Source organism: Tubulanus polymorphus, chromosome 8, assembly GCF_964204645.1.
Source record: "Tubulanus polymorphus chromosome 8, tnTubPoly1.2, whole genome shotgun sequence".
Taxonomy (NCBI): Eukaryota; Metazoa; Nemertea; class Palaeonemertea; order Tubulaniformes; family Tubulanidae; genus Tubulanus; species Tubulanus polymorphus.
The window spans coordinates 8,722,866-8,842,965 of NC_134032.1; the positions used below are offsets into that span (position 1 = coordinate 8,722,866).

General features: G+C 40.3%; 5 protein-coding genes and 1 non-coding gene across 13 annotated transcripts; 3 read left to right on the top strand and 3 right to left on the bottom strand.

Annotated features, from left to right (window-relative positions):
* Positions 1-7,253: 7,253 nt before the first annotated feature.
* LOC141910051 (uncharacterized) lies at positions 7,254-36,238 on the bottom strand. Of its 2 annotated transcripts, XM_074800753.1 has the most exons (5): positions 35,947-36,238; positions 30,085-30,204; positions 11,820-11,976; positions 9,988-10,128; positions 7,896-8,017 (listed from the first exon to the last, which is right to left on the bottom strand). In XM_074800753.1, the coding sequence occupies exons 1-4, from the start codon at positions 36,175-36,177 to the stop codon at positions 10,034-10,036; spliced, it is 603 nt and encodes a 200-aa protein (XP_074656854.1). In that variant the 5' UTR covers positions 36,178-36,238; the 3' UTR covers positions 7,896-8,017; positions 9,988-10,033. The 2 variants fall into 2 exon arrangements, with proteins under 2 accessions (XP_074656853.1, XP_074656854.1); XM_074800752.1 differs by lacking the exon at positions 9,988-10,128 and having other exon boundaries at positions 7,254-8,017.
* On the top strand, positions 34,765-34,836 carry Trnad-guc (transfer RNA aspartic acid (anticodon GUC)). Its single transcript has one exon. It is a non-coding gene; the product is annotated as a tRNA-Asp (tRNA).
* A 9,690-nt stretch (positions 36,239-45,928) lies between the features above and the next one.
* Positions 45,929-49,210, bottom strand: LOC141910071 (uncharacterized). Its single transcript, XM_074800785.1, has 4 exons — positions 48,768-49,210; positions 47,741-47,777; positions 47,124-47,237; positions 45,929-47,047 (listed from the first exon to the last, which is right to left on the bottom strand). Exons 1-4 carry the CDS (start codon positions 49,173-49,175, stop codon positions 46,620-46,622), a joined length of 987 nt encoding a protein of 328 aa, XP_074656886.1. The 5' UTR covers positions 49,176-49,210; the 3' UTR covers positions 45,929-46,619.
* Positions 49,211-49,671: 461 nt separating this feature from the next.
* On the bottom strand, positions 49,672-54,858 carry LOC141910333 (uncharacterized). Its single transcript, XM_074801067.1, has 8 exons — positions 54,822-54,858; positions 54,309-54,497; positions 53,540-53,614; positions 53,066-53,176; positions 51,709-51,816; positions 51,139-51,255; positions 50,456-50,636; positions 49,672-49,876 (listed from the first exon to the last, which is right to left on the bottom strand). Exons 1-8 carry the CDS (start codon positions 54,856-54,858, stop codon positions 49,774-49,776), a joined length of 921 nt encoding a protein of 306 aa, XP_074657168.1. The 3' UTR covers positions 49,672-49,773.
* A 4,239-nt stretch (positions 54,859-59,097) lies between these two features.
* Positions 59,098-102,595, top strand: LOC141909562 (uncharacterized). 7 transcript variants are annotated; one of them, XM_074800018.1, is made up of 31 exons: positions 59,098-59,628; positions 65,166-65,238; positions 65,720-66,112; positions 66,322-66,359; positions 66,482-66,727; positions 67,186-67,355; positions 67,952-68,188; positions 68,746-68,937; positions 69,491-69,952; positions 70,352-70,453; positions 70,980-71,245; positions 71,848-71,958; positions 72,066-72,097; positions 72,645-72,679; positions 82,934-83,110; positions 84,565-84,627; positions 85,093-85,256; positions 86,343-86,576; positions 88,945-89,072; positions 89,591-89,710; positions 90,115-90,331; positions 90,747-90,849; positions 91,586-91,716; positions 92,608-92,724; positions 92,989-93,085; positions 94,128-94,249; positions 94,689-94,781; positions 99,714-99,799; positions 100,657-100,726; positions 101,399-101,515; positions 101,660-102,595. In XM_074800018.1, exons 2-31 carry the CDS (start codon positions 65,218-65,220, stop codon positions 101,789-101,791), a joined length of 4,476 nt encoding a protein of 1,491 aa, XP_074656119.1. In that variant the 5' UTR covers positions 59,098-59,628; positions 65,166-65,217; the 3' UTR covers positions 101,792-102,595. The 7 variants fall into 7 exon arrangements, with proteins under 7 accessions (XP_074656119.1, XP_074656121.1, XP_074656116.1 ...); XM_074800020.1 differs by having other exon boundaries at positions 65,723-66,112; XM_074800015.1 differs by having other exon boundaries at positions 59,098-59,610.
* A 2,387-nt stretch (positions 102,596-104,982) lies between these two features.
* Positions 104,983-110,110, top strand: LOC141910076 (uncharacterized). The gene is made up of 5 exons (XM_074800794.1): positions 104,983-105,139; positions 106,743-106,860; positions 107,612-107,785; positions 108,210-108,278; positions 108,882-110,110. The coding sequence occupies exons 1-5, from the start codon at positions 105,104-105,106 to the stop codon at positions 110,051-110,053; spliced, it is 1,569 nt and encodes a 522-aa protein (XP_074656895.1). The 5' UTR covers positions 104,983-105,103; the 3' UTR covers positions 110,054-110,110.
* Positions 110,111-120,100: the final 9,990 nt, after the last annotated feature.

Sequence of the window (120,100 nt, forward strand, 5' to 3'; positions counted from 1 at the left end):
ACCGATTCCGTAATTATCTTCGGACGTTCGTTTCGACCACAACATATTTTCTCTTTGGTAAACGACACTTCAGGACAGGAAGATGAATGATATAAAATACAGCGAAGCTTTCCGATCATTTCGTTTGCATCACAGCGAAAATAATTTCGGACCGAAGCGATTATGTGAAGCCGTTCGCGCTGTCCGTAAGTCTTCTAGCGACAAACTGTCGGCAACAGACAATAGCAGGTGGAGAGGTTTGAGGCTGCTATCAGTCGGTTCGGCTCACGGATATTTGTTGGAAGACGTGGTGACCGAACTCGGCGATGAAGTGAGTTTCGAACGCATGGACTGTATTGAACCAAACGACGCTATGGCACGGGAGCTGGAGACTCGAATGAATACACTCGCCAGCAAGTACAACTTCGAATCCGAGGTCTATAAACGTAAGTTCTCTAGCGAGGAGGCGCCTTCTTTCTTACCAAATGACTTCTATGATTTGATAATTTTTTCGCACGTGCTCTATTACTTGGACAACCCGGCAGAATGTTTGGATGTGTCGCTCTATAAGCTAGCTAACGAGTGTGGACGAGTGTTCCTGACTTCTACGACGAATGAAAAGGTTTTCAGCGTTTGTCAAGAAATCCAAGCTCTCGCCGATGACGGTCAATCCATTCCCTTCATTCGATATGACATAGATGAACTCCTACGCATGAAAGCGGCTAAGATGAAGGTGGTTTCGCGCTCCACCGATGAGGCCGCACTTCTGATGCACCTAGCTCTGAAAACAGCCAGATTATGCGTCAACAAACAGGAAGCAGCCATTCGTCAAATGTGCCACGCGATACCGACGTTTATCACTGGCCTAGATTTAGATACCTTAGCAGAAACGTTGCGCGCACAAATTCAGGATGTCATCCGTAAACATGTCGTATATAGTTATGGGTTCCCGATGTTGCCTATGACACTGGAAAACTTCTTACTGGCCAGAAACGTCTGAAGAACACGTATGAATAACCATAATTCGAGGTCCGGTTGAAACCTTGTGTAATTCATCTAACTTATGTTGATCTAGTGTATCCAGAGTGAAAATTACGTCATCATACATTAGTTGGGATAATAATCACGTTCACGTTCATTTCTTGTATTTTCTTCCATTTAAATTCATTTCTTTATACTCGTATTAGGCCACGCAAAAAATAATAGCTAGCTTGTTTCTCATCGGTTTCATTTCGGCGCGCCAAAAATCGTTCTTCAGTAAGAAATAAGCAGAATATGAATATGCGTCCCGTATGCAGAAAGCTGTCTTCGTTTCTTTCTTTAAAGTAAACGCATCCCGATAAACAACCTAATGACACTTTTAAATGTTTTTGTCTGACGGTCGATACTTTAATTATGAATGGCAGGTGAGCATTTCGCTAACGAAGTGCTTTCCGTCGCCATTCAAGGTCGTTGACGCCTTTTATAACGCAATTTCCTCATTTAGGAAATTAGAAATTGTCGCCCTCGTCACTGTTGCTTTTGGAATTTGGAATGATATAAGGCTTTTTGTTCCTCTTTTATTTTTCTTTCAAAGTTGAGGTGAAAATGAAAACCTGCCTCCCTCGTCACATTTCCCAAAAAAGGACTGATGAGAATCAAGGGTATCTCTTTTGCGTAGCCATACAAGCGCGTCTGTTTGTTTAGAATATGGAAACTGTAAGGTGGTGGCCTTTATGCATGAATATTATGTAATGGTAAATAATATATGGCAATAAGAAAATTGAATAGAACATCCGGTTTTTTGTGTGAAGCTCGTTGTTATTTGGTCAAGCGAGCGTAACAGTTTTCCCCTAATTAATTTTTAGCCGCTTATAACAATATATGGTTTTTAAAGATTTCATTATACTCACGATAAATTTAGTAGCACTTGCAGCTAGTGTGTCACTACGCTGACATATTCGATTTCAGACATACTATCAGGAAATGCTTTGGGCACAGCAGAAGCAAAAAGCTACTGCCCTACGAAAATACAGTGAAACAGTTGGCAGCTCTGTAGCGCACCTAACCCTTCCATTAATTCACCAGGGGCCGGTTCCATAGTCGAGACTTAAGTCCAAAAGTGGTCTTAAATCTTAAGACTGGTCTTAAGCTGTTAGATTAGCTATAGAACTAAGATAGTCTTAGACTGGTCTTAAGTCTAAGCGATGAGTATGGAACCGGCCAAAACTAAACTCTAAAAGTCTCACTGAAATCTTTTTCCTCTCTCAAATAACAGCGAAATTTTCTCAAAGCGCGACGGGGAGAAGACATTTCGGCCCAAGTCCGATATACGACATTATAGTGCAACGTGTAGAGATACTTTTAATGCGCGCAAGCTGAAATATAAAAGCGTAGTAATATGGAACTAAAAGAAGTTTCATGAAAATAGATTCCTTGATTGGGATCCATATTCTACAGCTGATGGCACGCGACACCTTACATACTAGGGCGATGACTCTAAATGACGGTTGACAGGTGACACCCAACACACCAGTTAGGTGACGACTCCACAGGACGGTTGACAGATGACACCCTACACACCAGTTAGGTGACGACTCCACAGGACGGTAGACAGATGACACCCTACACACCAGTTAGGTGACGACTCCACAGGAAGGTTGACAGGTGGACACCCAACACACCAGTTAGGTGACGACCCCACAGGACGGTTGACAGATGACACCCTACACGCTTCATGCTTGAATCAGCTGCTATCTGTGCTGACAGATTGGTTGTTGATATTTCGTTTTTATACCGAAATAACGTAACGCTCAATGCAGCATGAACTTAAATAGGTAAATATGGGGACGCTTATTCACGCATGAACTTGCCTGTTTTGACAGTGAAATTGCTAAAGTGCATGCGAATGTGCCCCGGAAATAGATTTGCAATTTTATTCATGTACCTTTTTTGGTATTTTCGAAATATTAAACATATATAGGCCTATGTCATCCGCAACCTTATGATTCTTACACAATGCATATATGATAAACAATGACAATCTATAATGAAGAAAAATATCAGCAAAAGGCAGATGAAATAAAAGCCACACTGCAGTCATGGTTGACAGGTTGCCAGCTCGTCTCGTCGTTTACTCTAACTGTCAACTGTCAACTGTCAAACGCTGTTAACACTGACCGAAGAACGCTGTGTAACTCTACACACGCACTATAATGTCGTATACTGGACTAGCGCCGAAATTTCTACTCAATCCCATTTTCTAATTGGACGGGACATGTTGTATGTTGTAACGGGTGTTCAAATTGAAGGTTCAGGGCGATGTGGGCTCCACAAAACGACGGGGCTGGCCGACTTAAACCACATATGTCTCAAAAATGCCTCATGTCATTATCCCTCGGCGAACCTGATTCGAATCTCGAACCTCGATTCGAACCTGATGGCATCGGTATACGACTCAGCCGCGGCTGAGAAACCCTGCCACACTAGTCTTGCCCGTGCACTAATTACGAATTAATCAAACTTGACAGTTCACAACACCGAGCGACAGGGCGATAAACAAGAATCCCATTTTCTAGATGTACTATGCACAGTGAAATTAGGTCACACCGATTTCATCTTACACATATTAAGTCGCAAGGTATACTTGGCGACTAATAAAACTTAATAAACCTTTATTCAAATCTGATTCCGATTGTGAAATTCAAGTTACTTTCGACTAAAGCATCGCCAACTAAATTATCATGGGTTCGATTTATTGTGCTGCTTTGTTTAATCTCTTTTTTCTCCCGGCTGGTGAGAATGTGACTCGCATGTGAATCTAACACGGTTCATTTCAGTGTATAGGCCTTTTTTCCTAATCACTTAGGCATTTTGAATTTATTCCTTTTATTGGAGTATTGTTCAGATACAATCTTGGAAGGACTGCGGAAATGAGATAAAGGAACAGAAATTGTGATGTAAGATTGCTGCCTCCATAATTCAGACATCATCAAACGCCAAAATGTTTATCATAACAATATTTCTGCTCGATACCGGCATTCCAAAGTTCGAACTAGGGTTTCATCATCTAGAATATGCTTTTTGGGGATATTTCTATATAATACACTAGGTACTGCTATCTTTGTGAAGCATGTACTTTCTGCTTGTCGGAACTTGTGAATCCAGTTTGGAACAGCTGAATCATTTTTCAAAAAGCGGCTTGATCGTCTTTTTCTTTGTAAACTACCGCGACCACCGAAAGTCACCGACTGAAAAATGAGGAAATCCATCCGGCCAACGATAACCAAAATGTTTCATCGTGGATTTGGAATTCATCGTTCCCGTACAACAAATTACGAATTCAAGACAAAATCGAAATATCAATCAATTTGTTGGTGGTTTTTATTGTGTTTCATAATTCAAATTTACAATGCATGCACATGCTCGAAAAACCATCCACTCATGTTACACGAATCGAATGTTAATTGAATAAACCTCATTTTTCCCTTAATGCAATTTATAGTATATTCAATTACAGTTACATAATCAAGTGCCCATTAATAGTGTTACATGTCAAAAGAAATGAGCGTCTTCTGAATCCAATGTATGTATACGCAGGGCTGCCAACCTCTGAAAAGTGGTATCAGTAATAAATTGAAATTTTTTCAGTAACGTTTCATTGAAATCTGAAAGAAAATGTTCCCAATTAATCAGCAATCAACAGTCAGACCGTCAGTAACATCTTTTATATTTCCGTACGCATCGAACAAATCAAATCGGTAATTCTCGTCATGAAATAGTAGCAAATACTGAAAATCAGGAACAGTTGGCAGCTCTGCCGTGCGGCCAAACATCATAAACCCACTCAGCCAGAGCCTTCCTTCCAGCCATCTATGACATCATAAAATTAACCCTACAGACACTATCAGAAAAGGTGTCTGCCCCAATATAAATAACCTTATCGCTTCATCAAATTAGCCATTTATACATTTTCAGATAAGTATCATTCATAATCCCTCTATGACATCATCACGTTTTCCCTATAGTCCGCCACCTGGTGGCCACCTAAATCCCTTATGACAAAATGAATCAATTCATAAATTCTACAGATTTGATTTAACGAGAAAAACTAGTAAATCTGATTTTAACCCGTTTAATTGAAGTCACGGAACACATTCAAAATACATTGGATATCTATGATCGGTGGACGGAAAGCTAGAGTGAATAACATAGAACAAGAAATGATAATATTAGTAACTGTACTTTCTAGTCAGATGCCAAGAGCCACCATCTTTGAAAATATTTATGCTTTTCTAAAGAGATTTTTCCATATGCATATCTTTCAATAGGTGGCTGCTCTTGTAGTTTTAACAATTCGATTCTAAAGGATTCAATGACTACTTATATGAATGAAATGAATATTTTCATATTATGTAAGCATCGTTTTATTTCTGTTAACAATCTGTGATTGGTCAATACGAGGTTTCTCGTCTAATCGACTAATTCATGAAACAAAGTCTCTGATTGGTCAATCGTCGAGATAATCGGACTAATCGACTAATTACGTCGAACCTGTTCTACGAGTGTTCTATGTGTTAAATGATCTTTGATTGATCGTACAGCTAATCAACCAACCAGAACCAGTGCTGGGTGTTCCATATGTAAAAGAACGTCCTCTGATTAGTGAATCGTTTTTCACCAATCAGATCGAGTGTTCCATACAGTAACGATTTATGATTGGTCTACTATCTTCATTGTTATCATTCTTTATTTAGTGAGGTACCAGTATTAAGTGTTCTTATTCGAAGCTTGTAACCGCCGTAGGAGGCAGCATTGGCCATCGCATAAAAAATCCACATTATTTTTTGGGGGCATACTGAAAGCCAGTTATTGTGCCAATTTCACGGATCTGAGTATCACAGTGTGCCATATAATATGTATATCTATATACAATGAATACAACGAGTAACATCAAAATATACCGGAGAATATTCCGTAAAAATATTGATCACTGATTACAAAGCAAAAACCTAGCCTCTTATGACCGGTATCAGTCTGCAGCCTGGGCCAACCTGCACAGACATTCACCGCTGATGGTGTGAGAAAATGTCAGGACAGCGTGCTGATGAAATATCCGATGGCTTGTGTTGTGAACTTCATCTTCAAATTATGAACTTCTCAGGTATCATCTATACTGGATTTGACGACTGGTCAAAAATGAGAAAAATGTTAGTATACTATCAATGGCCGGGGGCTGGAGTGAGTTCAGCCTGCAAATTGATACCTGCATTATTCAGTCCCATTTTACCAAAGGACTTACTCTACTTATTCTACCTAGAAGCATTTATATCCACTACTTTATCATTATTTAAAGCATTCACTAGCCAGTCGGTTAAGCATCGAGGAACCGTTAATGGTAGCCTACTTTGGCAAGCGAGGATCGGGTGGCGTTAGTCTGTGTAAATCTCCCCAAACATTTAAAGATAGAATCAAATGAGCTTACAATTGAAGTAAATCGTATGTCAACCAAAAACCGAGCGAAGAAATTAATTCTTGTATCTTTTACCAGATATTTAGGAAAAGTTCCCTTTTTGTAACTGTTATTGTTTTATCCTACAGAACTGCCCTCCCCCCCCCCCCCCCAATGCAAAGATACGGCCCTGGGCACGTATGATGATATTCAATTCAGCTAGCCTGATTAAGAATTCCAGATTCAAGCAGGTTGAAAATGAATTTAACTTCACTAACGCAAGGCCGATAGCCGCGTGCCGGGGCAAGCTGGTTCTAAGAACAAAAAAAACAAGGTTCAATGTAGTATATATAAGTTGTACGTATATAATAATAAACGCTGGTTTTCGCAATAAGAATTGAAAATTCAACGACAACAAATGGAAATATTTCATAATCGAATCTTTGAATTAAAAGACACGCAAATTATACAAAAAAAAGAGGACACGTTATAAGTCTTCAGTCTCGGAGAATTCCCATCCGTACATAAATTTACACAAACACAAACGAAACGTAGCGAAATAGAAAATAGGTTTTTTTTCTATTTGTCAGATTTGATCCTTTTCTTGAATTAAAAACTCTTACACAAAATGTATGATTATGTTTGACAAGTTTCTTTTGATTTATTGATTTTACACTTCGAGTTTCGGCTTCGAGTTTGCGCCCATTACGAGCACCGCATTTGTTATCACAATTTTCATTCCGACAGTGTCGCCATCTAGATTTCGAAAGTATTCGCTATATATATATATATATAATATATAGCGAATACTATATATTTATAATTTTATATTTATATACGAGTGGTGCATTCTAGATTGAAATGAGTGTCGCATCTTGATCTCTGCGACACGGAGTGGAACATTTAAACATCGCAAAAAAAACAATGGTTTAAACAAATAACTGAAACGACGATATCAAACGTATAATGAGATGACGTAGTCGGGACGGAAACAAGAAAGATATCGGACTCAATTTCACGAAAATCTGACAAATGGCATTACACTTTGTTTCGGTGAATTTTCAAGCTTTGGAACAATTCTCGTCTTTTTTAGTCCGATTTCGTGAAACGACGTCCACATCAACGCATCTTCGCTTGCCCGGGTTTGAATGATGCAAAGAGATGCATTGTTTTTACCGGCAAGTTTGCTCTATGAATACCACGCACCTGATTGGCTAAATTTATAGACTGGTAGGCGCTGAGCGGCAACCTGCTGTCCGCCCAAAATGTTGGCGTAAACTTCAGCGGGCGGCAATCAAACACTGGCAAGCGAGGATGATATCAACGATACCGTGGACGACGAGAGCGTGCGCCCCCTGTTGGTTGGAATCGACGATACCGGCGCCAGACGATAGTCGGTGACGGTGACAACGACAACATACGGATATTTGGATGCGTGCGATTCTCATGAAGGACGCCAAACTCGCGACAGTAACAGGTGCACGATTCCGCTGAACAGAAGCGATTTTAAGGTCGGAAACCGACTGTTATAGACGGCGCTGCCGGCGTTCTTTACCGCGCTGACCCCTGCGTTTGGCATGTACTTATTTAGTTCCTTGTAATGGTACTCTATAAAATATCGAGAAATGGAAAAAAGAAAATGGTTCATTTATTACAATCCTGTAATTTTGAAGTTCGATTGGACATAGTAGACTCCGCCAAAGTCGGATTCGATAAACTCGGATACCACTCAACACGGCTCTTATTTTTCTTATTTTTGTGGCACCATACATGAAATACGTACCAATTCGGATATCAACCAAGTCGGCACATTTTTACGTTCCCGCAAGAGCCGACTTGAGCGAAGTCTACTTTATAACTCCCAACTGATAAAGTAGACTCAGCCTTACTCTGGGAAGCGTAAACATATCATATGAATGATCTCATATCAATTCGTGAGTTGCTTACAATCCAAGCACTGCCTGTCTACAGCGTTTCGGACCGCCCTTTCGATTCACAATTACTAACAAACTAATATCGAATATATTGGTTTTAGTAGAACTAATCAGAATCAGGGAATTTAGCACCATAGGTCACTCTGGAAATTCATTTCCACAGACATCTTAATTCCAATTTGAGCGGTGTTCAGATCCGACCAGAATCGAGTAAGGAGAAGGAGTCTACTGATATGGGCTGACTGGAGCGGTACACCGAATCGATCCGCTTTGATGAGTACAATTGAGAATTCTATATATAGGTATTGTATTTCGATAACAAAAGTAGTTTTGAATTTTTAACGTAGAATATATATAAAAATGAATAATTACGCACGTAGCTATATGGAAACCAAAAATCGACTACAAATCAGACAACAGAATTTAGAAATTTTAACTTAAAGCTATGGTTTTTCGCGAGTAGTTTTCAGCTAGCTTTTCCTGGTAGGAAATATGCCAAGTTTCTCAAAAAAAGGAAATCGTTGACAAGAATCTGCTCATCCGCGAATGCTCGCCCTTTTTCATGAAGCAGCAAAAAAGCCGCCAGAAACCTCTCGCAAAAACCGGCCTCGAGGAGTTTTACGCCGTCTCTAGCATGCGAGGAGGGACGGCGAGTGACAACGCAAATCAATCAAGCGAAAAAAGAAGAATTTAGTGCCATATCTTTTTATACACTGATGACAGTGACAGAAGATAAGTAAAAATCAAAAGCCGTGCACAAATTAATAATTCAACCAATAATCAATGAACTCAATGTTAAAAATGTCCCTTGATAAGCTCGCTTAAACGTAAACAATTCCATGGATTTCCCCCACGAATTTTCTTACCGTATTTTAAGTCAGATATCCGTTTTTTGAAATCAACGGTTAGAGGATCGGAATACTCGGACCACTATAGAGGGGTCGGTAGTGCGTGAAATATTTATGTGCTTTACAGATCATCAACGGGCATGCGCAGGGATAGCGTTTTGTTGCCGGTTGCACCGCGGGTATTTCCTCTTCTCCAGTCAAACTTCGTCGGCTTGCGGTGCAACCGGTCGTTAGTTCATTGTTTTGCCTCTCGATAGCGCCACTGGCAGTCGTCACGATGGGTGATGTTTTGAATAAATTCAACTTTCGAGTGGAACATCAACAAGTCGCGCTCGAATGAACCTACTATATATCGAGTATCGTTCATCGGTATGCCACTAGATAGCGCCAATGTCGGTGCCGATAGATATTTTATTTAGAACAATTACGTTTTGATCAAATCTTTTCCGCGTATGTGTCCTGGCACCAGTCGTAGTCGGGGATTCGTTCAAATCAACTCGGAGTAATATGCCATATTAATCCTAAGCCTACGCATACATATGGTGAAGTTCCTCGGTTCGTCGTTAGGTGGCAACATCGGTAGATATAAATGCACCGAAGAGTGATTTTTTACATAGAAACATCGAATCTTCTATCCGAAAATGTACTTAACGCTACGTCATGTAATGCGTCGATGAAACTCGAGGAAATGTATTCGATGTTTTAGAATTATATCGTCATCAAATCCTCCCCGGATTTATTCCTCTAATAGCGAGCATTAGGAGATTCGTCGAACGAAGTATTCTAAATAACCTACATGTATATTATGGTGCAGCATATCGATAGTTCTTCAGTTCATGCCGCTACATGGCGCCAGTGGTAGTCGAGGTGTCGTTAGCGGCATCGATGATCACCATGGATGGTTTCCTCGCGGGGTAGTATTGATCCGAGTAATATTCTATACGCACGAAACGTCATGCGTTTTGAAAGAAAAATAAAATACCCGTAAATTAATGAGAGACTATATTCAAAAAAAGAACATCAGCCGAACCCGAACCGAAACGTAGCGAATTCTAAATTATATATACTGGTATAGATCAAAATTGATAAGGGAGGTCGCCGGTACGTCGGTTTTACACACCTGGGCGCAGTCTCCACAGTCGTGACTACCAAAAGTGGTCTCAAATCTCATGACTTCTCCACAGATGATGGACTGTCTTAGATGGTATTAGTTTGGTCTTATATCTAAGTCATGACTGTGCAACTGGCCATTGGGACCATTCTGTGCACTCATGAAATAAGTACAAAAATGGTCTTAAGTCCAAGTCTGCCCTCAAAGCCGATTAGATTAGCAAAGACCAAATGGGCTGAGATTGATTTTGAGTTGTTGGATTGGTTTCTTAGCCTTAGTGCATTGAGACTGGTCTGATTGAAATCTTGGACTGCAACGGGCCCATGTGGGTCAGTTGTCCAAAAGTTGGTTTCATTTCACCCGTTAATGCGATGGTTTAACTTCGACCAACCTTCGAGCAAATTACTTTGACAATGGCTAAACCTTTTGTCCGGCGGCCTCCGAATGGGTTGAGATAAGAAATATCTAGCGTCGGTTTCAGAGACCAGTTTGAAATATCATTTAAGTTGGATAAGACAAACTCGAAAGGTTTTTTTTTTACAGTTACGACTGGCCTATAAAACCGACACCGGAGTTAAGTACGTGTGACTTGAAAAACATGCTTTTGAAATGCTTTCAACTAAAATGATGCATTAAGAAAAATAAATTCAAACGGTAGTCGCAACCAAGGGGTTAAAGTATATAAGCGAAAGCCAAAATAATCTGTAGGCAGGCGAGAGAATCGTAATAATAGATAATTAAGCAAAAAATTGTCTAGATAAAAGGAAGATTAAAGAAACTAATTAAGTTGAACATTAGTTTGATTTTTGCTATGTAGTTAGCTGCAAGGCTAGCGGGTTTAAAAATGGATCTCTAGTATTCAGTTCCACAGTTGTGAGCTTAGAATTGACTCTAGAGTGGGAATATTCAAGGAAATGAACTGATTAACTTAGCGTCATCAAGTTTTACTGGTTAGATTTTTAACTCGAAAACTACTTCATTTTCGATTAGTTTTAATCTAGAGTCAAAATTCAAATAGACCTGCGGACCTCGGTTGCAGAGTACACATTTAAACTTCAGAAATGTCTGGCTCCGTAAAAGATCCATCGCAATTTCGTAGATTTCCAATTTTGATCTTTCAATATCCCCTTTTGGAGCTATAGATATTTCGAGGGCGCGGGAACGACACGTGATGCAAATTCTACTGCTACTTTTGTTGACCGTACCTTTTTTTCTTCTAATTTCTAAGTTAAAACACTCAAACACGTGATCAAGTGAAATCTATTTTTGCCTATCGCTATCCGAATACAAACGTGAGTAAAGAGATCGAAAGTCGCGAGTCAAGACTCGTAAGTCGAATGTCTTCAGAATTGTTTATGTTCTGCTCGTGGATCAGGTATTTCATTGGGTTTATGCGAAAACGCATCGCCCATACTTGGGTAGCTGAGGCCCATGCATACTAATTATCAAGCTAAATGAGTTTAGCTAATACTCGCAAAGAGGCGACGCACCCGATGTCGGGTTAGTCTTCTACTTACCCGCCATGAAAATGATGGCGCCACTGATGCCGATCATGGCGCAAATGAACATCAACCAAATGAAACTTTTCGCCGAATCGACTTTCACCGTCACGCGGCGGCCTTCCATCATGTTCTCGTAGACATTTCCGCGACCGTACGGGTGTAAATCACAGTCCTATGAACACACATTACAAATGAGTCATGGTTATTGGTAAGGGGTACTGCAGCAGGGGAGATAACGGGGTGAATCTTAGTAGATAGATGCCACTGTTTATTCTAGACAAAGTTGGCAGCGATAGTTGAGCGTTAAGTGGAGGGGATGGTTTTTTTGGGCGCCGTGAAAACCGTAACAATTATGTTTGTTTACATTGATGCCTCAAGTATGCGTTATTTCAGGAAATCTGTGCGAATCAATGTGCATTACGTCACCAATGTTCGCCGTTGATATAATAACAATAACAATTGCAAATTTTGGCGTCTATTTTGTGATTAAGAATATTTCATAGCTCTTATCTTATTTTTGATAGATCTCATTTTCGATAAATTCTAACAACTATTTTTGAGATGTTATTTTCAAGGGGTCAGCTTTCTTGTTTTTCTCTTTTCTAAATTTCTGACATTGCTGAAAACAAAAATTTGAAAAAGCCATTTCGTAACAATATCAATATCCGCCACCGTGTCGATAGTCTAGATTTACGTAGGTTACATCGAAGACACACATCGATCGTGCTGCCACTTGTCGGCGTGGTCCAGAGCATGCTTGGAACAACGTTTAGGATAGCAACAACAGATGAAAGTGATTATTTATACATCCGATTTCAGGCATAGACATATTCTAATTGGGGATCGTTTAATTAGCACGTACGCACGAAATGGAGGAAGGGGGTCATTGGAAGTGCAAGCAAATGCGTATGGGGAAGGGAGGGGGTCTAAACAGGCCATTTGATACAGCATTGAATAACAATATTGTATTACAATGTGCTATACTCAATAAAACACTTGTCGTTATTCTGACGAACATCGTGATGGCTGCATCGGCAGAATTTAGAAAAATGCAATGAGCATTGTGATCGTGTCCAATTCGACTCCTATTGCATGTTTCACTTGATTTCATACATACAACGCCAGTTACCATTGATAAGTATGTTCTCGAAAAGCATTATGCGTATGTATAGGGGGCACTGGGCAGTTAAAAAGTACTGTTGCGCCCAAGGGAGGGTTGGGGCTTCAAAAATCGGTGATTTTATGCGTACATACTAATTGAACGATCCCTTGACGGATATAGCATAATTTCCTCTGGTGCTCGGTGCGTGTGACCCTTAAATTCTTTCTCTCAACGAGATGATCGTTTTACCGTGTCCCGAAATGCGGAGATACAAAGTCGTGTGTAATACTTAAGCCGCGACCTTCCTGACTTATTTACGAAAAGCCCACAATCGAATCAATGAATACTAACAGTTAAGCTAAGCTCAGGTCGACTTGACGTTTCGGCCCCACTCCCCGCGGTGGCGCCACCGCGCGGGATTTACGCGAAGCAGCAAACACAAACATGGCCACTCTCCCAATTTTCAATGATAGAAATCGTGTGTGCATTTCAATTATTTCGGCTGTTAGGGTTTTAAGGCACAATATAAGTTGATGATGTGATATGGCGATGTTAATTAATGATAATTCCGCAGTGAAGCTAGTGACGAACGGTGCCGATTGAGTGTACAGCTGCCAAAAACACTGAAATGTGCGTGGTTGCGTAACTATTTGCAGTGAATTGCAGACGAAACATGAAGCCTTAACAGCCGTTTAAAAAAAAATTATACCAATCGCAATTGTAAAATAAAAATGAGATAGAACCTAAGTTAAAATTCTGGCCATTTCTAAAATGTTATTACTAATTTTTAGTCAGTGCCGAACGTTTAGTTTTCCAACAATAATGAGGGGTGGTAGGTAGTCATACAATTCAAGTCATCATTTATTACACGTTACTTCCGTGTTGTTGAAAATCTCGCGAGTCCTGGACCAAACCCCATTGAACAATGTGATCTGTGTGCTGGCCACAAATGCACACAGATCACACTACACTGCCCATTACACACTCCAGTACCCACAGCTTTCATATATCCATCCAAATATTTAGAGTGTCTTTCTTCCTGGATCAAATCGTCCGATCGGAAGGAGCCGAGTCTGCGTCGACTTTTAATCGGGAACCTTTTCGACATGTGTTTACTTACGACGGCGATGGATTGATCGCATACCGATCATAGGCCGAATCGCGAGGATTAGATTAAGTTCTATTTTCTACGACCCGATAAGATCGTTGTGGCCAATCAGCGACGAGTTTTGCATCACGTGACTTTTTTTCGTAGTCAACCTGGGCGAACCTCGGTCATCGGAGTTAGTCGACTATCTGTTACGCATATATAATGATAGCACAAGCTGTATAACCACTGGCTAAGTGAACTAGTTCTATTGGTCTACTGGCTAGAATGCTTGCTTTCTACGTACAAGTCCCGGGTTCGATCCCCGGTGAGTGCGCGTTATTTCACTGTCACTTCTCTTACATATAGTCAAACTAAACGAAAGCGAATGTCAGTTAGTCGGAACTATGGTCCGGAAATGGTCGACCACGGGATTGAGCACGGTCGCTGTAGTTCCGACCCATTTCCAAGATGGCCGACTCTGTGAAATACGTTACGACCGAACTATATGGTGCGTTCTGTTATTAGTTTTGACCACTAGTCAACTAAGCTACGAAAACCGAAGTCGGCCGAGAGTTCGCTTAAGATCGTGTGACAAACGAGTCGGTCACGTGTTACTTCCGCTGTCCTTTTGGCGATCTGATCGGATCATAAGTCAATCTGGGCTTAACTTGACGTTTTATTCCAAATATACAGATATTATGAGCTCGAGTTGGCCATCGAATAAATACCGTAGTAACAAACGAACAGTTGCAATTATCACCATACGTCAACTATCTACTGGTTAACTAACACTAACCATAATTCATATTCTGGTTAACCTGTTTATGGGATTGTCATGAGGTTTTATAGATGGATAGTTGCCCCCGTATATGGAAATCAGAGTGCCTGATTTTCCCTAATTCTCCTATGATATCCGGAAAAATTGCTTCCCAAACGAGTAAGTTTCTCAAGGACATCATCGAATCGTCCACCATTACTCCGGAAAAGAAAATTTCCGCTAATCATATTACTCCAATAGGCACTCCAAAAGATACTCTTAATGAATTCTTTTTTTTTAAATTTTGAAATAGGGATTGACCCTGTCATTTATTTGATTGGTAGATTTCGTTTGATTTTTTTTATTTGGTGTCCCTTACAAACCTACCACACCTGCTGGGAGCGAAACCGAGGGTTTGATTATGAAATCGGAAATCGAAGTACAGATACAGTTGTGCGATCGGCGTTCGATTTAACGGAATTTTTTGCTAGAATATGAATTCTTTTTTAACGTCATCGGTTTTTGAGGACGGCCATATTTTTTCCTGGAAAAAATGTATCTCATAGAATATCGCAACGGACTCCGGAATCCCCGGTGAAAATACAGAACCCGGAGCATTCCCATAGTGACGGTACGCGGCAACTATCAAACTGGCTTCGTACCGAATGTAACGCAGATACATATATACCAAATTGTATGATCTGTTTTTAAACGGCTGGATAGAGTAAGAATGCGCAGACGATGTCCAACAATTATTTTGATTGAGGGATTTAGCGTCGGGAATGCGCGGTTTGCTAATTGTCTGTCTAGCGCTATAACAGTAACAACGATCGAGTATAGATCAAATGACTTCAGCGCACGTATGTGAACTATGCGTATATAAGCCGCGGATTTGCTGGCGATGCCCGGTTGTAAATTCTGCCGAGCCATTAGCGACAAAACCATATAAAATATACATATTCCAGGGGAAATGCGCGCGATAAAACGTACGATAAACAAATAGACGGTTATTCCGGAAAAAAAGACCGTGGCACAACCGGATAATATGGCTGCCTTCACGAATTCGACTATGACATCACCAGATCGCTCCTAATGACCCTCGCAGAGGAGATGTCTCCTTTCGTTTGAATTTTCCAACAACAGCATAAGATAATCCCGATAGACGCTTCCCGAAAACTCCCCAGTTATCACGCATGTAGATAATTGCAGAAAATATAGCTGCTCTCACAAATCCACCTATGAAATCATCAAATTACCGCTTTTTTCACTATGAATACTAAGATATGACTGCCTACATAAATTCCATATGTGACATTATCAAATTGCTCAGCACCTTCAAGAAAAATAGCTTTCTTCACGAAGCAATGGACTCTAAAACGAAAAAGTGCATGATAAATCTCACGAAGGCGGCCATGGACATAACTAACAGCCTAACATATTTTTCTCTAGCACAAAGAATATCGTTAGAAATATTTCCAGATAGAAAAAAATGTTTTAATATTAATTTCTCTTTACCTTTACGGCGACGTGGGTTTCAAATAAAGTTTCATCGGCGAACGAATTGTTTTTATTGTTCGCCATGACTACGTCGTGAAGCGAAGTCATAGCTTGAATACGACACATGGGCATTTGTACACCGCCCCCTGACGCGGCGGCAGCCGATCGGACTTTCTGCACCAGACGACCAGCCATGTTTTACGATTATCCGCTTCAGTTCGAGATAATCGTTAAACTCGATATTTTGAGAATATAAAGCTTCTCAAAGCAGTTAACGTCCGATACTTAACGCTAGGAGGACCGAAGACTTTCACCGGCCTTGACCCATTTAATCCGTTAAAACGTATATGTAATTATTTCCGCGATTGAAAGTAACCAATTTCCGCACGTTTTCTTTGAGTTCTCAACGATTTATCTGTCGATTAGAATCCATCGAATTTCGTTTCGTTTCTGTCATCCTGAACGCGAACTGTATTTTACGATGTGAATATACGTACTGTATTAGGTTCAAGAAATTGATCGAATATAGGGGCGGCTCCGTTGCGAATATCATAAAAAAGTTACGGCATTCGCCAGAACCATCCCGTATATGTCTTTTCATTCTCATGACCCAAACTACCATAGTAACAATGATAATCCATAATAGAGGTATGGTCACTAAAACAACCTACGACTTGTCCGTCGCCTTTTGAAGATTATGACCAGGCAAGTGAGGATTTACTCGGCGCGGTAGGTCCTAATGTCGAGCACGCCATCTGGTGGCATGACTGGTTTTACTATTGATTCTTAACGTGTGAGGTAAACCCGGGGATCGATAATGCCGGCCGGCTGGTATCTCTAGAGTCAAAATTGATTAAAAGCCAAGGCAAACATAACTCGGAGACCATATTGAGCAAATATCAGATTCTCTGAGAGACGGGAGTCGCTGGGGGTTGTAAATTAATACGCTTCTTGGATTATATTGATAAAATCGAGAAAGGGAACGGTATCGAAGAGTCTCATATTTACTCGATAAAATTACATACAAACGCACACACACACACAACAGCCTGGTACTGCGATGCACGCGATAGAGGGTAAACAAAACCGCTCTTAGTAATTACTCGCTCGCCGCAGCCTCCTCTCTATCTCCCTATCCACGTACTGTAGAGATAGATTAACGGCAGCAGAACTAGATTACTTTATTACTGTCAATATATAAATATGATTATTATTACATTTTCTGGGCTTGTGGTGCAATAATCACGCGCGTGGTCTATATATAATCAGTCAACAGGGGAAAATACGTAGACTATAGATACAGAACCTCCCGGCAAAGATGGCTGCCTTCTTAAATCCCATCATCAAATTACCCCCTGGTTCTACCAGAACATGTAGTTGCCCTCGAAAACCCCTGATGACATCATCACAGGAAATAAGACAGCATCCATGAATCCCCCAATGACACGATCAAATTACCCATATAGACACCCCCCTCCGAGAAAAAAATCGATGGTCGCCTCCATCATTTTCTTTATAACATCATCATAGAATTACTGCTTAAAAAAGTTCTCAGAGAGGCTGTCTCCATAAATCCCCCGATATCATCTAGAATTACCCTTTTAGACATAACGAGATTTTATTGTCGGGCATTCTATGATTCTATGATTTGCTGAGTAGGTGGCGTAGTTTATTGCGGTTTCTAAAAGTGAGTATGGATTTCATGATGTGTTAGCGAAGAGAGTAATCTTTCCTAGAAAGAGCCTAGTTAGTGATGGTATTTATGGAGATGGCCACGATAAATGTTCTCTGTAATCAGGGAGTCAATATTAGGTCTTCAATGCGGTCCATTTTGTCAACCAATCACTGTGGAATGGTTTTATAGAGACATAGCGCTGTCACTATCTCCGAATTAGGAATAATGTTAATGTCCACTTTTACAGAAAATGCGCTTTGATGAAAGCAACTCGCTCAATGCCACGAGTGAGAAAACTGTTGGGGTGGTTAGGCATCTCTAGAGTGAGTGACAATTTCGTTGTGGATCGAACTAGGACTAGCTTATAGTCCATGATTAAACCTGATGCAGCTATCAATCACAAGTCTAAACCCTGCTGCTACCCCTCAAATTACACACACACCTGACGCTGAACCAACACACATTCGAAAGATGATCATCCCGGGTGGTTAGTTAGGACCTCAGCTTGCAAATGAACTAAAAACAGCAACAGACATTCGACATTTTATCAGCACGCCACTTTCGAGTGAGATTGTCCACATTCACATGCGTTCATGCAGAAGTTCACATGAGACATTTTTGATTGAAAATGAACAACAAACGCCAGCCATTAAGCATTTTATCAGCACACTTTCAAATGAGATGATTGTCCATACTTAATATGTGTTCAGGACTTCACCTGAGACATTTTCAAATGAAAATGAACTACAAAAAACATACATCAGGCATTATATCAGCGCACTTTCAAATGAGATCGTCCACACTTAAATTCACCCGAGACGTTTTTGATTGAAATGATTTACAAACAACAGACATTAGCCTCTGCACACTTGCATACACTGATCGTCCACACTCTATTAAGTGGATGGCCGCGGATTGATTTTACATTTCATCGATTATGAAATACCTTTATCGATAAGCATCTTTTATCTCCACGGTTTATCATTGTTGTCACTATGGTAGTTAATTCAATCGATTGACCGCTTAACTTTCCACGCACGCGCAAAAATGGCCTTCTCCAAAATCTCCCTACCACGTCATCCTAATCACGTGGGCCACAAATGTAAGTATGGTAATGTTTACCGGAAGTATGTAGAAGACGAATAATGAAGTTGATTTAGATGACGTCATAGGGGGATTTCCGAGAGACTCCTTTTATGGATGGAACGGTTGTAGAAAAGGCGGATCTGTGGATAACGAAGGCTGCCTTCCCATTGTTGTTGCCATTTATGACAGATGTCATCAATAGCTGCACATGTGACACTCGGGAATTGCATCTTTTCGGAGGCATTCCTTCCAAGATTTTTAACGCCGAAGAAGAGCACTTTTCTCTTATGTCCACAGATACGCCCCTACACTTCTACCCTACACCTACCCGACTAAACGTTCATTTCCGTCTAATTCGTCGTCGTATCGAGAACGATCAAATAAACACTCGCTCTCGAGCGCGATTGGAATCAGTCGCGCTGAATTCCCGGCAAATATCTCACTTATTCGGAGTATGACGACAGAACGACGATCGCGCGTTCACGGGTCCGATACGAATCCTTTTCAGACGAATATCCGAATATCTCGCAAATAAATTACGAGCCGCGAGAGATGTGAAAATATCCGTCGAGTTTAACCGTCGATTTTATCCGTTTCGACCGTCCGAGTTCAGCCTTGAGAGCGAGATAACAGTTCAACAATCTCCAGCGTCAGATTACCCGATTTAGTAGAAATGAGTTAATTATCAATAACTTTGAGTCGAATCTAACTGAAAATGTTTTAACATGCTCCTAACGGTAATGCGTAAATGATGAAAATTTACTCATATGAGAGAATTTTCAATTACATTGACTTCAGTCAAGTATAATTCAAAAACTGCGCGAAAGAGACTGTTTTAATTCAGCTCTATACGGAGCAGACTCCTCTCGGCCCTTCTTCCCTGGGCCGGGCGGTTGTTGATAAGAAATACGTTTTGTATATAAAATAGCTCCCGACCCGCAACTATCGAAAATGAACTTGTTAGATTTAACTCACTCAACGCAGCAACTGCGGCGGCGAAACTGAATAGATCCCGACAGGCTGTAAGTCGTAGTAGGTTCCTGTTAGGCTGTATCCAGGCTGCTTCCGCGCTCACTCTCTGTAGCAGACGCGAAATGATGAAAGGGGTCTCTGACGACCTGTTGTGCGGCAGTGGCCGGCGCTTTCATAAGCGTTAATCAGCGTATAACTGCAGCCGTGGCGCGCGCGTTAGCTCCAAGCGTTGAAAGATCTCCTCTCTCCACCCTCTTTCACGCTCTCTCCTCAGCAACCAGACCGGCGGATAGAAATGTCGACGACAGCTTACTCGAGAGAGTAGTTAATCGGCTTACCCACTGCTGCTGCTGCTGCGGCGGCGCAAAACTACGCCAGGAGTTACCTACTTAATCCGATTCGGAATGAGCTAATTACATCGTACGTCGCGGCGGGTTTTTGTCAGCTCCGGTTCTTCGTTTTTTCACGCTTAATACCTCGATAAGAATTGGCTTTCGATCTTAAATTTGAGCTTAATTAATTAGACTTGGTACTGAAATAAGACGAGTCTTAACGGCTGGTTTTAAGGCTAGGCTGGTTACAGGCTTGTCGGATTTGGAGGCTCAGTTAGGTCTTTGGGACAAGCGCCCCACAAAGTGGTGACAAAAGCGAACCCAAGGGTTTGAATCGGTGAACGGGTCTTGGGTATATCCAATCAACGGCAAAAGCGTCCCCTAGTGACGGAAATGGGCGTAAGCTTTTGAAAAACTCCCCATCGTAACAGTGGTGACGCCTAGCGACGAAAATCGACAGGTTTTTTGTGAACCTGATCACAGTAGTAGCGACCCCTAGTGACTAGAACAGATAAATGGACTCTGATGGCAGTCATGGAGCAGCGACTTCTAGTGGCTAGAATAGACATAATGGGATGCTGGTTAATCGCCTTGTAGAGTCGGTGCCCCCTATTGACCAGAGCGTTGTTGTTAACCCCCATACAGTATATTTGTTAATTTCCCCTATAAAGGTAGCGACCCCTAGTGACTGGAACAGATATGCAGATCCTCGATCCTCATAACAGTCGTGGGGTGACCCCTAGTGGCTAGAGCAGACACAATTGGATGCTGATTAATCTTTTAACCTCTAACAGTAAGCTATTTGTTAACTTTCCTTATAACACTAGTGATCTAGTGACGAGAACAGACTCGAAATATCTGCTTGCAGATAGTTCTACAAGAGCGACACCTAGAGAGCAAACAAATGCAATTTCTGACTTATTTTCTTACAGACAAAACGGCTCTAGCGAAGAAAACCACGAATCCTTTTCGGTGAACTATCAGAAGTACTATGGATTTTCGTATGTAGTGGTTAATGGGTGCTTTATGTGCGCGGCAACGGCGGCGGCGAGCTTAGCGTTAATGTACCCCCTAGAGTTAGAGAAAAAACACCGCGCCGAGTTAATAAACCGATAAACAGTGACCGCTGACGGGCTCTACGTGACCAGAATTAACCATCCGAGTGCGAACTCACTCGCCGCAGCTAGAGCCAGCATCCCCGTAGCGTAATATCCGCTTAGTGTGATTTGATATCTTCGAACGATGGAAAACCCGATACGAAATACTCGTTTTTAGTCCGTTTTTAATGCGCGTCGTTCTTTTGTGCCAGACAGGAGTGAAATACATGAAATCTCGACATGATGTCACCATCAAAATAGCTTCTCCAGTAAAGATGGAGGCCTTATTAAGTGCCCCAAATGACATCATCAAATAATCCCTGTAGATCGGACTCTTCCGAAGAGGCGACCGACCCCTACATGAATCCCCTATGACGTCATAAAATTCCAGGAATCATACGTTTCTCCATAATTCCCTAACATGACCACCCAGTTCTATTGATCGTCTATTTTTAGTCTATTTCAGTGCGCATGCATACACGTGGTTGCCTTCTTAAATCACCCTTTGACGTAATTAAATTACCCCTGTTGGACACTTCCATAGAAGATATCGAATCCACCGATGCACCTATGACATCACCAAACTGCAGAAACGATAAACTTCCCCATTCATCCCTCAGTATAAGATCATATAAACCAAATACGTACTAGACACTTTTAGAAAGATATTCGTTTTCAGTAATCACCCTTTGACATCATCATTACCCTTCCATAAAGCTACATACTTGGCTGGCTATAGAAATCCACAACATTTCCAACACATACAAATAGCATAACATTTAACGAAATCCGAACACATTTTACTCATTCCTGTTAGCTGCGGCATGCGAGGTCGACACCAACTCCGGCAAGCGACTTCCATAAAACCATAGTTAAAGAAAAGTATAAGAGTATACGATTAAACCTACCTCGTTCGAAATCGACTCGGTCGAAGCGGAACTTCTTAATTTCTTCGACATTTTTGATTGAAATCCTCGACCGTACGTATACTAATTGGAAACAAATTCTCCAGATATATCGCGGGAAGTTCCCGGAACGAGCGAGATTTGGTATCGTGTATACTCCTATTACCGGAATTTCAAACAACAGTAGAACATGTTCTCGATCACTTCTGCGCCGAACGCAGACGGTTTTTCAATCAGCCAGTTCCGCGATGAAATAAAAGTTCTCTTTATCGCGTTCCTTTCGCGTTCCTAGTCTAAAAAGTCCTATCGTTTCTACGCTCTATTATAGGTGGCTCCTGGTTTCAATGGACACGGGGTAATTTTCCGAAAATTCGATACTCCGTTTGACCTAAATTATCGCTCGACTTCGGTTTCCGATGCTCGAAAATGTCAATTCTAGGATGCATAATTCTAGGGCAAGAACAGAAGGTGCTGACATTGATTTGATTGGACGACGAGGTTAAAAAAACTTCGCTATGAATTATTTTTTTGAATATCGCAACGTTAAGCTTTGTTTAGAATCTGAATTAATTTTTGGTTTTCAACTATGACCATTATTGCCGAATGATAACTTTTTTGATTTGACTGAAATTTAGTGTAAAATCATAAAGTCGAGAAAACGAATGCGACAGAAAATGGTGTAGCATTTCTCTATATTAAGAGACAGCTCCGAGACCTGTAGGAAATACCCGCAACAGGACAAGATCGACGTAGAAAATCCGATAAATCGGGTAAAATCTAGGATTTGTGAGGATTCGTCCGTAGCCGGTTAGGACTTGCCCTTGGGACTCTATTCGGCCATTCTCACTTACCGGGGCTCGGGTGCCTTACAAAAAAACGCAAAGGCAACCACAATTTGGCAAGCGAGAATATGAACACAGTCGGCCGTATTTTGCGGTAGCGTCGTCGATTCACACTCTCTTCCAAAGCACATGGCTGTAGGACGACCACGCAGATTTTCACTCGCGGTGGGATAAGGGTACATTTCAATATTCTAGAAAGAACCTCATCAACCGTGTTTGAACGAAACATCGCATGAGCCTCGAGGTTTCGGTGACATTTCACTGATCCTCTCTGTTTACGTTCGTTTGCGCGCCTGATTCGATGATGTATCGCGCGACATATCGAAATCCAATTCTTCGACAGACGGGAAACTATGCGAGTCGAAAATGACGTTAGGATTTGACGCATAAAACGACCTCAAAAGCGTATCGGTCTCGAAGGGGTCGCGGTTTATCGGAAATCACGACAGCCGGAGTAGATATCGGCGTCAAGAGCTGAAAGCCGCCAGCCTTCAAAAACCGCAGACGCGCTAATGGTCTTAATGTCGCGGAATGGATTCCACTTTTGGCGAGTAAGCTATAGGATGCAATGGGATACCGGCAACGCTACAGTGGCAAGCGAGGATTCGGTGATTATCCGCTACGATCGCTAGTGGCACTCGCGTTTCAATTTCCTTCTACATCTCAATTAAATTCGAACCGACTTTCTCATCAGTAAACTAGAAACGTAATTGGAAATCCACTATCCTGTCGCAATGGAGGAATGTGACCATCCATCAACAGGACATCCATTGCAAAAACAAGCTCGGCACCAGAACTAACAGAAATCTTGTTAGTTCACGCTTTATCAGTTTTAGAACGATTCGTGAACCAATCAGTGACTTTTACTCAAAGCGTGAAGTGCTCTTCGTTGTCATTGGCCAGCAAATTCCAAATTCCCAGCAAGACCAATCATAGTCCCACTGTAAACTAGCTCCACCTGGTGGACGTTACTTTTCACAAGCGAAGTTCAATATTGACCCAGTAGTTGATGCCCCGCTGCACACTAGCATACCTGGTGGATCACCATTTGCCTTGCTAGGTGGAATGCGCTAACCACAGTGGGTAGTTGATGCACTCAACAAACACACTGGCGCACCTGGTGGATCCTCACTTGCCACAGATTTACTTTTTAGTCAAAGGCTTGGGGAAGGTTAAATAAAAATCCCCAGGCTTAGCTTTGCCCGGCTCCTAGTACCCCCAAAGGCACCCTGCTACCGGGACCAAGAGCTGGGTGGGCAGACTAGGCTCATGGCCTCGATAGGCAACCCGTCTAAGAGACGGGCAACTCTGATTCCGAACCCGGGCGTTTGGAGCTCGAAGCCTTGTTAGGCAGTACATCTAGGAGACGAACACTCCAGATTCGTGCTCGCCACAGCCGTCTTAATCCACTAAACCACCGTGGCTGTGTAGAGTGGGGCCTGGTTGGCGCGCACTGGGTCTTCTTCACTGATTCTCGGATCTTCGGCATCATCCCTCGGCAGGGATTCGAACCCGATGGCATTGCTACACTCAGCCACGGCGCGAAACCCTGCCACACATAGACCAGATGCGCAGGCACTTGCGCAGTTTTGCCGCACGAAAACTTTGCGGCACCAATCAGATTGCTCGTTGTATCATCGCTGAGGTAAGTTTCACGGAAGAGCTATAAATGGGAAAACCTGGGCTAAATTAAAATGGGATATCTGATACCGGAAATGACATATGTAGCTGTGCACTCGGTCTTTTAGTGTGGCAATCTCGATACCATCAGGTTCGAATCCCTGCCGGGGGAGGATGCCGATCCTCGGAAAATGTCCACAGCTTATGCATACGTACATACATGGCCCATATACACGTGTCTGTTTCGATTATTTCCGTGTATGTGTGTGTTTAGAGTATACAAACACATACAGATAGCGGGTATCACCCTGGCCTAGAGCTCTTTTCCGAGCTGCTGAACACACACCCAATTATTACCGAGTCAGACGCTTTAAAGGCTCTGTCCTTAAAGATATATACAGCGCAGTGTCGTGTAACGAAGTAGGTAATCGTTACAGAGAACAGTAATAAAAAAAACACCCGTAAAACGATATCAACGTTTACGTTAGATTTTGCGTATGTAAGCTATGCATATGAACATATATACACCGGTTCTATCGATTTCTTTTCGTTTCGACGTCTGAATTGGTTGAATTACGTAATTTCGGAAAAAAGTTAATCAATCAATGAATTAATTATGAAAACGTTGACAAACGTAATCAAAGATATCGAAATGTTTTAAGCGTTGGTATTATTCATATACTACGTTTCTTGAAATACGTTATCTTTTTTTAGAAGAGAATTATCTACGTAATATTTAGGATTTTTAGCGTTGGACCAGGCCCGAGCAGAATTTTAGCACGGGACAAATGAATGCGTACGGATTCCAACTGGTTCCCGAATGACCCTCTTCGCTTCGTTTCGAGCCCGAAACTTTTTGTCTTAGAATTTTTCGATTCTAATTCTTGATTGTGATAAACTTTCGTTTTTAATTCTTTTAAATCTGTTTTATAATGTGGGTTTTAACTCCGTTATCTATTGGTTTCTAATGACAAACGACTGCATCTGATATCGATAAAGTAAAAACCCAAAGTAGAATGAAAAAACGTAGAAGAGAATTAGATTTAGAAGAAATGGCTCATATAGAATCGAGCCGAAACTGCATTAGATTCTCTTCTAGTTTTTTTAAGCTATTTGACTACCTAGAAAAAATGCTTCCAGCCTACGTACACACGCTACCAGTGCACACACTCCATGACGTAAGGTCTTTCAACTGTTGTACTGTTCTCCAAGGATCGACTAGACAGTTGAACGTTTTGAGTCCCGGGTGGTATCTACTAAACGCATGTGATAGCACAGTACGAAAATTTGTAAATTTTCTGAGGTCGCAATAAATCGAATGAAATGAATAAAAAAAGTTTAGGGAAGAGTAATAAATTGCGAAGATAGAAACTATTGAATCAATGTCCAAATTCTAATCAATATTTTTTTCAATTTCATCCGTATAAATTTCATTTGTCAATTTTTTTAATCGTGGTTTTTTGGATCAGGAAAATAATGCTCCTCAAGGTCTCTTCGATTCGAAGTGACGGATCGACATTTCAGTTTCACAAATCCCAATTAAAAAAGTTCGAATTTTTAGTTGCAAATAGTTCAATATAATTTTATGACTCCGAACGGCAACTCGGAACTTACGGTACATGTAGGCCATCCTAGATCCAGTTGTTCCACAGTTCTGAGTCAAAATTTGACTGTTGAGTTGAGGAAATAGTTCATTATTCACAATAATGGTATTCTATCCGACGGTGAACAGTTCCCGGTGGTCCAAAAATCCAAAGTCCAGTTGCAAATACCCCTACTATAGTATCCAAATACCGTACAATTTTTTGTACTTTTTCTTCACTATGCTTTACACGATGTAGATGTACCTTCTTTAACTTGTTCTCTTAAGTGATCGTGGTGAATGTTTTTTTTTTGTATTGTATTTTTTTAGTAAAGCAATTAACCTACATAATAATGATAATGATGGTGATACCCCACCGCCGGAAAAATCTAAAATTTCAGTTGCAAATACTTCCCAGAAAATTCGTGAAGCCACTTAGTTGCTAAAATTCCCAACAATTACGCGGTTACCTAAATTGTCTTCGGCGTACACTCGTAGGCGAATCCGAACATTCAGTTCAGAAATCCTTCCTGAAAAATCCAATATCCGACTTCGAAAATAAAACACAATTGCTTGAAAATCCTGCCCAAATCCAGGCTCAATAGTGCCACAATCACTGGCATGAGGGACGAATTCCGCAATCGGAGCGACAATCTAGATCAAACGAATTCAAATTTAGAGCGAACCGTTATCCTAACGCCTATCCTAAGTAAGGCTGATAATTAAAACGAGAATTTGGTAGCCCACTTTGCTGCACCCCAGTCGCTGTCTCTGACCTCCTCCTCGCTGGTCTACTTGTGCGCCGTTTTTACTGCGTTAACGCGAATTTACATTTAACACGTATTACAAATTACATACAACACTTTTATCGTTTAAACCTACGCCCAAATATTCTATAACGCTGTCCTCAACGCGACGCCGCCGAGTCAAACGCGCACAGATACTATAGACGTCTGTCATTCGCAGAAGAACTTTTGAAATATTCTATTCATATCGGAAAATATATCCGCTTCCTAAATCCCTCTACGGCATCGTCAGATCACCGCATCAATCTTCACATTAGCAATTTTTACACCCTTGTAAACCACGCGTATACCATTTCTAAAAAATGTTTCTGCTTTTTTAAATCTATCTTCGACGTCATCGAATTACGTCTGCGGAGCTTTGCAGAAAAATGGCTGTATCCATGAATCTCCCTATGACATCATTAAACCGGTATCTCCATGAATCCCCCTAAGACATCATCAACCCTATAGGCCCTTTAGGAAAAGATACCTGCCTCCATAAATCTCCTATGACATCATCAAACTACCCATATAGGCCCTACAGGAAAAGATGGCTGCCTTCATAAATCCCCACTTGACATCATCAAACTATCCCTATAAATAGGCCCCTCAGGAAAAGATGGCTGCCTCCATAAATCTCCTATGACATCATCAAACTATCCCTATATATAAGCCCTTCAGTTATGCTGCCTCTATAAATGGCTGCCTTTATAAATCCCCACTTGACATAATCAAATTCCCTACTGCTAATTACACGTTTTTACGTGTCTACAGGATCCAATCGGTAGCAGGCGATCGGGTGACGTCATAGGGGGATATATATCGAGATATATTTACATATTCGCGAGTTAAACGGATTCGCAACCATAGTAACGAGCCGATAAACCGGCATTTCGTGTAATGTGTAAAGGTTTCGTTGTTCGGTTATGTATGATATATTTTGATTACTGCGACAGAGAAATTCGCCATCGATAATGTTGTCTATAGAACTCTCCGATATACGCAACGCGTTTATGTGTGCGTGCGTGCGTGCGTGTGCGGGAATGGTTTGTACCACACCCTTGATTGTCACGCGCGATGTAACTCAATTACATCGACGAATATTAAGTTACGCGCGCTGTTTGGATTCTGATTGATGACTTCATTCCGAAATTCGTTATCTTATCTTTTTTTCTAAATTCGGTTTTAATACTCTTAACCCACTGAGCGCCACGCACGGTGTTATCAGCGGGTTCGGTGTTTCTTTTCCCAGTTGGGGAGAGAGAAACCAGATGAAAACCTTCGACCAAAGGAATTCGTCGCCACCAGGATTCGAACCCACCAACCCATAGATTGACGAGGACAGTACCAATTTTTAGAACTGTAACTGCGTCCGATTGTCGCAGCCGAGAAACATGAAATAAAAACCACCAGAAAATGCAAATTGACATCTTTTTATCGATATGTTCGTTGCTTAAATTTTTGTGGCAAAAGGGGTATGAACGACTATAAATCGTGCTAAAGGTTTTAGTGTGGAAACATGTTAGAAATGTTAAAATCTGTCCCACAACGCGGGATCCGCGGTCCATCTCAAAATGGTCCCTGGTAACTGAAAACTTATCTTTTGTCAACTCTTGGATTTGATTGATAATTTTCTGATGGTGGTGGTTAACTAAAATTCTGGGTCACTCAAATACTTTACATCATCCGAGTTAAACTAGTTTAAAAACGGCAGAGACGCGCCCAGAAACGGGTTGGGAAAAAGTACAAATTACATTCCCTTGTCTAACTGATTACATCAAGTGGCACGCCCATGATTTTATAGCATTCTATTACAGAATAAAATCCGTTGAAATCAACACAAAACCTCATCGATATTTCGAGAAAATGATGTAGACCTTTTTTATCTCCCAATTTTCTCTCTTTCCAAAAAACATTTAATGATTCAAATTTAGTAGTCATGCACCATTTTCGATTTTGTTTTTTTTTTCAGGCATCTACGGATTTTTCTGTGTGAAAGAATTAACATTCTGTAAGTTTCTGGGTCCAGTTGTGCGGTCGAAAGGAATAGATTTAAGGCAAGCCCATTTCGATTCTGAAGCTGATGTAACAACTTAAAAACGGTTTGAACTCATTTCGATTTTATAGTTAATCTAATTCAAGACCGCATGCAGCTGGACTCAGGTGTTCATGCTGGGCTCAGGTGTTCATGCTAAGTAAAAAAGGCGTCATCCCTCCTCACCGACATTTCACCAATATTTATTAAATTTTATCCAGTTTTTCTAAGAAGGTTATTCTTTAAAAGAGTAATTTTTTCTTATCAATTTTCAAAAAAAGTAATTCAGGATTTCTGACTTCCATTATGCAATGGTATGATTCAACCAAATGTTTCGTATTGTTATTCTAATCTGAATTACAAATATTCTAATTTCATTGAAGGTTTGCAAAAAAGTCTTCATTGAAAGGGGTTGAAAAAAGTGACTCCATTATTTGAGCGTTTAACAATGTGTATACATGCCTACATAGCAAACTTCAGTTGGTAGGCATTGGGACTGTGAAGCCTTTATTAATTCAAGAAAATGGCGTCTCTTTTCTATCATGCAATTTCCCATTTCAACGGAGACTTTTTGAAATTCTTCAATACAGTGAAGAATGGTGAATTAAAAAGCGATATTTTAGATCAACTTCCAGTCTATTCTGGTCCTATGAAGACTTATCCGGGAATGAACGACCAGAACTGACTGAGCTACTAGTTGGCCACCCTCTCAAGTCAAGTTGAAATAGACATGAGCAATCAAACGAGGAGGGATGATCACCGATGGATAATTACTTATCTCAACGTTCTATCATTTATTTTCAAATTTTCAAAATAACGGACTGTTGAGTCTCGGTTTGGCTCGATCGAAGGGGCCGACGGGAACGTCGGCAGTGCGCGCATGCGTGAGACAGTGATACATACGTTCATTAAATTGTGTACCTCCTCACTGCCCAAAATAGTTTTCAGGATGGCATTCCATCTTTGACTGTCGGCTTCGATGTCGATTTCTTCGTCGATGTCGAACGCCGGGTTGGTGTAACTCTGGAAAGTATTGAGAGAACGTATATATATTAAGAGAAAAACAATATGATCTTCCATAAATTCTCATGCAGTCAGAAATGATCTGTGCTTGGAGTTTACTGGTGGATAAAATGCCAAATTATCGATGAGTAAAATCGCACTGCCACTGTGAAATTCTTTTTTAGCTGTTAACTCTCCACATCATAACAGTGATTTTGGATTTAGTAAATACCCGCAATAAAATGAAAAGTACTTTAGTAGGGAATCCTGACGTTTCGACTACAGGGCTAATCAGAATTCGATCAGAACCTGTTTCAAATAGAGTGAAAATCATCGCATCAATCGGGGCCCTCGATGGACCGCCATGAAATGGCGCCTAGAAGCTGGAGTTTTTTCATTTGTTATTTGATTTTTCGGAATGGTGAATGTATTGAGTCACTGAGCGGAAACTACTCGACCAACTTAATTGAAAATGTCCAGGCTCCAGGGCAAGTAAGGTTTCCAGTATAGGATACACCAGGTTCGCTAGTGGCTGTACTCGGCTGTACCACGTTTCAATTTCTAATAAATTTGAAATTCGCAATTTGAATTTCTTAAGATTTAGAATTTTTAAATCGAGAGAATTTTTTCTGATTGGTACATCAAATCTACATCAGACACTGCTGGGAAGGCCAATCGCATACCCATTCGACGATTCGTTTGATAATATTTGGATTTGGGACACTAGAAACCTAGTCGAAAGTTCAACGAGAATGAAGTAATTTTGACTGCGGAGAACTGACTGTGTGATGTCGCGCATCTGGTATGTACCGGTATAGACCACGGTTACGCAATCGGAAATCCATTTTAACAGCCACGATTTATGATGAATACGTTTTCGGGAAGCTTTTACGTTTCGGATGAGAGTGTTTGGAAAATTTCGTGAGCACTTAGGTGCGTTGTTTAATGGACTTTATTTCGATTCCTCCTCAACAATCCAAACGATATGCCAAACTGAAGCAATGATTGGTGCCGTTGGTGCTATATTGGCGATATCGTGCTGAATTCGACCGGTCATACACAAATCGTTCTTCTATCGTTTTTACCGATCGTATTTACAGTGGGCACGTTCAGTAACGCGGCCAGTTTACTGGTCATGTCCAGTCAGAAGTTCAGGCACCATTCGTACGCTAATTATGCCATCGCGTTGTCCGTGAGCGATTTCGTGATGTTCTTGGCTTTTGTCGGGCTTCCGTCGCTACATTGTTGATAAAGTGTCTAAATCTGGAAGGAATACATTTCAGCATTTTTTACCGAATGTGAGTTGTACGATACTACATTTGTGATGTTCGCTTATTGCAGTACGTGGTTAGTCGTAGCCGTTTCGATTGAACGCTTAGCAGTCGTGGTATTCCCGTTCTCGGCGCCGTTTTAAGCACTCCCACGTTTTGCGCGAATCGTCACACCCTTTTCGTGTTTTTCACAAACGCCGTAACTTCGTGTTCGGTGTTCAACCTAGGATCGGCTCAATACTCCGAAAATGACGGGGGTTGCTACTTACCACATCAGCGCGAAAAAAACTGACTGGATTGAAGCCAACTTTATCATTATCTACATTTCTTTACTGCCCTTTCTGCTGATCACCATTTCAAATGCGATCATTGTAGGCGTGTTACACTTCAACAGTCGACAACTGACCGGTTCGACTAGAAACAAAGCTACATCTATCGTTCAAACTACTAAAATGTTATTGGTCGTATCAATTGTATTTCTATCAACGCTGGTTCCTCGAGCTACCGTAGTTACGTTGGTCACGTTACCAGCGAATCATGCCGAATTAATCGTCAACATATTCGGCATGTTCCGCTGCTGTAATTACACCGTTTAATTTCTTCATTTATATCCTTGTCGGCAACGACGTCCGGGCCTTCGTCCGATTAAAGTTATCAGCGGTATACGCAGTGACGACCAATGAAAATCCCCAACTTCACGTGTTTAAACCAGCGAACAATATATGTTCTGAGTTTGAAATTATCGAATCTTTTTTCATGGTCAAGTCGTCCGCTCAAATGACGCCTATTTAGTGGATAAATTACCATCCTTTAGGAGTAACCATCCTTAAGAATTCAGGCAGCAATGTGCCTGAGAAACGGAAAATCGACAGTAGCAAGCGCGGGAGTTAAACAGTGTTTCGTAATAAGTCCGTCAGATGGCGAAGCGGTTGTTTGCAATTTCTGAAAGATCAACGCACCAATAACGAAGCTAAAGTAATCGGTTCGAATAGATTTTTTATTCTAAGAGAGGCGGAGATTATTCCAGGCTCGATTACTCAACTGTGGAGTCAGCCCACGTTAACTGCCGACAGCGGAACTAATCCTGAATCCTGAAGAAAAGCCTAAGCTATTTAGACCTGGCACCACGTACGTAGAACGACACACAAATAGTTACTCACTGAGTGGGCCCATGGCGTATGACGGGATTAAGTCACATAACAAAAATGTAGATCTTGGTTCGGACGCATGAAAACCACGAAATGGTGGCACTGGCAGAGCGAAGTTAAACCCACGATCACAACCGTTAACTAAATCCAACGTCAAATTGAATACACTTAGTTGGGACTGGGAATGGAGCTAAATCAAAACAATGTATAAAATTAAGAGGGGAACTGACATAAACCCACACAACCGTGGAACTGGATTCGAGAAAACATTAAACAAGGGTGGATCTAGGATTCTTTGAAGGGCAGGACCTGCAGATTGAAAAAGGCACATAATTTGAAAAGTGCAGATTTGGCAATGCGAGGGCTTCCAGCAAAGCATTGGTGTGGGTTTTGATGGCTCTAAACTAGGCAATAAAAGAACGAAAAGGGGCTTTTGCGGCCATTACCGGAGCGCATTTGGGCTCAGTTTTTGTCTCTTTATTCAACATTTTCTTTGCAAAAGAAGATTTCCCAGACTTTTTGGAGGGCACATTCAAATTTTGAAGAAGTAGACCAGTCCATCCGGTCCATCCCTTAAATCCGCGCGCGTTAAACCCTCACAACTGTGACCTGAATTCAAAAACAGATCCAACGCACAGAGTTGGGACTGGGGCCAGAGTTAAATCACTACAACAACTACACTGAAACTGAACCCGGGACCAAATCAAATCCACACATTACCGTGGAAGTGGGGCCACTGACAAATTAAAGCCACCCAACTGCGTGAGTGGATCCAGCAGAATCGAATCAAAACCCACACGGCCGTGGATCCGGGGTCAAATTAAACCCACGCAACCGCGGAAGCGGATTCAGAGTCAAATTAAACCCATACAATTCCCACAGAATCGAACTCGTCTCGACTTGCGAAGACGTTTAAGTGTCAACCTGTCATTGGCTGGTTGTTTGTCGCTGGAGAACAAAACCCAGTTAACCCGAGTAGTCTAGATACGATTTCCCATTAGGCACGCGTATATAATAGCTAGCCGGCAGCGACATCGTGAACAATAAATAAACCAGGCAAAAAAGAAACACCGACTGTCGAAGCGAGAAGATAAATCAATATATTGATACAACAATTTTTGATGCCGTTAGAAGCGTTTCATTAATTTTTTTATACATTTATATACAAAAATAAGGCAATCACGCCTCTTGGTAAACTCAGATTAGTCAATAGGATCCATACATATAGTACGACTTTTATTCATTCATAGAATTTGAGAAATTATTGAAAGATTTTAATTGAATCTGAGAAGAAATCCGGGAGTTGTTGTCTGAATGCACACCAGCGACACCTGGTGGATCCTCGCTTGCCACAAACGGAATCCTCAGTCATTGCCGCAGTCAACAATCGTGTTATTAAAACAAACGAAGTTTCTCATCCCTGAGCCGTAGAACCATGTCTGTGTGGTATTTTCGCCGACCATTGGCGGCGGCTCGCACGCGGGAGAATTCATCAGCCACAGCCTCATAACTGATTTGATTTATTACGACGAACTCTCGCTCGATTTGAAGTTATGAGAAATCATTGACTATTAAACGCGTTGAACGAGTGACCACGCCCAGTAACAGAGCCACGCCGTGATACTAAGAGATATTTTGTATTGAGAATATTACGTGCCAAAATTTCAACGAACTATACGTAGATATTCCGATCACGGGTTACCCGCTATAGAAAAGGGTAGATATCGCCATATCGAGTGTGCAATGAAAGAATATATCCGAATTTTGAAATACGGGAGTGGTTGGTGACGAATTCTATTTTCGTTTAGAGTGTGTTCATTTTCGCAAAACTTAAGAAGGACTTTACTAAATTCATCCCGATATATTTCTGGCACTTCCCAGATGAAAGTAAAACTTTCTCAGTTTTGGTGATATACATATGCAATTTTCACATTGAAATCAATACCATACAGTGAGTGAGAAAGTGATTCTTATATCTATCCGATGACTTATTTGATAACTTTCGGTTTCGGAAGCCACGAAATAAAGTTAGAATTCCCACCACGAATAACGCGCTGAATTTTCGCACCCTCTGGCGAGTGTCAGAACACCATTATTATTCTGAACTGGTTTTGAGATAAAGCAGTGAACGATTTAAGACGCTGTAATTGGGTGGTCGGCGATCCTCGGTAGTATAGTGGTGAGTATCCGCGCCTGTCACGTGCGAGACCCGGGTTCGATTCCCGGCCGGGGAGATATCTTTTTCCATAAAGATTTCAATTTTGTCAAAAAATTATTGCCTTTCAATAGAATATAACGTTGAATGATTGGAAATGAAATATTTAAACTGAAATGGTAGTAAGTCTCGATGTTAAGATAAGGAACCATCTCAGTACAGTAGAACCATGGTTACTCACTTGCATGACTGACGTCATGTATAAAGTCAGACAATCCGATTTTAATCATCAAATATCGCGGTGTAATGAAGACAAATTGCCGAGTTTCTGATTTTGTTCAATCATCCGCCAGTGACAGTTCATTATAGCCTATTAATTAGTTTATCCCGGGGATACATACGTACCACAAATTAAACCGTGCTTTGTAAGCAGAGATTTTCAGTGAAAGGATTTGTAGTTAACAGCAATGAATGTTTTAGAATTATAGAATTGCACTGTCAACGTCTAGAACGTCAATTGTATTTGTAAATCGTAGCCGCAACCTGGGATAGAGAGTACGGGACACTGCTCTGTGACAGAGGGTATTTGACACTGCTCTGTGACAGAGGGTATTGGACACTGCTCTGTAATAGAGGGTACAGGACACTGCTCTGGGATAGAGGGTATGGGACACTGCTCTGGGATAGAGGGTATGGGACACTGCTCTGTGACAGAGGGTATTGGACACTGCTCTGGGTTAGAGGGTATGGGACACTGCTCTGGGATAGAGAGTACAGGACACTGCTCTGTGACAGAGGGTATTGGACACTGCTCTGGGATAGAGGGTACAGGACACTGCTCTGGGATAGAGGGTATGGGACACTGCTCTGGGATAGAGAGTACAGGACACTGCTCTGGGATAGAGGGTATGGGACACTGCTCTGTGACAGAGGGTATTGGACACTGCTCTTGGATAGAGGGTATGGGACACTGCTCTGTGACAGAGGGTATGGGACACTGCTCTGTGACAGAGGGTATTGGACACTGCTCTGGGATAGAGGGTATGGGACACTGCTTTGGGATGGAGGGTACAGTAGGACAGAGATTATCACGGGGATTGGCTTTGTAGGAGATTATCATCATTTGCTACAATAATATTGAATAACATTCAATAAATTTCATGATCAGAAAATTATTTTCATCTAATACCTGGTCCTTGGTCATCGGAATTTCCTTGGATACTTTCGTTTCGACGTCGACAACGACGTCGCTACTAGTTGCTGGAGCCGCCGCTGGCGGCGTCGGAGTGGGCGGTTTAGCTTCATCCTCTGTCACCAGGTTGGTTTTGTCGCCACTGCTGTCTGCATCCGGTGTCGTTGCCGCCGGTTCGCTGGAAGACTCTGGAACGCTGGTTGGTCCATTCGAAACCGTGTCGGACATCAGGCGTAACGGACGTTCCGTCGATGGCGCAACATCAATGCGTTACGATGCGGTAACTGACCACTATGACGTCACTAGAGGAAAATATAAACGAAAAACGTGTAAATAAGAAATGTGAAAAAAATTTCCGTTTTAGATTTGAAAAAAAACTTTAAAAAAGTTGCGCCAAGTCTGGATATATTTTGTTAATATGTCTGTTTTCTGCCTCCTCGGATAGAAGTAGAATCCTCTATTGCCGCACAGTAGTCAATGTCCTCCGCTTGACATGAAGCTATCTCCGCTTAGACTCTCACGTTTAATTCCCGGCTCGAAAGGAAATCTTGAAAACTGTGCGACCAAAAGTGACAGGTTAATAACCCTGTCCCCTCCATACCTCGACATAATATGTGAAATAATTGCAATTCTATCAGTTAAATCTAGCTGTACACATATTATTGGAATAGGTTCGACCACACCTTTAGCCTCGAGGGACGCGTTCGAAAATCGACTGCGAACCCGGCGAATTTATTATTAGCATTGAATTTATCGACCCAAGATTATTAAACACGCCGTATGCCCGCTTCTATACACCTTGTAGCGTACGTATCTTCCTTTGATGGCTTCTTCGAAGTCGTTTGACATAAAACAGAGATAAAATACAGATGAAGAGCCACCAGCTCATGGGCGTCCCCATGATTTTTTGGGGGAGTTCGTTTTTAGGAATAGAGGTGGTCCGGGCCCCTCTCCAGAAAATTTTTGAAAATTTCGTGCAAGCCCGCGCGTTCTGGTGCAATCTGAGGCCGATAGATAGACTGGTTCCCGTTTACTTAGCATGTATCGATTTTATTTTGCTAATTAAGCAAATGCAGACCACGTGTCGACGTTTGAAAATTCAAAAAGGGGGTTCGTTCGAACTACCGAACCCCCATAGGGACGCCCTGCAGCTTTCCCGAAAGATGGATGTCGCGTGTATAACAGTGTAGGCCAAACATTCGTTTAGATTTTAGTTCATTTTCTATTAAGTTCCATCTAGATTTATTGAAGCCTCCGATCCCATCTATGCAAAAATCGATCAAAAAAAGTTCACGATAAAAAATGTGACAAATAACTTCTGTAGATATAAACATAAACTCAGATGGATCACTAGGTTTGGGTGTTACATATTCAGCGCGATTTATGTTTTAGAAAAATGATCGCCATCTCAAAGCTCGCTGGATGTAAATGGATTTCTCTATTGCCACCGCAGAATTCGGTACCCTACTGCACGTACACTGGCACACCTGGCGGATCCTCACTTGTCACGAGTGTAATCCTTAATTGCCACAGTAGGCCTTGTTGAGATAAGATAACTTTTCTCTCACGGGGACCAAGTGGAATCATCTATTGTGCTACAATAGTTGATGTCTTACTGTATAGGCCCACGCTTAAACGCATGTTGGACTCTTATTCGCGACAGGTGCATTGAACTGCGTTATTCCATTTACAAACGAAGGAAAAAGATTTTCAAAATCACCGGAACAGAAACCCCATTGATTTCTCAAAGTGCTCAAATTAAATCCAAATACGGTCATAAAACTCGATGAAGCAAAAACATCCATTATTAGACGTAGCTCAACATTAAAACGTTGTTGCCGGGCAACGCGACCAGTTGAATTTAATGAATAATAGTAAAAAGTTGACACGTGCTCCCGAGACAAACCGCTCGATGCAAAACTCGTTTCAAATGATAATAATTGTTCGTAGCCAACGCCCAAAATAACCGATATCGCCAAACACAGAGACGCAACACAGACCTGACTCTTAACTACTAGAAGAGTGGTTTCATTGATCCTGGTAGACACGAGGGAGTGATGGGGACAGGAAGAGGGAAATAGAGAGTGAGGCAAAGGCAGAGAGGTGAGAAGGGAGAGATTGGGTGAATAAAAGATACGGGGGTAGAGACGAAGAGAGGAGGAGAGAAGAATTGGAACGGAAGGGCGCGAGGGGAAGAGAGAGCGAAAGGGAGGATGTAGAGAGTAATAACGGAATAGAGTAGAGAGAGAGAGAGGGAGGGAGTGGGGGAGGGAGACTGTGTAGAGATTCTAAGTCGTCAAAACAAAACTTGAGACTAAAATTTGATTGTAATCAATGAAATCGATTTAATGGCGTGATTGAATTGAAAATGCACGCGTCGCCATTAGCAACGGAATTTCAATATTGCTAGTAAGTACATGAATATACGTTTGTACGTGTGTATATATCTAATTTCAAATCGAAATGGTTTCTTCGATGCATCCTCCTATGACGTCACGGGGCAAATTTGTTTCTATGTGTTTCTACGGAGGATCTTCCAGAATAAGAACGCTAGCAATTAGTGACGTCATAGGGTGAATACGGTTGCTGAATTAATACAAGGTGTTATAACACAGAGACGCCATACTGGGGATCTACGGCAGGGGGCATGTCAAGAAAGAACCTTCCTTAAAACCCTGGGATGCCCAAACATAATCCTGGCAGTAGGGCATACCCCATATTTATTTTTTTCAGTTCATTTGGGTCCCTTATGACAAATCAATATCAGTTTTGGATATATTTTCACATTAACATGTTTTTGGAAGGGGCCACATGTTGACTCATCGCGCCATTGGGTGATTTACTTCGGGGCTGGGCTATATCTTCTAAAGCGAGAGGGCAACCTCCTTAGAGATATAATAACTATTATTATTGACGTCATAGGGTGATGAACGGCGAGAACCATATTCATTTACGATACGTGGCAACAATTATCCTCAGCTCGTCTACGGCGTTTATATTGGCGGGGCCACTTCAAACTGAAAACACCAGCGATACGCATATGACATGAAACGAGGCTAATTGAGCAATTAAATTTTGCTTTGATTTCACTTCGCAAAACCTCCGTACTGATCTGTATGCAGTGAAAGTATCCGTTCAACACTCCTTTCTGGAATTTTACTTCTATTTCTTGAAAAAAACTAATTTAGTGTATGATTTTGATAATCTTAACCTCTGGGCCCGGTTTTATAGACTGGTATCAACTTTAACCCGGGGGTTAACTCAATTGAAAATAAATTAAGTTAGCCCCTGAGTTAAAGATAATACCAGTCTATAAAACCGGGCCCTGGAGTTTGTTTCATCAAGTTTTAGGGTATGAAATTTTATTAAAAGTATTAGAAATTATGTGGGTTTTTTGTGCATAATAAATTTTCAAAAAACAGCCATAAAGAGTTGCTATTTTTGTTTGGTTTGATATAATAATTCTCGAAATCGGTGTGAAATAAATTTGAGTAATTCACTCCAAATTCCAGAATGTGGAATGACAGTGTTCATACCTATTTCAAGTTCAGATGATATAGCAGGGAAAATGCCATCATCCCCATGGTCCTTAAAAAGACCTGAGGAACGAAGTCGCAGGAAAATAGCAGTGGAAGTATTGTTCATATTTCAAGGTTAAAATGCAGGAACGCCCTCCTTGCACGAAATGTTCTAACATTTTCTAGGGGAGGACCCCCTGACCCCTTCTATTCCTAAAAAAGAACTCCCCAAAGAAATCCTGGGGACGCCCATGCTTTCATTAATGAAAGTTTATGTTGAAAGCAAATCCGTAGTCACCTCCGCTCTGTCGATGTTGTGGCTCCCAATTGCTTTGAAAATGTACACGTGAAATTTGTGCCCAGAGTGCAAAGAGAAAATGTTTCAATAGAATCTAATAACTGCTTTTACTTTTAACATATTCATATCGGGAAGGGTTATTGAAAATGTTTACGGCGTCGCTCTATGGATGCATCAGGGTCTACCTTGTTAGGATCATCCTTTTCCCGTCATCACCGGGTACTTCTACAAAATGGAATGATCTAATATTTCAGCGAGGCGCGCGCATGTTGTTTGACTGCTGTTTTGATTAGTGGTTTCACTTCCGTTTAAATATTTATGAGACAAAAATGAGGCATTAGAAATTATTGGTTTATGACATAATGATCTGGAATAGGCGAAGCGATACCATAGGCGCCTAGTAATGTCAACCTTCTTTCCATCTCCCCATCCCTATCCCCCTCTATATTTCCTTTCTCTCTCTACCTCCACTCCCGTGTGTTTTCCTCCTTCCTCTTCTCCACGAACTCCACTCTCTCGCACTCTCTTCCCACTCTCTTCTCGCATCGTTTCTGGCATTTCCCGCCTTTTCTCTTCCTGACTTGCTTCTCTTCCCGCCTCCTCCATCCCCCCTTTCTCTCTCTCCCAATCTATCTGCCTTTTCCCGTTCACTTCCCTTCTCTATCCCCCTGTTACTCTCATCCGCCATATATATCAATATATTTCCCACTGTCTCCTCGCGGCTAAGACGGCAGTCGGATATCGCGCACATATTGCTTGTATCTCGGTTAATCAGTCAAAATCGGTTTAAAACGGACGATAATTACCTGCGGTATCGATCGAGTCTCGCCGCAGACGATACTCTTCGTACTGTGGGCAGACGACAGGCAGTCTAAAGCGGATATCGTACCATGAGTTACTGTCATATGCACTAGTAAAACATACTATGTAGACATATATACCGCGCGAGCGAAATTACCGGTAGCCGCCCTGCGCAAATCCTTGAAACCAAACCCAAGATCAAGTTTCAAGAAAGCCTTTCTCAAATCGCACAAGTTTCAATTGAAATTGTGACGTTGTCAATAGCAACTGGATCTCTTCGAGTGGTTATCTGACGATCAGAGCTGCTATGAATGCTAAGTTTTCATCAATGAGCGTCATTACTTAACGATCATAACTTTACTGAGAAAGGAAGGTAGTCATCGTAGAGTCGTTGAAGTCGTCGACAAAGAGCAGGTCGTCATTAGCAACTCATCATCATAATTTTAGTGAATCTTCGTATAGTCGTATAGTATTTAATCATAATTTTGATGAATCTTTGATGTCTTCGAGAATAAGAAGGTCGTCATTTGTAACAAATCATAATTTCAATCAATCTTTGAAGTCATCGAGAATGATAGGCCCTCATTAATTATTAGTTATGATTTTGATAAATTTCATAAAAGTCATTGAGTATGAAAAAGCTCGTCATTAGTAACTAATCATACTTTTACTGAATCGTTGAAGACTCTGTGTAGTTTTGGTGGCGCTGTTATATTGGATTATATTTCAGCTACTCATGAAATCAGCATATCGTGTTACAGTATTGTGACGCTTGTTAATTTGACGAAAAGTCGATATTGCGAGAGTTACCGTTATAAGTAATACAAACCCGCGCTCTGCGTGTGCAATTGGATGAAAACTACTCTTCACGGGAGTTAGCAACTGCTTCCGGTAGGGAAAAGGCCAACCAGAGGTTCTATAGATTATATAGAGTCCGCAAAATGATTGATGATGGATGACGAATATCCAACAGCGGATATTGGTTGACGGACGGATGTCGAAACTAACTCGCCGAGGCACTTAACCGGGGACACAGGTCGTTCTAGTCACTCACCGCCCTCACATCCTCCCCGGCAGGGATTCGAACCTGAGGACATTGATGCTAGACACAACAACAAGACCGGGTGCGCAGTACATGCGCAGGTTTGCCGTGTCTATCAATCAGATTGCCCGCTGAGGCAAATTTCACAGAAAACTATAGACGTGTATATGAATGGAAAAACCAGGCCACTATAAAACGGGATTTCTGATTTGCCAATAATGACATCAGTCAGAAATCAAGAGAAAATGAAATTTTGTTATAATGATTTCGTGAATGGTTTCATTTTCAATTTAATCATTGAAACAATTGTTGGAATTTTATGATAATTGCAAAATTAGATACGCTGAAATAAAAGGAAATATAGGCCTAAATTATCTATCAGATAGATTGAATAATAACAAATCTTGTGAAATATGCAAAAAGAAATATAGATATGAAAAGAGCTTAAAAAATCATAGATATATTCACAAACTAAATGATGAATTATATGATACAAATTAAGAAATATATTTCTGTATAATAATACCCCCCAGTGTCATATTCAAGAACTCATACAAATATGAATATCGTATGTTTTGAATATAAATCATATATCAAATTTCATGAATATGATATTCATAAATATGAAATTATTACAGTAAGGGGAATGTCTTGTTTGATACCAAAGGTTGATGGGTTGAGTGAGTATTTTTATTTTATGAGGTCGACCCTTCGACCTTTGGTATCAAACAAGACCCCTTACTCACGTCTTAGACTTAGGACCAAGAAAACCGGTATGCGGTAATAATGCCATAGGTGAAAATATTTAATTCTATCTCTGGTTCATTACATGGATTCCTAAAGATCATCTAATTATGGTCAATCTAACCTGTCGTTTTATAGTCCTATGCTGCCGATTGAGATCTAATCTAACTATTTTTCATTTTCAGACTAAGGTTTCATATTTTTTCGTTCCAACTATGTAACCGTGTACTATGAATGAATTGGATCCAGGTATAGACTACACGGAATGGACTGATTTCAACTAAAACTTTAAGAATTCGGATTCAGAACTCGCTACGCTATAGGCCTTGGATCAAGATTGATAAAACACTATATCCCTGTTGTAGCGATATAGGGAGAATCCCACAATACTGACGTTACGACTATAACCTTATAGTCATCTTCAGGAATAAACTAATATTCCTGAAGATGAATAGAAATATTCCTGAAGATGACATTTAGGTTGTAGTCGATACGTTGAATAAACTATAGCTTCAGATTATTGCGGGATTCTACTATACTGGCTACTGTCGTAACTCGAATTCAAATTTCGTAATTATTACAGAAGAGGCCGTGACTTTTCATTCAAACGCACAATACGCACACATCATAGTAGAATCGCATATTATGAGTAACTGGTTGAGCGTCAGCTGTATCGATTATTACGCTATTAATAATTAACAGTTTGTAATTATCGACAGTAAAGAGATCGTACGATGGGTACGCTTCATTACAGCGTTACGACAGGTATCCACCTAGATGCATTAATTGGGTCAGGTGTGCACCGGACTGAGGTCAATAGTGCGTCATTATCAACTACATAATTATGGCTAGAATTCGAGCAGTTGATGGTCGTGGAGGTAATTTTGATAATAGTGCTTGAAACGCTCACGGATCCAGGGTTGAATCTAACCCTCAACTTCGAAATTGGGACCCGACATAATATCGTGGAACTGGATCCAGAGTCTTATTAAACACAGACAACTGTGCAACTGGATCTGGTTGCGGTCAAATCAAACCCTCGCAACTGTGGAACTGGATCCGAGTCAAATCAAACCCTCGCAACTGTGGAAGTGGATCCAGAGTCGAATTAACCCGCACGAATGTGGAACTGATTCCAGGTTCAAATTCAACACACACACAACACTGTGGAAATGGATCTAGAGTCAAGTCAAACCCTCATTAAGTTGTGAATCTGGATCCAGAATAAAATTCAAGCAACACAACCGTGGAACTGAATCCAGCGTCAATTAGAACCTTCAAAAGTGTTGAACTGGAACCAGACTCAAATGTAACCATCACTGCTGTAAGAAATAAGACCTGACTCAGAGCCAGAGTCAGATTGAAACCCCCATTACTGTGGAACTGGAACCAGAGTCAAATTAAACCCGCGCATCTGTGTAGATCATGGTCCAGTAAAGATCAAGCGATTTCGAAGATTGAACCAATAAATTGACTGGACAAATGATTGTGGCAATTTCTTATCGTGACGTCACTATCCTATCTTAATGTGACCACTGAACACAATCCCTACAGAACTGAACACAAAAACAACCGGAAACAATTTGAGAGTTTCCCAGAAAATGATAATTCGATCTAAGAATAAACCGTTTGCATTTGTTAGCTATATGAATTGAACTATGCCTCAGGAACCACATTTTAGATACTAACCCCAGTTCAAATCTAACCGTCAAATACGGATTCTTTGTCGCGAAAAACCGGGGCTTTTGTAAAGAAAGGCAATGCGCCGTTCTGAAAGGTCGAATGGACTTTAACGATGCCGTTGTACTCACGTGAGTTCGGGGTCGCGCTATCACGAGCGAGTGATATCTACGTATGTCCCTCTCGTCGAAAAGTTGAATAACATCCAAACTTCGCGACAACGATAGCGCCGAAGCTTCGACGGTGTTTGTTAGAATCCGAGGCGTAAATTTCGCAAAATAAAGGCCCGCATGCGCGCTTCGTGTTGGCGGTGACAGTACTGTCCTGATGCTGATGGTAAATGGAACTGATGCAACTGCATCACTCACGAGCTATATCAGTCAGTGTGAGTGTGTGTGTGTGCGTGTACGAGTACACGCCCATGTTTTGATTTTATATCGTCGAGAACCCGTTGAATGCGTTACTGTTGTTGAGTTGATGACGCCATCGGCGAAAATCACGTCATCGTCAATAGGTTTGAATTTCAAATTTCAACCGTCATTTTAAACCTTTGTTCGCCGTCACCGATTTCGAACTTCGTATCGCCCTCGCCCGAGTATATTTCATATTTTAACCGTCGTTTCAACTCTAGTATCGCTTATCAAACAACTTACAACGTTGCGTATTAGCCTTTTATATAAGCCTAAATATTTTCCAGCTTTTGTGGTGGGGTGTGCGGCGTAGGCCGAAGCCCAACGCAACGCACACGACGTAGGGAAACACGGCAACATGCTACGCGTCAGAAACATGTTTCCGACGCGTTTCCCGGTGACCTATGCGTTTGCGAGAAACGATGGCTTTGGGGAACAAATGGTTCGATGTCAATAATGTTTTATTCCTTGTTTAATGCGTTTCCCTGTTACTCAATGTCACCTGCCTCGATATTTCACAAGTAATGTCCTAAACTTTTCATTTTAACCGTTATTTTAACCCACTCTACCACGCCGTTGCCAAACCGTTTAACAAACCTTCGTATCGAGGCTACTTAAATTTCAAATTGTAATCGCTACTGCTTTCTAACACGCCTTTATTACCCAGGAATAAAGACACTAAATATTTGGATGGATATATGAAAGCTGTGGGTACTGGAGTGTGTAATGGGTAGTGTAGTGTGATCTGTGTGCATTTGTGGCCAGTACACAGATCACATTGTTCATTGGGGTTTGGTCCAGGACGAGATTTTCAACAACACGGAAGAAACGTGTAATAAATGATGACTTGAATTATTGTTGGAAAACTAAACGTTCCGTACTGACTAAAAATTAGTAATAACATTTTAGAAATGGCCAGAATTTTAACTTAGGTTCTATCTCATTTTTATTTTACAATTGCGATTGGTATAATTTTTTTTAAACGGCCGTTAAGGCTTCATGTTTCGTCTGCAATTCACTGCAAATAGTTACGCAACTACGCACATTTCAGTGTTTTTGGCAGCTGTACACTCAATCGGCACCGTTCGTGACTAGCTTCACTGCGGAATTATCATTAATAACCATCGCCATATCGCATCATCAACTTATATTGTGCCTTAAAACCCTAACAGCCGAAATAATTGATATGCACACACGATTTCTATCATTGAAAATTGAGAGAGTGGCCATGTTTGTGTTCTGCTGCTTCGCGTAAATCCCGCGCGGTGGCGCAACCGCGCGGAGTGGGGCCGATACGTCGTGTATCATCTACAGGGGGTGCTCGATGAGAGGTCGGATGGCGCAAACGATGACCAGTTGAATGCAGACAACAACATCCACTGGGAGGACCTCTGGCTAGCACCATATACCTCCTCAGCGAGTGACGAAGATCTTGATTTCAACGAATCGAAATTCTCGTGGAAATTGATTTAACAAAATTATATATTTCATTCTAAATATGTAAGTATTTTACAACGATTTTAGCAGATTTGTCACAATGCATTTAACGGTAATGAATATAGAAATCTCAAAAATAGCTATTAAAGATAAGAGCAAGGAAAAGCAAATGCGATACTCTATGATTAAAAGGCGAAAAAGGAATTATCAATTCTCAACACGAAAAAGCTCGAAGAAAACTTGTAAAATTCACGATCCTTCAAAATAGACACGTAGTCCCTGGGCCCAGTTGCACAGCCAGGCCAGATAAAACTTAAAATCATAGACAAGTCTAAAATTAATAGATACGTAAACAAAAGGAGCTTAGACCGGGTTTAAGTTTTAAAAACGGTTATAGAAACGAAATGAGTTGAGACCGGTCTTGTCTAGGTCTGAAATGTACAGCTGACTTCGCAATGAAACATGGCCCATGAACTTCGAATGCGAAAATAGAGCCACCTGGTTACATGATAAACATAAATTCCAAATTAAGCTTTTATCCTTGGAGAGATGGAAGTCACTTCACTAAGATGGCGCCACTGAGATATCGGACGATCAAAATCGATCAAAATTAGTTCATTTCCAAGTAACGATTTGAACGATCGGATGTGTAATTGTGAATGTGTGTTGTGGTTTTAAAATTTCGAAAGTTCGTCTATACCTTTTTTCTCAACTTTTCCCTCGCTGAAGCGCAGGGTTTGTCACTGTCCATCCAGACCCGTGACCTTGAACACGTTAAACTGGTTCCATGCCGAATTATTGACCATCACGCATTTTCCGCTTGACCACGACGCCACGTAGACATAAAGCAGGTCTCGAGCTTTCATCTCGATCTGCGCTGCTACGTTTATCAAGCGCTCCTGCTTGCCGGTCACTGTCTGGAAGCTCTCTGCCATCACCTCTTCGGCTAACGTGTCCGAACCGTACTTTCTGATGCTCAGTATCGCCAGGCAGTTGTGCGCGCCACCTGACGGCGTTCTTGCTGCGAACGACGCCTGCGCGTACGCGTAGAATACCCCGGATGTACCGGCCTCGACTTTGGCGTCGGAGAATCTTTTCAGACTTTTGTCGTCGCTTCGTTTCGATTTGCTGCGAAGATCGTCTGGCGCCCATCTCACCGCACCGCCACCTATATTTCAGAAAACGTAACATAGAGATGTACACCACGTACACACCACGAGGGGGAAGTATAGAAAATAAAATACCTGTGCCGGTGCTGGCCTTTTCTAAACGGATAGCACTAGGAGTCGTGCAGTTTCGGAGAGGTTTAACGGTGGTATGTACCGGTGGAATCGTGCCCGTCTGGCGGCAGTTCGGCTCTGAAAAGGCGAACGAAACCAAAGACTAACTCTACATCATTTGCGAGCATTTAAACGAGGACCCGCTTTCACATTTATCGGGTTAGATATAAACTCTAGCGACAATTGTCGAAATGGATCTACGATTCTTGGTTCTGGTTCCATTATGTGAGTTAACCTCGACAGCTCTTTACCTTCGAAATTTGACTGAGACACGAAGCAGGGGCGGATCCCGGGGGCTAAACGGCCCGCCCCCTATTTCTGCCGAGATATCATTTTTACAACCTGGCTTAAGAAACAGTTACAGATACAGTGGCAAACTATTGTCGGTTATTTTGTTCTAGACTCACTCCCGATGCTCGGAGGGTGATCTATTTTAAACAAAATTTGAAAACATTTTCTTGTGGGCACAAACCCCCTACATACGCACGTCTCGGATTTTTCGGCTCCCCCTCCTAGATCTACCCCTGCAAAGGTCACTCGCAACTTCGCAACGGAATGACTTTCTTATAGGCATAGCCTACCTTCTCCAAGTTTTCGATTCAGTCGTTGTTCCAAAATCTGAAGAAGCAAGAATTCATGTCCACATGTTCATCTTTAGACATAAAGACATTAATCGTTATTACGGTGGCTCATTCGGAAATGTCGGAAGAACTCGATCAAAATTAGTTCATTCTCCTTGCCGAACATTGCATAAAAAATTTGCATACTTTGCCAAAAATCCAAAAATTAGGAAACTCAAGCATCGATATAAACTTTGATTAGTCTTAAGAGTTCATATGTGGCGCGATTTTCATACATCATGCTTAGAATTTTAGAAATTATTGCTCGATTTTAATCGAGTTTGAGAAGAAATCCGGCGTTGACGTCGTATTAACACCAGCGACACCTGGCGGAGGATAGTGGAATTTCGCTTGCCACAGTAGCGTTGCCGGTACTCCATTCCTGATACGCCAAATGAGGACACTAAGAAGCCGAAATAAAAAGGGAACGCTGATCGGATTGTCCCTAAAGGTCGATTTTGGCACGTGAAAAGAGTTTCATGTTATGGCACCCCGGCCAACGAGGCACGAAAAGCCGTTTAGGTGCACGCTACAGCACATCTTGTGGATCTATCGTTTGATTTTTTTTCTCCGCTACGAAATGAAATAAGATCATTTTTCTCTTGGCCGAAAACTGAATTGAAAAATCTATTTCCCGGGCTTAGAATGCAAGTTGCTTTTCAGTACGAATGTAAATAGCGCAGTTCTGCACACAAATCCGTCGTAAAAGCTTTGTTGCTATTGGTATATTCTCTTTTCGGTTTTTTCGATTGCGGAACGAACTATAAGAGTATTCAAAATATATACCGAGAAAGATTATTTTTGTAACGACACGGGGTACAGTCTTCAAACAGGTTTAAACGATAAGAACACGTATAATATATAAGTGATTTATTTGTTTCGAGATTGTCGTCTATTTCTATGGCATACTATCTTTAAGCGGGTTTGCTACCTTGAAAGGTTTTTCTTAGATTATCTGCAAGAGTCTCAGAAGAAAATGGGCACTTACATTTTCGATCAATCTGTAGACATTATCGGCGGTACCCGGGCAGCATTTGCCATCGCCTTCGCCCTTCGACCCGGCGTATGTTCGCCGACTTCGATTATTCGAGTCGCCAGCAGCGAAATCGCACGGAAGGCACAACCCACCGCCGCCGCCGGGCGGGGAGCCGCTCAATCCTCGGCTCTGCGTCCGCGCGGCCGACTGGCTCCCAGAGCCTCGTCGGGTAGATTCGTCGTCACCTGCCTCTTGCCAGACGAGAAGCAACGTCACGCATACGCTGGCGTACAAAACCAGCAATACGCCAACTCCTTGGGCCACCAGTTCTTTACGAACAGCTTGCACCCCCTTGCGTTGGCCGGGTACTATATGCACCTCATCTTTCACTTGTACAGAGTCGCATGGATCTAGAGGCATAGCGTACCTTTTACATTCTTTTTCAAAATGAAGCCCAGTTGGCAAAGCGTACTATATTTACAATCATATTAGGTTATCAAACAATATAATCACAGCATATTACGCACTTGGAAACCGGTCGAGTTCAAAAACCCAAAACCAGGTAGTGGGTTATCAGCTATAGTGCTATTGATATCTTATTGAGATTGTTGGTCATATACCCGATGATAGTTTAAAGCCCAGTTTTACTTTAGCTTACGTTAAGCTTACGTCAAAACACTTGGGGGATGTTTAAACAGTTATATAGAACCAGCATCTGGAGCATTACGTAGTCATGTTGCAGTTATGACCTCAAGACCGGTCGACCATCTTGGTTTTATGGCCGATCTAGTATTTAAGACCGGTCTTAAAATCTAAGACCACATTGGAACTAACTTGGGGTTAAGATTTATATACTTCTTGCCAAGAAGAAGCAATACCGAACTGAATATTGAAAAGAAAATAAGCGAACAAAGAATTAAACGAAAAAACCAGTTTTATTTACGAGAGTCATATAATTTTTGTTTCTTTATTAAGCAATCAGTTTCACGTTTCGATCACAAACACCTTTCAATCTTTCCTAAGAATTGCATTTATATTTCACTTCGACGTACTTCGAAGTTCCCGGACACGGGTCTGAAAGCCCGACGAAATTCGGAGTACAACTGTTCTTGCCTTTACACCTATATACGGAAATTGAAATAAGACAGCGATTACAAATTATGAACCAAAACCCCCCGAATCCCTATTACCATTCGATAATACGATTACAACGTCTAGAATGAAAAATATTCGAACTTAGTTGGTTAATTCATAATCTAATATCAGAATCGCCTGTACCATCCGATTCAAATGTATCGCTCTCAAGTCACATAGATTTCTCAATCTGTGGTTCGAAAAAAACCGACCCGAGCGGAGATTACGGCATCACCCAATTCATATATCGCTCGCAAATCATTCACATTTTAACTTTTCTAAGAGAAATGCGACGCTAGTAGAGACTTCTGCATAGACCATTCATTAGATTGGGGTTTGAGAGGCCCCAGTTCCACAGATGTGAGTAAGAGTTAACTCATGAGTTGAAATCAGTTAATTATCAATGTTTTTAACTCCAGCGAGATATTTGACTCAGTACTGTGGCTGTGGAACTGGATCCATGTGTCTTGGCTATGGTGGACGTATATATAAATCTATTCTAATTTCTAGTTAATTCAAGCAGAGACAATGAATAAGTATTTAGTATCATATCACCAGATACTCACTGAGCATTGAGCATATCGGGAATTTGTGATCTATCCAGACATTCGATGCTGATAAAAGGCGACTGGCGGCAATATTGCGAGGAGGTTCTACCGTAGTACGAGTCAAGGATATCGACAGTTTGACCATCAGGGCACGCGATTTCTACCTGGCCGAATTTATCCGCGCAAATCTGCAAAGTACCTGCATTTAAACATTAAAAGACAATACAAGTCGAATCGATTGAAATTCTATAAGTAAAAAAGAAAAATTTGACATAGAATAACTAGGTCAGTCAACCAATTGACCCACATATAATGAGACATTAATCTAAAAGTCCTTTGTTGTAATCGGTCACAAGTTAAGTAGTTTCAGAACCTAGAACAATATCAACAATACGCACTAGGTAAGATCCGTATAAGTGACTGGCTCTATTATCTTGTCTGGCCGAGATATACTGGTAAAACCCTGCGAAGAAGGAACGCGGTAGCTCGCGTTGCCATCAAGTACGAACCCCTGCGAGGGAGGGGGGGGGGGGCGTGGCGGACCCCCGTGATGTTACCAGGTTCGAACCACCGAGGGAAAAGTCCGGCGACGTTACCAGATGTCACCACATAGTGAAGAACGTGGTAGAGAGTCTCATCATGGTACATCAGGTTCGGGTACCCGCGAGGAAGGCGGAACGTGGCCGAAGCTCAGTACATACCTTCTTGGCAGAAGATACCGCTCCAGCCAGGACTGCAGGTGCACGTGTACGAACCTGGCGTGTTAACGCAGTTACCGTGAACGCATCTGTTCAATTCATTCTCGCATTCGTTTATATCTACAATATAGAGAAAAAGAACATGTTACAAGTTTCGTGATGGAAATATCCAAAAAGGGCGAAAGAGAAATGAACCGATGAAAAACTAAGCCACAAATTTTTTCATCAAAAATATTATTCTCATCCGTTCTAATTCCCTCCACATTATGTCCCATACTTGTATATTTTTGTATATATTTATTGCATGTTGTAATTTATTGTGGAAATAAATCATTATCATCATTATTATCAATCAATTACTTTAGTGTTAAATCAATTTACTATCACTTATTGTCAATTTGTTCAAAAGCTGTTTTACCAGATTCAGAAGCACTCGTTGCTACAATCAACAAATTCACTTGTGTTACCAAATCATATTCCAGTGTCCAGAAATAATTTGTACTCGGTTACTCAACGTTCAACTAATGAATTAGTTGAGAAATTTGATCTTAATTTTCTAGACTTATTCGTTACCAGATTCGCAAACGGTGCCCTTATATCCGGATGGACAGGTGCAGACTGGTCCGGTATAACTGGGAAAGCATTCGCCATCATTCTGACACATATTCGGCTCGCATTGATCTGAAAAAATACCGTACACAGAAGTTACCGATCGACGATTTTAGATCGTCGTAGGAATGGGACAGAGGCGATTGAGGCGGGTTTACAGGCAGTCAAACCAATTCGGGATAGTGCCAAAGATGGTATTGATTTGACGGAAACATCTGAAGGATCGAGGAGCGAAACAGCTCGGGGCGAGGTCGACTGACGCCGCCTCTCCAAAACAATGTTTCTATACGGAAAAAGTGTATCGTTATGCAAAGGCAAGGGTGCATTAGATTCGGCTACGATGGTTGTTGCGTTGAACCCTCTTAGGGGTAATTGAAGACATATCTATGGACAAAAGTGACCTAAACCCCAATCCCTTTTGAATACGAAATATTGATTAGAAGGATGGGCAAGGCGATATCCTATGCTTGGATATATCATCTGCCTGTCGTTACGGTGCGGATTCGCGATGTATCCAATGCGAACAATGTGAAACCAACAGTTAGTGGAGAAATATTATTCGGATATTTCGACCAAGGGATTTGGCACGCTGTGGTTCGGTCATTGTTCCAAGATGGCCGGTTATTAGTCCCGACGACTATAAGTGGACGAACTACGAAAACCGAAGTAACCCAGGTAACGTCCATCGCCGTGTTGTAGGCTCGTCACGCCGTCTAGTTCAAGGCCATAAACTTATCACGATACTACGCGTAATTTGAATCGGCGGCGACGCGTACATACGACAAAATGGTCGCCGCGTAAACATACAAATCTCCGCCTTATTTCCCGCTGGGTCCATTAGCGCAATGACCGATCAGCACACAGCACATATACCCGTTACACAGAATCATTACAGCAACAAGCAATTTAGACCCGCTGAGCGAATTACTCAATGGAATCGCACGGCCACTAGGATTGGCGAGGCTGGCAGCACAAAGCGATCATTGTCATGGGAAAAATCATTTAAAGACTGTATCAAACCACCCAGTCTAGGTTAACTATCCATACCTAGTTAACTTTGATGTCCAGCAAATAAAACCTGGTCCAGGATGTGTCCCCTAGCGATAATTTTGATAACCAGTCTATATAACCGGGTCCATGTCTTTAACTCCAGTTGCATAGTCATTGCTTAGATTTAGGACCAGTCTTTAGACAATATATAAGTTCTATAGCTATAATCAAACAACATAAGTATAATCCCGAGATTTGAGTACACTTTTGGTCGGAAGTCACTATGCGCAACTGTGCGGGCCATGGTCTAAAAAAGTTAGATTCGACTTACCGACGGCGCACGTGAGGCCCATGAAGCCCAACGGACACGGTTGACAGGAGGCTAGCCCGTTCAGGCTATAGCAGGGCGCGTGGTTCGCGCACGGATTCGGTTTACACGGATCTGAAAGATACGAAAACCGCGAATCATGTTTCAAATTGGACAAGTACGTGATAATGTGTGGTTCTAGAATGGAAAAATATTATATAAGACCGTTAGCTGAAAAATTGATACCTTTTTTTCTCATTTGTGCTAAGGTTTAAAAGTTGAACCGGCCTACGTATCTACCCTGCACGTTAATCTTTTAAGAACCATGATCAAACTAACCGTAACAGACTAACCGGCAGCAATAGAAATGAACTGATTACAAATTCCATTGCAGTTTCCAAAATTACCCGGCCGATAAGGAGAAAAAATGCATCATTTTAAGCCTTAAATGCGAACAGTTATTCCAATCGGAATGACTCAAAAGATATATCACTTTACCGGTTTCGTCGGAAGACGATGTCCCCGGACGACGCTTGTAATGACTGCTGGGGAACCGAGCTCGATTGCGATTACCTGAAACACATCATATGAATATAGATTACAGTTAATATACTGTTGGCAACTGACATCAATCGCGTCATGGGTTTCAGCAGCTTTTAACAAATTGAGAAAATGTTGTGAACATTATTTGTTTCACCCATTACATTTGTGAATTACTCGGCGGATTCTTATAGGGGGGGGGGGGGGGAACTTACCGGGAGGATTCTTACCAAGGGGGATTTTTACCAGGGGGATTCTTGCCTTGTGGGATTTTAACAAGGGGGTAATGGGTATTTTTACGTAGGGGATATTCACCGGGGGATTTTTATCAGGGAATTTTTACCTTGTAGGGTTTTACCGAGGGTGTACCGGGGGGGATTATTACCTACATCACCAATAAGTGACCACATTGATCCTAAATAGCGGCTACCGCCTTGTATTTTGAAATGCCACCACATGACATAGATATGTCGTAGAATTCTTAAGGACTACATGTTTTCTTATCAATAGATTTACCAATATTTACCGGCACGTTTTAGTGTTTATCTGAACTCGATTGTTAAAAGTGCCCTTCTCATACGCTGCCGTACTTATAGGTACGTTTTTATCGAAGGGACCCGTCAAAACAACTGATATAGTTTGATTCATTCGCGGATAAAAGGGAATATAATATGATAGGGTCCAAAAGGATATCGTGAAAAGTTAAAAGCATTAGCTCCGAACTAACCGTTTATTTCGGGCCGAGTGACCCGGGAGCCGAAATTGCCACCATAATCCGTAGTATATCCACCCTGGTGGGGATAATCGTAATCCGCGTAATCGTAATCCGGATGCGTGATATAGTAGTTGTAGTCGGGAAAACGGTTGCCCGGATTACGGATGCGGGCGCTGCGCAAACGAATCACACCCGAAACCACTTATAATAAAGAAGAAAAAACAGAAAAATCACGAATTTCAGATACGATTTTTCTTTTTCCGGAAAACCAACACGTAATTACAATTGAAATTAATTGAAATCTATTCGAAGATGATTTTTCCAAGGAATTTCGAAGAAAAAATATTGGTCTGCTATGTTATATGGGCCATTCAGTCTATAAGACTTTCTTGGGTTGGATTTTTTTGGGTTGGATCTTTAATTTTCATCAGCATGAAAAGCAAACATTTTTGCTTACAAGAAACAATTCAATTCAGATTTCGAATTTTTAATTCTCAACCAAATTTCGAATTTTGATTAATCTACTTGGCTTTACGAAATCGTTTTCCACGACTTCGGTCATCGTAGTTTGGAGGAATTTTCGTCGGCAAGAATTTGTTAATTACTTCTTCAAGCATAAGTTTTTTTCTAAAATGAATTCAGACTAAAAGGAGATGGGAGACCTGCTATCAGAATAAGTTCCGTCGATATCGTTAGGATTTTCATCGCGAGATCTTTCGTTCCCTAGGAGAAAATAAAAGAAACGAATGTAGAAATAAAAAACGATGCGTTAATCTTAGTTCGATTCATTTGAAGAGGCCAGAATTAAGTTCCGCAGTTGCGAATAAAATTCGATTTGAATGACTTAGTGATTTGAACAGTTCCAGGTGCATATGGGTTAATGCTTAGTTATATTTTATCTTAAATTGGGGATTGATTGTTTTCTATTTGATTGGTAGATTTCGTTCGTTTTTTTTTTCATTTCGTGTCCCTTGCAGACCTACCACACCTGCAGGGATCGAAACAGCGATAAAACATTTTCGTAAAAGAAACGAATATAGAAATAAAAAACGATTCGTTAATCTAAGGAAAGAAAAACCTGGGTCAAAGACTTTGAGATCGACGACTTTCCGAATACTGAAGTCAAATACTTGCGACGACTGCGGGAACGGATCCGCAGTTGTTTTGAGTTAAATCCTTGAAATTAGTTCATTTTCAAATAATTACTTAATCATTCGACTTAATCATTAGGAATCCAAAGAATGAAGATAAAGCTTACTGGTTAATAAATCTTGTGCGTTGAAGATACGAGAATCGGCCGGCAAGTTTGTACAGCCCCTTACCACCAGACCTGTGCGCGGTACCCGGTCGGTAGACTCAACACGCCACGAGCGCACCCGCAACGTTCTTATTGCCATCGATCACCCGGAAAAATTACCGTCTGCAAACCCGCAACCGAGATGTGAACAAAAATGAAAAAGCTTTTTCTTACTTCTGTTATATCAATTTCAAACCCCCGCACCTGTCAGTACACCGGCGGCGTCACCGTTGAAAAGGGGCGTGGCCGCTGTTACGTCACCCACACTGGCGCCGTGACGTGACGCGATGGTGATAAAATTGCGGACGACAGCCTTGTCATAATGCGCGGTTCGATTCGTTTGAAGAGGCCAAAATTAAGTTCCACAGTTGCGAATGATATTCGACTTGAACGATTTTAGTTATTTTATCTCCGAGTTAAAACTTATTTTGTACCCAGTTCTATCGATGCATATGAGCTACGGTTTGGATATTTTTCATCTTAAGATAGAAATTGACCCTCCTGTTATTCATTGGATTAGTAGATTTCGTTTTTCATTTTTGATTTGGTGTCCCTTACAAACCTACCACGCACCTGCAGGGATCGGAACGGCGTTAAAATATTCGAAAGGCACTGATTTCAACTTGAAGTGAAATCTATCGATGTCGTTGAGATTTGAGAGTCATCTCGACTCAATTGAACTGAGCTCATTTCGATTCTGTGATGTCGTCGAGTATGCCTCACAACTGCAGAACCGGCATCCATTTCCGGAAATGTGTTGATATTTCGCTGTAGGCAAATCTGATGAAAAATGAATTCATTTTCAAACAGGTTGTTGATTATTAGCGTTTCGCGAATCGATTTGGGCACGACTGTAAGAATATTGTGAAAATTTCACTCGATTCCCATCGATCTGAAGTCGTTGACAAAATGTATGAAACTATCTCAATGTTGGTAGCGGGCATAGTGCTAGATTTTTTTCAGCTACAGGAAAGGCGGTAATGTCTGTCGAATTAAGTGATTTGGTGGAGTAAAACACGGTTCGTGTCTAAACCAATGGATTCACGTTTAGAAATTTCAATAATTAACAAAATATTCGCAACGTACATATAGAATTACATGTATTTAGTAGAAATGATTCTCAAATCATTGAATTGAAAATGTGTCCATATAGGGACTGGTTTATAGTTTTAATAATCTCAGGACCAGGCATATGTATATACGTACGTAGGGTTACAGGAAGCAATACTCAATATGAAAAAAAAACCTATCTTTTGAGATCTCTTATACGCGTAAAAGGGTAGATCTTAAATATATAAACTCATAATTTCCAATATCCATTTGGTTTGCCGAGTATCTACTCTGAAGGTCACAAGCTGACGTTTCCGAAGTTCATCAACAGCTGCGATCGAACGATATTCAGGCCTCCACATTTCGTCTGCAAGCACATCAGAGAAAAAAAACTGAGCGCCTCTATCCTCTTTGTCCAATTACCCCCTTCCCATGTCGTAGCATTTCCCACAGCGCTTCAAAGTCCATGTATTCCCTCCTCTCTCCCTTCCCTCAAACACTTTTAATTCCATCTATTCCGGATCCTATCATTTCCCTCTAAATATCGTTGTTCTCATTCTTGTCCCCCCTCTCTCCTCTCTCCTTCCTGTGGCTATCTGCATCCAGTCTCTCCACCTCATCTTATCTCATTTCCCATCTTCTTATTCTCCCCGTTCCCTCTTCTTTCCTTCTTCGCCTTCACTTCTTCTGTACCTCCATTCTCCCGAGCTCTTACTGACAAAGGCTGCGAACGTTCCGTATTATTTTTCATAAAATAACCTCTCGCCAGTCACCTGCACACATGGCGCGCAACACACCGACCGGGTTAGGACAGACACACGTTGTCTGCATACTGATGGAGAGATCAAGAATACAAATAATGAGGCGCATAAGTTCCTGGCACTATGTCGCTCTTTACTATACTCTTCAGCGAAACGGATAAGATTAATGTAACGATTAATCATGAATAAACATATTCTACGTCCGCGCCTGACGTTTTACAAACGATGTGTCGTTTCGTTGAAAAATAAATTACGCTGAATTGAAAAGTAAGTCAACATGACGAATCGTCGTAACAAGAAATACGAATAACAGCCTAGCTTTAAAACTATTAAGCTGCCAAAGGTTCTGAAAATAGTCAAATTATCGAAGTTAACCACAGTCCATCAGTCCACTGTCCATTTGCTCACTATCTACCGTCTAATAATAATAATGATAATTACAATAATAGTAATAATAATCTGTATATTCACCATTGAGCTTATTCCTGTTGATCAATGAAATCTTTAACAACAACAACATTGCCGTTATTACGCTGAATTAGTAAAACAGTGCTATGATATTTGAACTTATATTGATAAGCAATCTGCACATGATAGTCCCCGCTTCGATTGAACTGGTGTGTCGATTGTTTTAGGGAATTTAGTTTTTCTAAATTTATGGAAGACGTTTTCGACCGCATTTCGTCTGCGCACGCGCTATCAAACTACCTGAGCCCGCTCTAATCATATAGATGGCGCAATAGTTTCGAAAATCGCTCACAATTTGTCACACTTGTGATCAGGAATTCAGTGACAACAAATTCAAAATTCTAGACAAAGGTTCAATCTGATCTCGATTGTAAAATTAGGGAGGCCCTGTTTATTAAAGCGCAATACCCTCTTTAAATCAACAATTATTTAAAAACGGCTCATCATTTATCCTAAATGTATTCAAATAATTAGCTCGTAGTTAAATACTTTGTAATTAGCTTCGAATTTAGCACTTGTAGTTTTGTAACTTATGTTGTATATAAACCTGTAGTTTAATCATTTGATTCACTTGTATTTCACCTGATGAGGGGATATGATCCCGAAAACGTTCGTGTTAATAAACTAATTTAGTATTTACTCATTAGAAAATGAGGTTTTTAGTGTTATCGCTTCCCCTATGGTTATTGGGATACTTTAACTCTCTGTCTAAGATCTGTTTCGAAAATAGTTTGTGAACGTATCTAGGAATTTTCAACCTTCGAGTAGGCCAAATCAGCTCTTAACCTAAGAGGCAAGACTTTTACAATTCAAACGAACTTTTGATTCGTTCTTGTGAGGACATTTTCGGATGGTAGAATTGCCACAATCAAACGTGGAGAACGAATGATAAGATAAGAACCCACTATATACAGATTTAAATGTTGTTAAGTAACGAACTTATTTAATCAAAAATTGAATTGACACGACGTTTCAAAATCCCACACTAGAAATCATCGGCAGGTATGAGGGGATTAGCTAAAACAGGGCTAGGGATGAACTTCGCCGAAAACTTGATAAGCGAATAACAGCGATAAGCACAGATAGGTAATGCCCGAAAAAATTCCAGCGGTAAGATCGTGTTTACCTGTCGAATTATCTAACATTCTTTTCTAAGATTCTTTTGGGTCAAATATATCGTTATTGATTTTATGTCACGAATTGATATTTTATTTCTGCAAGCGTTTATCTCACCGTACAGCCTATAGCGTCAGCGTATTTTTGTTTCGTGGAGGAAATAGCGGCTGGATTGAAAATCTTACTTTCAAGGGATCTAATGATACTTCTGTTCCAAGATCCACAGTTGATGACTTAATTGGACTCTAGTGTTTATTGAAATAGTTAGTGATTTGACGGAATATTCGAAGCAAACTGGATCCAGTCTCCTGGATCCAGTTCCACAATTGCTGGCTGGCTGGCTGGCTGGATTCGCTAAAAAGTTCATCCTGAATTACTTATACCCGCAAACGTGAAACTGTAAAAGTTGAGACCTTGTTGTTACAAAGTCAAAACTAAGAAATCTATGACCGATTTGAAGGCTTATTTTGGTTAATTAATTAGACTAACCATTTTTGTAATTAAAAGCTGTGAATCTGGATTCAGAAACAGGCATTGATGTAGCCGGCATTTTGAAGACTTTTGTCAAATCGTTTTTGGATTAGGAACATAAGACAATGGCGTCATGTTCACCAAGAGATCCGTAAGTACAGAATAAACCGTAAGTTTATCATTTTAGAAACCCAGAAAGAATATATTTATTCAAACTCCTACCATTGCTATCGTTTATGGAGAAATAGAGTATTTACGTAATTACAAATACAACTGTTTAGTCCGCTATCTGGAGGAAAGAAGATTATTAACAGTTTATAATAATAGAAACTGCTATACTATTAGGCTCGCCTATCTAGCGGTGCACGGGGCCCTTCTTATAAGTTGTACTCGACTTTTAAAGAATCACAATTGGCAAGCGTCATATCTCAACTGACAACTGTGGAATTGTGGAAATGGGTCATTCCACCGTGGAACTATAAACTGGGCCGTTCGACTCGGGGTGTTTTTGGTAGGCCATAAATAAGTTTGAATCAGACTCGTAGACGGGCGTCAAAGCCCTGTCGTCTGCCGGTGTTTCCCGGTTACTAAGACACAATTCTCAGGCGCGATCAACAAACCGTGTGAAATACTTTACAAACTAACTTCCGATTAACGCCGAAACAATCCAGACGCACGAGTTAGAAATGTATACCCCATTCAACTAAATCATCTAATTATGTTGTCGCTGACTTTTGAAATGAAATTGCAAGTGAAGAAAAGTTATAAATTTCTTTAAAGAATTTTTTTAACGATTCTACGATTGCGAGAATGATATGAATTTCGGCTCGCTATGAAAGGAATTTATGGAATAACGATAACTTAAAAGACCTATATTGAAATCGCCCACGTCAAATCGACGACGCATGATATTTTTCTTGTGATTATTCAATCTACTTATGATATTATACCCATGTGACATACTAAGTTATATATTATTACGTCATCTCATTTCAAGTACTGATTTTATTTGTTTGATGCGTACAGAAATATGAAAGATGTTACCGAGGATCTTTCTGTTGATTAATGATTAATTTGAACATTTCATTTCATATTTCATTGAAATGTTACCGAAAAAACCTCAATTTGTTACTGATAGCACTTTTCAGTGATTGGCAGCCCCGAAAACCCGATCCCGACGGTGAGATTCTCTACTCCGTCATTTAGAAAATATAGTAGTACCTCTCCCTCAATCATCGCCATTCGTACCTCTACACTCACCGGACCGGTCGACGATAATCGTATTCCTACATAGATATTGAAATTCACGAATGAACATATTGTCTCCCACGGGATTTTCGGCAGTAATTTTTGGGACATTTTATTAACAATTCTGTGGTCTAGATTACCCATATATCATTTACCTAATATTGCTCTTTCTTACTATAAGGACCAGTTCTGTCGATGTCGCAGCTTATAATTTGACATATTTATCTATCAAGATTATTCAATTGCTTATTCGGAGGGGGATTCTTTGTGATCAAATGTGTCCATATCTTTTTTCGATTTCATTTGTCCAAAAATAATCGAAAACGAACCACTTGTAATTTCGATTTTGGATTCAAAGAGTTATTGTTCATTTACCGTGACTCCACAGTTATTGAAATTAGAATGATGTATCTTAAATTCAATTAAAGAACTATTGAACTAGGTTTAGATACTCAGGGCCGGCAACTTGGCCCTCGTTGGAATCGGGAGTTTCAGCTTTCCGTTGATAAAACAGTCAACAGGCAAGAGTCGAGGATCCTGGTGGAAACCCCATCTGCCCTCTAGGACACAAAGGCTCCTAAGTGAGTTGATGAGTTGATAAGTTGATAAACCTCATCAGTAACAACAACACCGGCAATTTCGTGCGCAAATTCAATCGGCAACAAATCGCTCCCGAGGGAAATTCAACAACCCCTCTAGAACTAATCTATTGTCAACGCGCGTGTGTGACATTTATGTTTTTCATAGATCGACTTCGCATCGAACGGCGCCGTGCAAAACATTACATCGTACATATACGATAGGGGCGCAACAAGCTTTAGAATACGGTAACGGGGCGTACGTAAAATCGTGAGCTCCGCGACGCTCTAGAGACAAGGACTAATTAGAGCTCTCGCTAGGAAACCGTGTGCGGGGATGAGCGCGCGTATTGTGATGTCAATGCGATGGAAAATAGATACTTCATAATATAGTGCGTAACATCGATGTAAATCATCATCGACAGCTCAGATCATGAGACTCGTATAATAGATACAATATTATTATCAATCATTAAAGGATTGTAGTGGTTTCCGTCGTCGCGGCCGGACGGCTCGAAGTCCCGGTCATTAAACGCGCGAATTGAATACGGGATTTAAGAATTTATGAAACCTGCCTGAAACGTATAAACAAACGGTGTGATAACCGAATTTCGTTTGAGCTAAAAGCGGGCAGAATTCGTAAACATTATCTGGAAATTGATATAATTTTGAATTTGGTGTAGCTACGGTGAATGTTCTTGTACGAAGGATTATCCTTTTCAAAGATCTGCGAAAAAACTAGGAATTTTAAATTCGTGGATTTCCCGAGCGAGACCGACCGTTGAGGTTGAAAATTAAGGTAATTTGAAAGGTATTATATATGACGTTATTTGCTAAAGCTTTTCGAATGGATTTTTTAAAAATCTGATACGATATTTAGGACTTTTTCCAGGTTTTTCTCGGATTCAATTAGAATCTCATGGCCACGATTTCTCTAATTCGACGAAAAATGATTGAAAATTGCGGACCATATATGAAAATGATTTGATTCAGCACCCGAGTATTAATACCAGTCGATAAAACAGGCGCCCGTGTTACTTGTAATTGTGGTAAATTCAATTCGTACTTAATAAGGTAAACCCCTGATCAAAACTATAGTCTATTAAATGGGGATTGTAGATCGAGGTGACTTGTAAGCGGTGCAAGGCGCCTGTCAATATCATGCCGATAAGTTATAAACATTGTCCATTTATCGTATAAAATCTCATGCCCTTTCCCGGCGCACGCCGACCTTTTCTTTGGCAGGCTGAAATCGCGTCGTAGAATCGTGCGAATTTTTCGCCGGCTATTAATCAGATATTCATTTTATCGCGTTCGCGTCTCGACTAAAATCTAAAAACGAAACTCGCATGTACTTGAAATGTTTAGCCGGAGAAACTCTACCATAGCTTCTCACGTGAAAAACTTTTAAAAAAAGTGAAGCCCATACCTTCGTCGGCGAATATCGCTATTCGGGTTTATCATGTTTTTAATTTCAAAATCGTGTTTCGTAGCTCAACCTGCAGTTGATGGGAACAGATCTTGAAGCCCGGCGCACGCGACGCCGGGAAACGCAGAAACTGCAAACAGAAACAATTTGGTTTCTACTGACAAGTGACTTTATGATTTCAATAAAGTGAAAACCCAAAATTAAATATGAAAAAAAACTGGGAGAGAATCTAACGTTTCGACTCAATCCTATAAGCCATTTTTCACTCGGTATTGTTATATTACTGTTCCATGAATTTTATTTTGAAAATGGCTTATGGAATTAAGTCGAAACATCAGATTCTCCTCAGTCTAGGTTTTGTTTTTCATTTTATTGTCGGGGTCTTCAAAGACATTTCCGCGCGTCTCCCTGTGGTCGTGTGCGTTAACAAGAAACGAGAAACGTGTTTTAGGGAAATTATGTTTCCATAATCAAACGTATTTGATTCGCAGTGTTTCTGAGTTTCCGTGTTTCCTTGTGTCGTGTTAGTTGGACTTTGTATAGAGAAACTAAGTTGATTTCGCAGAAAGTAGCATCTCTTCTCTGAAAATACCTAAAAGTTGCCAACAGCTTATTCAACACTGAATGAGGTACTCATCCTCTTGACGGGGATTTCACGTATGGCAGCTGAGGATCCGCCAGGGGTCGCTAGAAGATAGTTGGTCTTCCGCGTTCGATATCCGAGTAGAATAATGGAAGTATTGTATATTTGGTGGGTGCAGTAATGATATATGGATTCTGGAATTTTAGAATCCAGTTCAAAGTTTATTGTTCATCGAAAATGGTGAACGAATTTTGACAATGGAAGACCTACTGGTTGTCACGCCATCTGGTGGGATGTTGCGGGTTCACTTGAAATAAATTTTTCATTCGAACGCGCTAGGTGAAATCTTTTTTGCCCCGTAAATATTGTATGCAAATCGTGACGTTGTCCGATAAACGCAGACTTAGTAACCATGGGAGCTAAGTAAAATTTATAGTTTTAATGTTGTCGCATGTCGCGCGCACGAGGCCACTCGTCTCTCTCCCGCTCCCTCGAAAAATCTGAGCTCCATAAAGCGCAGTCACGCGCTGTCACTTGATGTAACGGGCGAAATATCGCGCACGGTAATTCGATAATATTTCGTGACAGGTATCGTTAGATATACAAATAAACTAACAAGCCATCGCCACGGTGGGTATGGTTTCGTAGGGACGAAGGAGTCAGTTGCACTAGTTGTTATAAAAATGCGTGCATCAATATTTCTTTTGATCTTATAACAGGGCTTAACCCTGCTAGTTTTTTGATATGTAGATTTTTGATTTAGTTTTGATTTGATGTCCCTTACAAACCCACCACACCTGTCGGGATCGAAACAGAGGGTTTGATATTTAAATTGGAAATCAAAGTACAGAGTTGAGTGTGATCGGCGGTCGGGTTAACAGAATGTTTCGTTTAAAAATCGAAGTACATAATTGGAAAATTCGGTTCCAGCTCGTCATTCAAACAACTTCCAACCAGCCTGAACCGGCAAGCGACTGATAGGGGTTAACTTTGTTAATACATCGACATTTTGGAAATACACATATCACAAGATTGACGATCATTTTGTCCATTTTTATTTTCTTTTGTCATTTTCGACGTGTAAATAGTCCGAGTTCAACATCGTTAATTTCACGATGAGTACAATCAAAGTTAGAACAGTCAAAAGTAGTTAACTTTCGATTACCTTAAACTCTACAGTCAAAATCACATTATTTTCAATTTCTTAAACTTTACAGTCAAAATAAGTCAATTTGCAATTTCTTGAACTCTGCAGTCAAAAAAAATAAGCCCATTTTAAATCGTTGAGACCAATCATTTAACAATGGATTCTTCGAGACAAAGCTTATTAGCGTACACGGATACACCCATCTTCATCGAAAAAAATAGTTCGGGACGGCAGAGCTTATCACACAGTACTTTAAAACTGCTAGTGGGATATTCATTTACACCGCGGAGTTACTGATGATGAATTCATTCTATTATTTATGACACGATACCGGAAACCGTATTACACAATATGACAGCCGATTATTAACTGAATTCATCTGATTCACTATTTGTGTCTGTCTGTTGTCCATAGCAACCTACGGTGGATATCTATGGGTATTTTTTTCTGTACGTTCACCTCGCAGTGAGTAGTGATGTAGGCTTCACCTCTAGCTCTCGCTCTAGCTCTCGCTCTCGCTCTCGCTCTCGCTCTCGCTCTCGCTCTCGCTCTCGCTCTCGCTCTCGCTCTCGCTCTCCCTCTCCCTCTCCCTCTCCCTCTCCCTCTCCCTCTCCCTCTCCCTCTCCCTCTCCCTCTCCCTCTCCCTCTCCCTCTCCCTCTCCCTATGCATCTGGAAATAACTTTTTCAATTATTTTTAGAGTGAAATCTTTTTCATTTTAGAGATCTGTCGCTAGAGCCATATCGACTGCCTGCGCTCAGGTTGAAAGATAGAATGACCATAGCGAAAAGTGGCGTAAGTATGACAGGATCCTGGCTGGTTAATGTTCAAAGAAAGAAGAGATATCAAATATATATCCTCAAATCTTTCAAACGATTGATTTCTTCTTAAATGCGTTTTAATGTTTCCATTATGCTATTTGGTGGCCAGTTTAACCATAGAGGCCGTGATGTGATATTGGCTCTAACGCCAAATCACGCTGATTTTCAAATCTTCTTTTTTTGTTCTAACTCGAGTTGAGTCGAATTTCACAAAGAACCTTAAACTCTGAGTACCAAATTTAGGTAACCAGAGAGCAAATTTGATTGCCCCTGTCTTGGTATGTGGGTCCACTGGGATCGTTGAGCGATGGAGATCACTGTGGATACGACAACTTCCAGGAATCTGGAGGAAGAGTCGAATAAACTCTCATTCTGGTGGAACTGGTTTGTTACCAGAATTTTTCATCGTCGAAATTTCATCATAATAATCTCTTTTTAAAAAATTTTCTCTCCAGCAGGACAGCAGGATGACCGGGATAACGTCCAGTGGAGGTTTCGGTAGTAGCCATCGAGGCGGCGACGAGACGTTTATCGATACAAAACCGGCAAAAATCAGACGGATCATACTGCATGACGTCTGCGGGCGTCGCCTGGATACGGACACCAGCTACCAACGCGCCATCTACCGGGCTAAACAGAAAATACGTGACGGGGAGATGGAGAAATCGCGCATGAAACCGGAAGAATGGCGTCTACCGAAAGCGCCACTACCGGCCCGGCCGGATTTAACGCGGATAGCGCCGATACCGGCGCAACCGCATCTCAGACACAGTCAGTTATACCCGTTTCACTCGAATCAAAAACAACCTGAATTCATATCTTCATTTCTGCCATTCTCGACTCTAATGGTAAGTTTACCTCCCCCCGCATTAACCACCGGAACCCCTCGAATGAAAAGATAATTCGTTCAGAAGCCCTCACGTCGAGGGAAAAACTGAGATGCTACTAAGTGTCTAAAATTGAGTTTGGTCGTAGATTCTAATTTCTTTGCATGATCCTCAAACAACTCAAAAAAAGAAAATTTAACGCATTCAATATTTTTTTGTGCATATTTCAGGAGCTTTGTAAGGAAGAGGCTAGATTCATTCTACAAAGGTAAAATTTGCGTTGAAATGAATGAATCGCAAACTGCATTTGATTAATTCAAAAGATGTTTCTGTGAAACTGGGCCCGATCCTTACGAGCTTGGGTGGCTATAGTCATATTTTAAATTTCAGTAACGACGACCAGCTGTTCAACCCGCCGAACCTGCCGATCCAGTTACCCATTCCGGAAGATACGGTGCGCCTGCTGGGCGGGATCGGCTCGCGAATCTACGTACCGTTCGTTGGCGCCGCCTATATGCACGGGAAGCCGCTAGTGGCAGTCGAGCCTCGTCAACCGAATCGCCCCCACCCGGGACTGTGTAACGGTTGTCGGCGAGCCGGACTTTGTCTCGGATGCGCTAAAAGTTCTTTTCCACAGTAAGCAATGGGAATCTTCTTTAGTTGAAAATAATTTGTTTTACAAAGATGGTCATCCGTGTTGCGACGATTATGTAGAAAGATGCGACACTAATAATCTAAATAGAAGTCTGAAATGTGTCTTTGAGTTTATAGTTTATTCAACGTTTCGACTAGCTACAGGTGACTATCATGATATAGTCGAAACGTTGGTTAAGCTACTAACTCAAGGTTATATTTCTGACTTAATTTTTTCGTTATTAGCGTGGGACTTTTCTATACATGAATTAGCGGGCTTAAAGTTTGAACGAATACTCATACACGAAATCATGCAAAAATCGTTACAAAATTCTAATAATCGACATCTTAAGAATTTGCTGAAAAGAAGTTTACCATTTACTAATTCTCGAATCATTTTGATGGAAAACTTGAATCTGAAATACTTATTTTTCAATATTCTATTTTTTCTCCTGACGTAGTTATCACAAAGGAGTGGTGAATCGACCAATCAGAACGGGCGGCGGATACACGTTCTTCAAACGAGGTATGACGTCATCGTCGACGACAGACGAACACCAATCGACGAGCCGGAAATACGGAACACCCGTTCACATAAGGGCCGATATACCGCTTCAAACGCTATACGACGGTAAGAAGAACCGTTCCGAAACGGCCAATCCTCCCAATAGGGAAACGCAACACTAGCTACCAGCATAGCGTGACGAGCAATAGGCCTCAGTCGCCTCAGTAGCTCAGAGAGATAAGGCATGATGCTATTGCATCCACTATCAGTGCCGAGTGGTAAGTGGGTTCGAGTCCTGCTGGCTGCTTACCGTAGGCCGCCTCGTCGCGAGGTTAAAATGAATAGGGATCCAATAGGGTTAGTCTTGGAAAACCAAGATCCAAGCGACGTAAAAAGCCAAAACAAAACATTCTTGCCAAAATCAGTTCATTTTCAATGAACTTTGTACGGTTCTTCTCTGGTGTCTGCTCAAATCACAAGGAAAAAAACGTGACACCCATAATTAAGGAAACGGATGATCGATAAGATTGATATTAGCATTTAGCCGAAACGTTGTGAGTTGAATATATTCATATCGAGCAAAACAATCCGTCTTCTTATGGTGAGATTTCCAACATGATGAACACCAGGGTCTGAATTTGAACGTATTTTTGAGCTTTATTTGTATCCAAAACACAGGGATTCATCTGGATATTTGAAACAGGTGATGTTCGTTTTTTTAGCCGATTATAAAACGTTGGACAAATACAACTTGGCCGTCGATATCTCGCAGTCTCCGAGTTTCCCGTTCGCGAGGCAGCCGTCCGCGATAGTCGGCCCGCTGGATCCGGCCCTGGCAGACATGGCTCAGAGGAGGGCTGCTCAGCGCGGAGTGTCGCCCGGTGGTAGCCCACCGGTTGAACTCGATCTGGAGGAACGCCTGCTCAGAGAATACCTAGCCACGCAAGATTTCAGCCGCGGTAAGAATTAAAGTGGTATTTTCCAGTTTGAAAAAAAGCATCACGCCCCGTTTAATTATGCTTACTAACCGATAATAAGATAAAAACCCACTATCTACAGATAAAAAGAATTTAAAAACAAGAATTTATTTATTCAATCTAAAATATATAGAACACACGACTTTTCGATCTCACCCTAGAGATAGATCATCGTCAGGTGTGACTTACTCACCGAGTTTATTTTCCGCAAAACTGTCATCCTTCCAATTGAAATGATTTCCCAAAGACCTGAAATAAAGAGAATTTTGTTTTTGAAGACCTTCTCTCCCAAATGACGACGCTCTGTAAACTAGCAAACATCTGTGTATGTATCTTAAGAGAGATTGCATCCCCAGTTTTGAAGAAGAGCATCTGTGGCCAATTGAATTCGAAAATATCGAGTTAGAAAGTCGAAATTTCTACTTCGAAAAAATGCTAATAGCTGCAATGATCTTCCGTACTACTTTCTTCTACCAAAGCATTTTAACCTGTTGAAAATATCTTCATATTTTTTTCTGTGATGAATTCGTGTGTTACAGGCGCCACTAACAATCTAATGCTAGCCCGCTTCCTAAACCAGCAATGCGACATGTGTACAACGCCGTCTATTAATAATTCCCGTCACCAGCTGGACGCCTGCATCAAACAAGCCATATCCGGGATAGCGCGTGATCAACAGCCTCGTTCTGATAAGAGAGCGCCGATAATACTGCCCCCTATACCAACGAAAGGTAATCGTTTATCGTTATTGTTTGTAATGCACTTATCGGGCACCGTGGTCTATTTGCATCGATATGTCAATATGCACCATTCAGTCACTGTATGTATTGCGTGTTTAATGAATTCCTCACTAGGGGGCACTGATGAGGTTGCCCGAAATTGAAGTGTGGATCCATTGCCACGCTTGTTCTTCAGTCGAATAAATATTAATCGATATCCAACTTTAAGGTCAGGTTTTAGGCTAACTGCGAGCTGAGTCCAGGTTGAACTGTGGAACCTGCTGTTTCGTAACTGTTAAACAGGGCCACATTGTGGAGCGAGGCCTGGGCACAACAGGAAGTCTGGACCGAAAGACCTGTTGAACTTGGTCATGAGTCGAATTCTCCGAACCGGGCCCAATTTCACAAATTGAGGGAATTAGCCCCAAATTGATTTTGCATTAACTCAACCAATTTAGAAATCATATCGATTTTACAGTCAAGCGTGTTATGTACATATTTCGTGAAATCGGGCACAGGCGAAACTAAATTGCGGTTTACGAGTTTCTAGCCCACGTATTTGCAGTTTTATCAATGGACGACAATTTCTTCGTAACCTTAAAAGCGACGACTCGCTCGCAAAGCGACGTAGAACCCGGGTCCTCCGTTCAACAACAGATCCCATCGCTAGATGATGAAGCAGTCCGCCAGGCGGCAGTAGAGGACGGTGATACGGCACTAGGCGGGTCGGCTGAGGAAGGGAAGCCACTAGATGGCGATCAACCGATAGACGGCGCTAGCGAGGTCGACGACGCCCCATTATCGTCGCGCCTCAGCCACGCTTCGATGATTCACTATCTGTGCTCGAGATGCGGGTCGGCGTACAGTTACGACAGTTGGGTGTATCGCGATCGTGCCGCCGGCGGGGGCGCTGCGATCGACTTGGGCTGGGAATACGAATCGCTACTCGGCGACGAAGAGCCGTGGCCCGTCGGTCTGGTCGAGTCGCTCACCGAGGACCAGTGGACGTACGCCTTCAGCAGCCGGGGTACGTGTTTGTTGAAATTCGTAGCGAGAAAACTATAACTTTAGCAAAATCTAGATATTAAAATTTGAGTCAAATCGATATCTGAAATTCGGTTTTCTTCCACAGAAACTTAGATTTTAGTTCAACTGAGATTTCTAGAAAACAACATCTTTCTTTTTTTCAAACCCTTGATAAATTATTTCTACTAAATTTCCAAATTATTCAATCAGATTTGACTATTTTGGCCTGAAACGGAAATATTCGCTAAATGCGTCTAGAAAGATTAAATATGCGAAAATAATGTATCGTAAAATCTGTGTTATTATTGTAAAGCTCAAAAGCTATTGCACCGTTTGAGATTTGTTTGATGTGTCCGTTTTCACGTGTTTTAAATGTCCGTTTGTCTTTGCACGCGCACAGAGAGCACGTCGCGTCTCACTAAAAGTGAAGAGGCTACCATGGAAAGCGAGGCCGGTATACAGGAGCAGGTGCGCAGAGAGGCTATGTACAGCCTCTATCAAGGTAAATGTTATCCGTGAAGCCTCGAACCGTCTGTAGATACAAATAGCGATGCTATTCGGGGACGTCTAGCTACTTTACGTGGGGGGGGGGGGCAACAAGGGAGGGTAATTGTTCATGTCATGCATTCATTTATGAAGGCTCATCTTATCTGAGAGGAAAATTCCCGATGGTGTCATAGTAGTCAGCCATCTGACAGACTGTATGACATCTAGAATTTTTGGGTAGAAGCTTGGCACCAGGAGGCAGCCGGCTTTTCTTGAAGTGTTCATAATATGAGCAATTTCAATTGATGTCAAAGGGGAATTTATGAACGCAGCCATTTTGTCGATAATAGTAGAGGTAATTTGATGATGTCATAGGGAGATATATTTCTGAATGGCAATGTGATAGGAATAATTCTAATTTGATGATGCCATGAGAAAATTATGGAAGCAGTTATGTTTTCCGGATGGATTTATAAGGTTATTTCGATGACGTCATAGAGGGACGACAATGAAATTTTCTTACTAATCTGATCTCTCCGCAGTTCCGGCGCCATTTCGAGTTATGCCGACGGAAAAACCGCCCACTATCGCTCAGGACCCGTTCTCGAAAAATCGCGCCCTGAAAATACCGCAATACAGCAAGTTCTCGACCCAGAAACCCCAAGGCGAAGCGATTTACGGCAAAAACCCGTTCGGCGGAGACCGCGAGTTCGACTTGCGACGCGAGAAGATGCGCGACGCTCAAGGTCGCGGAGACCGGAAATCCCGCCTGCCGCCGATACCAGCGCAGGAACCTTACAAACGACCGGTAATTTGATGAAATTCTTAATTTCTGGAAAACTATACTTTTCTTATAAAGGAGAGGATATCTATAACTGAACACAAGACTCATCGGGAAAACTGTTCATCCACATATGAAATGAATTTATGTTAATCAAAATTCAACCGAACATAAAATCATATTTTTAATATTCAAAATGATCCCCGGGAAAGTCCGTAAATCTATCTTGTTCATCATCAAAAGACTAGTATTTCTTGAAATGAAAAAAAAAACTTATTATCAACAGCAGTTAATTCCTTTGAATTCTTAAATACGATCTTTACCGAAAATACGAATTTGCGAAAACGTAGATTTCGTATTTCATTTTTTCTCAATGTGACGTTTTCAAATTCCTTTAATGAAGAAAATTTTGTTTGAAAGTCGTTTTGAATTCATTCTTACATTATCAATATTAATATCAATAATTGATTTCAATCAGATTTGTATCGTTTTTTACATTTCGTGAATATTTCAAATATTGATTTTAGTTAATTTCGTGCTGAAGTTAATCCGCCTACTTCCAATTCCATTACAAAAAATATAACCATTTTGGCAGCACGAAAAATCGGGGTTCATTTTCTATATTTCAGACTAAAAAGCCCGCGGCAAGCGAGGTATCGAAGAAGACGCGACGGAAAGTTGACGATTCAGAAGAGAAAGATGGCGCTGCAGTAGCGAAACTAAAGTCTTCCGTACAGATTGTAAGTTGAATACAATAATTTTCGTTACGTTGAAATTTTCGCTCCTAAATTATTTTCGAAATATCTTTTTCTTACGCATATATCATAATCCATAATCTACTTTTTAGCCAATGGACGACGAGGACCGACATCGACCGAGGTAAAAATGTGGTCCATTAAGAATTTGATAGAAGTTGCAAAAAAATTTCTATAATCGGGGGCGGATCGGTGGGGGGGGGGGGGCGGTAGGGTTAGGGGTCTCGACCCACTGCTCGGTAATCGAAAATTTTCTGACAGTGATATCACTAACCACAATGCTAATCTTTATCGATCGCTATTTCGGCGCCTGCCAGAAATTACTGTAGGTAATGCACACATTTTTATGCGCTTGAACCCTATCTGGCCAAATTTCTGTATCCGACCCTGAAGATATTTCCATTAAGGCACAGCTTAAAATTGAAGATTCACTTGATCATCGTATAAAATGTTTGGTTTTTCTATACGTTACCTTCATTTCTGGATAAGTGCTAGGATATCGGGCGATAAAGATATCTGAGGATAAAAAGTGGTTTCAACAATCATATAATATCGTATCATGTTCATAATTTCCGACGAATAACTTCCCGAAATTGGAAAAAACTGTATTTTCTTAATATTCTTGGGAATGTTTTTTAGAAGAATTTGCTATTTTCTCCTTCAATTTTCAGCTCAACTGATTCTGGGGTCGATACTTCAGCTACAGGTATTTCCCACCGTGTCCTTCACCTTCCAACTGGATGTCACGTGACTTCCCTAACACACAAATACTAAATTGATTCTAAGGTTTAGAAATTGATACCTTGTTTCTCATTTCTGCTGATTTTAAATCAACCTATCTACCCTTATTACTTTCACAAATACATCCGGCAGTTATTGAGATGAACCGATGACCGGGCCGATTAGGAGAAACACGATATCATTATTAGGCTAACAAACACGACCTTTTATCGAAGCTGCTAAATTATATTTAGTTTCCATTATTTAATTTCTTTTTTCCCAATCCTGAATTTTTGATTTTTTTTGTTCTGCAAATTTCATATAATTAGTTCAGGATCGGGTGTAACGAAAAATTTCAACTCAAAATAAATTTATCATCAACCGAACTTTTCGAATTGATTTCAGAGTTAAACGTTTTCGTGAGCCCAGTTCAGTACTAAAGCTTTGATTAATTTATAAATCAAGATTAAACCTCAATTCGGCTTTGGTTAATTCTGCTTTGCTTGTTTTTAACCGCGAAAAATACGCTTTTTAAGTTACGTTTCTGGCTTGTAGGTCGCTTCGCTTCGTTTAAGAAATACGTCATCGCCGAACGACAGAGGAGAGGAGCCACCGGGCGTCAATCATCCAGACGACCGCAGTCCGCTTTCTCAGATCCGGATCACAATGACGTATTCGATTTATTGATCGACGCCGCGCAGACGACGACGCGTCTCTCGTCTGCCGGAAGTCAATGCGCTAGTGTGCGGAGCACGCGCAGGAGCACTTCCGCCGACGCCGTATTGGAACCGAATCGGCAGCGACGCGAAACCGCGGAGGAAATGATCATTCTCGAAAAACTACGCAAGAAAAATAACACAGATATTACGAAAAAGGTAGTTAACTCGCGAGATGGCGCTGTGATAAAGAACACCATAGGTACCCTAGAGGGCACTGGAATCAAGGGGACAAATGACTCACTAAATGGCACTGTTGACTCACTAGATGGCACTTTTTCAAACAATTCATTAGATGGCGCTGAGCCGACGATACCATCAGTTAGAATAGAGATAGATATGCGGTCCCTGTTTCCAAAGAATGTTGACGGCGAAACCGCAGAAGGTCGCACCGGGAGACGACTGACTAGAAAAATGAGAAAATCTAAGAGCGTATCTCCCGGAATGGCCGGTAGGCGTCGCCGTAAGAGAGCATTGACGTCGACCGATGTCGGTATTAAAGTGCGTTCGGAATCAGTCGAAAGAAAGAATCGACTCGAAGGGGTAGATCAGAAGTGGCGATTAGATCGTAATGAGCATATGCTGGATGACGTCATTAGGGGGAAAGCATCGGAACGGGGTCAGCTGCCCGGGATTGAAGATGAGCTTCGGAGACTAAAAAAACAGCGCAGTAAAAGCGGAAAAAACCACGAATCTGAAAGACCCAGGTCATGTAGAGTTTATAAACCAATCGGGGATAAACACAAACCTAGGAGATCTAAATCGGCAATAGGTGGCGACTTACATAGCCTGACGTCACCTAACGATGGATCCCGTGAAGATCATTATTATTCATGGAACGCCGATGAAATGTTCTTGAAAGCTACCGGTAGGGGGAGCTTTACAACAAGCAGTTCCCAGAGCAGTGGCCGAACCGTGTCGGCCTCGAGTTCGAATGAACTGCTGACCCAGTTTTCGGACAAGTCGTCCAAGAACTCGTCCGACAAGTCGTCCGACAAGTCATCTGACAAGTCGTCCGACGAAGGTCAAGGTGAACCGCAAATACGCAACGAACGTGGCGGAAGTGCAACATCACAACCGAAAACGTCAGATATCGAGAAATACGCGAAAAAAAGAAAAAGAAAGAGGAAGCCGAAAAAAGAAATCGCGAATTTGATAGGGGAAGAAGAAATAAACCGAAAAGAGGCCATGGTCGCCACGATTTTGCAGGCGGTTAGCAGTAAATTGCGGAACGTCGGACGTTCGAAGTCTCGACAAAAAAGTCCGGTCAATAGCGTCGGCGAATCGGTAGAAAACGAGAATGGAAAGAAGGAAACGGCGGTAGTCGATGATGGGGAAGATTTCTCCAAATTACCGAGTATTAAGGACATGCTGAAGAAAATAATAGGAGCCGAATCGGCCCCGAGCGAGCCGGCCGCACCGGTAAACGAGGTAGATTCCGATACGAAAGCATTCAATAGAAATCTATCGGATTTTGTTTTGTTTTCGAAAGAAATGAGTGAAAAACTGAGCGCGCAACAATCGCGGCGGCCAGACGATCCGATGCCTTGCCCGAGAAATAATCGATACATGCAAAGAGCTAAGAGTTTCAGCGCATATACGACGAAACAACCCGAACAGCGCACGCGCAAACAGTCGCTGTCGGCGTGGAAGGTCGATTTCCGCCAGGGGGCGCCGCTCGTCGAGAAAGGGTCAGAAACAGATTGCGCTTTAGACGGTGTAATGGCGCACGGAAAGAAGAAAACACCTAGAAAATCTCGCGCCAGGAGTAAGGAAATTCATAAAGAAATTGATTTGAAAAAAAAAATTTCAAAATTAGGTTTATTAGATGCATTTTTTACTATCATTTCTCAAAATTTGAAATCAATTTTTTTCATTTCAGTTTTTTCTATTACTTGAAGTTTCGCTATAAATTCTAATCATAATTTATTTCTAATATGTAAATTTCATTAACATTTGCTTACGTCATTTGCATCTTAATTTTTCGCACTATCGCTTGATTCCATCTGATTTATCAAATCCTTGTTTAATCAATTACCTCTGATGACGATCCCGATAAAATTGTTAACAGATCCGCGTCGAGTACGAGGTAGACCGCTGAAAATGACGAACATTCGGGACACGGCAGGTATAGCATAGTTTAACCCCCTAACACCTATCACCACCTAACCGACCCCTTTTCGACCTGCATTCGATAGCAAACGGATCGATCTGAGAATAATTGCCTCGAAAATAAAATTTGAAAAAAAAATCTTTAAATGAAATTATTAGACTCATTATCGTTATCATCGTCTAATCTATACGTATCACGCATATTTTATTCAACTCCAAATTTTTTTTTCGTATGTGAATATCTTAGATACGGACATTTTTAAATTCGGATACTTTGAACCTCGGAAAAAATCTGTGCCGTAATAACTTCAGTGAATGGATTCATTCAGGAATATAATTCAATTTTGATTATTTTTTTGGAAATCTTGAACAGTCTTTGTACATTTCATTTATTCTCTTTTATCATTTTCGGCTTGATCAGATTTGTTTTGTTTAATAAACTTGGTTTTCAAATTTATTTAAGACTCATTTGATGTAAAACTAATTCAATGATTTAGACATTTTAAAATGTTAATCAATCCATTAGGAATTTGACTACAAATACGTTTGTACAGTGTTTAAAAGAATTCATTTTACCTAGAATAATTAAATAACGATAATGCCCCACAATGATGATTTAACAATAATGCCCCACAATAATGATTTAACAATAATGCCCCACAATAAACACGTTCCCAAATGTTTTGATACTTTCTCAGTTTGTATCAAAAATATTGCCAATTTCTGGTCCTTGAGTCCTGAAAAATGATAAATTTACAGCGCAAAATCGTACAAACGTGTCAATTATACTTCTAAACACTTTATTCGCGGACCAGTTTATGAATTGAGCCTGGGCCATAGAGCGCTTTATCCGCCTGTGATCTCGACTTTCAATTTATTACGTAAGCTATTCGTGGACAAAATGCGGCCGGCGCATAATAGAAACTTCGCTCTATGTATTCTTTCATTACCGCCGACAAAGAGGACCGATATTTCGCAAATTGGATTCGGGAGGTTTAAACCTCCCAAGGTCAAATCACTAAAATTGTGACCTTCGTGGAGATTATCTAAAAAGCCGATGGTAATCAAATTTAGCAGAACTTTTTACCCAAACGTTCAATGGTTTGAAAATCTTTCAATGGCATTCCTAAGTATTTGATGAAAGTTGAGAAATCATAAGATATTCATAAAACAATGGACTCTAAAACCTAAATCGTTTAAGAGTCCCTGATATAAAAAAAACTTCGCATAACGAAGAAGCAAAAATTCGAATCTGATTCATCTGTTTGGAATTGATTCTTATGAAATGGAAACAAATGCGTGAACACTACTCATTGATTCGTTCATTATTGTACAATATGTTTTATTTGTTGACCGTAAGACGTTGACATTATGTCAATTTCATTCAATTTACTTTGCGGCTTTACAACGGCTATTTCACTGGTTCTGCGTGATGAGATAATTCTGATTAAAGTTATTGTATTAATTTCTACATGTATATACGTAATGATACTCTTTCTGAATAAAAGATGCACGTTATTCGAATCCCCACCATTGTTCTCTACAATGTACGTTAATCAAACTCACGATAAAACCAGAGCCAAAACCATGGACTCAAAAACGAAGAATCCGTGGTCAAACATGCAATTCTAATTTCCCCGTTAGTTCACTGATGCCGTCAGTTTCTATCGAATGCAAGGATTCTAGCCAATCAGAGAGGCGCATGTACACATCCATTGGCATGTTAGTTATAGTACAACTTAGATAATAATCAAGGTTCGAGCCAATGTCAGTATCTAGAATATGTTCTTTCATCAAATACAAATAACTCAGCAGTAGTCAGTTAGTTGAGTTTGTTTGACTTGTTTTGTATTTCATCAATCAATCTATTTCATTTTAGTATCAAGTACCATCTAAACGCTTGAATTGCTTATAACACGACCAGGTATGAATTAGAATAGATCGGCTTAATATTTCGAATGCAAATTTGCCGATTAAGCAATCGGAAATTCGAAGTGCTTGAGAAATTTTTCAATACGCACATTACTTCGAATAGCGATAAGTTCATTGACACATGTGACAATTGTTTTGTTACTTTCGATAGCGAGTCGAATAAGCTATGCGACAGCTAACGACAGCACAATCGCAATATCAACAGAAGTTCATTTTATCCTACACGATGAGGCTAAATTCAGTGAAATCGATCCTGTTCTGAAATAAATATTTTCCTTGATACATTTTGTTTATTGTAGCGATTCTATGCGGTTTATACATTAACCTACTATAACATATTTGACCGTTTTCAAGAACCCAAAAATTACAATTTTCTGGGAATCTGTTTTTTTTTCAAAAACAACCCAAACCCGAAATTGTGTACAGTTAGTACGCAGCGTATATAATGTCGGATTAGAGAATATTGAAAAAACTTAGAAAAAGTTCAGTGAAGGAAAATAAGCTCAGCAGTGACAAATTGTCATTTCATCCCCTTCACGTGATTAATTGATGTCCAAATATGTTCTACCGTGAAAACTCTGCATTTAGTGTCAAACGAATTTTTGTATACGTATCTCAGGATGCATTCTCTTCAAAAAGGTAGCCTATTAGGAAAAAACTTACCCGGTAAAATCCTAATTTGTCCTAAACGATATTCCAACTATTATTTTGTTAATTATTCAACTATCATCACTAACTGAGTAAGTTAGTTGAACTTACATAAAGATATTTCATTAGGGACACTTCAATTTCACACCATTCAATATCATAAGGGAACAAAATTCTTTGAAACTTTGTAGTTCTTAAGACTAGGTTTTGTTTCCGAAATTTACTAAATGCACCAATTCTAATAATTCACTCATTGAAGCTTCTATACATAAGAAGCGAAAGCTCGTGCGTCGAAATAAAGAGTTTAACCTTTAAAGTACTACTCGTCTCTTCATTTAAATTCAAATAATATAAGTCTTTGTTGATTCTTTTTTGTTGGAATATGCATAACTTTTTCTGGGCAAATTTCTATATTCTGTCGAGTCATGGACTCTAAAACGATGGTCAAGGTATTTTGGCTATAAGGAATATAACTAACTCCCTGGGGCAACGATGTGGCTGATGAAATGATCTCTCCCATTGTAATCCCACCATTTAATCACTCATTGTATAACAATCTCTCAATTAAGCCTCGGACTCTTAAACGAATTATGAGTGCATGCTTTAGTATAGGCTCTGATATAGAGCATATTGTCTTGATTTAGAACATGTATGCATAAACTCTAGGCTGCAAAGAAATACGTTTTCAGCGGCTCTAATCGAGTTAAATCTTTCGTGATAGATTAACACAGAGAGGCGGCACCCAATCGCTGCTTATTGACATTAGGCACAAGCCACTGTTATGTTCATTAGTAAAACTAATATAGAATGAATAAGTGAGGAGGGAAAATGTATAAATTAGATTTATAAATGAATTTATAAAAATTTAGCATGCATCGGAGTGCACTTAAATTGGATTATTACAAAATAACTCACTTCAAAATTTATGATATTGTTTCATTGATATTTATTACTTTAAAGCAATTCACTTTAAGAACTTTGGTCAACAATAAGTCTGACCTGCAAATCAAATCATCGGGAGACAAAATACTGCTTCAAAAAATTATATTGCTAATACATTCCTAATCTCAACCTTTCGCCATAAACCTACTGGATTTAGGGCCTGGGGCATTTTAGATGGTTGTAGGTAAAAATCCCCTAGGTAAAATCCTCACTTGGCGATTTTTCAAGAACGTTTGAAAGCACGATATTTATTCAAACATATTCATTCACAATAAAACTGCAATATATTTTAACTGTGCATTGAACTCTTTTGTTGAAATAAATCTTTAAATAAATTTATAGAATAAATGAAATTAATGAACTTTTTATTCATACTATCTTTTAATTCGAACTAAATAACTCTTTTTAACTTGTGGTATATTTCACTGTGCTGTGCGATAAAATATTAGAAATAAAGAACTCTTAATTTGGAATATCTTAACTTCGAGCTTGTAATATATTTTAATTGGCGATGAAATCTTTTTAACTTGCGAGCGATGTGAACTGTGCGATAACTTTAAGCATTATTTAAGTATTAATGAACTGTTAATTTGTCGTATTTCCTAATTTCATTTGTACAATAATAAGTATGCTTATGATATGGATTCGATTTACGTATCAATATTTTCATGTTGACGGGGGCCTGATGATGGCTAATAGCATTAGCCGAAACATTGCTCGTAGAACATTTGATTTTTAGCTGAATTCATTGTGGGATTTGTCTCGTTATTCACCATACACGGATATTGTGTATTTTCTTCTCATTTTCATGTTGGTTTTGAACAACTTAAATTTTGCGATTCTAAAACCTTATTAACTTTAGATGACAGTAATACCTTCAATTTACATGTAAAATATGATCACTGCTGAAAGTGTAATAAGGAATATATATTTACTCCAGTGACAATATTTTGATTCAAAGATTTAATTCAATCATCTAGTCTGAGTCTGTATGGTAAAACTTCTGGCTAACCAAGAGCTAACCGAATACCGGTATATAGAAGGTGGTCGCTTGAAAATTAGTTAATTTACGCAACAGGAATCTATCTTGATTTCAAGGGCACTCCAATTAGGCCTAATCGTTTCAATAGTGACCACTGTAAATTAGCCAGTAGTTTAAATGACCGAATTCAATCAACCGATTCGTATCCTAAGAATGAGAATTGTATCTAACCACAGTAGTTATTCCTCATCAAACGTTCGGTCATCATATTATACATCTATACATCATTACTATCATCTTCAGTTAATAGAAGTGCAATAAAATCTAGAATCTATGAGTTGAGTTTTTTTGAACATAATAAATTGTGTTGATTTTATGTTAGTTAAATCAAATATTTGGAATATTTTACCGGGGGATTTTTACTTTGGGGATATAACCTAAATTATTTTATATCATCGGTTTTCATTAAAAAAAAAAGAACTATTAATCTTAACTACACTTATATTCCTTTTGGAACATTAAGATTCTTTCATTGAATTTAATATGTTATTTCGTACAATAGTTCATCACAGTGCGTCATTCACGCTTAAATGTACAAAACTTCTTTACAAAGTTCAAAATATAAACCAACAATCTCATCTCAAGCATGTACTAGCGCTGACGCTATGGGATAAAACCAAGTCTCGATTCATTGCCTAAAATGTGGGTACATTCATTCAAATCAGGACTAAAATACGCTTATATGAATATCTTGCATGATATCATTTTACAGGGTGTCTCATAGGCCTGGTTTTACTTGTACATTGTCATCAATTAATTAAACATCCCAAGTAACTTCTTTATTTACTTATGGCTTAATCACTGGTATTCAATAGCTAGTCGGCTATAGAAAGACTAACCCGATAAAATTCCATTAACCGTTCGTCCAGAGTCGAACACTCAGGCGTTAATTCGCAACGATTTTAAAGAAAGAAAATGATTGCATGAAATCTAGTTTTGGTATCAATCGGCGTCCAATCTCTTAAACCATCCTAAACACAGAAGGGTAGTAGTTTGTGTCTATTTGCTTTTGCTGATGTCATTTAACATAACAATGGAAATGTATTCGTTTATTTGGAAATTATATGAAGATATGGAGTAATCATGTGACAAATCAAATTATTACTGCAAGGCAAAACATAGCGCACTTCAGATATATGATATGGCCTTAAAGACTTTTCATATATTAACAGTCCATTTTAACGTCTATTGATATGAATAGTCCAGTTTTGATATGACTGTCGCAACAGTTGGAATAAAACCTATGAAATCTAGGAGCATTTATCTCATGAAATTTAGATTTGAGATAATTGTATTGTATTATATGAGGATTAAACATTTCAATGGCTGGTGATTATTTGTGATTAAGTAATCAGTGAGATGGACTGTTGATGTAGCCCTGATTGAGGCACTCGGGTCAAATAATATTTTTAGATAAAACAGTGCATCTGTTAAAGCAGAACACATGATTTTAAACTAAATACAAGTAGCTAAACCTTTAATTTTCATTCCTAACTTTTCATCACTCCTGATTATCAAAAATAATTCAACAGTTTGATTAACGGATAGTTGCAGTTAACAACATTTCTATCTGATAGAGAAGGTATACAGGTATACAGAGGAACAAGAAAAGAACATCCAACTAGACACTGAAAAATCTTTCTTCGGGTTTTCTACCAGGGGCCTTTACCTTGGGGTATATTTAACTAGGGGATTTTTACTGAAAGGGACCTTTACGGGGCGAGTTTTTACCCGATCACATCGATTATTGAATGACATGTTCGATAAAATCATGACAAAAACTGGCATCACTGGTACAATTGGCTAATTTTCGCTATTCGGGTGGTTCTGTAGATTATTGGCTATACCGTTGGTAACTGAGTAGCTATTTGTATCACTGATCGGACTGTGAAAATATAGCTTTGACAACACCACAACGGGAAATGAATCAAATGCAATATTTTACTCGAAAACGAGCTAAACCATGGAATCAGTAACGTTTTTTTTACAGTCCATGGCTGAAATGACGCTATTGAAAAAATCTATGAGAAATACTGCCTCCGATTTTTATGAGGAAAATATAGGAATGAATTACGAACAGAATCAAATCAGGTTGCTCTTATTGGTATTGTGTATACATTTCATTTAGTAGATATTACAAGTAATTCGTGTAATTAGGAAAAACTCGATCCAATAATGGGTTTTTCTTTCGGTTATAAGTAATTTACAACTTACCAAATATGGACTACATGGTTTGAGATTAAAACCAGTGAGCATTATGGTATCAAGTTCAACCAAAATTGATTACGATCGGCCTTTCGTAGAATCTCCCTGAAGGTCACAATTTTAGTAAATTGACCTTGGGAGGTTTAAACCTCCCGAATCCAATTAGCAAAATATCGGTCCTCTACGTCGGCGACAATAAAAGTACCTTGCGCGGAACTTTCTATTGTGCGCCTGCCGCGTTTTGGGCACGAGTAGCTTACGTAATCTTAATTGAAAGTTAAGATCACAGGCAGATATTGAGGTCTATGGCCCACACATAACATCATAAATTGGTCAGGAAATAAAGTGTTTTGTGGTATAGATGACACGTTTGTACGATTGTACACTGTAAATCTATCATTTTTCAGGACTTGAGGACCAAAAATCGGCAATATTTTTGATACAAACTGAGAAAGTATCAAAACATTTGAGAACGCGTTAATAATGATTTAATAATAATGCCCCCTATAATGAAATAAGTTGAGTTCTATGAATTCCATATCTAGAGCCGATTGAATTAACTAAAAGATTGAATAACTATTCAAAACAAAAAACAATTCACGTACAACACATTAAGATGGTTTATTATTTTTTTCAAATATAGAGGCTACAGCCCGGGACAAACAGCTGGGTTTGGTACTGAAACCGACGGAGGAGACGTCTGACGACGAGACCGAAGCCGAGGACGGGTCGCCTGGTGTCCGAATGACGGCCGCAGATTTACTCTCCCAGATGAAAGCCAGGCCGGGTGTGAAAACGCAAGCTACCCCATCGGGGGCAGGTAAATATTTCGAGATTCTCACGCGCACCACTTTACTGTGGCACGTGAGTATCCACCAGGTTCGCTAGTAGATAGTCTCGTCTGGGACTGCGCTTCGAATTGCTATACGCATTTTTTTAAATACGTCATATTGACCGTCAACAATGACGTTATACTTCAGTTGACCGCTGCGCATGCAAATATGTATACAGAATTTGCGAAATCATGGATAGATTTTAATTGAATTCTAGAGAATTCCGGCATCGTTGTACGAATATGCACCAGCGAACCTCGATTGCCGCAGTCGAATGAAGAGTTCTCATAAAGCAACGCTCGTTGAAATGGGCATAAAATTCAACAATTTCTCAAACCCTCCTTCTCCATGTCGTCTTATTCGTCCGACATAAGAAAAAATCTAAAAATTCGGCACCTTCTCGATTCTTTCATTTCTATAGTTTTATACCCATGGCGACTAATCCCAGCGCTGCTATTTGCTCCGATTCCATGCTGCCTGGCTAAATCAGACTAAATTAAATCTTCTTACCACCGCACTCAGGTTTCCATAACAAATAATTCGGTGCTCTGGCGTCGCCATTCGGGAGACCACGCGACCGGCCACACGCCACTAAATATATGAAACTTTTCGATCCAATAATCCGGAGTTGAATACCTCGTATTGTAACCCCGATAAAAAGCCTCATTAGCTCGAACGCGACGCTAAATTAAGCCCTGGAAAGCGAGTATTAATTGAAATGAATCGGATAAGCAGCGCACGTATCGATTCTGAAAGGAAATATCGAATGTTTCCGTACACACAGAGACCGGCTCTATTGTAAACAAGGCAGACGGACTCAGATAGTTTAGAAACAGGGCGGTTTATACCGTGTCTATATTCGCTATCGATTCAATTCGTTTTTTCGACCATTCAATCCACGCGGCTCCGATGCAAAGGTGGATAAGATCGCGGTATCGGGGCCGGAAATTTTACGGGACAGCTTATTAACGTCGCTAACGGGTGTAGAGACATTTCGCGATGGAATACCTCAGAGTAATCGCCGATGCTTTGCTGTTTAAAGGTAACGTGTCGCGTGCGTGTATGTTCGGATTTTATTGGCGCACCGAAAAAAACTAGCTGAATTTTCCGACGATTATTTCTGGCATAAGGAGAGGGTAGAGCGAGTAGGAGAAGGGAACGGGAGATCACTTGAAAATGACTAATAGAACATCTCATAGCTAAAAGGTTTTTCAACGCGGGACGGATTTCCGTAGTGTTGTGGAAAGAGTATCTATAAATCTAATTTGACTCAATATTTGACAAATTCAACACTATAAAGATATAATATAACATTTATTTCTGTATTTGATAACGTATTTTTCTCCTTTTTTAAGATGAAGATATTGCACGAAATTTGACACAACTTCTTAGATATTTTCGATATACAAATAACTTTTATTTTCTTCTTGAATATTTCCAGACAAATCGGTCAGTTCGTCAGAACTCATCGCATCCAGCAATGAAATCATTGTGGACAAAAAACGTAAGTTGATTTACTGTATTAACTGGTAATGAACTTGTCTTTCGACAGTGTTTTTATACGTCCAGTATTTTCAAAACAGTTTCAGCTGAATTTTCAAAATTCATATCAGTTGTGTGTACAATGCCTAATTAGGGCCACATTAAAAAAACAAAATCCGACGTTAAAGCGTCATTTTTCTTTTTACATTTTTTAATTTTCGTTTTCACGCTACGTTGCAAAACCGACCACTTGTTCTAACATAGCGTTAAAACGAAAAACTAGTTTTAACCTGGCGATTCTTATCAAAAAGTGTAAACTGTAAAGAGAAATAGTGTGGATATCGAGTGTCATATTCTTTTCAATCAGCCATAGGCTATCAATCATAGTAGGCTATCCGTTTAGAAAAGGACGAATTTCCTTTAGAGAATTTCGCGATTTTCAAATGATTATTAAATGACTTTTCTTTATGATTTAATGAAATTTCAGCGAAACGGACGAAAGACAAAGAGCAGACGATGAAGAAAAAACAAACGACTAAAGACAAAAAGCCAACGGGTAAACGGAAAAATAAAAACAAGAAGAAAGGTGGCGCTAAAACCGCAGCCGGCGAAGATGAAGTATCGATGATGGAGATGATCGAAGCTGATCAGGTGAGTTAACCATAGAATGTATAGAAGGATATGTACATACTGTAATTATTCCTAGTTTTCTTTCTCGACATATATGTAAAAACTGTATCTCTTAAAACATGATTGCGTCATATCACTATCAATGTATGTACCTTCATAAACTCCTGTGAAACTATTTTTGGTATTTGGCCACCTTGTAGTAATTTGTATCGTATGACGGGATTATCTGTGCTAAATTCTTTATTTGTTGTTGTGAAATATTGAGCAAAAACTTTATGAAACCTTGGAACTTTGAGACGGACACCTTTTGAGTAGAAAAGCCACAGACAGACGTAGAGAATTGATAATAAGTGGCCAGATCAAAACAAAAATCAAACGAAATCTATCAGTCAAATAAGTTAAGGGGTCAATCCCTATTTTAAGATCAAAAACATCTATGCAATGAAAAGAATTAATCCTTTAATAAAACAAATTCAAAATGTTTAAAAATGTTTTTGCCATGAATTTGAACAGAAAATCAAGTTACGCCAAATTTCCGTCTTTGCCTCGCCGAACGTTGATTTCTAAGTATAGGGCGAAGCGTTATTTTGTACATTTTCGGTTTTAATCGTTTCAGAAATCGTTTTTTTTTTCAACTTGCAAATTGATATTTACGAATTGATCGATATGCGAAATCCGCCATTTTTACAGAAAAGTTGATTTTTGAAGATTGTTTGGAAAGTCGATGAAAAATTCGTAGTGATAATTCGTTTCATATGGTACATCTATACCATGCTGGTTCCAACAATCCCAAGGTCCCGGTTGCACTTATGGCTTTAGTCTAAAAGTAGTACTAAATCTCAAGACTGGCCTTAAGTTTCTAGATTGGCCATATGACTAAGATTGTTTAATTTTTTTCAATCTAAGCCATGACTGGTCGGCGATGACCTAATCAAATTCCTCCGATGAGGCAATTCCAGAAAATATGTTTGCCTTGATCAAATTGCCCTTCATTACCCTTCCAGCGATATGGCTACTTCCATATTACTCTACCAACAATCCGATGACTTCATATGAGGATTGTCAGTGGACATTTTTCTACAGTGGAATAAATGCCGTTGATTTCAGGAAAAAACACGAGGTGGCGTAGGTGATGACGTAAAGCCCGGTGAAGCAGAAGGTTCAGATATCTGCAGCGATGACTACTCGGGTGACGAGGATTTCGAATTCCGCGATGCTAAATCAGAGGACGAAATGAGCTTCTATTTTCCGACACCGACGCCATCTAGCGAGCGCGATGGTTACTCGCCTGCTGCCGGATACGGAGTGCCTCCGCTGCCAGAGATAGTGATCAAATCGCCGGTAAGTTTGAACGTTAACTCAACCCAATGGGTGCATATCCAATTTCAACTCAGGCGAGCGCCCCTCACTGTGGGTCACTCGGGTGATTATAAGTAGTTTCAATATTTGCTCTCAACCCGCTAAGCGCCATTTATACTAATATTTGCAGGATCGGGATTTTTTAACGCTGCAAAAAACCATTACGACTGCTCATATGCATTGATACATACGTAGTATGCGTCATGCAAGGGGTTCTGTTTGAGTCGATGTGCACTACGTCATCGATATTGGCGCTTAAAAATAGCAGTTACAATAAAGTGAATGTTGGTGTTTAATTTGTAATTGAGTATATTTCATAACTCGTATTTCACATTTGATAAATTTCAATTATTGTTTTTGAGAGGATGTGCACAACGCCATCAGTATAGCGGGCTAGACTGGTTGCCGGTAAATTCAATTCAATTTCAAAATTACTAAGTTTTATTCTTAAAATTATGTATGTTACTACATATGTTATATAATTTATTGTCGACAATATCAAGCATTATATGTGTTTTTTTCGAGGTGTCAATAAATGTTCAAGCTAGAACGTATTACTCACCTCGTATCAACTTAGGGCATTATTCGCAAGTGTTACGCATAAAGGATCTGGCCAAAAGTGGACTAAGTATATCGGTCTACTGGTTAGCGCGGTTGCGTACTCCAGGAGACCCGGGTTCGAATCCCGATTAGCGCGCTCAATTTCACTGTCACTTCTCTTAGTCGTTGCACAGGCCCAAGACTTTTCCCCGTGCCCGCTTGGCTCCACTTAAGGCACCTTAAATCAACTTAGGGCCGAAGGAATTTCTTCCCCTAAGCCCACTGGGCGCCACTGACACCGCTATTAGCAAAAGGTCTTCCTTTTTCACTGTGTATTGCTGATTATATCCCGCTAAATTCAGTACCCGGTATTTATACCCACACTGGCAAATCAGTGGGAAAAAACACGTGCATTATCGAAATTACCATGTTCGCAGGAACAGATACGTCAAACCTAAAAATATAACTGTTTCTCGAATGTTCAGAGTATTGTTTTCTTATAGTTTTGTGTCGTTTATGGTAATGGCTGCGCTATCGAGCATCGACTGAAGACTCGGTTCTGGTGTGAATACCGCAAGCCTATCTTTGATATACACATATTGTAAAAGCTACAAAAAAACAAAGAGAGTTCCAATTCTTATTAGAAATGAAATGCTGCCTGCCTGGGCAATATTTAAAGAAATTCATGTTTCTGAAAGAAAATAGATAGAAATGAACGCCATTTTAAGGAATTTGAAAATGAGAAACAAGGTATCATTCTTTCGGGCCTTACGAATTATATCTGTACGCTGCAACATCATTTCCATCCACTGAATGAAAATCTCTACATGCTCGTCAGTACCTATTTTTTTCGATCAATTCAATTTTTGAAATTGTTCATATTATTATCCATCCTCCCTCGGCAGGAATTCGAACCCGATGGCATCGCTACACTCAGCCACGGCACGAACCCCTGCCACGCTAGACCGGATGTGCAGGTACATGCGCAGCTTTGCCGCACGAAAACTTGCGGCACCGATCAGATTGCTCGTTGTATAATCGCTGAGGTAGATTTCAGGGAAGAACTATAAATGGGAAACCCTGGGCTAGAATAAAACGGGATTTCTGATTGGCTAATAATGACATCATCCAAGCTGCGCATGTAGCTGCGCACTCGGTCTAGTGTGGCAGGGTTTTGTACCGTGGCAATCTCGATGTCATCAGGTTCGAATCCCAGCCGGGGGAGGATAATTATTATCATTGAATAAGTTTATTTACTGCAATTGTTTTTACATTATATATTCATACGATGACGGTACAAAGAAAGCTTGATGCTTGTGTTATGTATCACCCCCACGAGTTACAAAAGAACAAAACAAAGAAAACTTTTAGAAAAAAATCATGACAAAAACGTATAAGTATCAAGAACACATTATGTATCTATAACTTAATGCGACGAGTAATGTAAACGATGTTTTCAAATTAAGAGAATAATCCATGAAGTACGTTATCAAACAAAAGGAACATAAACATATGCACACACCTACACATGCATATACATACTTACATACACATCAACTCATTGTCAGAGTTCGGAACAACCTTTCGGATAAACAGCCTTCTAGGCTCTGTTTATGTCCTGTCGTACTTAACACATTAGAAATTAATCAATCTATTATGTTTGTGTGAAGAAGAAAATCTTGCACGTATTCTCGGTGACAAATGAACTACTGACTGGTGTCTATTTCAAGTTGACTTGGGAGCACATCAGGTGGCCTAGCGCAGTCAGTTTTGATGGTTTTTGATATTAGATAATACTCACTGACTTCAGGAAAAGAGCCACGTATCGGACAAGTCGAGACGATCGGGAATCGAGGGTCTACCCGATATAAAACAACAACCACGGACAAAAAAGCGAAAACCGCCGCCGAAAGTTAGGAAAAAAGCTCGCGAAGCCCCGTAAGTGTTTTTAAACCATGGCAAACACGATAGAAATAGATCTAGCTGGTCTCTGTTAAAGTGTTGAAAAAATACAACATATATCACAACCATTTCCAGACCACTCCTCATAATACGATAAACGGCTATTCCTCCATGAATCCGTCTATGATATCAGTCATCAAATTGTTCCTATGTATTCTTCTAGAATAGATGTCGACCCTCATAAATCCCTTACATGATTCAATTGCTATCGACATATTCAGAAAGGATGGCTTGCTCCACGAATTCCCGATAATATCGACATTACCTTTATAGATCCTTTTGGGAAAGATTGCTGCCTTCAAAAATTCCCGATGACGTCGTTGATTTACCTCTATAGGACACTTCCAAAAAGGCAACTTTAAATTATGTCATAAGAGAATTTCTTGGAGGCCGCCATATTTTCCCCAGGATTTATTTCGTTGTTTTCAATTTGACAGCAGCAACGATTATTTTCAAAGCAGAAACTATGAATCTAAAATCTGTTTCCTCTACAGGGAATATAAAAGAAAGCGTAGACCAAGGCCGGTTTTGAATCCACAAGCGCCATCTGTCGACGAGGAGTTGAGCGTAGCAGCCGACCCGTTGGATTATTTGGCTAAATACTGTATCATCCAGTAAGCATTCATTTTACGGAGTGATGCAAACCGAAAGGGCAATCCAGCATTGATATCCCACTGTACACTGCAGCCTCCCTTGCAACAAGTGGAAACCCCTATTGCCACAGTAGTTGATTTCCGACTGCCTTTAAGCACAGGTGGATCCCCACTTGTCACGAGTGGAATCCTGTATTGCCACAGTAGTTGATACCCCCATACTAAGACTTCCTTGTGGATCTTCAGTTGCAACAAGTGGAATCTACTGCCATAGAAAATGATAAGAGTACTTGCCACTATCGCACCTGGTGGATCCAAACACGTCACAAATTGCTCGACTCGTTTAGGCCTATCAATGTAAAAGGTCAAGATCATAAGTTTGTAGTTGATGTGACCTTAGGCCCTACAAGTTATTTCTATTTCAGTCCTGATCGTCTGCCATTTTACGAACGCATATTCGACGCCATTATCTCCAAGCAGACGCCGAAGTTCCCGGATATCGTGACTTCAGAACAACAGACAGTAGCGTTGGCAGAAAGTAGGCCACCTGGTGGCAGACTGACGCAACACGAGTATTCAATGATGCGCGACATGACCGTATTAACGCGCGCACCACGTGACCGGAACCTCGTTCAAATGGCTGTAAGTTTTTCTTTGCAATATTTCAAATTCAATCTCCAATTATCGAGCTCACCACCAGTTGGCGTGACTGACGGTCGGTCTTCGTTGGTCAAAAGTTTGTTCATTTTGACTTTTGAACTTCTGACCGGGTTTTTTGATCCCCGAATCTGAATATAATCAAACGAGAAATATGGGAAATTCACTTTTATTCTCTCGGGTATTCGGTATAGTTTTAAATGATCTACTAGAAGAGAAGTAAAGTTTATTCGATTAGTCTGAAATGTAGAAGAAATCGAGGGCCAGGAAACCGAGCAGCTACTAGCGACACCTGGCGGATCCTCGCTTGCATAAGGAGGAATCCTCACTTACGATGATAGGATAAGTTTCGACGTGTAGTATTAATGCCGGTATTTCCATTTCATTTTTTCATCATCAGGGGGAGGGACCGACCGACCGGCAAATCGAGAAGCTGCTGTACACAATCCACGACTTTCACGACAAATACGAAACATTAGAAAAACAACTGAACGAGAAACAAGGTAACAATTGAGCATCGATTAATTATCTATCAATAACTGACTAATTGCATAGCTTTTTCAGTGACTTTTCTTATCATTGGTTATCAGTAAATATCAATTAATTGCTCATCGATAGGGAATCATTTTACGATCATCGATTAACGATGAATCAGCTGCTTAATTAGAATGACGCTTAGGAAGTGATGACGAATTACTTCGTCGTGTTATATATAGACTGCAGATTCTATTAGTCTATGTGGTCACGCGTAGATGGAATTCAGGTTAGCTTTGGTTACACCTCGGCATCATTATCTTTACAAGACAATCAATTCAAGGGTACATCTGTGTTCTGGAGGAGACATCCGACAAAAACACGCATTGAGCCTTGTCACAAATCAATGAGGGGAAACGCCTAAAATGCGTGAGTGGCATGAAAACATATAACATCATCACCTGTACGGGTAGAACCTTCTTCCAAATAATTGAACACATCTAGTAGGTAGAATTTGAAACTGCTGAATTCGGTTCCACCGAAATTGTTGAACGGGGTTCACTAAAACTGTGGAATTGGGGAACACGAACTCTGTGAAATATTCTACAAGTCAGTGGGATGGGGATTTCCATAAAACTATTCAACCAGGATCAACCATGGTTATAGGGTTACACTGTGGAACTAGGACTGTGGAACTGTGGAACTAGGTTTCATAAAAACCGAGGGACATGTATTTACTGAATCTATTTATACTCAATTTTACAGATAGACGGCTGACAATTCTATCGAGTTTAGCGCGCCGCGATTTTCCGGACTTAACGAAAACTGAATTCGACTCCGGGAAACGCGGCAAGAAAAGAGAGTCATCGAATAAGAACGGAAACGCAGTTAAAAACGTTAGTAGTTTCTGATATTCTGATACTTGAATAGTTCCAAAATTTCCAAAGGGTCCCCAAGTTAGTTCTAGCCCCAAAGTTCGGCTTTAGAGACAAGATGGCCACCTACATCACAGCCCGTATGACATCATCAAATTTCCTCTATAGACCCGTTCAGAAACGATGACTGCCTCCATATATTCCCCCATGACATCATGAAATTACGTAACGATTTAATTCAAAACGAAACGCCGAAGGGGGATCTTTCATATAAGTATTATATGAATATTCGTTTAGAAGTCGCGTAAACTGCATGACGCACTTAGTTACTGATGTCAGAGGTAAATGTTAGTTTGATACAAATCTTTTTCGTCAAGCTATTACATTACTTGTTTGAATTCATGATATTAATTTGAAATGACAATATGAAAGACGGCTACGTAGTTGATACTGGTTATATATGTGTCGTTGCTCGTCAACAAGAAACCCCATTATTTCACTAAACATCTTAATGAGATATTTCCATGTTGTTAACGTCATATTTTGAGAGCTAGTGCTCAATAATTCTATGAATTTGAATGGCGAGGGATTTTGTCGAAAATTTTGAGGGAGCATATCTTGTTTAGTTTAATCGCGTAAATCACAATGAAATATAATATTCGTCCTCATTTTGGTTATCTCGACACAGAGACAAAGACAGCCTTCCTTGTGTATAAGCAGTCACCGATTCTTGAAGACAAGTGTCTATGCTTGGAGTAATCATTTGGCAAATGATTACTCCAAGGTCTATGCAAGGAGATATTTCGATGATATCATAGGGTTGGGCAGTGACACAGCATACAATTCGAGCCGTGTACGGGATCGCATTGTGGACAAAATTGCCTTAAGCCCGATGTTGTATTTTGTGTTCAGGGCAATTCGGAAGACGAAAGTCTGGAAACGGAAGATTCCGGAACAGTCTGGAAGAACAGACCTCCGTTAGCTGACCAGGACATCGTGAACAGACTCGACCAGAAAAAACTGAAACTCGTAAGTGGAAAAACTAACCTCCAAAAATTCATCCAGAGCAAGTTCTTCGTGTCAAACGTGAACCATAGACTTTGATTGAGCGGTTGCCTCCGTGATTCCTCGCTTGCCAGCGCAGTGAAACTCTTTGCGTATACAAAGAGGGAATACTGAAAATTATTTTGTTGAATATTTTGTGTTCGAAATTTTGTCAAAATGAGCAAAGAATGAATTTTCTTGAGATCGAAAAATTGTGCGGTAATTTTCACCGGCGTTTTGTTTTGACAGTTGAGTAGTGACCCGGATGTGGCGTTGCTAGATTTGGAAATATCGCGGATACGACACAAGCTGAACGAGATCGATAAACGAATCGATCATTTGGAAGGTAATGAATCATACAATAAATGGGGATGAAAAATACGGGTGGGGGTTACCAGTAGGTGGAATCAAATGATAGGAGGAGGGAAGAACCCAGGTGGATTGATGGTTCTTCGTATATCACTATATCATATCACTTATATCGCTTAACTTAATGTCCGCCTCTATAAACCTTAGACAAATGTTTCAGCAATAGTTAGGCGAATTTAGCAAAACGAATTCGGTTCTGAGTACCATATGAGTACCGTATTTATCGACGAAAATGTACTCGTTTTCGAGTATGGTACTCGGCACATTTATCCAAGGAACTCAATTTTGGGTACTCTACCCGCCTTACCGCGCTAAGACAGCATGGTATCCCTGGGTGGTATACCTGAAACAAAGAAAATGGCGGCGACTCATCTACACTTCGGCTATATTTGTTGAAAAAGAAAATCAACATAACTCATTAATCCACAATTAGATACTCGGAATCTAGTACCCTATACTCGTCAAGTGCCGTGCCCAGAATTAAGTACGCCCCAATAAATTCGCCTAAAATGTAAAGTTGAGCCTCGTTGATCATTGCGGGCAAAAGTGAAATTGTCGTATTAAAACTGGTTTCGTATTACACACAAATCGTAACTGATGTTATCTGGGACATGCTGCTGGAAATCATCGCGATAAATGGGTTTCGTCTAAAACGGAATCGCATTTACGAGGTTCAACCGTATTTCCTTTTGTTCAAATACGTTGTGCTGTAGTATATCAATGCATTTTTCGAGATTTTAACTTGGACCTCGTCGCTTCGAAAACCGACTACACATCAGTAGTTTACCAGTCATGTACGAACCTATATTTTGTGATTTGCGCATGTGTAATTCATGTGCGGCAGCTATAAACTAATCGTTATTTCACTTGCGATAAAAAAAACGGAAAAATTATCCAAGTCAGATGGAACAATTTGAATCTGATATCGAAAGTGCCGAGCGGAGTTTTTTTGTTTCCAGGTCGGTATCTATGTTAATGCTCATGTCACGCCTTTATTTTTATTTGTTTACTTCCCGTAGACCAGAGAACGCTTCTGAATTTATACGCGCGTGAGATCCACCAGCAGGAGCAGACATACGGAATCAGAGACGAGTACAAGCGAAAACAGAGTTTGCTCTTTCAAACTCTTCATCCTCAGCCGGTGAGTTACAGCGGCATCTTGTGCACACAAATCGTCCCCACTGCTGTTCATCAAAAATACCCCCTTGAAGACTTCCAGAAGAGATAACTGCCTCCATAAATCACCCTATGACATCATCAAACTACCCGTATAGAAATTTCCAGAACAGATGACTACCATCCCTATGAAATCATCTTAAGTCTTCTCAACATCCGGAAAAGGTTGCTGCATTCACGATCTCCCCCTCAGACATCATCAAATTACCCCTGGATGCCCTTTCAGAAAAGATAGCCCTCTGCACAAAATCTTCCTATGACATGGCTGTCTTCAAAGATTAATTTTCCCCAATGACATCATCAACATTCGTTCAATTTGCTTTTTTTACATACGAATAGCGCTCGCAAAAAGAATGTTTATAATGAAAAGTGTGTACAAGTGCGATGTTTTTACAATTTTGTAGGATTATGAGATGAATTTGTCGGAGTTGGAAGAGGCTTTGAAGATCATCAACCACAACCTCATCACCGAAAATGAGTTGAAATTCGTAATCCACGTGAGTAATTATAGGTGGCACTGATTCTGTTGAAAAATGAAACGAGACGGATAGTACTTTATAGTTTAACTAGTGTATTTTACACACGAGCTTTCGCTACTAGTGCATAGTGGCTTCATCAGGTGCGAATTCGCCCGATAAAACTACTTTAAAGTTTAGTTGCGAAGACTCTTGCGAACGCCTTTTACTTGTTATATGCGCAATCATTGGGCAAGGCAGTCTCAGGCCAACATAAGCATGATTCATATTTATCAGAAAACCTTATAGTGTTTTCATGGCGAAGAATTCCACAGTAATAACGAAAATATATTACAAAGACCGAAAATGTTTCCTCGAGTTAGTAGTTTGTCATCCTCCCTCGGCCAGGGATTCGAATCTGATGGCATTGCTACACTCAGCCACGGCACGAACCCCTGTCGCACTACCGGGTACGCAGGTACGTATGTGCAGCTTTGCCACACGAGAACTTGCGGCACCAATCAGATTGCTCGATGTATAATTGGAGGTAAATTTCAAGGAAGAACTATAAACGGAAAAACCCGGCGCTAATATAAAACGGGATATCTGATTGGCTAGTAATCATCTAAGGCCAAATTTGGTTTCCGTATCTAGTCGACTAGTAGTCGGAACTAATAACCGAATGCGCTTGATTTTCGAACTATTTCCGGAATATAGTTCCGACTAACGGACATTCGGTTTCCTTTAGTTCGACTAGTCGACTAACTCAGATAACCGAAGGTGACCTAAGCTGTGCGTGTAGCTGCGCACTCCGTCTAGTGCGGCAGGGTTTCGTACCGTGACAATCTCGATACCATCATGCCATCGAACCCTGCCGGGGGAGGATGGTAATTTGTTCGACGTTTCGACTATATTCTATAGTCATTTCCAGGAAAACCGACAGCTATACATCCTACGCATTTTCACTTTAGGTCTATTAATCACGTACCGTATTTTAATCTTATTGTGAATCTGAAATAAGCTCATTGTTTACAGTAAATAATGCAATATTCTCCTGTCATGCCTAAACATATCCACATTATAGGTATTTGAACTGCTAGTAGATTGGGCGACTAATTCATACAATGGATTCTTTTAAACGACGTTTTGCGGTGTCAAAAGTCTTATCACGGTAATCTACGGATGTCGTGATGAACGGATATACGATAGCTGTCGCCGGGGCGGATCTTGCCTAGGTTTCTTACTACTCATCTGTGGAAGGGCAACTACATCTTCGTCCAATACGGGGGTCAGTAGACGCTCCCCAAAAGAATTTTGAAGGTGAAGTTTTAGGGGTCTGGAATGCAATTCGAGCACATCTGGGGCATCGAATCTATCAACATAATATGCCATTTTGTTTCATTTATAAAAGAAATAAGAAGTTTACCACATTTGGATTATTGAAATATTGACCGTTTCTATTACTGTGACGAACAATTTGAAAAGTAGAAGGGTATTTCCACAAACCTGGGAACCGCTGTTAGCGGAGTAGTAGCGGTAGGCTGCATCCGCCCTTGTGCCGTTAGAACCGCAGAATATTCTTTTCTCTGGTCGATCATCTCCTGCCTTATACCACAGCGCGCCCATTACATGACATTTGGGATTCGATAAAACTATGGAATAATTTGTCTTAAGATGATATGTCAAGAAAGTTTACTCCAAGGAAAACTGAAGTTATCGTTGTTTTACGATAGAGAAATTAAAAAGAAAATCTGAGTCACCTTAGAATAATCGAGATTAATTTATTTCATGGACATCCCTTTTTGTATTGTAAATCCAATCAGTGGATTGAATAAGAATGGAATACCGGCACCGCTACTGCCGCAATCGAAGATTCCACGTATGGCAGGCGAAGATCCGCCAGGTTCGCTAGTGGTTACACGGTTACATTGTTTCGATTTCTTCTACATTTCAATTGAATTCGAATCAGCTTTTCTCATTAGTAAGTCAATTCCCAGCAAAACAGCAAAAGTATACCGTACACTCATCGGGAACGCCAGCCTCATTTCTATTTGACGACCTGTTTTACATTACATTTGGGAGCCAAGTCTAGTTCTAAAAGACAAGTCCAGTTCAAAGTTCTTTTGAAAATCAACTAATTTTCAGTAAGTATAATAATAATAATAATAAGATAAATGTATTCATCCTGACAATTTCAATTGTATAAGGATATAGAAAAACATACATATTAATACACTGTAAACAACATATATTTACAGAACATTTCAATATCTATAATATCCAATGATAATTTAGGGTCCATCGTATTCAAAAGCTTGTAGCATTTAGCTCGGTTGGATTTTCGTGTAATACCTAGTAAGGTATTTTCTTCTCAGCTCGGTGCGAGAATGACAGATCATTAGATAAAGGTATCCATCAAGAATTTCACCTGAATTACATATTGTACATGGTCTTTCTTCTTTCTTTTTCGTTTTTCTATCCGTCTCAATCGGTAAACAATGATTATTGGCACGGTATCGTAGTAGCACAAATAGTGACACTATTTTGGCAGTAACTCTAAAAGGTATTTTTAAGACTCGGAATTCTTTCTAACCAGTCTATAATTACAATGGGTATCTTTGGTATGTAGCCATTTCATTCCGCCACTGTTGAATAAATGGATTTTAAGGAATAATTTCGTATTATATAAGTGTATTCCTGTTACGCCATCTGGTGTGTGTCGGTGTACCCAATTGGGCGTCACGTATCGGCTTCCAACTTTCGTTATTCAAATTTTTCCGCAAAATAATTTAAGTATTGCCTTTTTCGTCGACAAAGTATAAAAGATGATACACAACGAAACTGAATTAACTAAATGATTAAATGTGAATGCCGCACCTACATTTAAAGTTATATATATATATATATATATATATATATATATATATATATATATATATATATATAATTTGGATCTGGGTGGATTGCTAGGGCGTTCACCGGAAAACACATAAAATGAACAACACGACGAGGATTTAATAACTAGTTGTGTTCGCACGTCACATTCTAATAGGTGTATCACCGCCCTTTCCAGGCTCAACTGTGTTGACCCTTATAGAACGTTTCTGAAAGTAACTTTCGGTCAGCTCTTGTTGGCACAAATTGTAACCACTGGATATAAACAGATGATATTTTGTCATCAGGATGGAAATAGGGGTTGGAATTGATATGGCAAGTTTCGTCCATCAGTTCCTAGCCGTATGGGACTCCTGGGAGAAAAGGTGCAACATTTCAATGAATTTTCCCCGCTTATCGATGCTTGACCTTGTTTCTGGATAATGACATTACTGGGAAAGCCCTTCAGAAGGGTATCACTTGGAAAGCTGTTTAAATGGGTAAACCGAATCATCAAAGCTGTACATGCTGACTACGCAGTGCACCAGGATTTCTTCTTTATCAGCTGCTGACGCGTTTTGTTATCGCAAGTCCGAAAACAAATCCATTTTTTGGTGCTCAAAAATAAAATGTACTAAGTTGATCCTACTAGAAAAAAATTCACCAGCATTCATCAGAGCTCCTACGACGATGTACGTATTGAAGTGAAAGACCGATAGTGGGGAATTCCCAGGAAACCGCAATAAATATAGTGGATATTTTTAAAAATCCCATTTTCTTTCGTGCACTAAGTGCCTTCTATAAATATTAACCCTCCTCTTAGAAAAGTGTGTACGCTTTGAGCTCACCCCAACCCTCCCCTTCCTTCCCCTGTACGCTTTTGTACGGATTTCTAAAACGATCCCCCTTCTATATGCGTGCATCGTTTTTGCACGGCCTCTAAGTACTCTGCTGCCTGTACATTCCCCTCAAACAGTCAACGTTTTGAGTGAGCCATCTCCCTCAACCAACTTTCTGGTCTGTACTTACCCTCAGACAATCGTCCGCCTGTACCTACCTATCCCATTAGACAAACCCCGCAGAGTGAACATACCCATCAGAAGATGACTATTAGTTTATAGTCGAAACGTCGCATCGGTATAAACTATCAGCTTGATGTGGAAACTTTTCCGGCTTCATCTTCCTCGTCGCGTTAGTCTTAATTGTAACGTCAAAGCGCGGATATAGTGTTTTATTATAGCTAAACAGGCCGATACGTTACTGCTGCGTGAATATACAGGGCGTAAATGTCAAACAATTCAAAACGTAAATACGTTTTTACGTAAAATAGATTTTATCGAATCGAACCTTTTTCTCTATATCATCGAAGAATGGACGATCCTACAATTTTCGTCAGCGTGTTTCATACAATCCCACACTACGAACATTTACCATCCCTTTACTTCATAATTGTATATATTGAATGATTTCCTATGTGACGTAGCGGGATGGAACATTTAGAATTTGATAATTGATAATGAGCCAAATTGTCGGTTTTCGATTCGAAATTTTCTATTACTGTTGAAATCTGCAAGGGTCAGTTGCTCGAAAACTGCAATTAACCGGTGGATCGTTGACATAGTGATAACATCAATGATCATTTATTCCACCCAAAATCCATATAAAATATGCTGATTTGCTTTGCATCATATATAAAAAGAGAATATAGAAAGAGACTAAAAACTAAAACGAGTTTAAAAGCTTTGAAGAAAAAATGGGTTTTCAGCTTAGATTTGAAAATATCGATTGAAGTGACAATCAAAAGTTCATTGTAACTATGGTATTCATCCACCGGTTATCTTTAACCAAACTTTGAGCAACTGGTTCCTGGAGTTCAACTACTCCGAAAAACAACCGATCGTTTAACATTTCAGACGACATCTACGCGTGACGTCATATTGGCCGCCATGAGCGGAGAGGTATCCGAAGTAAAAAGCCACATGCAGGCCAATATGACTCGAGCGAAAAATACGCGCGGCAAAATTAGCTTCGGATGAAAATTGTGCTATTATTTCTATTATTTTGAAATGAAATTTGTTGATTTTCCTTGTTTTATGACAGATTTTACAAATACCAGGGCGACATCGAATCAACGTGAAGCTGTTCAGCGCAGTAGCGGCGCTTTCCGAACGGGTTGCGCAACTAGAGTAAGTGAAATATGCTTCGCCTCCTAGAATCCCTACATCCATAAATCCTACATCCAAAAACCCCCGATGACATTATCAATGGCTCTACCGACTCTTGAAGAAAAGATCGCTTCCTCTATTAGTCCCTTGCTATGACATCATCGAATTCGCTGTACCGACTATTCAAGAAAAAACGGCTGCCTCTATTAGACCCCTTGTGACATCATCGAATTAACTGTTCCGACTTTTTAAGAAAAGTCCCTCTCTAAAAGTCCCCCTATGACATCATGTAAGAATAGCCATAAATATCGCAGCCTGTGATGTAACATCAGGTTAGGATCTCTGTATATATTTCCTCCGATACAAAAGTTTACAAAAATCTTACAACTATATAATGTTTGAATTTTGCAAATTGTCAGGCGTTTTCTTTACACAATATACAGAATGTCAAATATAGCGTGATCGATGATTGTAGCCTCGTCGTGACGTATCTATATATTACGTGTAGTGTCATATCTTTCGTAGGCTCTTTTTCGTATTTAGAACAGAATCATCACGTTCTGAACACTATATATTCCATAGCAGCAGATTGGGGTTCAGTGTTACATATAGAAGTTCTTTTACATAGAAGTAGCAAGTTTTATCTGGAGTGGGTAATAATTGGTTAATGTCATAGAGAGGTCAGCATAATTTCTCAAAAGATCTATCGGGGTAAGGTCAGGAGGATTTTAAGGCAGTTATTATTCCTGGGCGTTTAGAAATAGGGATGAATTGTTAAAGGGAGACTATACCTTGTATTTTTCGACGGCCTTTTCCCCGAAAAGACCATTTCTACTGCTCGTAAATATGATTAAATATCGTATTTCTATTTCACGCAGTCCAATCATCAAGAAGCTCATAAACAAATTGGATTTCGAGGCGCTCGACGTCAAAATGGAACGATGCAAGGTACGAAAAATAAACACACCAGGACCCGGTTTCATAGACTGAGTATCAAAGTTATCCCTAGGGGTAAATCCTCAATTTGGGTGACAGCCACCACAGTAGCAATGAGAAACCATAGACAAATAATAGACAAATTTCAAAATGTTCCCAGGGACTATTTTCTTCCGCATCTATGAAACCGGGCCCTGGAAAATAAAAGGAAGAAGCAAAATGTCAGAGTGTATGTGGGCTTAAAGTTGTTAGATAAGTTTTACGAACAAAAAAAAATGAACCGAGGCTGGTCTGACATTGTGGTTGCGCAAGATTGGTTACAGAACTAAAATGAGCTTAGACCGGTGTCAAGTCGTTAGAGAGAGTTTAGAACCAAATTGAGCTTAGGCTTTTCTTTAATTAGCTAGATTGCCTATTGAAAGAACATGAGCTTAGACTAGTCTCAAGTTGTCAAAGTGACTATATTGGGCTAAAATGAGCTTTGATTGATCTGTAAGTTGTCAGATTGGTTATACGGCCAAATGAACTTACAATGGTTGTGCGTATAGATATATTGGTTTTAGAATCACTGTTAACTCTGACCTGTCTTACCTCTTAGAATGGTTATAGAATCAACAAGAAATTAGGCTTGTCTCCGCTTACAGAGTTTGGAGGAAATATCTTAAACTGTTGGCTTTTTTGTAGGAGCTGTTTTTCTTGTTGGACCAAGAAGATGTGGAGGTGGCGCCGGGTAAGGTAGCAGCTAGGAGTCTCGGAGTGGAACTGGCAGCCGGGGGATTATCCTCCGATCATACTAAATATGTAAGCATTTTACCGGAGCCGTCCAGTCTTTTGAAAATCATCCTTTCTAATAGAATTTTCGTTTTCGCTCACGTCGAACAATGAAACATAGGCCTATTATTGAAAAGTCGTTGCATTCAACTTTTTTCCACGTCATCGTTTCAGGTTGTGAATAAACTGAACCGCGAGACTAAGGGTGAAGTGGACTTCGTCGATTTTTTGACCTACGTTCCGCTATTCATCGAAATACACGACCGAATCATCAGTGACCCTTTGAGTGAATACAGAAACTTCTAGAAATATACGAATGTGGCATCTTATGCGAATATATGAACTTCTTGAATGAACAGAAGCGACCTTTAGTGATAATTTACGAACTACTACATAGATGAATGCCTAATATGGAAGCAGACGTTGACCTCTATCTATCGGGATTACAGCGATGAAAAGGGCTTATAAGCCGAAAAATGGCAGGTCCACACCGCCAAGATGGGTCTGGAAATCTTTTTGAAATTTCATACAATTTCCAGGCATTTGAGGGACATTTATTTAAGCGCCAAATCTTGCGGTTGCGGACTGCCTGTCTAATTAGTTGCGGGTCGAAAAAGCGGGATTGTCTCTATACACTTGTTGTCGTTGTTCTAGCGATCATCGTGATGGCCGCATTGGCAGAATTTAGAAAAACGCAGTGAGATTCTCATCGAGTTCAGTTCGACTCCTTTATTAGATATTTCACTTGTTTTCATAGATACAACGGCAGTTTCCATATTGATAAGTATGTTCTCATCATTATGATCATTATGCGTGATGGGGCTAGGGGTGATTAAAAAGGCACTGTTGTCTGCAAGGGAGGGAGGGGTTGAAAATCGGCTCTTACTGCGTACGTACTAAAAAGGAGATCTAAAAAGATCACACATTGAAGTGACCCATAGAGCGACATCTAGAATACGGTAAATACAACGAGAACCGACCACCTCTGGTGTGCTCTATCAGATGGGAGATTTCAAGTTATGTAAAACTCAAGATACCGTGATTTTGCACTTGTATCAGTGTGTAGAATACACTTGTAACTTGAATGGCTTCCAGTAGAAATAAATACTCCTGAAAAAAAAAACAGTTGCAAGTTCCTCTTAAATTCTCATTTCAGTCAGGATGCGCGTTGCTAGGAATTCACTTCCACGTGTGTGCGTTTGTTTGTGTGCGTCTAGCGAAATCAAAAGAGTCTCATGACAAATATAAGTCCATTACACCATAGATTCTAAGACGAATCCATGGAGTCTGTAAAAACGATCAAAATCGCAGTCATTTACAGTTTCATTTCGGCAAAATTGGTATTGGTCAGACTGCCAACTACTCAGTTAACCGGGCTAATTGATAAACGATCATCAATTAAAAGTCGAATATGGTTCCCCCTTGTTTCTATTTTTGGCAAACCGTCGTATACCATATGCGGGCATTATCTTCAGATTACTTCAAAATCAGATTTTTGAAAATGGAGTCGAAATTCCAGACTATATCCTAGTTTATTTTTCTTACTGTGGGTTTATCGACTTATTAACATTACACAGACACTTGTCTTTGAAAACCAAAATGGTCGCTCCAACTGAAATGATTCGAATATGGCGTCCCCTTTTTCTCCGTTCAAATACATCAGTCATTTCTGGTATTTGCTTGTTAAATAAACATGCAAGATCAGCTTACAGTAACTTAATATCCGAGGTAAATGAACCTAATGTTGGAAACTAGAGCGAGAAAAAGTTTAAAAAAGATTTTTTCTCAGTTTCAACGCGAGTGCATATTCGACGACAGTTCGCCAGAAAGCCAGCGGATTACTCTAACTTTACAATCGAACGATACTCTAACCACGGACTCTATAAATTCTTCATTGATTACTTCGTCCGTGTAGATTTATAAACCTACTTTCGAAACATGACTTCGCGACTAGATGGCTTTGACGGGGTTCGAACCCAACCGTATCGATCGACATGAAAATGAATCTCGAAAGCCGCGATTACACGGGTGCGTTTATGGCCTGGGCCGACTGTTCAGATGGGTGCCAAATGGGCCAGTGCCTGTGTGGCCAGACCAAATACATCGGACTACGGCGAGCCAAATTTTAGCACGGGACAAACGATTGCGTTTGAATTGCAACTGGCTCCAGAAGTGACTCACTCCGCTTTGTTTAAGCATTTTTTGACGCCTTATAAAACGTTACCATTATGAAAGCTAAACAATGTTAACCATTCAGCGTCATTTTACAAACGACAGCCGTAAATCGATGTGCAAAACGTCACAGGTCTATGTGTACACAATCAAGCTATTTGGCAAACTATTATTGACAAACACTTAGAATGTCTTCCTTTGATTATATAATGAGCTATATTTGAACGTCGAAATTGTATGATGCATTGAATATCATTAGAAGACGTATTGTTATGGTAATGGATGTATGATTATATCAGAAGCGGCAGGCATAAGTCGAAATGATAAGTAAATCGGATTATTCGGTCAAAATGGCGGATGTATACACGATTTGGAAGTCTGATATAAAAGTAAGACCCTGATATGGAGATGCTGGCGGAATGATGAACCTAACTACGATCTGTGTAGGGCCGGCGTGAATTTCATCGGCGGCTACAAGCGGTCAATATAAAAATGTGTAAGCATATAACTTCAATATTCAAATGTTTTAGAAAATATGTTCGATATATGGGGTATGCAGGTTTCATGAGATTATTGAGTGAGTGGTTTTAACGTGTGAGCGCGCTCTCTAATTAAGCCGCGATCACACGAGTATTTTTGGCCCGGAACAACTGTTCACACGGGTGCTAAATGGGCCCGAGCCTGTTTGGCCCGGGCCAAATTTGGCCCGACCAAAAACGTCGGACCAGGCCCGAGCCAAATTTTAGCACCAGACGAATGATTGCGTTTGAATTGCAACTGGCACCGGAAATGATCCACTCCGCTTTGTTTGAGCATTGTTTAGTAACGAGTGAATGGTTTACGTGTGAACGCGCTCTCTAATTAGGCACGGGCCAAATTTGGCTCGATCCTGATCTGTGCCAATTTGGCCCGGGCCAAATCGTGTCCTTTCGATCGATTGCGGCTTTAGACACGCGCTTAATTTGCCTCGAGTCTGATCCGTTCCAATTTTGCCCGGACCAAATCGTCTACGTGCGATCGCGGCTGTAAGTCTTGTAAAACGCGATATTTCACATGCATCGACGCTGTTTTGGTGATAATTTCTTTCTCTGGATATTTCGCATTAACTTATATAACGGGGTTGGGCGACGATGATATGTATCGGGTCGAATTTCCGGCTGGTCACGAACAACTAAATTAACTTTTACTTCGAAAATCTCGCTGCGCGCGTAATCCGATATTAGAAATGTATATTGCGTAATCGGAGCCGCCACACGCGCGAGAAATGTCAAATCACGATTGGTCGGATGCCGCGAACTACGCCCTCTAGTGGTGGTGTAATCAAGCAGCGCGTGTCCGGCTCGATTCGCGTTCAGATATCGGGATTTCGTCGCTTCGGGAAGACCCATTTCCGAGGTAGAACTCGAGCCAGGAATTTGAACGTTAGAATTGCCGTATTTGTACAAGATGACCGGCACGGTGGCGCTCGATCAAAAGAATGAGGTTAGTTGATTATATTTCAAACGAATGAGTTTTGTTATATCGAATCGGACTCAGACTTGTTTATCGATGAAAAAATAAGCGCCAAATCGAATTGTCGATTTCAAATTGATCAGTAATCTGTTTAGCAAAGTGAAATTGATATAAATGAGTATTATTGACGCAACTTAAATATTGACAAAAATAACAACTTCGATTTTTTCACCTCATATGAAACAAGTTTAGTTATTCACATTTACAAGAATTTGCAGGGTTTAGACATGCATAGTGGGACGTAATACGAGCCTGTGGCTGTTCTTATCGGCATTTTCAAGGCATTGTGCCCACGCGCTTTAATTAAGTGCGAAGTTCAATAGAATTAGAATCCTATAATTGATGATAATACTAATAATTGATAACGATTAATTATTATAGTTCTCAAAGTAATAGATAGTAATTATTAACAAAAATTATAATAACATATATGATGAAAATTTTAGTAAAAATATCAACAACGATAATGATAACTAATGATGTTAAAATGATAATGGCGACAAGAGTCAATGACAGTGACTGTACGAATAATTGTATAAAAATTGTAATAATAGTACTAATAATTAATGAAAAATGATTATTATTATTACGGTACTGATAGTCAATAGTCTTGTGGTACTCATTTGAAATTGATACCATATTAAAATCAATTCGATGATTGGTTGATAGTCAATATTAGGGCGGTACGTTATTGATATCACATTCGATTGCAAATTGATTATTGATTAGACTGATATCAAATTGATTTTAAGAAAACAATGTAAAATGGAATTGATATTAGAAAAAGAAAAATTGAAATTCATATCGATTGATTAAGTTTTAACATAAAACCTTAATGTTGCGGTTTATAATTGTTGATATTTCTTGTTCGGCACATAAATGGTATAAGAAATCGATTGTTTCAAACTAGCGTCCAAACCAAGAATGATTATTATTATTACGGTACTGATAGTCAATAGTCTTGTGGTACTCATTTGAAATTGATACCATATTAAAATCAATTCGATGATTGGTTGATAGTCAATATTAGGGCGGTACGTTATTGATATCACATTCGATTGCAAATTGATTATTGATTTGACTGATATCAAATTGATTTTGAGAAAACAATGTAAAATGGAATTGATATTAGAAAAAGAAAAATTGAAATTCATATCGATTGATTAAGTTTTAACATAAAACCTTAATGTTACGATTTATAATTGTTGATATTTCTTGTTCGGCACAGAAATGGTAAAAGAAATTGATTGTTTCAAACCAGCGTCCAAACCAAAATATTTAAGTATGGGACCTTAGTATATATATTACTCCCTAAATTTTGTGAAATACTGCTGATAAACGGCATCTCAAGGACGAATAAACTATTTTGATCTATTTTTCCGTTTCCGGCCAGAAGTTGCGATGTTTTGCTGAATTCCATGGTTGCGTTTACTACGTAGCTTATACATTGAACGGATATCTTTATAGAAACAAATTCAGGCTATGTACAACTGAAACCTTCACACGACTGAGACGCTATTTTGAAATTAATATTAAAATATTTATCAAAAAATACGTTTATTTCTTTTTTCAGGGTGAAAACGCTTCGTCGGCTGATACTTCAACCGTTACCATGGAAACGACATTCACACCGGACGATACTACGTCAGAGCCCTCTGGCGGATTGACGCGTACTAAACACGATACGAGAAGTAAGTGAAACCCGGAAAAGATACGAAATAATTTCTGTGTATCGATTGTGCAACTGAGCCCTAGATCCAGTGAACGTGAATTAGCCTAGCCAGCGCCGCACCTAGAATTTCCATTGGGCTGGGTTGGAAGGGCAGAGAAAACCGAAAATGGGAAATAAGGATACAGGGAAGTTAGGATTAAACGATGATATTTGCAAAAATGGCACTTTCCGAAAATTTCTGCGACTGCACCCTTTGACCCCGCTGAATACGGCCCCGATGGGTTTTACGATCGTTCTAAACGCGGTTAAAGCTCAACAAACCAGCCAAACTCTTTTGTGTTCGGAAATGTAATTAATCTTACTAATAACCAGTTTAAAATTATTAGAGTGCTTTTGAAACAGGGTTCTCTGTGGTATTCGCAGCGCTACTGCTGCAAACGAGGATTTCACTTTTGGCAGGCGAGGATCTACCAGGAGTCGCTTGTAGGTGTAGTTGGTCATCCCCTTTTTCGTCTACGTTTCAATTAAATATGAAGGAACTTTTCTCTTAAATGAATCAACTATTTTTGGTCGAGTATATTTGGTGGGTGCTGTGATAGTATATGGATTCGGGAGCCTAAAAATCGAGTACAAAGTTCATCAAAAATGAACTACTTTTGACCGGACGTCCTACTGCTCGTCACGCCATCTGGTGGGATGGCTGGTGTTGCGGATTCCCCAATGCCTTCCTGATCGAAATAACGCATTTCATCGTTCCTGTTGATTTACAGAGCTGAAAAATACCAAGCGACTGTCGGCGTCTCAACAAGGTGCCGGCCTGGCAGACAACGAATCCGCAGGAACTACAAGTGTCAACAAACCCGGGCGAAAATTCAACAAATTCTGCATAATAGCCGCATTTTCACTGGGAATTATTATTGTAGGCAGCGTAGCTGTATTCATCGGTAAGTATAATAGAGTTACAGTGGAGCCCCAATACAGCAAACTTGACGGGACCAGAATATGTTCGTTATAACCGACAGTTCATTATATGCAGTGTGGAATCAATTAGATTTTTTTAAGTACTTGGGACGAAAGTCTATATTGGTTATATCCGATGAATCGTTGAATGCGAGTTCGTTATATCGAGGTTCCACTGTATTTCCCAAACACATCGGTTCACCAAGAACCAACGTGTCTGTTCTAGTCGCTTACTCGTGGTTGTTTACACCAAAATAGCCACTAATCTTAATCTCTAGTCACTTGATAGTTCGGACTATATGGCCTTAACGGTCATTCCAAAATACAATACTGGACCAAACGTAGTATTTGCAGAACTATTTCATTATAAAGAGCTCGTCTTGTAATCTAACATTGATATTCTTTTAGTATTTAGATTCCAGCAGCCGAAACAACAGCAGATTACTTCTACAACACCTGGCGCAGACCCAAATCCAGGTAAATATGATAATACTGCCGTCAATCGGCACAACTCGGAATCGCCCCTTAAACTTGAACCAACCACACCTTGGAACCATAATTCAATTCTTAACTAATGCCGGAAGCGTCCTTTCAACCCAGTACCCCCCCCCCCCTATCATGGAACCAGCTCCAACTAGAACCATGCACCGAGACACACCGGAGGTACCCATGCATCTTAGAACGTATTCCTCTCATATTGTGAAACTATTCCCTCAGCTAGGAACTACCCGTCAACCGAGGACAATCCCATCAGCTACCATGACCTGCCTCCTGGAACTAGCCTCCCATCAAATTCCTTTCATTCTGGAACTCCCAGGCTTACAACTAGCAGTACATTCAATCCATTGCAATATCAGAATGGTACAAGTGTCGAAGTGCATTTCATATTTAGAAATGTATATCCAATTATCAGACATACCATGGTATAACTGGTTAGATATGACAATGAGTACGTAATATGATAGTATAATCTCGGTAGTATTTGAAAATCATATCAGCCTTGAATAGCCCCTGCCCCATTTCCCTGGCCCGACTAAACACTAATTGGTCAATTATCTGCTGTTTATGACTGTCTTGTAGGAGGAATTCCACTCCCCAACAACGGCTCGCGTCAAGTACAAACTGCAACAACAGCAACGCCACCACCGCCACTGCAACAAACTACAGCGAGTATCGATGACGTCGCAACGCCACCATCGTCCACTAACAATACGGAAAACCAGGGCAATGATAGAACAACGGATCCTATAATCGGAGGACAAAACTCAGGGTCTGATAGGATGAGGCCACCTTTAAATCGCATGCGTGGTGGCCCCGGACAGGGTACAGGTCTCCGTGCCATGGTATCTCCATTAGGTGGCAACACAAGTCAGGGTGCAGGTGTTAATACCAGAATTTCCGCTTCAACTGGCAGTACTGGTCAGGGAGCAGGCGTTAATAACAGGATCTCCCCTTCAGGTGGCAGCACTGGTCAGGATGCAGGTGTTAATACCGGTGTTAATACAGGTGTTAATACCAGGATTTCCCCCTCAACTGGCAGTACAGGTCAGGTTGCAGGTGTTAATACCAGGATTTCTCCATCAGGTGGCGGCACGGGACAGGCTGCGAGTTTCAGAATGAGGGTGTTTCGAGGAAGGGGCAGTATTGGTAGTAATTCAGGCGGTGGGAGCACAGGTGGAGGGAGCACCGGCACTGAAAACACAACTGGAGGGAGCACGGGCATTGGAAACACAACTGGAGGGAGCACGGGCACTGAAAATACAACTGGAGGGAGCACGGGCATTGTTAATACATCTGGAGGGAGCATGGGCACTGGAAACACAACTGGAGGAAGCACGGGCACTGGTAACACGGGTGGAAGGAGTACGGGCACTGGAAACATGGGTGGAGGGAGCACGGGCACTGGAAACACGGGTGGACGGAGCACGAGCCGCACGAGACAGGCTGCGAGTTTTAGAATGAGGATATTCCAAGGAAGGGGCAGTATTGTTAGTACTTCAGGCGGTGGGAGCACAAGTGGAGGGAGCACGGGCACTGAAAACACAACTGGAGGGAGCATGGACACTGGTAACACGGATGGAAGGAGCACGGGCACTGGGAGCTCGAGTGGAGGCAATATGGACACTGGTAACACTGGTGGAGGGAGAACGGGCACTGTTAACACTTTTGGAAGGAACATGCGCACTGGGAGCTCAAGTTCTAATATGACGGGTAACAGTAACCCAGACACCGGGGATTTTTTCAACATTTAACTGTTTAACGTAACTCTATTGCGTGTAGTGGATTCGAAACCCAGTAATGTGCGCTATTTTCAGGATATGTATACCAATGTTTTATATATATATATATATATATATATATATATATATATATATATATATATATATATATATATATATATATATATATATATATATATATATATATATATATATATATATATATATATATATATATATATATATATATATATATATATATATATATATATATATATATTGTTGATATTTTGATGTGAATTGATGGGTTTTTATTTTCATGTCTAATTCAAGCTTAAGAAATTGTTGTACGTGATTGTATAGGAAATAAATACGCATGAGAATAATTCTATTGTTTAAAACAATTGGTGCGTTATTGTTTTTTGACGCCTTATAAAACGTTACCATTATGAAACCTAAACAATGTTAACCATTCAGCGTCATTTTACAAACGACAGCCGTAAATCGATGTGCAAAACGTCACAGGTTTATGTGTACACAAACAAGCTATCTGGCAAAATATTATTGACGTAGATGTAGAATGGCTTCCTGTGATTATATAATGACCTATATTTGAACGTCGAAATGTTATATTGCATTGAATATCATTAGAAGACGTATTGTAATAGTAAAGGATGTATGATTATATCAGAAGCGGCAGGCATAAATAGAAATGATAAGTAAATCGGATTATTCGGTTAAATGGCGGATGTATACACGATGCGGAAGTCTGATATAAAAGTCAGACCCTGACGTGGGCATGCCGGTGGAATGACGAAGCTATCTACGATGTGTGTAGGGCCGGCGTGAATTTCATCAGCGGCTACAAGCGGTCAATATGAAAATGTGTAAACATATAATTTCAATATTCAAACGTTTTAGAAAATATGTTTTATATTAGGAGTATGCAAGTTTCGTGAGATTAGCAATTTATAATAGCATAGCTGTCATATACGGCTCCATGTCCTCTGATGGCATGTGTATAAGGTGACAATTTAATTCAATTCTTTATTGATCCTTATTACATTGATATTCCGGGATAAAATTCCCATATTCAATAAATACAAATTTTAAGATAAATTAACACAACATACATGACACACGGGTAATTCATACAGAACAACATAAGCATGTTATTTTAAATGACAATGTCTACTTCAACCCACCCAGACTCAAGACTCTAGGATATCGAGTGACAGCCAAACCCGTGGCCCGGGCCCGGGGACCGGGCCGGCTGGCTAGGCCACACGATATGCTCGAAGTCATAATGAAGCAGACATCAGAATAGCTCTTTCTTCATCCATGGAGGCAATGAAGTTGCAGACCAGCTTAGAGGCATAAGTAAATGAAGTCGGTCGCAAGTTCGCGATCAATTATTGAGAATTTTCAATAAAAAAATTTAAACCACTACTAGAGTCGAAGACCTGTATCATCTACCCAATCGCCAAATCTCATCATTCCCCAAATTTCTTAAAACTTCGATTTCAAATTTGCAATTCCACATTAGCTTAGTTCAGAAATTCTACATTTTTTTCCCAGGCGTCAAATAATTTTCTAAAATTAATTTTCTTGTTAGATATGTGTACGAATCCCGTCAGTTCCACGATGGTGTGGGTTTAATTTGACTCTGAATCCGTTTCCACAGTTGTGGGAGTGTAATCTGATTCTGAATACAGTTCCACACTGTTGTGTGGGTTGAATCTGATTCTCAATACAGTTCCACAGTTGTTCCCAGTTCCAAACTAGTTCGCAAATGAATTTATGTCGAGATAATAACTCGACATGAAATAAAATGGTTTTTTTTCATAAAAGATGTCCCCAGGACGGCGGTGGATCTCGACGGAAAATCGAATTATGAGGAAAATTTCTGAATTTATGTCGATATACTAGCCGCTTTCATCAGCTTTGGGGTAATGACGCATGCGCATTGCGGAACAATACGGCGCAAAATGAGCCCAGTTGCCGCACAAGAAAGCGCACTTTGCGCTGCGTCGAAAAAATATCAAACATCGCCAAGAGCCGAATAATGCGGACGCAAAGTGCGCAGCGCAGTTTTCGGCTCGTGTGCTGGTGATTTTTCCGGCGCATTTTGCCGTTGTTCGCCAAATATCTGACATGTTCGACATTTTTCGACGCGTATACTATCACGTGGGAGGGGAATTCTGACTCTGACTCTAGTTCAACAGATACGTCGGTTAAATGCAACTCTTTTTTATCGTGAATTCGCTGGATAGTTTTGCCTTTACTACTGGGCTGGTTATCAAATATCATTACACGGATAAAATCGTAGAGGAGCCATGTAGGCCAGGTGTAGAATAAAATCAACGAGACGAGTAGTACTGTATACCTTTTAACTGTTTAATTCAACGCACGAGATTTTGCTTCATCGGGTGATTCAGTAGATGAAGCTGTGTATAGTAGCTTCATTGGGCGATTGAGTAGATGAAGCTATAGTGTGCAGTAGCTTCATTGAGTGATCGAGTAGATGAAGCTATAGTGTAAAGTAGCTTCATTGGGTGATTGAGTAGATGAAGCTATAGTGTAAAGTAGCTTCATTGGGTGATTGAGTAGATGAAGCTATAGTGTATAGTAGCTTCATTGGGCGATTGAGTAGATGAAGCTATAGTGTGTAGTAGCTTCATTGAGTGATCGAGTAGATGAAGCTATAGTGTAAAGTAGCTTCATTGGGTGATTGAGTAGATGAAGCTATAGTGTGTAGTAGCTTCATCGGGTGATCGAGTAGATGAAGCTATAGTGTGTAGTAGCTGGGTGATCGAGTAGATGAAGCTATAGTGTGTAGTAGCTGGGTGATCGAGTAGATGAAGCTATAGTGTAAAGTAGCTTCATTGGGTGAATGAGTAGATGAAGCTATAGTGTAAAGTAGCTTCATTGGGTGAATGAGTAGATGAAGCTATAGTGTGTAGTAGCTTCAACAGGCGAATGAAGCCGATGAAGCTACTATACATCAGCAGCGAAAGCTCGTGCGTCAAATAAAATCGTTAACCTATATATAGTAATATATACTTGTCTCGTTGTATTCATTCTATACGGATAGGTGTAATCTGCCCCCTGGAGGTAATTTCATAATCATACCGACTGCAAAATAATGCCTATAATAGCGTAGTTTCCATGTCCGGACACTACGGGATCCAGTTTTACGAATCAAAAATAATTTCGCTGCGGCAAGAGTAATAACCACAATTCAGAGACACCGATGATTCGTACACTATTCCACGATCGTGTCCCTTGATCAACCATCTCAAGCCGTAATCCGCAAACAACCAATTAGTCAATTAAGTAATTAATGGATTTCGAAACTCGCGCGGGGTGCTCGCCGTCTGCCGGCTGGAGGGCGGAGTCATGTTATCAATTATTTTGACGAATGATAATTATCATCATTATTATCATCGTATTATCAGCGTCTAGATCCTTGAAAGACTGAGCCCGTTTGGCACTTAAAACCTAGGTTATTTTTGGGATCGGTATCGTCTTAAAGGAAATTCAGTTTTATAATTCAATTCGCACCGGATGAGCATGATAGGAGTCTTCAAAGTGGTCCCTGGTGTTTTTCAATTTATCTTCGTTTTGCAGAACTTTTCAGAGGACCCGGTTCAAACGAGGGATTAAAAAAAAAACGGCTGATTTTCGATGAGCTGGTCTAGAGTCGATTTTGAATATCGGCCTAGCCTCAAATTTGTTGAATAAGTTTGATGCTATGGTATAAATTAGTTCATTTTTAATGTCTTCTTTACTCAAGAACCAGGGACCAGTCGCATAGTAATCGCTTAGATTTAAAGCCAGGCTTAAGACCAACTTAGTTCCATAGCTAATCTGACAACTAAAGACTAGTCTTAATATTTAAGACCACTTTCGGACTTACGTCTAGTAAACCACTGCGCAACTAGGCCCAGGTTTTAACTGAGATCCTGCTCTATTCAGTCATTGGATAATATACCTGACCCTTTGAGTAATAGATCTATATCTTAGGGCTGGCTTATGTCGACAAGCAACCCGACGCCTACCGACGCAACTGGGTTTATCGCCGAATAACTTGTCGACATAAGCCTGCCTTTACGGGTTTGAAATTGTGTAATCAAGTTAAGAAATATTCTTCAAAAGGATGCTTGTGGGTTGAATAGCTTTCTGTGGGCCTAACTAATAATCTATCCGGCTGTGTGGTTGCAGATTGTGCGTACTTCAATTTGAACAGAAAATTCTGTAAATTCGACCGCCGATCACACAACCATATATCTGTACTTTGTTTTCCGCGATTTCAAAAACAAACCCCCTGTTTCACTCCCGGCAGGTGCGGTGGCTTTTTTACGGGACACCAAATCATAACAGATCTAACCAAATCTACCAATAAGATAAATAACATCCATACAATCCCTATTTTAAGATCAGAGAAAAAAATTAAAAAAGAATCCTCGCGAGATTCTTCAATTACTGAAATGATACTTCGATGCCTTGTATCCACGAATACTAGCTTAAACGCACGGATCTTTGTCGCTATTTTGGGATCCTTGTGGGTGTCGGCGTATAGAAATGATATTGAGTTAAAAGGTAACCCGAATCATCGTTAGGATCGTAGAGTCCTGCTATCCTACTATTTTTGAAGCGAATGTATTTTCTAACAATCCGTACGGGGTCTCAATAAATTCAGATCACCCGGTCACTGGGGGTCCATAGCTTTTATGGAGGGTAGCGAAATGTCTTTAAACGGCGGCTAAATCCTCGATGAAATTTGAGAGTTTGGAGCCTTGTCCTCTTAAGGCAATTCCACACTGTCCGGGGTCCCCATCAATTAGGACAGCAGCGGTATTTGAGTCGTAAATCGGCCGCCGACTCCAGGAGTTACATCGAATCACCCCCACCGGCGGATTAAAGCGGGTAAACAGGTAGTTATACAGCAGAGTAAACATACATGTATAAATTATAGGTTCAATTAGTCGTGGACGATCGGCGATCGCCCCGGCTATTGTTAGCGGATTGGCCAATCAGAAACGGCCGATGAGACTGCACCGCTCTGACCATCAAAAACCACCTATAGCCACTTGAGGTCCATTCGATATCGAACCCCCGTACTCAGGTACAGATATCTAACCGAACGAGAGATTTTCGAGAAAATAAATCGGCAAGAATTAGAAAATCAACTCGAAATATTCGACGGCCAGCGCGAGTTCGTTATCTGAGAAATTCGTTTCCAGAATTTCTGCCGGAAAGTTTGATAATTCTGCGAATAATTTGCTAAACCAGGACGAAAGATGTCGACTGAATCGACGCGACTGTCGCCCGGTGAAGAATACGTCGGATTTGCGAAAAAGAAAAAAGTAAAAGTTCTCTTTCATAAAGAAAAAAGCGGCGACGATTCGATAAAAGGTACGTGCGATTTTGATTAGCGATTTACTACTCTGGATCTTCGAGATCTTCGTTTTGAATTCCATTTATATCACAAGATCCGCAGGGAATAGATAAAGATATAAAATCCCAAACTTGCAGATAGAAAAATATTTCTTTTTATTCGAAAAATCGTTAGGAACCACCCGAAATATTATTTCAAACAATTTAAGAAAAAACAGTCTTTATCTTTCTAATCAGTGGGATATTACATCGTTCTCGTGTAGAGCGTGCCGACCCTATTGGTTCTGGAATAAGGCACCTTCGCGATAATAGAATTTCGAAAACGTATCCTTAAAGTCGTTTTATTTTAGAAATGCATTCGGTTATTATTCCTTTACGAAGTTTTAGGGCTGAACGGCATTTAAAGTTGACCTTATGTACTTTTTCGATTTTTAATTCAATCGATTTCTTTGTGGAAGTCATATAGCTGATTTGTGATGGTTGAAGTTCCTTGGAGCTATTTTCAAAAGTCGAACATAGCACTGAATACGGTAGATTTGATGATCAAATTGAGCTTGAATAGAAACGTTGATTTCATAGTGAATGAAATTTATCTTATTTTACAAGTGAAACACTTTGTAAAGAAGGCTTTGATAAATTGATTCGAAGCCGTTGCGATTCGAAGCGATGAGTTGCGTATTAGATGACTACAGAATTTCTTACTCTGCGAGAAGTTTCTTCGTAGAGTTTTATTTCATTCAATAATAGTTCAGTCAATGAAATTCATTTCTTTTAGGCAGAGCTATTCCGCATTCAAAACCGGTTTAGAAATACAAACTTGTTAAACAAATTCGAAATTCCATATGCATCAATTTCTTTTTGAAACAAGACTGCGGATACTTAATTTTTTCAATAATTTCTTTCTTTCTTTCTTAGTAAAACTGATAATAAAGTGATATTAATTGCTTTCTCTAAGTTTTTTTAAATCAGTAACATTTTGCTCCCTACAGTTTTGCTGCGGCTTTCGTTTGAACACAGTGTATAAGGCCTTATTTTCGTAACTTTCTTTGCAATTTTTCACCCAAACGTACCGGAGGCTTTCGCTTTATTAAACTGTAATAATTTCTCCCCAAAAAAATCGAAAATCAGATCGAAATTCAAAATCTTTAAAATCTAATTACAAGTGAATTCGTGAAACTCCCACCGAATTTCGCCGTAAATTAAGTACAAGTTGACACCTGGTGACGTTGATTGAACTGTTTATATTACGATTCGTCCGAATTTGTTCTTCTTTCAAATGCTGAACATCGAACGAAAATCGAAATCCAAACGCGACTCGTCACCGACCGTTGTGTGGACGTATCCTGAATTTGCCTAGGGGTATTAGTTTTGAAATTACCCCAAAGTCTAACATACATATGTCATCTTTCCCCTCTTAGATAGAAATAGATATGTGCGCATTTCCTTATTTTTGACGTACAAAACACGACTGTTTTTCTTTTCTTTCTACGTCGCAGGTGACAAGTCAAAGAGGGTAAACTATACTATGTATTGCATGAAATGTGTTTTTTAATGTTTAAGACATCTACTCCACGAATGCCCCGATCTTTTTGATTGAAGAACTTTTAACGAGGTTCAATAGAATTTGTCCAATCTCCTAGGGCAGGACTTTTTAGTCCACCAACCCTATACTCAGACCGGGTAATTTCGACAGCCGATTTTACGGACCACGTTAAAACTGCAAGCCTGCTGGGGCTGGTTTTATGGATCATTTGGTCGGAGAGAAACTGCGTAAATTGCAGGGAAAGATGGAAACAAGAGACGGCAACATGTTTCCGAGCGTTTCACAGTGGCGATTATGAGAAACGATAAACATGATTTCCGGAACGAATTTTCTGAGATTAAACATTTTTTTACGTGTTTCTGCGCATAGTTAAAGCTGTCCTATAAAACCGGGTCTAAGTCGGAACTAGTTGATAAACCCACTCAGAGGTTTGTTTCCTAATTCTCGACCTGCCCCATGATTAATTCATCTGCCTATCAACCTTGCTAATTAGCTGAAATTATTCATTAGGCGATGGCAGTAATTAATAAGTTCAGTAATTGACAGTAAGGTCCCTGTGAGCGATCGGTGACCAGCAGTCTGTGCGCGCCGTCGCAGGAAATATCGCTAAAAACACAGATCAATTTGAAATTCATGGAGGACATTTCAACACTTAATGAACTCTAGCAGAGATCGCTGTGAAACGATACCACAATAGTAGTATACTTGTATATGAAACAACAAACAAGTTTTGTTCTGCGTTATTATCGTTTTCAAAACTCCCTAATCATCCCTCATAATGCCAACTAAAACTCCCCGACTCTCCGCTCACCTTGCCAAACTCGATTAATCGATTTATCGATATCCGTGATACTGGAAGATGACTTAATTTCAAAATAACTGATTAGATATCTTAATGAGAAAAATTTCAAAAACTTCAATGCAAATCTGATAATCTGAAATCAGAAAACTCCTTGTATTTCCAAGTCAAACTATTCAGGCCCGTGGGGGGGGGGGGGCAGGGGAGTGAACGCGTGATCAGAATACCAGATATATCGAAACCAAAAAGTAGAGCTGACCTCGCATCAAACTTCGAGCCCTCACCGCTATATACAAGTCGATTTTGAATTCAATGTACTTTCTTCATACAATTTGGTACAATACAATTTTATATATACAATTCATTTCTTGAATTATCTTTTGTTACAATTGCGTACGAATCGGAAATGTAATTCGGATTTTATTTCGTTTTTGTTACGCAAAGTAAAAAAAAAAAGCAGGGCTAGGGGTTAATTTGTATCTCTACATTCTACGGAAAAGTGCCATTTTACATTTTTCAACTGAAGTCAATTCGATGAAGTCACCCGAGTCCGAACAATGGCGCGGCACGTGGGGCGATTTGTTCAAGCACGGTTTAACTAAGCGGTTTGCATCATACGTCCCGTTGAAATGAAACCTTCCGGGCAAATACGGTCGTTGCGTAATTACACCGATAGAGTCAACTGGGATTACTAGCCGAGAGAGGTGTCAGGCTTACTCTTGACAATTCAATACCGGCCGCCGTTGTGTTGATGAAATAGCGGTGGTTTATAGGCGTGCGCTCTGTGAACGCTCTCATGCTCTCCCGATCGAGAGAGGCGGTTAATGAATTATAGAAACACCGAGTAGGTAAACACGCCGTAAGATCGGCATCCTTCGGGAATTGTAGTTGTTACAAGTGCGCGGCGGACCACCTGTCCACTTTCAACACGTAACACCTCGACGCTAAGTGTTAGAGTTAATATTTTCTTCCGGGTTATTGAAAGTTGTTTGGTAATATTTTGAAAGGTGTTTTCGAGTGGCGACTCCCCTCCCCCCTTATGTATCTCAATTTAGAGTAATTTGGTGGCAAAACATAAGCGACAATACGTTTGGTAAAAAGGCAGCTGCTCGAGTGGTTTGAATTAAGGAAGCTTTCGCTACGTTTATGCGGCTTTTCGAAATCTGAATCTGGGAGTGGCTAGATCCCGGAAATCCCATTGTAGACCCAGTTTTACAGTTGCGAGTTAGAGTTAACTCTGAGTTAAAATTAGTTCATTTTCATTTAGTCAACCCCGAATCAAATCTTAACACAGTGTTAAATCTTAACTGTGGAACTGGGTCCGTTAGAATGAATTCAATAACAACTAAAAGCAGAAAATTGCTTTGAATTAAATCCTTTAATAACTTTGAATGTTCCTACCATTGGAAGTGGATGTACGTTTATCTTATAAAAACCGGATTTTGGCAGCTGGCAGGACACGGACCCGCTTGTTACTCGGTACTATCGATAGTAAATGCAACTGCATTCTGCCTTATCCCTGCTAAACTACCGGACCCAGTTCCACAGTCGTGAGTGGCTGAGTTAAAACATTAAAAATGAACTAATTTTAACCCAGAGTTAACTCTAATTCACAACTGTGGAACTGGGTCCAGATGCCGTTATTCGATGTCTTAACATCGATTTTCTTTAACCAGTTGACTAACGATTTAGCATGCACGTCCGGCATTTGGCAATCGCAAAATATTGAATGTTGAAACATATTTCTAATTCGATCTTTCGGTTTTCGTCTAAAAAATCATTTCTTGACAATGGTTTTTTAAGATGAAAATAAAAAAATTCGGATTCTCATAAATATATTTTAACCTTTCAATATTCTAACTTTTCGCGACTCATTGCGAATTGTTTTACCTCGACAAGGATTTAGCATTTTTTAAACGGATAATTTTTACAAAACTATGCAATCTTTCTTTCCTTCGCTGTTCCCCGTTTCTTAAAAGAACATCGAATTTAGTAGAACGACAAAAATATACGGGTCTAAACAAATAACGTTCGTTTTGGATTATTCGAACATAACGGTTCACGCGATACGTGACCGCCGGTCGTAATAGCGTACGGTTCTCCTTAGAAATTCAGTCGAGGTCGATGAATCATTAACGCGAGGCCGGCGCGTTTTGAAAAGCGCGAAGAAACGTTTATCTATAATCCCGGCCGAATTTCTAATGCGGGATGCGGATTAAATCTTCGCGAAGAGAAAAGAGAAAGTCGTCGGAACATCTGTCCAGGATTCGGGACTATATAGTTAATTGTCGTTCCCGTCAAAAGTAACGCTATTCGAACTCGGCGCTCGATTCGGCGT

Bases quoted from the DNA above. Each gene is read 5' to 3' on its own strand.
- LOC141910051 (XM_074800752.1), bottom strand. From the start codon at position 36,177: ATGTCCGACACGGTTTCGAATGGACCAACCAGCGTTCCAGAGTCTTCC. The intron at 11,977-30,084 runs GTATGTATCACT...GTGTGTTCATAG, and splicing joins AGGTACACAATTTAATGAAC to GACTGTGATTTACACCCGTA. The intron at 8,018-11,819 runs GTAAGTAGAAGA...GATATTTTATAG, and splicing joins CGCCATCATTTTCATGGCGG to AGTACCATTACAAGGAACTA.
- LOC141910071 (XM_074800785.1), bottom strand. From the start codon at position 49,175: ATGCCTCTAGATCCATGCGACTCTGTACAAGTGAAAGATGAGGTGCAT. The intron at 47,778-48,767 runs GTAAGTGCCCAT...TTGCTTCTTCAG, and splicing joins TCTACAGATTGATCGAAAAT to ATTTTGGAACAACGACTGAA. The intron at 47,048-47,123 runs GTATTTTATTTT...TCTGAAATATAG, and splicing joins AAAGGCCAGCACCGGCACAG to GTGGCGGTGCGGTGAGATGG.
- LOC141910333 (XM_074801067.1), bottom strand. From the start codon at position 54,858: ATGACCGAAGTCGTGGAAAACGATTTCGTAAAGCCAA. The intron at 51,817-53,065 runs GTAAGTCGAATC...GTATTTTTTCAG, and splicing joins GGGCCTCACGTGCGCCGTCG to ATCAATGCGAGCCGAATATG. The intron at 49,877-50,455 runs GTGAGTATCTGG...TTCCGTATATAG, and splicing joins CCCGATATGCTCAATGCTCA to GTGTAAAGGCAAGAACAGTT.
- LOC141909562 (XM_074800015.1), top strand. From the start codon at position 59,585: ATGGCGTCATGTTCACCAAGAGATCC. The intron at 71,959-72,065 runs GTAAGTTGAATA...TCTACTTTTTAG, and splicing joins TAAAGTCTTCCGTACAGATT to CCAATGGACGACGAGGACCG. The intron at 90,850-91,585 runs GTAACAATTGAG...TCAATTTTACAG, and splicing joins ACAACTGAACGAGAAACAAG to ATAGACGGCTGACAATTCTA.
- LOC141910076 (XM_074800794.1), top strand. From the start codon at position 105,104: ATGACCGGCACGGTGGCGCTCGATCAAAAGAATGAG. The intron at 105,140-106,742 runs GTTAGTTGATTA...TTCTTTTTTCAG, and splicing joins CGCTCGATCAAAAGAATGAG to GGTGAAAACGCTTCGTCGGC. The intron at 108,279-108,881 runs GTAAATATGATA...ACTGTCTTGTAG, and splicing joins TGGCGCAGACCCAAATCCAG to GAGGAATTCCACTCCCCAAC.